The 144,179-nt window shown below is 39.6% G+C and overlaps 3 protein-coding genes across 8 annotated transcripts; 2 read left to right on the forward strand and 1 right to left on the reverse strand.

Moving 5' to 3' along the window:
* The first annotated feature begins 33,276 nt into the window (after window positions 1-33,276).
* znf462 (zinc finger protein 462) lies at window positions 33,277-94,945 on the forward strand. 5 transcript variants are annotated; one of them, XM_057818763.1, is made up of 14 exons: window positions 33,277-33,675; window positions 66,342-66,387; window positions 66,478-66,625; window positions 67,093-72,188; window positions 72,998-73,132; window positions 74,633-74,958; window positions 77,566-77,684; window positions 78,306-78,506; window positions 82,659-82,887; window positions 82,953-83,104; window positions 84,533-84,756; window positions 84,886-85,234; window positions 85,314-85,494; window positions 91,483-94,945. In XM_057818763.1, exons 2-14 carry the CDS (start codon window positions 66,382-66,384, stop codon window positions 91,685-91,687), a joined length of 7,371 nt encoding a protein of 2,456 aa, XP_057674746.1. In that variant the 5' UTR covers window positions 33,277-33,675; window positions 66,342-66,381; the 3' UTR covers window positions 91,688-94,945. The 5 variants fall into 5 exon arrangements, with proteins under 5 accessions (XP_057674746.1, XP_057674745.1, XP_057674742.1 ...); XM_057818762.1 differs by having other exon boundaries at window positions 66,342-66,625; window positions 74,636-74,958; XM_057818759.1 differs by having other exon boundaries at window positions 33,278-33,675; window positions 66,342-66,625.
* Window positions 94,946-98,496: 3,551 nt separating this feature from the next.
* On the forward strand, window positions 98,497-119,710 carry rad23b (RAD23 homolog B, nucleotide excision repair protein). Of its 2 annotated transcripts, none has more exons than XM_057819745.1 (10): window positions 98,497-98,711; window positions 99,308-99,389; window positions 101,141-101,220; window positions 101,356-101,549; window positions 101,624-101,673; window positions 104,092-104,219; window positions 109,445-109,565; window positions 109,642-109,769; window positions 109,888-110,064; window positions 119,223-119,710. In XM_057819745.1, the coding sequence occupies exons 1-10, from the start codon at window positions 98,646-98,648 to the stop codon at window positions 119,334-119,336; spliced, it is 1,140 nt and encodes a 379-aa protein (XP_057675728.1). In that variant the 5' UTR covers window positions 98,497-98,645; the 3' UTR covers window positions 119,337-119,710. The 2 variants fall into 2 exon arrangements, with proteins under 2 accessions (XP_057675728.1, XP_057675729.1); XM_057819746.1 differs by having other exon boundaries at window positions 109,445-109,559.
* Window positions 119,711-126,917: 7,207 nt separating this feature from the next.
* klf4 (Kruppel like factor 4) lies at window positions 126,918-139,263 on the reverse strand. Its single transcript, XM_057818066.1, has 4 exons — window positions 138,859-139,263; window positions 132,241-133,042; window positions 131,710-131,880; window positions 126,918-128,853 (listed from the first exon to the last, which is right to left on the reverse strand). The coding sequence occupies exons 1-4, from the start codon at window positions 138,943-138,945 to the stop codon at window positions 128,678-128,680; spliced, it is 1,236 nt and encodes a 411-aa protein (XP_057674049.1). The 5' UTR covers window positions 138,946-139,263; the 3' UTR covers window positions 126,918-128,677.
* Between the last annotated feature and the right edge of the window lie 4,916 nt (window positions 139,264-144,179).

The raw sequence follows: 144,179 nt of genomic DNA on the forward strand, positions 1-144,179 counted from the left end.
GAGCGAGATTGATGATGACAGAACGAGACAAGCAGGGGATGGCCAAGGCATCTACAAGTACATGCCTGGACCAAAAAATTCCACCATCAGCTCCTCTGGTAACCAACAATGGACAGTCCAAAGTTATGAAAGGACTTCCTCTCCTCCCACAAGGAACATCTGATAACGGAGGAACCGGCGACTGAGAAATTGACACTCAGCACTCACGTGGCGCTGAGGCTGGCAAAATCCTCAACTCTTGTTGCCCTGACAACAGTAACATACGAACTCTCCTGCCCAATCCACAACAGACAATAACCCTAAACAACGCCCAAACACACACACTTCTTCCGGACCACAGCCCGCCTCACCAGAGCCTTTAAAAGCCTGAATGTTTAACTAATCGGTGTCATTTTGCTCGGGAATCTTTTGTTGACCCTGGATCCAGCCTTCCTCTTTGTCTGGGTCTGTTTTCTGTTTTTGCCTTGCTGTCTGATTGCTGTCGACGTGAAATAAATTGACAACTTGTGTTTCGAAGCCTTCTTCCAGTTTATAATGGAGTCAGTACAAGGGGTTAAAACTAAGGTGAATGCGCAGACTTTGGCCTTTTGGCCTGGTTGTTGGATTTGCGCCGGACCCTGATCGTTGGAATTTCCCTAGAGCGGTTCCAGCGGTTTTGCTGGCTTGATTTCGGCAATCTGGCTGAAAGGTTCAAATTCCAACAGCTTTTTCTGCCTTGAATTAAATCCTGTTAATTTTGGGGCGTTTTCTTGTCACTTCCTTCTTAACTCATTGGCGAATGTTCATTTGCCCCTCCCAGTCGAAATGGATTGGACGTCTAGCGTTGTCAATGTGGCTGAAATATGAGCACTCACTGCCAGGCTTCCAAATGTAAATGTATTGGATAGCTATCCTTGTCAAAGGCAGGTTGATTTTGTGTGACATTTTTTTTTTGTTATTTTTAGGGTATTTACGGGCCAGACCTCTCCATTTGAGGGAATTCTGGAGTCACTCCCTATTTATTAGTCATTTTCTGTTGATTTTGGGTCACTTCCTGTTAGTTTCGTAGCACTTACGGGTCACTCTCTGATGACTATGGGCCATTCACTCCAGAAATTGCATTTTGTAACTGATAACAATGGAGTGCCAGGGTATGATTCTGGACTGACACAGTTTTGATTCATTTAGACAGATTTATTTCACAAAGTCTTCATTCAACCCCTGCTGGCATCATCACTGCCATGCTAGCGTGCATGTGTGCCCGCTGGGTCAGATAATAGAATGTGTGTGAATGAAATGAATGCAGGTTAAATCTGTCCGTCAATAAGCAGCTTGGGGAAGCACCACTACGGCCGCAGATGGAGCTTCTCGCACATGTTTTTGGGAAGGGGGATCAGCATACATCTGGATGCCAAGGAGGAAGCGTGTCAATGTGCGTGTGCGTGCCCCCCCACATGCAACTTGATGCTCCTTCCAACAGGGATTAAAGTCAGACATGGACTCATCTAATCACGGCTGGCCCAAATCTCATCACTCTCCCAACACATTTCACACACACACACACATGCATATTACACAAACACATGAAAATTGTCAGGAATCTGTAGATCACTGGTGTCCAAACTACAGTCTGTGGGCCAGTTGTGGCCTGCAGCCCAGTTTTTATTGGCTCGCAGCAAATTAAGAAAATATAATTGACTATGGCATGCACAAGCTTGAGTTCAGTCTACATTCGGTTGCACTTTTCAAATTTAACACTAGATGGAGATAGTTACGTAAATAGTTTTAATACAGTATATATAAAATTCAATGTGATGAACTGCGCTATCTTGGTGGGGATTTTTTTTTTGCTGCCATTTTTTAGCTGTTGCTGGACTTATTCTCTTCGTTCTGTTTCAGAAGTGTATACATGTCAGTGTTGTTTTTGTCACCAAATACAATAACGAAAATATTTCGTCAACGTAATTTTTTCATGAAAATGACAAGACGATAAAGAGCTAAAAACGCGTCTTGGGAGACTAAGACATAACGAGATGAATGCCAGTTTTCATCTTGCGAGCTGATAACGAGACAAAAATGTGCCATAGTTTCCGTCACATATTCACAATTTGCAACATTTTTATGTGTAGTTCGCCTGCATCGTAGCAGTGTCTGGTTGTGTCACTCATGTGACATTCTGCAACACCCGCCCCCAACTCACTAGTGTCCTTACTTTTTTTAAAACACGGTAAGGTTTGTATTGTTATGTTGGCAAGAGAAAATATGCAATGTTGCTTTAGCCTTTAAAGGTCTGTGCCGAGTGATCATCACACACTAAATGTAACTCGTAGTATTAGCATAGCATGCCTTGGAATTAGGTTAATGCTAACAGTGAGTTGTTTTTTTTTCATACAGTTCATGGCGTCCAGGTGGATATGATTAATTGAAAATTAAGTACTTTTTTCATGATTAATGTGTTTTTGACACCAAGTTGGCATTGTCCTTGTAGACAATATGTGCTTGTCTGTCAATGTTCATTCGAAATTGTTGGAAACCATTATTTATTTAATTACTCCTTACCTAATTACGTAGGCGAAGACAAAATGACTAAAATATGACTAAGACAAATAAGTATTATCGTCCAAAAGACTAAGACGAAAATTGAAAGGGCTGCCATAACAACACTGATATACAGACATGTGTAAAAATTAGGACCCCCCATTAAAGGGGGGCTGAAGAGCTTTTCGGATTTCGTTCTTGAGTGTTTTACTCGGTTGAATTGTATTAAATGCATCATTACGGCCATAGCAACACCTTAGCAACGAGGGCGTGCCGCCCTGCCGACCGCCACCTGATGATGTAGCTTCCAGGGAGCCTCGCCACCACTCTGAACACGAAAATATAGCACCACGCTATCCTCGCCATATATTGCAAACATTTTCTGGGTTTTACTCGCGAGATTCGTCATGCCATCACGATGTGTAGCGATGAATTGCTCACAGGAAGACTCGAGACTCTATGAGTGGTCCAAAAAAACTTCTCCTGCAAAGGTTTGGACCGTTTTTCTGAGCATGCATACAGGTCCCCAATCGGCTGATTGTTTTCATTTCAGCGACGACAGCTTTGAAAACCTACAACAATGCAACATTGGTTTTACAAGGACGTAAGTAGACCATTACTTGCTTTTCTGATTTTAAAATTTGATGTACTTCTGTTGATAAACGAGGGGAAATAAATCATACTGCCTGTTTGTTGAAGCGTGACATTTTTTCTTGTTGTTGTTGCTGTTGGCCTGTCATAAGTAGATAGGTTTGCTGACAGGTCGTCTACTCATGTGATTTTATTACTATATCAAAAGGTATTATGTAAATTAAAATGTCCCCAGCACCAAATAGATCCTTGGCTGGTTATTTTTTGGCCTGTCACAGGGTAAATATAAAGCCTAGATATAAAACAATCCACCTGCCAGGCTCTGATGTAACAAATATATCTCAATAAAACAATGACTATTATACTACAGCATCAGCATCAAGGTCTGCCTATTTGAAGAGGGAACAATGGCATCAAATAGATGCTGCTTTGACTGGGGCATTATTATTTGATCACCAAGAAATTATTTAAAATTATTAAATTAAAATTAGGATTCATACTGTATTTTCATGCTACTGTGATGTTTTTTCAGGATTCCAAACATAAAAAATAAAGCTGCAGAAACCCTCAACACGACGAATAAAGCGTTGCAAGTCAGCCGCCACCCAGTTTCCCGAAATCAAGAGAGTGGGTCGAGTCAGATGATGAAAAGTGACGCGGAGTCCAGCGATGACGACAGAAGGCCTCAGATGCTGAATTTCTTCTTTCTGCGACATCAGATGATGATGACTTAGAAGAAATAACTGTAGCAGATTTTGATGAAATGAAATTATAAACTAGTCATATATACAGTATACATTTTTAAAAGGAAAATCTAGTTACCTTCATATTTTAATAATTATAAGGATTTATCTTTGTTTTGAGAAGACACTTAATGCTACAGAAAAGAGTAAATACATTTTTCCCACTCTAAACTGCTTCTCAGTCTTCTGCCATTATCATTTTTCAATGTTACGTTAGTCCGTTGCTATCCTAACTTTGTGTTGCTTACTAAATTTATGTTCTTTGTTTACTTGGTATAACTTACGTTTCTATGTTGTGTCACAATCTGACAGTGAAAGCTGATGCTGATTCAACATAAATCTGGTATTGTTATTATTGTGACCTATTGAATATTGTTTCAGAATGTAATATAATTACAATATATACCAATAGAGTACATTAAACAGTCAACAAAATATGTCAATCTTGTTTACAATTTATAGTTTTATTGTTTTAATGTAATTCATGCCCCCGTCAGTGCTTCAGCCTCCTCAAGTTTGGCTCTCACGTCTGGGTTTCCCTGACGACACAGGTGTTCTCTTGCAAGGGTTATTACTTGAAGGTTTACAGCAACACCTGGAAAATAAAATTGTTTTGTCATTTATTTTGAAAAATCAATACCATAAATCATTTATTTAGCCACATTTGGGCTCGCTTTACCATATTTAGATGGGGAGGAGCTGTCCCATAACCTAATATCCAGTTTCAGCTATATGGAGAGCATGGAAAATGTATACAACCATGTAATCGCATTCTCTCAAATAGAAAAATCACGATGCTGGACATAGGTTTACCATTCTCCCGTTTGTGAAGTGTCGAGCTGTCAATTGGCGTAATGACGACGTCTGCTGTGTCAAGTAAATCGTCATCATCTGACGCCTCAGGTACAAACATGAAGGGATTAATTGTAGATCATCTTTTCTGGAAGCCTTTGCCCTCGATAGCATCACGAAACAGCGATCCTGAATAGTTACCTTTGGTGGAAATATCACTGACATCGTTGTTGCTGCTATGCTAGCTGTAGATAGTCTTGCGTCGGGGAATCTACGTCACACTTCCGGGTTTGCGAAGGGACATTAACGGAGTGCAAAAAAACTAAAAAAAACACAAATTATCCTTGCATTACGCGTTAATAACGACATGGTTGTTTTGACGAACTCGTCCAAAGATTAAATTAGTAAAATTACACCAAAATCCGAAAAGCTCTTCAGCTGCCCATTAAGTATTCAATTCTTTAATAAGAAATGTTCACATATCAATGTCTGATCTTGTTTTTCTTTATCTCCGGAAAAGAATGTGATTTAATTGCACGTAAACAACAAAAATTAACATTTTTTTTACTCATTAAACCAAATTTATCAACAAAAATGCATATTCTAACAGAGGAAAAAGTTATGACACCCTACCACCTAATAGCTAGTGTTACCCCCTTTTGGCTGAAGTAACTTCAGTGAGACGCTTTTTGTTGCCATCTACCAGTCTTTGATATCAGTCTGAAGAAAGTTTGCAGCTCTCCTCAACGCAGAATACTTTCAACAGTGACTGACTGTTGAAGTGAAAGAAAAAAACATGGTGATCAAACGAGCTCTCTGGGGCCTTCAGAAATAAGATTGTAGAAGCTTATTAGTCTGGTGGGGGATTTCAAAAGATCTCAAAAGAATATACAATCAGCCATTCCACTGACAGGAAAATAGTCTACAAGTGGAGGACATTCAAAACAACTGCCAACATGCCCAGGTCTGGCCATCCAAGCAAGTTCACCCCGAGAGCAGGACCGCAAGCTGCTAAAAGAAGTCTCCAAAAAGCCTAAAATGTCATCACGGGACATACAGCAGGCTCTTTCTCCTGTTGAAGTGAAAGTGCATGCCTTTACAATCAGAAAGAGACTACACAAATTTAATATTCATGGCAGGTGGGCAAGGAGGACACCTTTGCTCTCTTCTTGAATTGAATTATTTGGACACCAGAACAGAGGACATGTTTGGCAAAAACCCAATACAGCATTCCAGGAAAAGAACCTCATTTATTTATTTATTTTCACTTCAGGCATGACAAATCCAAACATACAGCATTTATATGTGTTAACAATTAATTCAACCCGAAAAGAAAAGGGCTGACGGGAGAAGCCGAAGCTTATTGAAACCCGTCCCCAGTATACCATATAGGACGCAGAAAATATCGAATATCAATATTTGACATTCAGATTTCGTAGTGATTACAAGTTGTTTTTTTTTTTTTCTAATAATAAAACCATCCCCTCTGATTGTTTATTTTGCCAATTGTCCATTGTCGATCGTGGCAATGTGCTCGTTATGATGATTAGATCAAGTAGATAAGTTCATAATTCAGTAATTAGTTTATTCCGTTGATTCGATCCAGAGGATAGGGGATGCGCCTGAGTTATCAGAGACAGATAACGGAGCTCAGGAAAATGCGTCCTTCGCCTTCGAGTGTCTGTGAGTGTGTCCCCAACTCAACTCATACCAACTGTGAAGCATGGAGGTGGAAGTGTCATGGTTTGGGGATGCTTTGCTCAAGCAGGACCTGGCCGGCTCACCATCATAGAATCCACCATTAATTCTATTGTATATTAGAGGGTGCTTGAGGAACGTGTGAAAAAAATAAAGCCAAAGCGTAACTGGACCCTGCAAAATGACAAAGACCCAAAACATACCAGTAAATCCACCAAGGACTGACTGAAAAGGAAGAAATGGAGAGTCCTGGAATGGCCGAGTCAAAGTCCAGATCATGATCCCATTGAGATGCTGTGGGGTGACTTGAAACGGGCTGTACATGCAAGAAACCCCGCAAACATCTCTCACAGCTGAAAGTATTCTGCTTTGAGGAGTGGGGCAAACTTTCTTCAGACTGATATCAAAGACTGGTAGATGGCAACAAAAAGCGTCTCACTGATAACTTCAGCCAAAGGGGGTAACACTAGCTAATAGGTTGTAGGGTGTCCTAACTTTTTCCTCAGTTAGAATATGCATTTTTGTTGATACTATATTTGGTTTAACAAGTAAAACAATGTTAATGTTTGTTGTTTACCCTCAATTAAATGACATTCTTTTCCAGAGATAAAGAAAAACAAGATCAGACATTGATATGTAAAAATACATAACCACAGAAATACACTTATTATATGGCCCCCAATAACACTCTGAAGTTTGTTTTAAATTTCATAGTACCGTACCCGAATATAAGCCGGTGTTTTTTGCATTGAAATAAGACTGAAAAATAAGGGGTCGTCTTATATTCGCAGTCTAGACCTTATACACATTCACGACGCTAGATGGCGCCAGATATCCTTGAAGCGATGTTCTGTCATGACAGATCTCAGCTACTCTCAAGTTTAACCAGTTTGCATTATTTTATTGCCATGTTTTTCCTTATTCAGATTTGTTTCAAGACTACAGTTACCGTTAGACTTCACTTTGATGGTTGATTCAGTTATTGCAATTTTGTTGTTTTATCACAATAAATTGGTTTATTTACATTTCAAAAACCAGAAGCCATTCATTTACAAATGTGATTGCACTTTAGTTTACTTATTTAAATGTTCAGATATTAAGATTTGAATGAGGCAAAATAACATGCTTTTTCTCTCAAATATATTGTTATAATCATTTGTTTCGGATGTACTGTAATTATTTTCTGTATAAAAATTAATTTGGTGTTCAAATAGTCTTATTTCAAACTTGAGTCTTGAAAAAGAGGGGGTCGTCTTATAGTCAGGGCCGTCTTATATTCGGGCCAATATGGTATATAATTCATCACCTGACATTGACAATGGTGTATGTCCAAAATATTTATACTTGGAGGAGTGGCTGTGAATGCTCATCTTTCAGTGATTAATGGCGGTAGACGTCCAATACCTTTTGACTAGGAGAGCCGAATGTATCATATTTCTGTCTCGTGAATTTTACTGTGAACGCGCTCATTTGCCCCTCTGACATCCAACGTCTTGCGTCGTCAATGGCGGCCAACGACTGAAATGAGTGCCCCATAAATTGGACTTTACAGTGCAGGTGTAGCTAATGAAATGTCCAGTGAGAAAAAATGTCCACCTGGGATGCCATCTGTGATATGCAAGTAAAGTAAAGGTATGATATTACATGCCCAAAAAATGTTGACGGTCCAATGCTTGTCATCCATCATTCATGGGGACAGCTCAGAGTATTGGAGGGAAATTAAGAAGAATAGAGCGAGTGGGGAGGCAGATGTGACTAGGCTTTGATTGAATTGCGCGCGTGCACATTTTATACACCTGGGTGCCCGTGTTCATCTCTATCCACATATTAGTCTCCCAATATAAACTAGGAGACGACCTGACAGGCCGTCTCCTGTGATGTTTTTGGTTGTTGTGGCTGTCGCCATGCTGCCTGCCCTTGAAAGTGAGCTCAGGAACAACGTGAGAGGGCGGTAGCTAGGTGTATGACTTCATTGCGCTGATGCAAAGGTCACTGCTAATTCTCGGCTGCTTTTAATCATTCCATTAATTAATCGCAGCCGGCCGCTGAGTTGTTTTTTGGAAGATGTACTACTTTAAATCAAATGAGCATAGCAGACATGGTGCCATGCAAAATAGAGTGCTGACATTCCTAAAGCAAATTACAAGGATTAGTATAAATGGCTATGAATCCAACTATGCAAGTCATGAAAATCATTTCTTAGAACTATGATAACGGAGAAAATAATGTTTAAACAGTAGCCATTGAGTGGCAAATGTGACGTTACTACCAAAGGCGATAGCTGTAATGCATGGTTTATCCTTCTGCGTCAGGCCGTAGGTGTAGACCCTACGCCGTCGATGAGCATGTGAAGCTTTGCGTAGAAGTGACGCATTGTGCTGTAATGTGTCACCCAGTCACTCGGGGGTATAACCTTTTCTTTGTGTGGTTTCGTGGTGCTTCACATAGAGACGCACTTTTGATGTTTTCGGATCTCAGCGGGCAGATTTGACGAATTCAACATTCAGTATAACAATAGCAAACACACAGCATGCCCGTTGATGACTTTCACGGAGACAAAGTTTCGTGTGGACCAATCAAAGTCCTTCCTGTTCACGTAGAAACGCATCAACACGACCAGTGTTGTTAATCTAGCTTTGAAAAAGTAATTCGTTACAGTTAGAAATTACTTCTCCCAAAACGTAATTGAGTTAGTAACTCAGTAAACTAATTGTAAGAGTAATTAGCAAAATAACGCGTTACTTTTCATGCTCTACACGTTCTTACATGTTACATTCTATAACATCTTTCACATAAACATTCTACGACATTTTTCACATCAAATAAGTTTATATGAACTGACTAAATTGAATTGATTTTTCATCCCCCCCCAAAAAACAGGTCATACTTTTTACATTTTTTTTTTTTAATTTCACCTATATAAGAGTGTAATGATACACAAATTTTAACTTAAAAATGCTTTGAGAAAAAAAGCCTTTTTGTTTTTCCTGTTGTACTGAACCTGCACTTGGGTGTATCATCACACCCGTAATATATATATAGATATATATTTTCCAATATACAAGTAAGGCTCTGAATATCCTGCCTTTGCTCTAGTTGTTATGATTAAAAAAAAAAAAAAATCACACAAGGTTCATGGATACGCCATTTAAGAAAGGTTGAGAGCAAGTGACTATATTCGGTAAATTATATTGTAGCATCTACTGTACAAGGACCACACCAACGTGGTGAATATAGTGCATACTCAACAGGAAAACAGTACATTATTTTTGTCAGGGAACGCGGGCAGGCAGGTTGTATGGACCCAAATGTAGGGAAACAAAAAATGCAGCGAGGCAGGTGGCAGTGAACTCAAAAAAACCTTTTAATGATAACTAACAAAATCATAAAGTACAAACAAAAGGGCTAGGGCTCAAAAGGCAATGTTCAAACAAAACTTACTTAAGCGAAGGGACGGGTACACGAGGACTTGGACGGGGCTTGACTTGAACGTTGATGTAGACACAGACACTGACATAGACAGGCTTTGACAATGACGCAACAAGGAGTGAAAAGAAAATGGGAGCTTATATACACACGCGTAGACAAGGGGTAACGAGACAACAAGGAACAGGTGGGCACAGGAGGATAGACTGGGAGAAGGCACATCAGGTGAAATCAATGGGCAATCACAGGGACAAGTCACACTAGGAGAAAACAAACACAAAACCTAACAGTACCCCCCCCTCAAGGGACGGATCCCAGACGTCCCCTAGAAAACACAAAGACCTAAACATTGCGGGCAGAAAGAGGGCCCGGAGGAGGGAGCAACGTCAGCCCATCAGAGTTAGTCAGGCGGGCGTCCAGGACGCCAGACATGGGCTGACCGCACGGGTCAATCTGGAGGGCGTCCAGGGCGCCACACGTTGGGCGACCGCACGGGTCGATCAGGCGGGCGTCCAAGACGAGGCAGTGCTCGGTCCTTCATGCCGCCAAGCCGTGGCAAGAAGCGGGGAGCAGCATCGTCGGGACGAGGGTCAGGAACTTCGGAGTCTGCTGGCGGGACAGCAGCGGTGTCGTCTGCTGGCGGGACAGCAGCGGTGTCGTCTGCTGGCGGGACAGCAGCGGGTTCGTCGTCGTCTGCTGGCGGGACAGCAGCGGGGACGCAGGAGTCTGCTGGTGGAACAGCAGCGGGGACGCAGGAGTCTGCTGGCGGAGCAGCAGCGGGGTCGCAGGAGTCTGCTGGCGGAACAGCAGCGGGGTCGCAGGAGTCTGCTGGCGGAAGAGCAGCGGGGTCGCAGGAGTCTGCTGGCGGAACAGCAGCGGGGTCGCAGGAGTCTGCTGGCGGAACAGCAGCGGGGTCGCAGGAGTCTGCTGGCGGAATAGCAGCGGGGTCGCAGGAGTCTGCTGGCGGAACAGCAGCGGGGTCGCAGGAGTCTGCTGGCGGAACAGCAGCGGGATCGCAGGAGTCTGCTGGCGGGACAGCAGCGGGGTCGCAGGAGTAAACAGGGGGAGTCGGCGCGGGCACTTGACTGCGGGGAGTCGGCGCGGGCACTTGACTGCGGGGAGCCGGCGCGGGAGGCACTTGACTGCGGGGAGCCGGCGCGGGAGGCACTTGACTGCGGGGAGCCGGCGCGGGAGGAACTTGACTGCGGGGAGCCGGCGCGGGAGGAACTTGACTGCGGGGAGCCTCGGGAAGCAGAGCCATCAAGACGTGCCCACGACGTCGGCGTGGACGAGATCGCCGAGGCTTTTGGACAGGGTTCATGGACAGACTGGGTGGTATGGAATGAGGGAGGCCTAAAAAAACCGAGAGGGTGAAGAAAAGGGCATGGAAAAAAAATCTGTGTCGGAGTCAGAATCAGAATAGAGGAGGTCATATAAATTGTGATCCTCCTCAAAGTCTGAAAAATCAGAATCCAAAAAAATGTGCTGTGGTCTGTGGGTGGGTTGAGGGTGTCGGCGCGCTGGCCGAAAATGAATCTTTCCCGCTGGGTCCAGGATTGGTTGCGTCATTCTGTCAGGGAACGCGGGCAGGCAGGTTGTATGGACCCAAATGCAGGGAAACAAAAAATGCAGCGAGGCAGGTGGCAGCGAACTCAAAAAAACCTTTTAATGATAACTAACAAAATCACAAAGTACAAACAAAAGGGCTAGGGCTCAAAAGGCAATGTTCAAACAAAACTTACTTAAGCGAAGGGACGGGTACACGAGGACTTGGACGGGGCTTGACTTGAACGTTGATGTAGACACGGACATTGACATAGACAGGCTTTGACAATGACGCAACAAGGAGTGAAAAGAAAATGGGAGCTTATATACACACGCGTAGACAAGGGGTAACGAGACAACAAGGAACAGGTGGGCACAGGAGGATAGACTGGGAGAAGGCACATCAGGTGAAATCAATGGGCAATCACAGGGACAAGTCACACTAGGAGAAGACAAACACAAAACCTAACAATTTTCAATTAATTGTACCCACCTGGACACCATGAACTGTATGCAAAAAAAGAGAGATTAAGATGACGCTCGCCACGCTAAATGCTAATGCTAACGGGAATGCGAATGCTATGGTAACACTCAGAGCCACCTAGCATCCCGTTTGCAATGGCGTCACCACCCATTTCCCTCCCCCTCCCTCCTGGTCTTCTACTTCCCAGGCAGCTGTGACAAAATTAGACAAAAAGTATTTCAACCAAATTGTAGTAACGCCGCTAACGCGCCCCTTCACATCCTCAGTAACGGTAACAGTGTTGCAAAGATGAGAAAAATAATTAATTAGATTACTCACTGCTGAAAAACAATACGCCGTAATACTTTAATGCCGTTATTGACAACACACGTGTAGTGGGGATTTTTTTAATGCAAACGTCAGGCTATGGTGTAGCATCCAAGCAGGGTACGCCGTCGATGGTGTAGCTGCGGCATCGCCCCGATGCAGAAGCATAACAGCCCTTTAACACTGCAAGTGGAGCACAGCTTCCCTTAAAATGTCCAAAAATAAGTGATCAAATGTATACTGTTGAGTGTACATGTCATTGACTAAATGTGCGCTACAATGCGCTCGACTTTTGTTCAGAATCGGCTTCTTATCACTGGTTACGATTCAGCTTACTTTTTGTTCACTCACACAGCTTCACAGTGCAGAATTCTCTGGGACTTCTAGTACACTATTCTGTAAAATTCTGTAACATGACTATTTGCCTTGGAATAGGCCGAATCGGCCTCTGCTGGGCATTCTAGCATTAAAAAGTGTGTAAGCTGTGCTTGTCCAGAATTGAGAATGCATTGTTCTTCTAGTGCAAAATGAGATGAGTCATTAGCCACAGGCTGGGTTTGTCCCACCCATCGGACGCTGTGCGTCTCTGGGGGTCTATGGACAGTGAGTGGGGCTCTGTTAGCCCAGTCACTCTGCTTCTTCAGCGAAATGAGCAAATCAGCTATCTGGTTAACATCCACAGAAGAATTTTTCAAGTTTCATTCCGTTCAAATGGCGAGTGAAAAATCGAGCTTCCATTTTAGGTTTTTTCTTTTTTCTTCTGGAGCTGCTTGTGTTTGGAGACTTGACTTTTGTCACTCTAGTTTCTTTCCCTACTGAGCTTGGGTGCCGCTAAGCCTCTTCACCGTCACAAAGCACTCACAGGCGGACACCCTTTGAGCTTCCCATCATTAAAAGATCAGCATCCGACACTGGTTAGCATATGAACGCTGATACACTCGAAACGGGTAAAAAGTAGGATGTTGATTCACCCCTTCCAGTTAAAATGGATTGTCCAATCTAACACCGTCAATAACAGCTAATGAGTGGGTCTAAATCCATGCATGAACGGGTTAAACGTCATTTACATTGCCTAAAAAGATGACTCAGGAACCCCTGAATTCCATTTATATTTAGTCTAGTTATTTTATGTAGTTATTTTAATTAGGGAAGAGTGTTAACTCCCCAAAAAACCCAAGTACAAATTGAATACTTTTTATCTCGACTTTGCCATATTCCACACGCGCGCACGGGCAAACACACACTGAGGCTGAGTGGGCAGAAAGTGCTGACGTGGGCAGTCGTCTCAGGAATTTCATGCCAACAGAGGGAATCTGCTGATGCCACGGAGAATTGTCTCGGCCACAAATCTGAACAAAGAAGTCACGTTACAACGGCCAACATTCACTTACACTGTGAAGTCGCTTTAATATCAGGTGACTATGTCAAAATATTTCATGTCGCCTGCACTAGATACGTGTGCGCGCTAGCATATGTATGACCTGACCACCATCTTGACCCTGAAACTGATTTTAAACCATCAGCGTCAAAGATTGCCAACACGATTTGTTGCTTTGTCTTGACCTGATTTCAGCATAACTTCCTGGTTTGACTTGTGGAGACTGGCCATGTAGCTAGTTAGCCACTAGCTTGCTAGGTAGGTATTGCGGAACTAATTCAGTCTTGTAAACTATCAGAAGCCAAAAGAAGAATCCTTCTGAAGGATGCTGCGTTCATGACAAGACAGGTCCTGATGGATACGTGAACAGGAAAAAAGAAATAATAAATCTGACCCCAGAGATGAAGCGAAGCTTGCTTTATATCTGGATAGACAAAGCGCTTTGTTTTTCTTTATTTTGTGAATGTGTCTTGCGTGCCTCTTGGCTGCCCCTACGTTCCACATTCCGAGATGGTCCTGACAGGCAAAAGGATGAAACCAAGCTTGCTGATGCAATACATTCCGTATGCAATCTGCAGGAGTAGCTTACGACTTGTGCTTTCTCGCATGGTGGGAGGCTGAAGGAGAAAAAAACGGAAAGCTCTTGATCACCTGCTTTGTCTGGAGTGAGTCACCTTGCAAATATATGAATAGCAAATGCAGCAGGAGTAATCTGACGCCCATTTGCATAGTGCTCTGCTTCACCGGTACGCATATATTTAACATCTCTTCTTTCTCATTCACATCCACCGCCTCCTGGCCAGCCTTCCCCATCCCGCTGTTGTCCTCAGACATCATGCTGTATTTCCCCCTTTGGCAGGATGCATGACAAGGAGAGGGAGGGTGAGAGCAGGTGGAAGGAAGAGCAAATGACAAATGTGTCTCAAATACAGAGCCAGTCCAGCAAGAAAAGCCACTCCTCCCAATCACCACCACCACATGCCCTTCCCCTTCGGCCTTTGCTCTTCTCTTCTCATCCTGTCAGACCACATTCTAATCGGGTGTAGCCACAAAGGTCTATTCAAGCAAACAACAGAGGGTGGGCGAATGTCTTACAATGTTCTTATCAAGTGGTACAGTTTAGAAAAACGAATGGATAGAACATACCATTTTTTTACACTGTCGCTGTGGCAGTCGGGCGTGCTGACTTCTGAGCAAATAGCGTAGTCTGGCTTCAACCACCAGTACGCTCTTTTTACTCATTGACTGCCATTGACAGCAATTAACATCCGATGCTTTTGAAGTGGCAGGGTTGGCAGCGAAGGAACTTTCGTCTCTCACACTTCGAAATGATTGGACTCATTTACATTCTCAGCAGAAGACTGCAAACAGCTACATGATTAGAAATTTTTCATCGTCAAAGGCAGTGAAAGAGTTTTTCATCATCATCGGTACGGTATACAAAAGAATACATATATATGGCGGAAAAGACTCAGGTGACTTGAATTTCCGCTCTGAGACCCCCAATTTGGCCAAATTTCAAAAGTGTCCGTTATGTACGAGTGATACGCCATTGGAAAGCTTAAAATCTCAATTTTCTTGGGGTAGATAAATTTTGAACAGGAGGGCATTTTTTAAAAAACAATGTGAAACCCTATCTGGAGGTGAGAGCACGCGAGAGGAGAGTCAAAGACTTTAACGAGATATTATCGCATACTTACCTTGTTTCGATTAAAAAACTCCATGTAGCATGAATCACTGAGTGTCAAGACACAGCTGTGAATGGTCAAAGCTGGATTTTTTTTTAGGATTTTATGGGTGAAACATGGTAATATAACAAGACTCGCGATGCAGAAATCGCAGACATCAAAGAGTGGTCGAGATTTTCTTTTTCATATATTTACCCTTATTTTATTTTATTTTTCTTTGTTTGGAGCGATTATTCATCATCTCAAATAACGGGGAAAATGTGACAGTAATAAAAAAACAAAAAAACAAAAAAACAATAAAGCGATAGTTATGATGTAGATATCCGTGACTTTTTTACAGACATCATTTTTTTCATTGTGGCGTAATTTGTTTAAACGTTTAAAATATGCGAGACAATACATTTTTAAAGTTTTTTTTTTTTCTTCTTTTAAACTAAATAAAGACATCAATTAATGATTCTAAGCTAAACATTTCGAATAATAAATAAACGTACTTACCTTCCTTTTATGGCTGGGTTGAAACAAAAGCAGTTGCGCGACGTCTGTAAACGGGGGTTTCCAGGGTAAAACGGACAAATTAAAAATAGTTCGGGGGCTCAATGCGCCATGATTCTGCTATGGCAGCATATAGACATATTGTTCTATCAAACACAACAGTTGTTTTGGCTTAAAACAGAGCAGTTTATTTTAAAGAGGGGTGCAAGAGCAGAAACTGCTTTTTCAGACTTGTCTGTTTTCTGCCATATACACCATATTCAAATTATTCTACCATGATTTTAACCTTTGAAAAAAAATCGACAAAAATCTATGGTAAAAGAACTATACTGTTTTTGCGTGTATTTTACAGTTTTCGTGTTTTTTAACAGAAAAATTATGTACTAGCAGTGTTGTTTTCGTCAAAGATGACTATAAGGAAAATATTTCCTCAACAAACATTTTTTTTCATTACAATAATGTGCTTGAAATGTGTTTTGGGAGACTAAAACATAACATAAGTCTAATGCCAGTTTTCGTCTGACGAGATGAAAACGAGACAAAAATGTGGTAGAATTTCCGTCACTTTTCCTGGTGTGTTTTCCACGTCTCTCTCCCCTAACACACCTGAATCAAATGATTATGTCATCAGCAACCTCTCCAGAAGCCTGATAATGATCCTGATTATTTTGATTCAGGAGTGTTGGAGGAGGGAGACATGGAAAACACGACAGGAAAAGTGGCACCGAGGTCCGGATTTAGTGAACCCTGCTGTACCCTTTAAAGGACTGTGCTGAGTGAACATCACACACCATATGTAACTCGTAGCGTTAGCATAGCATTCACATTAGGCTAATGCTAAAAGCGAGTAGCCTCTCAAACTCCCGGAAAACTATTTTTTTTACATACTTACACAGTTCGTGGCATGCAGGTGGATATACAGTAGTTAATTGAAAATAATGTACTGTCTTCCAGCTGAGTATGTTTTATGACCAAGTTGGTGTTTTCCTAGTAGACGCCACAGTATGTGCTCGTCTGTCAACAATCTATTGGAATAGTTGGACACATTTATTTATTTATTTTTGGAGTAAATTTTTAAAATTTAACAGAGGAAAACATTTTTAGTACCGTAAACGTCGACTAAAACTGGATGAAATTTGTCTTGTGTTTTGGTCAACAAAAACTAGACAGAGACAAACACATTTTGAGATGACCAAAAATGACTAAGACTAATCAGTATTATCGTCCAAAAGACTAAGAATAAGAAATTTAGAAAAGAAAGTTAAAGAAAATTAAAAGGGCTGACAAAGACAACTCTGTGTACAAGTATGGCAAAATTGAGCAGTTTTACTATTCTTTTTTTCCTCTTTTTTACCTGTTCAGCTGCTTAGACACGGAGAATAGGAATCTGTGTGTGCTTATATTATTTTAACAGCTTTAATGTATCACATCGGAGTTTGATATACTCCCATTGTGGTTGTTCATTATGTTTTACTTATTCGGAGGAAGCAGTGAACAGGAAAGGATTATGGGAGGACAGAAAGGAAGGGAGCAGACAGAAGAGGAGAGGAACAAACAATAACAAGAAGTACATTATTACACGCCTATGTATATATACTGATAGCACCATTATCATTTGTTAATTATTAAGGGCGTAACGGTACATGTTTTCGTATTGAACCGTTTCGGTACTTGGTGCTCGGTTCAGAACAGAGTCGTACCGAACGAGTTTCTGACGTAATGTAACCCTTATTTTTCGAGGCTGTGAGGCGATCGAGTTACAGTTTTTTTGTGTAGATTATATTTACTCCGTCTTCTCTACTATAATGAGGACCAACACGGTAGGACAGTAAGAAACGTCAATGGCGCGACATCGTGGCCGCCGCGAGAACGTAGTGAAACGCGGCCGTTAAAGTCAATCAGCCAATGCACACCAGTCGCAGTGCGGCCGCGTGTTAGATGCGTCCCAGAAGCCACTCAACGCGATGCACGCGAAAAGAACGGTAGAGTATATTATTTGACGCAAGACACGGCCCTCCTGCATCAATACTACTGGCTAGCAGATCGGGCAGACCGGAAGTCACTCCTGTAAAATTACGGTGGATCTTGTCAATTTTCAAACTAATATGCAATCGTAACCCACTTTTTGAGTCCATCAGATCTCGAGTGGTAGATCGGGGCACAGTTGACTTGTCTTTGTTAATTTACAGTTGTCTTCTCTGCTATAATAATAACCAACACGGCCCCGTGTTCAATACAAACCCCTCCTACCACAACAAAACAAGTAGGAACTAATATTCACATAGGAACTAAAGTTATACCACATAAAATATACAATAAAAATGAATACTACATCACATTTGTAAAATACAAACACATAATAAAATGGAGAATAGCCCATTTAAATAAAATAAATTGAAATGAGCTAAAACACCTGTAATTAAATAATAAGAATAACACACAGATCCTGCTTACACAATTAAATTTATTAATTTCTGTGTGGCGCTTTAACTTGAGAAAATCCACCAATAAAGCTTTTGAAAACCGTTCATAAGAAAAAAAAATCATTGAGGCATTTCATCTGTAAAATACATGTTAAAATCTTTGTCATGGGGATTGCTTTTCTCTTTAGCACAGGACTTCTTTTTTCCTCTTTCTTTCAGAAAGAAAGCTGACCAAAACGCGGGGTCTGAAAGGCAAATTGTTGTTGGATTATTATCTTTAAATACTCGCTACTTTTAGAATTCTAGCTTTGTATAGGCTACTGTTCCTATTGTTGAAAGCACAAAAGTGTGTAATAAACAACTAGCACATTTATATTTTATATTTTGTTTTCTTACTGTACCGAAAATGAACCGAACCGTGACCTGAAAACCGAGGTACGTACAAAACCGAGATTTTTGTGTACCGTTACACTCCTACTAATTATACTAACATGTGGACACCATGTGGGGGGCGGATAACCAGGGAGAAAGAGTAGGGAAGGTGAGTCAAAAGTAGATCTGATGAGGTGGGTCGGCGCATACACAATTCAGCAAAGCGAGGTGGGGAGCCCCGTTATTATGTAACTCACCTATAAGTGGGGATATGTTGACATCCTATTCTATGCTACCTGATCGCTAATCCTCTCACCGACAATCTCTCTACCAGAGTGTGTCAAATTGCACCCAGCCATGTGTGAACCCACATAGAGGTGTGATAGTCCTGCAGAAAAGTGGAAATGCTGCGCGGGGGCCACCTCAGTGCCCCTGCACCGCACCAGCCAATGGACCAATAACAAAACCATGCCCCCAAATCACACAAGTTGGTCACTTAGCCTTATTGTTTAATAGGAATTCTATGTGGACGTGACTTAAAACATCTTTTTTTCTAACTTTAAAATAGCAAAAACCCGATGGTTTAACTATGTCTCACGAGCCATATCTGGCTCTTTTGACGAGTGCGTCTGGCTCTCCGCCAACCCGTAACCTTAAATGTGGGACCGGCCGGCTCGCCCGACATGAATGAGCTGTTATCAGCTGATGGTGTATTGATCTTGGACACCTCAATTGTATGTCGCAATAATATGCTTCAATTTAGTGCCCATTGGTGGTTCTTTCGTCACAACGGGTTTTACACACACAGTGGTTAGCACGTTCCCCTCACAATTCTGGGCTCCGGCCTTCCTGTGTGGAGTTTGCATGTTCTCCCCGTGCCTGCATGGGTCTTCCCGTGATACTCCAGTTTCCCCCCACATCCCAAAAACATGCATGGTAGGCTGATCGAACACTCTAAATTGTCCCTAGGTATGATTGTGTGCGTGAATGGTTGTTCGTCTCCTTGTGCCCTGCGATTGGCTGAAAGCTGATTCAGGGTGTACCTCGCATACTGCCCATACTTAGGTGGGATTGGCTCCAGCGCCCCCGTGACCCTCGTGATGATAAGAGGCTCGGAAAATGAATTTCACACATGCATTATGGTACTGCATTACACCGGAACAAGGCATAAATGAGAAACTAATTTCCATTCAAAATTGTATTTTTTCACTGATTTACAAAATTCTATCCAAAATTCTTTGTTATTTTTATTTTCCCTGATTTCCTCAAATCTAAACGCAAAACCTCAATTTTAACTATTCAAAAACATAGGATGGATTGAAGATAATTTAAACATTGACTTTTTTAAAAATAATAAAGATATATTTATTATACATTAACAAAAAATAAGTACAATTGACTTACCTTATGCACAGTGAAATGGAATATATTTTAATGATATAGCAAACATTGACTTTTTTTTTTTTTAATTACAAGGAAATAAATCAATAACTTTACATAAATGAACAAAAACAAGTCCAAAGTGGACATTAACATGGATGATGTTCTGAACCTCCCAAATAAAATAAAATTTAATAAAATAAACTTCATCAACTCTGCATTGCCCCTTTAATTCAACATGCTTGTTTTTTCCCTTTATTTGTTGTTCCAAAAAAACATGTGCATTAGAACCAATCAGAGGTAACTATCCATGCTGATCACATTTCAGCCAATCGAATGGACAGCAGAGTCCAGTTTTTTTTTTTTTTTTACTGCCTGCCTGTGCAGTGCGACACGACTTTTCAGATACAAAGAGACGCTGGGAAGACTAAATAGATGTAGACTAAATAAATGAATATTGAATATTGGTGGAAACGGATTACGCTACACAAGCTCTTTATTAGGCTTGTTGTTAACACTTGTGTATGTAAATATGACATTAGTAGATTGTTCTTCCTGGAGATGCATGTGTGGCAGCAGTATTTTTAGACATGGGGTTTTGACAGTTGACGTCACATTTCGGGATCAAAGCACCATTCCTAGGGATGTCCCGATCCAGGTTTTTGCACTTCTGATCCGATACCGATACTGGCCGATACCGATACCGACCTTTCTGAGCATGTGTTAAAGTTTAAAGTTATTTAGCCTCCTTACTTAGTTGTCAGACTCATGTTGAAAAAGGTTTTAGTGCTCTTGATAACAACCAGCCAGCTGAATTAGGTGAGTTTGAATAACACACAACGGTTGGTAACAAGAAACTGACCTGTTTATTCAGTGACAAACACAAAACATTATAAATAACAAACAGAAATGTCATAGTCAGTCAGTAAAACGTGCAAATAATATTGTAAACTGTCTTAAAAAAGAAAAACACACCAATAACCTCAGTGGAAAATCCCACAAATCCCCCAATCTATTAGATGCTTTTAATGTTTCGTGCATTAGTTACAAAAATTGTATAAAAAGCCTCTCAGGTTTAAATAAACGACTATTTCAGTATCAAGTTTACATTTTAAAACAGTCAATAAAATACTCAAGTCCCCATTCTGTATCAGCAGCTTTAAACTACATTCAATTCATTTAATTTTGCGCATCAACTGTTAAACTTGTTAAAATTGCTCCCGTTATTCCATAATTTCCATAATTTCCCTTCTGTCTACTTTCGACATGTGAAAGTTTTAAAACTGTTTTGAAGATAGATTCAAGTCAAGATTTTGCCGATTTAGGAGTATTTTAGATAAAAAGTTAATTAGGTTCGCTTGGAAGGTTCACAACAGCCTATTAGGGAAGTCTTCTGCTTTAAAATGGCGGCTGTTTACTAACGCATCTGGTTTTCAATACTTCAATGTTGCTAACGCAGTCGAGTCTGTCGTGTAGCATCTTGTTCTATATACATATGATATCTATTATCTACAGTAAAACGATGTTGACGTAGTTTGTAGCGGCTATCAGCAGCAGTCAGGTATTCTTGTGTTTTTTATCCAGCGGCATGAGTTGAGCTAAAGCCGTGAGTTGAGCATTGGCATTACCCGGGTCTATGACAAGTTATGTTCACTTTCGGGAAGTAATGCGGTCAGTTTCTCATTGCGTCCCGCTTTACTTGACATATTTCAATAATCGGAATTTGGATGTCCGTGAATCGTTCTCGAATCTTCCACGGCCGAATTGCGTGTTGGATGGTGCGTCTTTACTCACGTGAGATAATGGCTCGTCATCCAGAATGAATTCTTCGGCAATGACTCCTGTTATTCCCTGGGCTTTGGGACTGTCGAGTGCCAGTTTGTCACGCATAGCAAAAGTTTCTGCCAGTGTTAGTTGCGTAGGACCTTTCTTTTTGTGTTTGGTTTTCTTAACATACTCCTCATATTGTTTGTCGTGGTATTTCGCTAAATGCTTGATTAGGTTGGTTGTATTAAAACTTATTACAGCTTTACCACTACGCTTGCCTTTATTGTGGCATATGTTGCTCCCTGCCTCTTCATCTTTGTTGTCCTTCAAGGTGAAATGATCCCACACAGCTGACATTTTTACCGATAAAATCTCTCGGTAAATTGGGAGACGGTAATGTAAATGTAGTGTGTTGAAGGTGTGCCATAAAATGCTGACCGGATTTTAGGAAAACCGAAGCAAAAACTGGAATGGATTCTGTAAACCGGTGCGCTGGAAAACCCGGACCGGATTTAAAACAAAAAAAAAAAACTGGATCGGAAGTCTGGATCGGAATTTTTCCTGTGTTCCGATCCGATACCAATGTGCATTTTTTTGCCCATATCGGCGTCCAATCCGATCCAAATATTGGATCGGGACATCTCTAACCATTCCACCCCATTCCGGCCCCGAATCTCTTACCCGAACGGCTTTCCGGACCGCTCTGGCCCACTTTCACCTCTACATACAATCCATACTGTATTCTTGAATTGTGTTAAGCTATTTTGAAATTGTGTGTGCAAGACTAATTCCCAGTAGATAGACGAGAGAAGAACAGTGTACCTGTGAACAACAGTGAAACGTGTGAAAAAGAGATGCTTTTGCTGTTGTTTTGACAGAGTCCACTGAGATAACCTGTCACATCCTGGCAGCGAGCCGCCATTATCTTTGCCTTGGGTCCGTGTGATGAATCTGCTCCGGTGCCACACTGAGGACCCTGGCTTTTCTTTAATGGGCCCTTTCAGCCGAGGCGGGCTCAGTGCAAACCTCTCGCATAGCTATTTGAAGAAGCGTCTGCTGTATGCGTCTCAAGGCTCTCTCTTCCTCCTTGCATCTTGCTATCTCTCTAGAAGATGGCCGTCCAAGGTTTTATCCATTTGTCAAAGGGCGGCAGGAAGAGTGGAGGCTGCAGTTTTTAATCCGGGGGATTGTCCACTGTTTGCTTGTTCTCAGCTTCTCACCTGGGGGATTTTTCAGTTCAGAAAGCAGATTTATTGTTGAAGATTGAAGGGGACAAAGATGAGGCACCTTAGACTGCAACCGCCTCATTGCCATAGCAACTGTCTTCACCCATTTGTTTATCACTAGTAGGCGTCCAATCTATTTGAAGTGGGAAGGTGGCAGCGAATGAACGTTTGTTCACTTCAAATGGATTGGACGTCTACTGCCGTCAATGTCGGCCAATGAGTTTAAAAAACATTTTTCCCCCCTAGGATGCTATTTGTGTCTCCAGTATAAATTAAGCTGCATTTTCTCTAAAGTTACAAATACTCATTCAATGTATTTTTTGTGTATTATCATTTGCCGTCTATTACAAATTGAATGGTACAGGCTCCTAAATTCAATTTTTAAATTGAATTTACTTGTGGTAAAAGGTTGCTATGGAGTTTTGCTATTTCCCCAGTGTGTTTCATTCAAATTCAGTCTATCAAATAACTAATATGAGGAGAAAAAAAAATCCAAAATAACTTGGTATGATTTTATTGTCCTGGATAACCTACCTTTAATTATGTGTAATTTTTTGGTTCAAATATATTATTAAATCTAAAAGATTTTTTTTTTCTTCATCCCTAGTGTAACTGTCCAATGTTAAGTTGTGTTCGTGTCTCTTTAAGGAAATTCTCCATTTATTAATGACATCATTCTTCTGCGATAACATCACACCAGTAGCGGGAAATTCGACTGTGGTAAGCAACTTTTCCCCCTTCTTTTAAAAATCAGATGTTGCAGTTATGTGAAGTACGTTTAGTGTGGTTGATCATAACGCGTCCACGCTGTTGAAGCTATATATAAAAGAAATTAATTGAATTGAAACATTTCAAAGGATTTATTTGTAAAATTGTAGATTTTTTTGAAGTACTAAAGTACTACCATGCGCTTTCTGCTTATTTTGTTTAGATGCATACAGACAGAAGATACTAAAGATGCCTTAAGAAAATACTTAAAAGAAGTAATATCAAATAAGGTTGGTTTAAATACGCTACGTGACTAATGTGGTCAACAGATTAACAATCTTCTTTAAAACTACCACAAGAAAACACCCTGCTTAAAAGTATGAGAGGGAAACACATGCAAAAAGCATTTTGACTCAATAAAAACACAAATAGTAATTACTCATCGCTGATTCACCTCACGAGATTATACAGCAATGACATCGGTATGTCATTCGGACTAGATAAGTGTGGGCGAATGGTATCCAGAAGAGGGAAAGTGATCTCAACTGAAGAGGCTGAACTACCTGAAGGCAACATAACAGATTTGCAGGACAGCAACAAATACCTGGGGATCCCACAGGTAAATGGGAACCATGAGGAAGCAACTAGGAGGTCTGCCACAACCGAATACTTTCAAAGGGTGAGGCAGGTCCTCAAGAGTCAGCTGAATGGCAAGAATAAGATTCAGTCCGTTAACAGCTATGCCCTACCAGTAATCAGATACCCTGCGGGCATCGTATCCTGGCCACTGGAAGAAATGCAGGCTACCGACATCAAGACAAGGAAGCTCCTTATAATGCACAGCGGGTTTCACCCTAAGTCCAGCATCATGAGGCTCTACACAAAGCGGAAAGAGGGAGGTCGGGGACGAGCGAGCGTCAGAGGCACTATCCAGGAGGAAACTACATCCTTCCAAGAGTACATCATGAAAATGGCCCCCAGTGATGAATGTCTCAGTCAACAGAAACCCAGTGAGGAGGAGGACCCTGAGGAGCTATCTTGGAAGGAAACACCACTGCATGGTATGTACCACCGACAAATTGAGGGGGTAGCTGACATGGGAAAAACATACCAGTGGCTGGAAAAGGCCGGACTGAAAGACAGCAGGGAGGCACTGATTATGGCAGCACAAGATCAGGCCCTAAACACAAGATCAATAGAGGCCAGGGTCTATCACACCAGACAGGACCCCAGGTGCAGGCTATGCAAAGATGCCCCTGAGACAGTCCAGCACATCATAGCAGGGTGTAAGATGCTGGCAGGCGAGGCATACATGGAATCAATTAACCAGGTAGCAGGCATAGTGTACAGGAACATCTGTGCCGAGTATGGACTGGAGACCCCAGAGTCAAGGTGGGCAACACGTCCAAAGATGGTTGAGAACAACCGAGCCAAGATCCTGTGTGAATTCCAGATCCAAACGGACAAACTGGTGATTTCCAACCAGCCTGATATAGTGGTGGTGGACAAACATCAGAAGACAGCAGTAGTGATAGATGTAGCAATCCCGAGCGATAGCAACATCAGGAAAAAAGAACACGAAAAGCTGGAGAAATATCAAGGGTTGAAGGAAGAGTTGGAGAAAATGTGGGGAGTGAAGGCAACAGTGGTGCCAGTAGTGATCGGGACACTAGGGGCAGTAACCCGCAAGCTGGGTGCATGGCTCCAACAGATACCAGGAACAACGTCCGACGTCTCCGTTCAGAAGACCGCAATCTGAGGGATAGCTACGATCCTGCGCTGAACCCTCAAGCTCCCAGGCCTCTGGTAGAGGACCCGAGCTTGAAAGGAGAGACCATACCGCCCGGGTGGGCGAGACGACGATTATATTATGCATACGTATATATATATATATATATATATATATATATATATATATATATATATATATATATATATATATATATATATATATATATATATATATATATATTGACCCCAATTTGGCCAAATTTCAAAATTGTCCGATATGTACGTGTGATAATATGCACGTGTGATACATCATTGGAAAGCCTAAAATCTTAATTTTCTGGGGGAAGAAAAATTTTGAACACGAGGGCATTTAAAAAAAAATAAATTAAACAGCAAAATCTTATCTGGAGGTGAGAGCACCCAAGAGCAGAATTACAGACGCGGTGACTTTAACGCGATATTATCATGTACTTATCTTGTTTCGATCCAAAAACCTCATGTCGCATGTATCACCGAGTGTCAAGACACAGCTGTGAATGGCCACAGCTGGATTTTTGGGGGATTTTATGAGTGAAACATGGTAATATAACAAGGGCCGCAATGCAGAAATCGCAGACATCAAGGAGTGGTCGAGATTTTCTTTTTCATATATTTACCCTTTTAAACTTTTTTTTTTTCTTTGTTTGGATCGATTATTTATCATCTAAAATATCGGAGAAAATGCGACAGTAAAAAAAAACATTAAGCGATAGTTATGAGGTAGATATCCCTGACTTTTTTACAGACGCAATTTTTTTCATTGTGACAAAATTTGTTTAAAAGTTTAAAATATGCGAGTGAATGATTTTTTAAAGTCTTTTTTTTTTTTTTAAATAAAATATCAGTTCAAAATATGATTCTAAGCTAAAAATTTTGAATAATAAATATAATTAATTACCTTTGTTTTATGGCTGGGTTGAAACAAAAGCGGTTGCGCAACGTCTGTAAACGGGGGTTTCCGGGGTAAAACGGACAAATTCAAAAATAGTTCGGGGCTTCATGCGCCATGAGTCTGCTATATCAGTATGGAGACATATTGTCCTATCAAACACAACAGTTTTTTTTACTTAAAATACAGCAGTTTATTTTAAAGAGGAGTGCAAGAGCAGAAACTGCTTTTTTTAGTCTTGTCTGTGTTTTCCACCATATATATTTATATGTATACCCTATTTTAAAAAATTGACACATTTAAGCCGCAAGTTTACATATTACATTCTTGTAAAAACTTTCTGTGGGTTTTGTTCCCCTTTAGTATCCCAGCTGGGATGTGGATGTCCATCCTTTTACAGATGTAACCAGTCACAACAATTTAATCAGGGAATCAAGATTCAAGAATAACTCAGGCTCAAATAAATGAAGCATGAAGGTGTGTTCAAATGGCTCAAGTTAGCTACATTGGCTTTAGTGTGTTCAGATCACTACACTGATGAATGTCTCCCTGGGGTGTCACTGGAACTGTACTTACTGGCCCATATTAAAGACTTTGTCAATTGCAGACAGACATGTGTCATTGGTAACATCATATAACAGGTTTGTAAAACACAGGGACACTATCTCTTTTTTTTTTTTTTTTTTTTTTTTTTAATTCTTTGTGTTTTCACATTATGGCCTTTCATTAGGTAAAGATCCATGGTTTATACTGAAATGGGAGCCTGAATGCATTATTTTGAGCAGGTGGAGTTATGATTTCATAAAGCCGATTAATAAAAAAAAAATTCCACTCAACTAGGTGAATTTATTTCAATTTATCATACATATGTCCAACATTAGAGATATTATATCGCGACTAGGGTCACACATGAGATGGTGCCTATCCCAGCTCACTTTGGGAGAGAACTGGTTTACATCCTTGACTGGTCACCACTTAATTTTAGGCTGAACACAAATTAAACAACACTAAATATTAAGGGTGTCAACAATAATCGATGCGGCGATGCATCCCGATGCGGGGCAGGGACGATTCGATTCGATGCGGGCAACACGCTGAATCGATTCAGCGCATTTTAAAATATATAAGTAAGTTAAAAAATCTTCCCTGCGCAATTCCGGTGATGCAATGGATTTGGTTTCCCCATTTGTATTGTTATTCTCATGTTTACCTGTAGAGAGAGCTACTTTACATTCAAAGCAAGCCGTAAAGGTTAGATCGGGCCTAAAAAATTCCAGCCCAACCCAACACGGTATTGGTATTGAAGCCCGACCGGCCAGATCAATTAACTATAAATTTTCATGCCCGAGCCGAGTGATGCGGAAAAAAAAAACACAGCAGCAGCAATTTATTTTCATTTCTTCAAGTTTTCTTACTGTTTAAATAGTCTACATATTTTTATAAGAGTTATAAAAGCATTTACACAACGAAATAACGCTGGGAAAGTTTAATATAAAAAAAAACACGGTTTTGCAGATACACAGAGGAGAAGATTCGAAAGGATCACATTTGCCTTTGTGTGCATAAATAAAAGTGTCTTTCGTAACGAATTCTCAGTTGGCAGAAAAAAAACGCAAGTTTACTCAATATTTAAATAGTCTACATATCTTTATGAGATTTATAAAAGCATTTACACAACAAAATAACGCTGGGAAAGTTTAATTAAAAAAACAAAAAACAAAAAACACGGTTTTACAGACACACAGAGGAGAAGATTCAAAAGGATCATATTTGCCTTTGTGTGCATAAATAAAAGTGTCTTTCGTAACGAATTCTCAGTTGGCAGGAAAAAAAACGCAAGTTTAATCAATATTTAAATAGTCTACATATTTTTATGAGAATTATAAAAGCATTCACACATCGAAATAACGGAGGAGATGAAGAAAAAGAGGGCTGTGCAACAGCCCTCTGCGCATTTTTTTTTTTTTTTTAAAATAATTTATTAGTCCGGCGCGGCGGCCCGACCCGACCCACCGAAACGTGAATGCTTAACATTTTGGGTCGGGTCGGGTTCGGGCACAAGATCTAACCTCTATGCAGGGGGGACGAGGAACCCGAATCCGCTTCCTCACCGGGAGTAACGTCACAGACAAGCGCAGTTGTAATCGAGAGAGCAAAGAGATAGGACATAACATAACAATGGCTGAAACGGAGAAAGAGGGAGCGAGAAATTTTATAGATATAAGATAGACTAGGCCTACATTTTACTTTTGTTCTACTTTGCAATTTAGTTGATGTTTTGTTTGCAACTGAACTGATCCCTGGATTGATATTGCGATAAAGATGCTGCTGCACTACAATATTTTCTTTGTCGTTTTCTTTAATATTTACTTGAATATTTTTATTGATGGGTCGTTGTGACTAAAATACAGTGACTGTTATTACTGATTTTGCACAGGAGATCAGATGTTGCACTGTGTGAAAGGCTGCTACTGTGTGTAAAAAAAAAAAAGACAAAGCCCTGGTCTCATTCAAAGCACTAATTAAATGCTGTGATTTTTTAAAAAATATATAAAAGTATACTATTTTCATTTGACTTCAACCAGGAGTGACACAAGAGCCAATAAAAAGTTGATTAATGTCTGTCCGCTTGTGTTGGCTCATGATTCACGAAAAATATGCTTTGCTTTAAAATTTTAATGCATCCCTGGCTTTAATGCATCGCAATGCATTGCCGAATCGAACCGAATCGAATCGTGACCCTCTGAATCGAATCAAATCGAATCGAATCGAATCGTGGCCCTCCGAATCGTAATCGAATCGAATCGTGAGGGCAGTGTCGATGCACACCTCTACTAAATATGTAATTAATGCATAATAGATTGTGTGACTGCTTGTTGATTGGTCTTTTTAACAATGTTTGGCAGTGCATGCAGGTTCTGGGTCACGTAGGGGGTGAAGATGTTAGAGGGGGCTGTAGCCCGGACGCTTTAGTACACTCTGGATGAGAGGCCATCCTATATTAATCAGATTTGCTGCAGCAGCCATATGTTCAAGCAGCGTGATAAACCCCCGGCCGTTACCTGGCACCTACAGGGCACTCTGTCAACAATAATGTGTGCTAGAATTGTGTCTGTGGGAAAAACATAGGGCTAAATGCGTCACCACAACAAAAGGTATTCCATCTGTTTTGTGTGTTTACTTGTCCTGTTTGCCTGCTTAGTCATTCAGAATAGTATACTGCATGTCTTTGTGTCATAAGACGAAGTAAAAATAAAGAAGACATACTTTTCATTACATGGTAGTTGCAAGAAAACCTAAAGGAATTATTTCCATGAAACTCCTGCAAGGAAGCGACTGTTGTCACATGGCTGGAAATGAAAAAAAAAAATCCTCTAAATCAACACAAAGGCAGATAAATGTCCAATCACGCAGGGTTCCCTCGGGGGCAGCACCCCTCCTTGCTGCCTCAAGTCCCCCCCGCCACCAGTCCCCATCGTTGCCCTGACATGCATGTGAACACCTTTTGTTTGCGGTAGTGAAAGCTGCCAGCCTGTAGCAGATGCAACGTCAACGTTTCTTCTGTGCTACTCACACTGCAACACTTTGTTTCTATCATCACTGGCCACATTATATATTTATAAAGCAGTGTAAATGATCAGCTGTGTTTAGGGCTAAATTTAAAATCAACAATATGAAGTACGTAGTAGTTGTAGTATTTTTCACCAAAAACACCTGTGAATTTAAACTACTTTTTCCACTAGTAGACCCAGAGGCGTAGCAAGGGTCCCCGTGGGCCCCAGGCAACAAGCAACATGGGGCCCTTCGAGCGTGTGCAAGTAAGGGGGACAGTTGGACTTGGACAATAGAAGAAAGAGTAGCAAAACAAAAATACCACCATCGGATGCGGACGTATATACCTTTGTGTGAAATCAGTAGTCAGATTGGCCCTACGACCCACCAAATTCAAATTATTCCATAAAAACCACTGATTGGTGGACTACCGACCGAAATGATTATTAAATTTGCTAATAAAATTGTTTAGGATTATTTTAGATGCATATATGTTATATTTTTCTTATAGAGTATTCGATGAGGAATACGATGGACCCATTAATAGACTTTTTTGGAAAAATCACCATTTGTTTAAGTAGTCACATGAATAATGAGGTGGCCTGTGAACATCAATGTTAAACAACTCAGCAAGGACTAACCAGAGAGTACATGGTGAGTCACTCCTTAATCAATCTTGTGGTATAAATTGCTGTTTGGACATTCTTAAACATGTATATTCTATGTGACATGGATAGAGTTAATTGAAAGTGTTAACAGAATCATCAGACAATCCGCCAAATGATTCTATGGTTATGAAATACTCCCTACGCTTGTCGCTGCGATAGGGCAGTAAAGCTACATGTGCTAAATCTGTTGGCCCTCTGGGGGCCCCTGCTGGCTGGGGGCCCTAAGCAATTGCCTGGTTTGCCTAATGGGATGCGACGCTACTGAGTAGACTAGTCCTAAGGAAGTGTATTGCTGCCACACCGAAAAAAAAAAAAGTATTACGTTAAAACCTGAAAATGATCGCATTTTTACTTAATTATCACATTTTTACAAGATAATTATCACATTTTAACATGATGGTTTTCACATTTTTCCATGATAATTATCACAATTTTTAAATGAGTTATCATATTTTTACATAAGTGTCATTTTTACATAATTATCACGCTTTTACATGAAAGTTGTCACATTTTATATGATCATTATCACGTTTTTATATGAAAATTATCACGTTTTTACATGCTAATTATCATATTTTTTAACATGCTAATTATCACATTTTTACATTATAGTTATCACTTTATTACGTGATAGTTTGCCTGTTTTTACAGAATAGTTATCAAGCCTCATGTAAAAATTTGATACGGGATTTTTTAAACAAAATTTTTATTAGCTGCAATACACCTTCATACAGTTCGTCCAATCAAAATGGATTAGATGTCTATCGACGTCAGGGCAGACAATGAGTTACATACTATGAAGTTAAAAAAAAGTGTCAGCCACTAAATGCAGAGTATTAACTTCACAAAGAAACATACCTTTCACATGATGATGAATACAACAAAAATGATATATTGAATAAATGGTTGTGAGATTTCCTTTTTTCGCAGAAAAACAACAACATAAAATAATAAACACATTTTTTTTGCCCAGGCATAATATGGAGAGAAAAAAACAATACTAGCAAAATTAACTTTCAATAGGATGGTTAATACATCAACGTATATGACAACCTCCATGCTGTATTCAAATTTGCCCCCTAGTGGCTGTAATCAGTTCTAGTGTGACATCACTGCTATTCGATTGGACACCCCGTGGCTTTCTGCCAATGCTTGACTCATGCATTATAGGACACTCATTGGCTGCCATTGACGGCGCTTGACGTCTTATACATTTTGACTGGGAGCGACAGGCAATGATTTAAAAACTAAAATACATAAATAGATAAATAATAATAGCATGTTATTATGGGTCATAACCAGATTGTATTTATGATTTTATACATTACATAATTTTATTGGCTTTATATATAGATAAAAAAAAAACAAAAAAAAAAACACAGAAATAATGTTTGTCTATGGTTTGTCTCCCAAACGTGGCTTACATGACCCAAAATGTGATGTCTCCATAAATTTGTTCAAATGACCAAAACAGTTCCTTGTCCAATAAAGGGTTCACCTTCTTTGAATTAGTACAATTTATTTAAAATTAATTTTTGTAATTTCATTTATAGCACCTGGAAGAACATTAATTTATATCGTACATACAACACGGATCTTGATTATTACGATTAATACATAATAGTACCTATTATCCTACAGTCATCCATTTTGACTGGGAGAGGTAATGGGTCAAATGCTGTAAAAAAAAAAAAAAAAAAAAAAAAAAAAAAATATATATATATATATATATATATATATATGTAATCATTTGAAAAAACATGTTATTATGGGCCATAACCAGATTGTATTTCTGCTTTTATTCATTTTAGTTTTATTGACTTTTTTAACGTTATATTATTTATTTATTTATTTTATGGCTTACATGACCAAAAATGTGATGTCTTCATAAGTGTATTTAAATGACCAAAAACAGTCACTTGTCCTATAAAGGGTTAACCTTGTTTGAATAAGTACAATTGTTTTTTAAATATTTTTTTTTGTCATTTCATTTATAGCACCTGAAAGAAGATTAATTTTTATCGTACATACAACACGGATCTTGATTATTACTATTAATACATAATAGTAATTATTATCCTACAGTTATCCATTTTGACTGGGAACTATATTATTATTATTATTTTTTAAATAGCATGTTATTATGGGCCATAACCAGATTGTATTTTTCCTTTTATTCATTTAATTTTATTATTATTTTGAATTTATTATTTAATTTTTTGGGCTGTATTAACATTATATACATATAAGTATGTATGTATGTATGTATGTATGTATGTATGTATGTATGTATGTAAGTATAAATAAATAAATAAATAAAAAACGATCATTTTTGTCTCCCAAACGTCAATGTTGTGGCTCACATGACCTAAAATGTGAGTCTACATAAGTTTATTTAAATGACCAAAAACAGTCTCTTGTCCTATAAATAGTTAACCTAATTTGGATAGGTATAATTTATTTACAATTTATTTTTGTAATTTCATTCAAATTATATACTGTATATTATAGCACTTGGAATAAGATAATAATAATGATTAACGCACTGGCTGCCATTGACGGCCCAAGAAGTCCAATCCATTTTGACTGAAGAAAACGGATTGGACGTCTAACGCCTTCATTGGCACTGAAAGATGAGCATTCCCAGCCAATCCTCCTAGTTTAAATGAATTAGACGTCTGTCGTTGTCAGGGGCAGGAAAGGTGCATCTCCATCATCAACCATCAACGTGAACTGAACATAACCCCGTGACGTGGCGTGCCCACGCACACGTATAGAAAACCCTGAGAAAACCCTGCCTGCTACGTGCGCGCGCGCGCACGCACGCAGTCAGGCAGGCAGGGGGCTCCGAGGTCAGCGATGAAGGATGATCTTCTCGGGCGTCCATCCCGCCGATGTTCTCTCGTCTCGTGGCCAACTCTCGCGCACCCTCTGGTGCTCGCTCGCCGCCTGCCGAACTTCTTCTCCTTCTTCTCGTCCTTTGTGTGGCCCGCTCGTCACATTATCTTTGTTGTTGTGGCGGAGTCGGTGGTGCTCGTCTTCCTGCTCTTCCTCCTCCCCGCGTGTGATTGCGAGCCGCTCGGCGGAGGAGCTCAGGTCATCTGCAGCTGCGGCGGCGAAGAAGAAGAAGAAGAAGGAGGAGGAGAAGAAGAAGAAGAAGAAGGAGAAGCAGGAGGAAAGATGGCGATCAGCCACTAGCCAGAGCGGGCGCACGCATGAGACCGACAACTTTGGAGGAGAAGGAGAAGATTGTAGCGGTGAGTTCGAGCGTTTATTCGCCGTGTTTTGTCACGCTTAGACGACGGCGACGCGATTCCACTTTTGTGGAGCGGGCGCTTTCGTTGGGGCTTTCAAGGTCTTGCGAGAACGTCGCCATTGGTGGATCATGGGATAGCTTTTCGCTTCACGCGTGACCTGGAAACAGCTTGACCCCCTTCCATTTCCCTCCTCTCCGTCCTCCTCCACGCGGAGGCTTCTTTTCTTCTTTATTTTAATGGCCACCATGTAAGCCCAAAGTCAAGTGGCTTCTTCTCGCTTCCCGGTTCGGTCGCACGCGTGTCCGTCACTTCATACAAGGAAATGGACGTGGTCGCTAAGATTTCAGGCTTATTTTATGAACCTCTTCCAAATCAAAAACGGTGGGTGTGGGTGGGGGGTGGGGGGGATTAGTGAGTTAGTCGGGATGAAAAGCCATAGCACGGATGGTTGTCCTCTCCTGTGTCCTCCATTAGAAGCTGCCATTGCAAGTGTCCAGAATGAGCAGGATATGTACTCCCTCCCTTCCCTAAATCTGGTGCCCATTTTTTTTCAACCCCCCCACCCCTCACCACCAACACTTGTCTTCACTGGAAGATGGTGATGCAAATGTGCTGTTGCAGCTCCTGACTGCCTGTCACTGGTCATGGGTCAGGTGCTTCCATTCACCCCCCCCCCCCCTTTATTTTTTACAGTGGAGCTCAAAGCATAAAATGGAGGCTGGCAGATGAGTCTTCCAAGGGAATGGAAGAGGGGGGTGGAGAACAAAGGTAGTGTTTGACATGGAGCTGCAGGGCCAGACAGATGGACAAGGAAGTGGTAGAAGCAGCACAATAAGCCAGCCTATTTTCAGTTGCGAACTTTTAGCATTCATTTAATGTTGACCAAACAATCAAAAAGTAATTTTTGACAAATCATATCTAGGCATGTGCCGGTATGAGATTCTGACAGTATGATAACTTTAAGCAAAAATATCACGGTTTTGCAATTACTGCTCTTAAATGTGTTACTTTGAGATATCTGGGCTTTAAAAAAAAATCCATTGAACAGGAAAAAAAAAACATATTAGCAAATTGGAACATAAGTATGTTAAGTTAAAATATATATGGCGGAAAACACTCAGGTGAATTGAAGTTCCGCTCTGAGACCCCCAATTTGGCAAAATTTCAAAATTGTCCTATATGCACGTGTGATACATCATTGGAAAGCTTAAAATCTCAATTTTCAGGGGGAACAAAAAATTTTAATAGGAGGGCATTTAAAAAAAAAATTCAACAGCAAAACCCTAACTAGAGGTGAGAGCACCCGAGAGTATAATTTAAGACACCATGATTTTAACGAGATATTATCGCGTACCTCTTTTCTCTGGATCTCTTTTCGATCCAAAAACTCCATGTAGCATGTATCACCGAGTGTCAAGACACAGCTGTAAATGGCCACAGCCGGATTTTGCGGGGATTTTATGGGTGAAACATGGTAATATAACAAGGGTCGCGATGCAGAAATCGCAGACACCAAGGAGTAGTCAAGATTTACATTTTCATATATTTACCCTTTCAAAGTTTATTTATTTATTTTTTCTTTGTTTGGATCGATTATTTATCATCTAAAATATTGGGGAAAATGCGACAGTAACGAAAAAAAATACAATTAAGCTATAGTTATGAGGTAGATATCTGTGGCTTTTTTACAGACGCTAATTTTTTTTATTGTCACATAATTTGTTAAAAAGTTTAAAATATGCGAGTGAATAATTTTTTAAGTTCTTTTAAACGAAATATTAGACATCAATTAATGATTCTAAGCTAAAAATGACAGACATTTCGAATAATAAATATGATTACTTACCTTCTTTTTATGGCTTGGTTGAAAAAAAAGCGGTTGCGCGATGTCTAAACGGGGTTTTCCACTTTTCAGGGTAAAACGGACAAATTAAAAATAGTTTGAGGACTTAATGTGCCATGAATCTGCTATGGCAGCATATAGACATATTGTTCTCTCAAACACAGCAGTTTTTTTGCCTTAAAATACCAGCAGTTTATTTTAAAGAGGGTTGCAAGAGCAGAAACAGCTTTTTCAGCCTTGTCTGTGTTTTCCACCATATATATATATATATATTTTTAAATAACAAAAAAAACCTGAAATATTCTAAATAAAATAAAAATAAATGCAGTCCTTTAGGTGAGCCTAAAGTAGCCACAGCTCAACATTATTACCATCAGAACATAAATAATTATTTTCCATAAAAACCACGTGTATATGACTCGTATCATGTTTACATTATACACACTCTCTCTTTCTCAACACAGATAATTGCCAGAGAAAAAAAACAAACACTTTTTACACACTAAACACGCTGGGGTTAACTCTCGTAGCTGGTGGGTAACGTTCATGACAGTGTTTGCTAGCCTTTAATTATGTATAAATGCGAAATCATATTGGAGGTATTGCCTCCTCGGCAGCCACCCTCCGCAAACATGTTGTACATGTGGGTTGGCCCTCCTCCTCTAAGATGCGGCGGTCTGTAACTTTGCTGTAGCCGAAGTATTCCCATGCCAGTGATTTCTTTTTCTTCGATGGGGGGAAATTGTTCATGAGTTTCACCTCCTCCAGCCATTGTGTGGCGCAGCTGAAACACTGACACTGAACAACAACCAGTAGGGGAGGGTTGAGCCTTGCAGCTGCAAGCGAGGGATTTCTCCATGCATTTTTGAGACATAAAAAGTAGCTAATACCTACGGATGGTATGACACAACATTTTTATGGTATTGAAACTGTGACATTTTCATACCACGGTATACCTTGAAACCGGTAATCGGCACATGTCTAATCATAACTCGAATCCGAACGTTGTGCACTATTTAGCTGTTTCCAGCAGAGGTGATGTTGTTGTCATTCTGTCTCACATGTTGTACTTTGTGGCTGTTTGCAGACTCTTTGCTCTCCTAGTGCAACGATTAATCATTTCACTTTCAAATATTTTGATCGTCGATTAATTGTTTTGAAGCAGATAACTTGAAACGTTGTTTAAATCCTCGAAGTACTTTTCTTATTTCTCTTGTTCCCAAGGAAAGCAAAACACATTTTTCAGTTTTAAGTGTATGACTATATTCTGACGTGTTATGCTGAAGCAGTATAAAAGATCAATTTATGTTTGAAAATTTTGTACAGTCCTGTTTTTGATTGAGATGGCAATTCAATATCTGATTAATAAATGATATAAGTTATCAATAGTTTGGCCGTACTATGTACAGTATGTATTCTTAAATTTAAAAATATGCATTTGTCGCTACCGCATTCAAATAGATAGGACGGGTAGTCCCATCAATGGCAGCCTGTGAGTTAAAAAGGAAAATTAAAAAAAATATCCTTCATTTCTCTAAAGTAGAGGTGGGAATCTTGGGGCAGCTAACGATTCGATTGCGATTGAGAGGCTACGATTCAATTATAAATCGATAATTGATGCACAACTCCCCCCAGTTATTAGCTGCTTTTAATGGTTCGAACATTTGTTAAAAAATAGTACAAAAATCCTCTCAGGCTTAAATAAACTACTACCGTATTGGCCCGAATACAAGACGGTGTTTTTTGCATTAAAATAAGATTGAAAAAGAGGGGGTCGTCTTATATAGACATTATACCCATTCACGACGCTAGATGATGCCAGATATCATTGAAGCGATGTTCTGTTATGACAGATCTCAGCTACTCTCCCCATTAACGGCGCTAGATGGCGCCAGATATCATTGAAGCGATGTTCTTGCATGACAAATCTCAGCTACTAGTTTAACCAGTTTGCATTATTTTATTGCAATGTTTTTCCTTATTCAAATTTGTTTTAAGACTACAGTTACAGTTAGACTTCACTTTGATAGCTAATGCAGTTATTGCAATTTTGATGATTTATCACAATAGATTGGTTAATTTACATTTCAAAAACCAGAAGCCATTCATTTACGAATGTGATCGCACTTTAGTTTACATATTTAAATGTTCAGTTATTAAGATTTGAATGAGGCAAAATAACATGCTTTTTCACTCAAATATATTGTTATAATTATTTGTTTCAGATGTACTGTAATTATTTTCTGTATAAAAATTATTTTGGTGTTCAAAAAGTCTTTTTTCAAACTTGAGTCTTGAAAAAGAGGGGGTCGTCTTATAATCAGGGCCGTCTTATATTCGGGCCAATACGGTATTTCAATATCAAGTTAACAGTTCAAAACATTAAAATACTCAAGTCCCCATTCTGTATCGGCAGCTTTAAACTACATTCAATTAATTTAATGTTGTGAATCAACCGTTAAAATTGCTCCCGTCATTCCATAATTTCCCTTCTGTCTACTTTAAACATGTGAAAGTTTTAAAACAGTTTCATCACTTAGATTCGAATCAAGATATTGCCGATTTAAGGATATTTGAGATAAAAAGTTAATAAGGTTCGCTCGGAAGGTTCGCTACAACAGCCTTCCAGAGAAGTCTGCTGCTTTAAGATGGAGGCTGTTTACTAACGCCAGCGAGTCTGTCATTTCGCATCTAGTTTTCTATACATGTGCTGCTAACGCCGCCGAGTCTGTCATTTCACATCTAGTTCTATATACATGTGATATCTATCGTAGCGTTATATGGGCGTAGTTTGTAGCGGCTGTTAGGTATTATTGTTTTTTTTTATCTAGCGGCATGAGTTAAGCATGATTTTTAGTCTCGGTCCATTCCTCATTGTGTCCCGAAGACCGCGCTGACTGTGTTTTAGTTAAGCTTTACTTGGCATATTTCAATAATCGGAATTTGGATGTCTGTGAATCGTTCTCGAATCTTCCACGGCCGAATCGTGAAGAATCTAAGAATCGGAATTTCGCACACCTCTGATATACAGTATGTGTTTTTTAATTTAGAAATATGCATTTGTCACTGCCGCATTTGTTCATTCGCTGGTCTCCCTTCTAGTTCAAATCGACAGGACGGGTAGTGCCATCAATGGCAGGCAATGATTTAAAAAGGAAAATTAAAAAAAATATCCTTCATTACACTAAAGGGTCGTGAAAAACCAAATTCACACCATGACAACAATTTTTTAGTTACCTGTGGTAGTGCAAAAATTAATAACAGAGCATCAGTACTTATGTCATCAAATATAGTATCCGGATACCACATTTCATGATCGATACGTCATTACTTTTCTATACCTTTGACAACCCTAGTTTCTCCACAGTTGATGTCCATGTCGTTACCTGAATAAGGACTGATTTTAAACAAATTTATCAATAAACTTTCGCAGGCATAGAAGACACACATGTGAGGATTTTGGCAAATATTCACTAGTAGATGAATTGGCTCTTAAAAACCAAAGCTATTTAAATGAGTTTATCACTAATAGACATCTATTGCCGTCACTGGGAGCCAATGAGTTTAAAAATAAAATTTGTTCACATCATGTGATGTTTTTGGCAAAACATTACCAGTAGATGATTTGGCTCTTAAAACTAAAACTATTTCAAGGAGTTCATCACTCATAGACATCTATTGCCATCAAAGAGAGCCAATGAGTTAAAAATAAAATTTCTTCTTCCTCTGGCCATGTTGGACCCTCCCAACAATTAGTTTATCACTAGTAGATGCCCAATCCATTTGAAGTGGGAGGGCAAGCAGCGAACCTCTCACTTCAAATTGTTTGGATGTCTAGCACTGTCAATGGCAGCCAATGAGTTAATGTCTGCATCAGGAAAACAAAAGTTTATATATTATTTTCATTTATTTATTTTCCAGCCTGTCTTGTTCAGCTGCTTAGACACGAAGAATGGTAATCTGACCATCTTTCAGGCTGAAGAGTTTTAATGTGCCACATTGGAGTTTGGTGTACTAAAGCAGTGATCCCCAACCGCTGGGCCGGGTCCTTGGCGCATTTGCTACCGGGCTGCAGAGAAATAATTAATTTTTGGCCAGTAGTTGGCCACCATTACTGGGGTGTTTGCACACCTATAGCATCCCAGCGTCATTCAGTCAATATAAACGGTAATGTTAGCTGCTGTGTGCTGCAGGCAGCGATGTCTTTCGAAAGTTTTTACCGGGAAAAGGCCACCTGCTGAGCCAAAAGAGGAGCCTATAACCAAGTCCATTCTGCATAGAATGTAGCTAAAAGCTAGAAAACAAAGCAACAAAAGCGAATGCATCGAGTGCATCATACCGTATTGCTATAGCCAAGAAACCATTGGTCTGTGGTGCAAAAAAGGTTTGGGACCACTAGGGTTGGGCATTGTTTGAAATTGAACGATTCCGCTTCCGATTACGATTCCACGTTTCGATTCCGGTTCTGAACGATTCTTGATTCCGATTCTTTTAAGAGGCAGGATAAGAAAAAAAGGCAGGGTAAAAAAAATTGCATGGTTTTCTTTAAAGTCTTCTCGATGATTTTTTAAAAATTATATGGACTTCTCACAGGGCTAATTTTAACTAACAGTCTTTGAACTTGAGCAATTTTTTTCTCGCTCGGCGGTCAGGGCATCGAAAAATGGAATCGAAATTTAAAAATTCGAACGATTCCGGGAGCATCGGAGTGATAGAACTGGTTCCCATCGATGTTCGATGCCCAACCAAGGGACCACTGTACTAAAGAGATATTTTTGTCGCTTAAATGGTGGTGTCAAGACGCTCACAATGAATCATGGTTTTGTCTAAAGTTGTTTCTTCCTGTTCAGACATTGTTTACCACAATACGAGGAACTTTTTGGTTCTTTTGATGGAATCTTTGCTAGTTATTTAGAAAGAGGGGGAAAAAGTGAGCACAGTACTTGAATATGTCTATCTTGGCTGTTCACTATTAAGGACAATACACGCTCTGTATCACAGTCCTCAATTTTGAATTTGTTTGATCTGCTGGCAGTACTGTTTGGAGACTTTTGCAGCAGTGTTTGATTGTGAGAGTAATGACTGATTGACATGTGAAAACCGGTGATTACTATGCTGTCTGTTGCAGTGTTTTGACCGCGTCCGTGTTGATCATTGCTCTGCTCAGTGTGAAGTAATGACGCGCAGTCCCTGTAAGGAAGTTCTCAAGATGTGCCTCATGTTGTAGCCGCTTCAACTTAAATTACTTTCCACGGAAAAATACCCTGAAGGTGTTCAGCCTATCAGGAGGTGTGTGCGTTAGAGTTCTGCAGAGGTGGCTGTTGTGTGCAATGTTGCTGACGAGCAGGGTGTGTTTGTGTGTGTGTGAGAGCTTGACACTCGGTGTGCTGCGACAGCGCCCAGGCAGAAGAGAGCCATCCAAATCAAAATGGTGGCGACGCTCCTTCTCTCCCCCTGGTGTGGCAGGTTCCTCGAGGAGGAGCCCGTGAGGAATCTGCTGTGCTCAACACTTTGTCTGGCAGGACGCTGCAGTGTTGGTGGATGAGCCTTGTGCTTTCCTAACTCTAGGGTGGTGTGATTGCTCCACTCGGAGATGCTTTTGTTTATTTGCAGACTGTCTAAAGATTGGGATAATTTCACACCTAGAAAAGAAGCTAAAAGTGCAATGCAGATAGTTTACTGCAGACCCAAGTGGAAAAACTTAATACCTGCAACTCGAAATGTAATGTAAAATTAATTTTTGTGGATTATAAATTTGTTATATAATTTATATACTATGCTAGCAGTATGGCCCAGCGTTGCTCGGGTTTGTGTAACATGAACGCAATACAACCGAATGGCAGATAAAAAATACTTTGCTTAGAGATGCAACTCTAATGTTGTAATAGTAAAAGGACACCATCAAGGGGTTAATGCGCAATCACCTTTCCATCACTGTGTACAGTATTGTGGGGAGCAACATAGCGAAAAATGAGACAGTTCTTATGTTTCACACTTGCTCCTCTTGTGCCCCATACACTGATGAACAATGAACAATGAAGAAAAAATACCAGAACATAACAAAGGCAACCACCACTCTGTCATAGTTTCCACAACTACCCATGAACCATTGCAGGGTAACACAGAATAAATCAGTCGCTAACGGTATGAATATCCAGCCGAAATGTATCCCTTTATAATATTCCGGAGAATTATTATTATTATTTTTTTAATCCATCGTCTTGTTGTGGAGCACTCAAAGTCACAACGCACTATCACAGCAAATTTTGATTTGTACATGAGTCTAATGTTTGAAAGCCAGTTTATATAACTTTATATATGAGTATAGATACAGATTATATAGCTGAAGCCATTTAAGTTGGGGTGCCACAATCAATCAACTAATTGACAATTAAGCGATCAGATTTAGTTAAAATAGTTTTTCGTGATCAATTAATGTTGTAGAGAAATGTTTTACCTAAAATTGTCCAAATCCTAATAGTAAATATTATCTAATTGTCTTTGTGAATAATCAATATTTGTAAATGTCAGTGTTTGCTTTGGAAAACAATGATAGTTACCAAGTCCAGCATTGCTCTGAACAAATTTTTCTAAAAGTCCTAGGGAATATACTAGTAAATAAAATGGTTTATAATATGAGATGGTTAGACAACTAATTGCAAAATTAACGATGATTAGTAAAATAAACGTTTGTGGAAGCCCTGCCTATCAGTCAGAATTGTACTTGTAAGTGTGAAGAAGAGCTAAAGCAGAAGCTCAAGATTTAGTTCTTCATCCAAATGAGTTTATCACTAGTAAATGTCCAATCCATTCGAAGTGGGAGGGTTGGCGGCGAACGAACGTTCATTTGCCGCCAACCCTCCCACTTTGAATGGAATGGATTGGACGTCTATTGCTGTCAATGGCAGCCAGTGTGTTAACATCTGCTGAGTTAAAGTATTCTATGTCTGCAAAAGGTTTACGTGTTGTTTTGCAGATCACAAATGCCGATAGGTTTTGCGATTTCACACTTTTTTGTTTGCTACGTTAATTGTCAAAACACTGACTGAGCACAAATGGACTAGCATGAAGCTCATCATTACCGTTACCATTTGATTTAATGGAATATATTGACCACGATTCGTCCTGCTGCAAAAAATGTTCATGTTGGTACAAGTGAAATTAGAAGTGTTTACTCTGTGCTTTTGCCTCAGTGAACTTAAATCAATCATATTGGAGGAGCTTTTTTCTATGCTATCTTGTTTAATGACTTCAGCCTTCTTGTTGTTGGGATCGTTACGGTGGCGCAATATCACAATGAAACCGATGATTTATATATATTTTTTTCACACAATGACAGCTCTGCACCTAAAATGGGATTTCATGGTCTGAATGTAAGTGAAATTGTCTTTTAGGGTAGACATGATTTGATGAATGCTATAAACTCCTGAAACCAGACCATTATGTGCTTCTTTTTGTTATCTTTTAATTACAGCATAAAAGAGCCATACACGCACAAATCTTTTCATCAATAGTACTGATTTCAATATCATTGACATTTTGACGTTCGCCCTACTCTCACAATGTATATTGCACGGTAATCAGTCTGTGCCCAGCCATAGCAATGGACGCACCAACGGCGCTGGATCTTATGTTTTTGCCTTGACGGGAAAACCACAAAAAAGAAATGAAAGTGGGGCAAAAGTTTCAAAAGTTGGTCATACCACATTATTAGGAGATTTGCTAAATACTGAGTCGAATGACTATAAAATCTTTCCATGAATGGAGATTCATTTGATCAACTTTGGAGCTGGTTACACCATTTATAAGCAAATGAGATACAGTTACGTGTACTGGAAGGGAACATTCATTTGCTGCCACTCTCCTAGTTTAAATGGGTTGGAAGTCTACTAGGCATTAACTCATTTAAAGAATTTTGAGTAAATTTTTAAGAACCACATGAATGCATGTCTGTCATTGCTCTGAAAGAGTTAAAAGGCTATTGCTGTTTTGGATTAGCCAAGCTCATTCATAAAACTATGCCTACATATTCTTTGATAATTTCTTTATATCCTATGTGAAAGATTAGGCATGTCCCGATCACACATTTTTGTACTAAAGTTTGAGCCCCTGTAACCTGATTTTGATGATCTGCGATACTGAGTACCGATCTGATTCCTCAGCAATGTATTAGGGAGGAAAAAAATTACATCCAACTGTAAAACATTTCCATATTGTAGACATTATCACTCTCGCATGATACCATTTTACCGATAGCTTCCCACACCAGATAACATATCGTTCTTGTACTGCGGTTTCTGGCTGTCTTAATGTTGCGTAGTGGAAAACATACATTAATTTGGTTTGTTGCTTTGTTGCTCTGTAGCCCTTAAAAATAAACATTAATAAATCTTTAAAAACCCAATCATTTTCACCTGATTCTGAACCTCTGAAAATGAGGCGATCAAGTGGCGACATCCGTATGAAAGATGTTCAATTGGAACCGATGTTGGTGTTTCTATTTCAGTATTAGTAGAAAGAAGTAATAGTTTGGAAGCTGCAAGGACACGCCTGTATGTGTTCATGTGAGAAGCCCATCTCTCTCTTTTTACTGGTCGCTTTCATTGCACTCGTGCATTCTTCTCCACCTGGGGCAGCGAAGGGAGGCTCGGACAAAAGCAAATTGAAATGCTCCAGTGAGTGCTTTCTTGACTTGATGCACAGCCTGTGAGTCGCAGGCCAGCACTTCTGCTGCTGCCACAACTGCTCTCGTTACACCACTCGCTTCCTTCTTCTTGTGTTTGCTCAAGAAAACCCAATGGCCATATAGCAAAATGTCACTAAACAAAAGTAGCTTCTAGCGCTACAGGTCCCCAGAGTCTTCTGGGTTCTTCGTAATTAGTTTACGGACAGCGTGTCAATGTTATGGCAATATGTGAAGTATTTTAGTATGCTCGGGTTCAAATTTCAGTCCTTGGTTGAACCTAAAGGGCTGCAGCTTCATGTCAGGGTTAAACTTCAACAAGGAAATGGTGTGTGTGTGTGTGTGTGTGTGTGTGTGTTTGCACTTCTGTGTGTTAAATAGAGAGAGGTGTCTTTCCAGTTTCTGTTGTCAGTTGCCACGTTACACCACTGTCAAACTGGTTCCTCTTCTCTGCTTTCCATCAGAACATCAACAGTCCTAACGTTGCCTTCTCTCTTGTAGGAACAAAAACAGCTTAGTGTCTTTATCAGTTGGCTTATTAACAGAATTTGAGCAGAGTGAGATTTTGATGGAGAAAAAATGTTATCTCTGAGAAATGAAGCCCACTGACATGCTCAGGTTTCTTGCCCTAATTTCAAGATTTATGGTCCTTCTAGTGAGACACAGTGAACTCAAGCTCTCTGAATCCAAAGCTGCCTGTGGTGGGGAGGGAAAGAAAAAAAAGCCCAGAATTCTTTGGAGACGCCCGTTCCTTGGGCAGTGTGGTGCCACGAGACAAGGCCTTCATTGAGCTGGAACAGGAGCGGTCTTGTAGAAAAGATCCACTGGCTGGAAGCAACGAAGCTGTCCAAGGACGATTAAATATTTAAGAGTTTGGAAAGGAGGTCTCGGTGGTAAGTTAATATTGATGGCTCTCTCATCTTTCCTGCCCCCATCGCTTAACTTGTTGAGTTACCTCAGAGATCCCAACCTGGGGAGGAACCTCTCCTAAACTTAGCCCTGGTTCTTTTAAAAAAAAAAGCTTTCCCACCACCCTCACAAGCATTCCTGCAGCAAACCGCTTGGATTTTTAAACTCCTAATTGCACCCCGCGTTGTTCTTAACTCTCTTCTGTGGTTCTGTCCGGAATACTGCATCCAGACTGGCTGCCCAGTCTCTCCCAGTGCCTCTGAGTGGGAGGGTTTGAAGCGCAGACATCCTTGTATTACTGACGGTGGTTTCTGGCACTTAATAGAAACTCCTTTTGAGTGTCTTTCCAGCTTTTGTTCAATACTTTTATGAAGAATTGGAAACAGGAGAGGCCACTGTGCCTATTGGGTGAACAGGAAAAAGCAATATAATGTTGGATCACTAAGTGGGTCTAAATTGCCCCTATGTTTTGAAGAAATAGCTGACAATGTTGGATTGATTTATGTCAGGAAATAGTTTCCTAGGGGAGATGGCTATGTGGAATGCAAGGTTTCCTGGCGTGATTGTCCTTGTGGAAAAACACTTCCTGGTTTTTCTCCACGACGCGTCCTTGGACATTCTATATGAGTGAGACTCAAGTGGTGTGTTGTGCGGTTGGCTGTGTGTCTGTTCCTGAAGAACAGGGTGAATCACATTTCCAGTATCTGGTTTGATTATTCTTGATTAAGAATTCACAAGAATTATTTGTTTTGTTCAATCCCAAACTAATGCTGGCGTCTACATCAGCAGAAACGTGATTTTTTTTTTTTTTTTTTTTTGTATTTCGTTTTTACAGGTGCTGGTAAAACACAGAATGTGGAATATTATTGGATGGGGCTGAAGGAGAAATCAAATCAAAAAATGAGTGTATTTGTCCTTTTGTTCATTAGCAAACTGTAATCTGACTTTTTTTTCTCTGGTAGTAATGGCTTCTTCCTGGCAGGATGGCCTTTCAGCCCATTTCTGTACAGTACTCATTTCACTGTGGATAATGACATACTCTCACCAGCTCGGTATCTTCACAAGATCTTTTTGTTTTTGTTTTTAAGTTTGTGTGCATATAGGACCAATGTATGTTCATCTTAGGGGCACATAACCATCTTCCTTCCTAAACAGTATTTCTAGACATGTACATATGCTCAACATTAACTTGTTGTGTAGGATTATTTGAATGGACGGCATCGGCACCTTCAGGCATCTGGAATTTTGAAACTAAAGATGAACCAGATTCGTGCTAGTGCACAGTTCTCTTCCTGATATATTGTCTGAAATCTTTTGACTTTCCTTTGATGTTCAACAAACAAGCTGTGTTCAAGTATGCCTTGAAATACATCCACAGTTCTGTGTGTATTCAACTCAATCGCAGCCAGTGAGATGAACGAGTGAACACAAATGTCACAAACATACAAACAAAACATGTATAAGCTAGGGCTGTCAAAAGATTAAAATTTTTAATCGAGTTCATTACAGCTTAAAAATTAATTAAACGTAATTAATCGTATATAAAATATGCCATATTTTTCTGTAAATTATTGTTGGAATGGAAAGATAAGACAAGATGGATGTATACATTCAACATACGGTACATAAGTACTGTATTAGTTCATTATAACAATAAATCAACAAGATGGCATTAACATTATGAACATTCTGTTAAAGCGATCCATGGATAGAAAGACTTGTAGTTCTTAAAAATAAATGTTAGTACAAGTTATAGAAATTTTGTATCAAAACCCCTCTTAATGTTTTGGCTTTATTAAAATTTGTAAACATTTTCAATCAAAAAAATAAACTAATAGCTCGCCATTGTTGATGTCAATAATTACACCATGCTCACTCATGGTGCTGAAAGCTATAAAATCAGTTGGACCCAAGCACCAGCAGAGGGCGCCAAACACCGAAAAAACAAGTAACAAGCGGACATTACACTCTGCTGTCATTTTAATCTGTTTGAGCGGGGCATGTGCGTTAATTGCGTCAAATATTTTAACGTGATTAATTTAAAAAATTAATTACCGCCCGTTAACGCGATCATTTTGACAGCCCTAGTATAAACGTGTGGTTTCAACTGTCTCACACATGTAAGTGCCCATAAATAGAAATAGAAATAGTATAAAACTTTGATGTTAGCGAAGTTGTCCTAACAATGCAGTCTACATCTTTTCCTCTCCATTTTTCATGTAAAACCCATCAAAGCAGGACTTTACCGAATGCGTGTGTGCTTTCACATGGTGACACTAGGGGAGGGAACCTCTTTGTACTTCACGATACGATACGATTTGATACAAAGCTCACAATAACGATGATCTCATGATATGGCAATAGAACGGTTATCGATACATTGGTCAGAAAATCATTGTAGGATATTCGACAAAACAACTAATAAACAAAAAACAAGCTATCTTCATCCTTCTGAGGTAAGTTTATCTATAGTGGACGTCCAATCCATTTGAACTGGCAGGGTGGCAGCAAATGAACACCTCCCACTTCAAACGGGCGCCTCCCACCTCTATGGCCGTCAGTGGCAGCCAGTGTCAGGCAATGAGGTAATTTCCTGTTGATTTTGGGGCATTATATGGGTCACTACCCGGGAATGAATAGGCAGTGACTCAAACTCAACAGGAAGTGACCTGTAAATGCCCTAAAATGAACAGAAAGTCACCTGGAAATACACCGAAAATTGGAAAGAGTGACTGAATGCTCTGGTTTCGAATGAACGAATGTTCTTTTGAAAATTGAAACCCTTTTAAAATGATTTCTTGATTCTTGGCATGAGCGTATCGATAACCTTTTAGGATGCAAAGTATCACGGTATTGCACAATTTCAATATTTTGTCACATACATTCCTAAGTGACACAGTTTCAACAGATGAATCAATGTGCGTATTGGTTAGGTGTTAAAAATCAGACTCTTATTCTTATACTAGTACTGCAACCAAATTCACAGGTTTATTAAGACATCAAATTTTTTTAATGGTGCGTTTGTAACAGAACAGTAATATGGGGAACAGCCGATTCAGGGCAGCATTGAAGAAGGACGGAAAGACTTAAAATTGTCCATGTCCAGTTGTTGGATATGTGACAAAATATAATGTTTAAATGTGACTAGGGTTTGTCAAAAGAATTGATGCTGAAATGTTGTATCCCAATATGTTATTTTATTATAAAAGTATTAATACTCAGTTGATTTGTTGTCATGGGTTGAATTTGATTTTTTTCACTTCTCTTGATACAAATGGAAGATATAATTACATTTTTCTTGTCAACTCTTTGGCTGCCATTGACGGCGCCAGACGTCCAATCCATTTGAACTGGGAGGGTTGGCAGCTCCGTTTATTCGCTACAACCCTCCCAGTTCAAATGGATTGGACGTCTAATAGTGATAAAACTCACTTAAAGAGTTAGTTCTTAAGAACCACATGATTGGACGTCCGTCATCGTCAATGGCAGTGAAAGAGTTAATTAAGACCTACCGAAAGAATCATGTTGCGCCGATATTCTAAATGTGAGTGCACCCGTATTTGATGTCCCCAGGAACTTGGACATGTGTCTCGCGGGCTTGTGTGACAGGGTGATTCAAATCTCCAAATTTAGAGCCGCTAGTTTCCAGTGTTGTCTCGGCAGCCATCTTCTTCTGCCTCTGCTGACCGCCAGCGATGACGGTCTGCAAAGGAACCGGCAGGAGAGTTAAAATGTTTCCATCTGTGTAACAAGATAGCAAGCAGAGGCAGCAGTTCTTCTCTCTCTGCTTTCAAAGGGCCAGCCAAAGACCTCTAGAAGCACAAAATGGTGGACGGTTGTGTCAGATACTCTAGCACGATTGGTTGTGTGTCTTTGGCCGCTGTGAAATAGAGCCCTCGGTCTGCGGCGTTGGCCGGGGCATCGGCTGTGATGTACAAGATAATTCTGATTGCCTCTAGAGAGAAAGAGAGACGAGGCAGCAGCCAAGTGAAGTGAACGTACACCAAAGAAAGACTGAGCAGAGACTTCCAGGCGACTCCAGCCATGAATGTCTGCTTCCTCTTATCTCCTAGTTAAAATCATTGGACATCCTCGATTTACATTGTATTTGTGCATTGGCTTTAAAGCCTTGCAACACTCCAAAAAAATCCCATTCCACCCAAAATCAGCTATTCACTAACACAGTTTAAAAGGAGTCTTTGACACGGTTTAAAGTTTGAAATATACCGTATGCAATTCTCCAGTTGAATATAATAGCCAATGAAATAGAAAAAGAGCTGAACAGAAACGCTGCATTGTGCTTCTTGCCTAATGACAATAAATGAATTCTGATATCTAAAATCGCTCTAAAAAATTTTCCAACTGTGATTGCCCAGGCGTTCCCTGTATTTTTTTGTGTGTTTGTTTTGTTTTTATTGCAGATTCCTTAAAGCAGATGTGCCCAAAGTCAGGCCCGGGGCCCAAATGCGGCCCGTGGTCAAATTTCATCCGGCCCCCAGCCTCTGTCATAAAATCAATAACGTCTGGCCCACACACAGACTTAACAAATTGGTCAGCAGCACTGCTACCAGCATATGAAGTAGCTTACACACTAAATGCTGCTCCTCATTTACCCAATAAAAGGCAGCAGCATTCTAAGCAACATTACCCCGCGTTACCCTTTATTCCCCATTTTTAAAATGGCGACAATCAACAAAAAAAAGAAAGTTGACTGTGACGGCCGACGCTTCAAGGATAGGTGAAAATTGGACTACTGTGTTTCTTCTCTAAAATATGCAACAACTGTGTCTGTGTCATTTGCAAAGAGAGAGCCGTTGTTTTTAAAGAGTTCAATGTGAGGCGATATTAACAAATAAGACACGCTGACATGTACGACAAGATTACAGGGAAGATATGTAGCGAGAAATCGAAGCAACTTGAAGCTAGTTTAATTTTAAAGCAGCAGTATTTTGCAAGAGCCCGAGAGTCGAAAGAGAACGCCACAAAGGCTAGTTGCGAGATTGTTGAAATAATTAATTTAGGGCTGTCAAATGATTAAAATTTTTTATCGAGTTAATCACATCTTAAAAATTAATTAATCGTAATTAGTCAATTCAAACCATCCATAAAATATGCCATATTTTTCTGTAAATTATTGTTGGAATGGAAAGATAAGACAAGACGGATATATACATTCAACAGACTGTACATAAGTACTGTATTTGTTTATTATAACAATAAATCAACAAGATGGCATTAACATTCTGTTAAAGTGATCCATGGATAGAAAGACTTGTATTTCTTAAAAGATAAATGTTAGTACAAGTTATAGAAATTTTATATTAAAACCCCTCTTAATGTTTTCGTTTTAATAAAATTTGTAAAAATTTCAATCAAAAAATAAACTAGTAGCTCGCCATTGTTGATGTCAATAATTACACAATGCTCATGGTGCTGAAACCCATAAAATTAGTCGCACCCAAGCGCCAGCAGAGGGCGACAAAACACCAAAAAACACAAGTAACAAGTGGACATGACACTGTGCTTTGAGCGGGGCATGTGTGTTAATTGCGTCAAATATTTTAACATGATTAATTTAAAAAATTAATTACCGCCCGTTAACGCGATAATTTTGACAGCCCTAAATTAATAAAAAATAAATAAATAAAGCAAATGTGACACACAGAATGGCTTGCTAAAATTTGCTTAAATATATTGTTCTATGTAAAGGCCATGGTCGGCCCTCCATACTTTTACCACACCAAATCTGGCCCCCTTTGCAAAACGTTTGGACACCCCTGCCTTAAAGCAATACTTGGTAACTTTTCAACCTTTGTAAAATATTTTCATAACATTTGTGATAATATGTCAGCTGACAACTAGTTGAATGACACCTCTTTTATATCTCGAGGGGATCTGTATCGCTTTCACCAGCACTAATTAATTTGGAGGAGAGTGGCAAGAACCCTGCCCCACAAAAAAAATACAAATGTGCTGACTGCTTTACGGCAGTGGTCTCCAAACTATTCCACATAGGGCCGCAGTGGGTGCAGGATTTCATTCCAACAAAACAAGACAACACCTATGGACAAATCTGGTGTCTTACAAGTGTAATCAGTTGATTGAAGTCAGGTGCTGCTTGTTTTAGCAGAAACTTCATGGGTTAAACTGTCGGTACTCGATCGGTTAGAACAAAAACCAGGACCCACATCAGCCCTTGAGGACTGGTTTGGAGTTGACTGCTTTGCGGCATATGTCACTTTACCCTTTCCCCATTCATTATAAAGACGGAAATTCTGTCGCGCAAATTCTGCAAAGATGGCAGAGCAACAAAAGAGACAAAAGTTTTGTTTGAGGAGGAAAAAGGAGAGGGTACCAGGATATACAGAATAAACATTGTCCCAGCTATCACTCGCTGGCGTGAGCCCCCCCCAACCCCCCCCCCCCCCTCCCATATCCCAACACACACTCTAAGCCACACGGTCGCTAACCGTCATTGTTTAGCCACAACTGGATTTATTACTTTATTACTAGTCATCATTCAAACAGCTGCTGGAAATGTTGTTTAATCCATCTGCAGGCAACCAGCAGATTGATTTTTGGTTGATTCCTCATGGGAAACGCAGCGCTGGTCCTCATGGGAAACGCAGTCCTCCTTAAGGCAAAACACTACCGCGTTTGTCCACCGGCGTCGCTAAAATTGACCAAAATTAAGTGTTGCTGTAAAACTAAAACTTGAATAGAAAAAGTTGGATATTGAGACAAATCTAGATCAGGTTGTATGAAAAACTAAACATTTTAATCGTGTGAGAACCAAGTAGAATAAGTGGTACACATAATGGATGGATATAATAACCCCATCATTTAATGTATTTAGGCCAAGCCACTCATTGTGGAGCAGTACACTCATTGTGGAGCAGTACATTCTATGACTTCAGTGTGTAGGTTCAAATCGCACTCAGTTTACTGTGTAAAACACAATATAGGACATCAAAGATTATGAAGAAAAAGCATCATGGGACTGTTAAATGATCAAAGAAGAAACTGGTCTTTTATCTACAAGGACTGAAGGATGATGTCGTAAAGGCATAATTATGAGTACTTTTTGCTTGTTTGGGCCAAATTGTTTGGTGTTACGGATGGGCAAATTAATAGATGATTAGTATTTTGTCACTTCTGAAGAACTGATGGATTATTATCATGGAGTAAAGTAAATGGCTACCTAGTCCACTGGCTAAAGTATATTCCAGAAGAAGACTCTTACCATAATAGATAAAGGTAATCAAATGTCTCATCTTCTTCCCATAATGGATCAAGGTAATCAAATGTCTCATCCTTAGTTGATGGGTTTCATCATGTGGACCAAAAACGTTGTCATGTGGTCATTAACCTAATGTTGGATAACTCTCCAATATGATTCATCTGTTTTTCTATCACTAATCTGCAATTTTACCATCAAAGCTGATTGGTTAATTCATTTGACCTCGACTGAGTACTTGATGATGTATGTGATGGCTCACACATAGTGGGGGCCCGCTTGTTTTCTTATTCATGAACTGTGTCTTAATGATGTAACACTAAATCATAATAAAAGAGGCTATCCTAACTAATTAACAGTGATCTCCAACAATCCTTAAAAATGTATCATCGAAAGTGCTTAATGTACAAATCTTGCAGATCTTTGATGTATTTGTAATCACATAATACCTTTTAAACATTTCAGCGATATTGAGTGGAGACAGAAAAATCATAGGAGTAGGTATTTTGGGGGGCAACTGTTGGCCTCTCTTAAAGGTCATTGTGAAGTAGAGATCTTAAATCAAAGTAACTTGGTTTCCTCAAGGCTACATTTACAATATATAAGACCAGCATGGGGAAGCCCTTACCACGGAAGCAACAAAACACTTGAGAACATTTTAGGCTTGAAAGCGGGCTCATGGTTGAAATCCAGTAGATGTCAGGAAGTGGCTGCCTTAAAGTCATGCGAGGAGATGGTCATTAATGCTCCTCCTAATCTGCTTGGTCGTTATCTTGTGCAAAATAGGCCAAATGTTGCTACTTAATGCTCTGTGTAATGCACCCCACCCCCTCCCGTCCCTGCTTTTTTCAGCAGGCTGAGCACTTGGCAAAACAGACGGCTACCCTTGGAGCAAGGTTACGACAACGGCCGGTTCTCCACCGATTTTTCACGCGGCTTTGGAGAGCAAATGTGGCCTCATCAAGTCGTTAATTGATAGGATTTGCGAATGACGTTAAAAAAGGGGAGTTTTTCAAGGCTGTCCGGATGGATGGGTGGTTGATGTCAGGTAGCCATTTGTCACGGATGCAGTGTGGAGGACCCTGACGTAAAATATGGGATTAAAATTTTGCGGCTTGTGGTGTTCCTTCCTTATGCTAACTCTTTTTGGAAAAATCCTCTTGATCATACATGCTATAGTATTACCTTTGTTGCAAGCTTGCTTGAATTCAAGATGCTAAAGTCTTTAGTTCTTGTCCTCTGATGCTCAAAGCAGTTGATAGAATAGAATGGCGGTGGTCGTAAACAAAGCTCTTCAAGAGGATGGTCTTTGAGGCCTACTGCGGAGCGCTGCAATGCTACTTTTTTATGTCCTGTGAATGTGACACTAGTGAAGGTCAGACTGCAGACAGATCAGCAAAGCTCACAAAGCTCTTTGGAGTGCAGCGCCCTAGCAGATATGCGCCTCCATTTTCTACCCTCTTGAGACATGTATTTTGCTTGCTTGTCCTCACAAAAACCTGACCCTCCCAGAACCTGAACACAAAAGACAACCTTTGGTGTTTTTGCCGAGTAATAATTGACCCACTTGCATAAGTACTTGTCTCATTTAGGTGAGATTTTTGGATTTGCAAAGTTAAATTCACTAAGACAGGCATTTTCATCATGTCCACAATTTTCCAGTGGCCAGTCACAAACAGTTGCTAAACCCCACACACTGCATGAGTTAGTCTAGTTTGACAGCATTGCGCGGTGTGCAGCAGGCCTTATACAAGTAAGTAGAAATAAAGCATAACAATCAGTGAACTGTGATGACTGATAGACGGGGAAGCAGTGAGTGCAGCTGACGTGGGTTTACCAACTGAACTTTTAAATTTTGTTAGCATTTTTTTGATTGATCAAACCAAAAAGCTTTGTTTTTACTCTTTAGTTTAATGACAAGTGATGGATGTGATGACATAAATTTAGACAGAGACTGCAGTAAGGGCTGTTCCCTGTTCTCTGGTAGCCAAATTGACTGAGGGCCCATTGGACATCCATCACCGTCAATGGCAGCCAATAAGTTAGTATATTAATTAATTGCTGACTTATTTTTTCCTATATGTTCTGAGTTAGCCAGTAGTGGGCATGTGTGTTTATCATGTGTCTGGGCTGATTAGACGTCCAGGGAGCGAGCCAGGCGGTCGTACTTTATTTGGGCTCAAAGAAACCACAGTGAATTTATGATGTCTTGCAACATCATTTGAAGTCTGTTTTGAACTCGCTGCATGTTTGTTTATGTAATTTTTGGTTGGTAAACAGTGTTAAAATATAAATATTTTAGTGGGTTAAATGGATATTCATACATAACATTACATTGCATTGCCCACTACCATGGTACCTCTACTTATGAACGCCTCTACATACAGAATTTTCAGGTTAGGACACGGCTCAACAGGAAAATATTGCCTCTTGTTACGAAAGAAATTTCAGGATAAGAAAAGAAAGGCAAAAATACTGTATGGTTGGTACTCGCAGCTCCCAGAGTTTACTGAACGTAACATACTGCTCTGGCGTTGGCTATTGCCTAGCATTGCTGGCCTCCAATTAGCTAAGCGATATTACAAATAGGGGTGTGCCATCTTAGGCACCCCACGATTCGATTCGATTATGATTCAGGGTGCTACGATTCGATTATTGAACGATGATCACGGTATTGACGTTGATTACAGTTATCACGATTATCGATGCATCGTACATTACTAATTAATAAAGTAGCCAAACAAATTTATGTCCATTATTTATTTAGAATATAATGATTCAACAGGAACGATGGAAACCCAACAACAAAAAGCTGCCTTTAAGCTGCTTTTTTATTTTATTTTATTTTTTTACAAGAAAGTGCAAAAACATTAACCATTTTGAAGGCAGTACATATTTCTCTCAACAATACAATAAAATTTACACTGGTGGAATGAATTCCACATTTTCTTGAAACAAAGTGTCTTTAGAAATAAGACTTCTTTTAACCAATATACTTTTTAAAAATCTGATTTTTGTACTATTTCGCATTTTACCACTGTACTTCATCATGGTTTTACAAAATTTACACGTTCTGCATATTGTAGCGTCACCGGCACGGTTATTTATACACCAACGCTGGGCTCTCATTGGTGTACTGGTGCGCCAGCGCGACGTTCCGATTGGTGGACTATATAGCCGTCAGTGTATATAGTTGTTGTTTTTGCATTGGTGTGCTGGCGGGAAGAGAAATAAAAAGGGGTGCAAAGCGTTAAGGTGCCTGTTATTTTCGCTGCCAAGCTTTCACTTAGCAAGCATTACAATATGAAATACACGTTAGCGAATTAGCTAATTAGCTTAGCGCTCGGCGCGAACTTTTAACATCTCAAAAACAACAACAATAAAGGCTAAACAGTACAAGTGGGTTCGTGTACTCACCTCTTATAGACACACACGGGTCTTAGCAACACACTCAGGACATTTTTCAATTGACATGACTTGAAACTACTGCTGGACATCTGAAAGACAAGGAGCAACGAACTATCTCCCCTCTCGCTCTAAAAAATAACTCGCGCACAGAAGCACAACCGCCGGGTCCCTGCCTGTCTCATACACAAATTTATTTTCCAGTCTTTTGAAAAGGAGTAAATCTCTCTCTTAGTAACCAGCGGCATCCATCATAACGTTGTGTGTGCGTCCGTTAAAGGTGTCCGGGCGGCATACGTGTCTGGAATTTCGTTCCGCTACGAGTCGCTGTCAAGTTATGAGGGAAAATAGTCATTTTTGAACCTTTATGAATCGTGATCAAATAATCACGTGTCAAATCGCGATTCATCTAATAATCGATTTGTTGGAACTCCCTTACTTATGAATAATACATATATTAGGCCTGCACAATATATCGTTTGAACATCGCCACTGCAATGTGTGCATGCGCAATAGTCCCATCAACCATTGTTTTTTTTGTTTGTTTTTGTTTTGTTTTGCCTCATAAAAGCAGCGAGCTTCTTTGCTTTTACACGGAACAAATCTTGGTGCGCCGAGTTGTTGTCTTCACTTTCTGCATAGTCGAGGCCTTTTTCGATCTGGCCTTTAAAGGCGGTGACGTTGAGGGTGCGACGCGCCCTAGTCAGACCCTTGGCCATGCTGGTCACGTCGTACGTTATATTGGGGAGATCACCCTTGGACCGCTCCCAGCTGGGTCGTTTGGTGGTAATTCTGGCGTCCACTTAAGATGGCTGCAGATCCAAAGGAAACACAATGGTGGTTTGACCGGATCTGTCTGCAGGATATTCATGAGAAGTTTACACGGTGCATCGCGCTCATTGAACAACATTGACGTTTTTTGCTTTTTGGGCACTGGATATGCAGTTCTGCCGGTTGGATTTGGGAGAGATTGGCCGGAAATTCTCTCAAGCATCGTGTGCTTCATTTTGTGCCGTAAAATGTTCTGTGGAGTTTGCGGGCGAGCTGCTTTTATTGTTTTTTTTTATGCTATGCTTTTACATGTTGTGCGATGCTTTTACATGGCCTCCTGGGTCTCTTTTGAATACAGCAATCTTCATCATTCACAGATGAACCCCCTTAGCCTGGATTAAACTGTATCATATGAATACAATTAGAGCTGAAACGAGTACTCGAGCAACTCGAGTAACTCGAGTTTAAAAACTGATCCGAGTAATTTTATTCACCTCGAGTAATCGTTTATTTTGACAGCTCTAAGCATCACGTTTTGCTCGGACCACTTTTAATGCGGGACAACGCGCTGTCACGTGCGGAGAGGAAGAAGGGGGAAAAAAAAAAACTTAATGCAGCCGACAGCCGCCACAAACGACGCCGACGTTGCTAAATACTAGCCCGCACGATGCTACGTTGGTACAGGTAGCGTCTCATGCGTCTCATAGAGATCACATGTATGTTGAACTAGATGCTAAATGACAGACTCGGCCGCGTCTGGGCAGCTTTAGTGAACAGCCGCCATCTTAAAGCAGTACAGCGCTAAGCGCTAATAAAGAGCGCTAAGCGCTAATAAATAAGATTAACGTTACCGTTCTGAAGTAACGTTAGCCCTGCGGAGGGCTAGGTTTCTATTAATTATGACCACTGTCGATGCTTGGCTAACGTGTCTTACATACAGGCTTTAACATAACATAGCATTGTGGAGTGATGAGGGTGTAAAAAAAAAACTTAATCATGCTAACTATCAATTTTAGCTCAGTAGTCATTGCTGGATAAAACACCAAGTAGCACTGGTGCTAATGTGCTCCAATACAGCCTGTATCACACATTTATTTTGAACACTGCAAAAACTCAAAATCCTATCAGGACTTGCAGTTTAGACTAACTTAAAACTTAACTAGAACTTAAAAATGGCTTGACACAAAGAGAAATTCAATTGAAAGACGTGGGAAAAATTCCAAACTTTTAAGTGATGTGTGTTATCAAGCATAACGGCATTTTTAGGTAAGATATATATAATTTTTTTTGTAATAAGATCTAAAGTTTTTTGAGTGAAAGCAGTGAATTAGTCTTTTTTTTTTTCTTTTCTTTTTTTTTAGTTCTAGTTCCATCTGAGATGCAATTGTTGGCTGTTTTCAACAATATACATCGAAAATAAAGACATTGATTGACTGAAAATGGTTCAAAATTAGATGAAATGTCTTGTTTTCTCATGTATATTTATAATTGCTCTTCACCTAAAAATATATTTGTTTTATCCGATTACTCGATTAATCGATAGAATTTTCAGTCGATTACTCGATTACTAAAATATTCGATAGCTGCAGCCCTAAATACAATGTAGTCATGGTGACCCAACTAAATGGAGCTATTCAAGTCATCCGGTGAAAATTCCTGTAATTTTAATATCGCAATATGTATCGCAATATATCGTGCACCTCCAAAAAGTTGAAGTATCATTTTTTTCCCAATATCGTTCAGCCCTAATATGTATAATATGCATATATATATAATACTGTACTTGTATGCGTGTATCCCAGCATCATCTTCATTCACCCCTAGTGTTCCGACAACTTTACACGAGTGTATTTTATTTCTTACTCTATTCTTGTTTTTTTACATAATGCACAACTCTTGATTTTATTTATTGTGCAATAATATAATTGTAACATGATGCATTTTATGGGTTATAAAAGATTTTCGTCAGAATTTTAGGGCTTTTGGAATGGACCAGGGCATTTCCTTGTTAAGTGTTTCTCTCCTTTCAGAATTTTCAGGTTACAAAAAAGTTACTTCCACAGCCAATTAATTTCCTAAGTAGAGGTACCACTGTATTTGCAAGATCTAAAAATGTGTCAGATTCCTTTTTACAACTCTCTTCAGACAACAACACTCGTGTTTGCGTCATTAGCGCCTTTCACACTGCAAGAATAGAACCGCGAAAATGTCGTGTTTCCACAATAAATGAACTGGGTTGCTCCAAGAACGCTTACAGGTCTCGGTCTCTGGCTGGCTCTTTTGTAGGAGATTCGGGAGTTCATAGGAACCATACGACGGGATTGATATAGCCGACAACAGAAACCGCAGCACCTGGTGCACGCAACATCAACAAAATAGAAAAAAATCACACTGTGGCTTTTCTATTCTCAATTTTCTTGCATTCGTGTATACCTAAATAATACGTCACTGTCGCGTCGGGGGGAAAAAATAAACGTCAATTACTTAAGAGGAAGTCCACACCACACTGCCCCCTCTTGTTTTTGTGTGGCCTGTTAAGCGAAAACCACCGTCTTTTCTGTGAACTATTTAGATCTTGTAACTAGAACTAAGTTCTTGTAACTGATCAGTGTGCTAGGGGCTAATGTCATATAGGAATATCAAGTTCCTCTTCTGGTACAAGCCACTGAAACTAACAGATGCCAGCAACTAAACCATATATATATTTTTTTTGTTCTTGTTTTTTGAACTCAACATTAAGGGTAGAAAAACGTATTTTTTTATTTGGCTTGCATAGATGCTAAAACATTGTAAGTAGACATCTGGTCATCAGCTGGTTGGTCTCACTTAAAAAAGCATTTTTAGTGTGGACACATGAGGTTTCTGGTTAAGTGAAGTTTAAAATTCTCCTAGTGATTAGTAAAGTACTGCTGGCCCAATGTCTCGCTGTCCCACATTCTTTTGATTGCATTCTAGAGGATGACTATTTATGACTCTTTGTTATGAGAAAACATTCATTGCTGAACATGATGGACTGGTCCCATTTTTTTATTTGAGGAGGCACAGGAGTAGATCGATCGGCCGGTGGAAATCGATGTCTCATCTCAAGTGTATTCAGACTTCCTCAAAGGAGTTAGCGGCATGTGATCGGATCATTTGAGGAACCTGTGTTCTCTGCTCAGACGGAGAAGACAGTGAGCTAGCTCACTGATTTGTCTTATCACAAGTGCTGAAATGCGACTGATTAAAAGTGATAGGCTCATCAAGACGAGAGTAACCACATGCTTTTTGTCAGATTTCAGCTCGGTGTCATTTTGAGATTGATTCTACACACGTAAGGTAGTCATTTACACAATACATTGAGTTGTCCTTGAAATTAAATTGAGCATTACCACTTTTTTAAAAACTGTATAAAGCAACTCTCAATACCCTTCATCCTTATGTCAACCAGTCCCTGTTCCATGAAGTTGTTTTTTTTTATGTCAACATGGGCTAAGAGGGCCTTGAGAAAGAAAACCCATCACCTGAGTTCACAGTTCTTATTTTTAACATATTTGTACGAATTAAACTTTCATTGCATCAGATCAGCAAATTGGTCAGGTTTGACACTAGTTGGCCAAAAGTAACATAAAGACTGGATTTAAAACGTATATACAACCTTACTTAAATGCCGGGTTCTAGTAATGTAAAAAAAACGGACTAATAAATTATTTAAAAACTTTGTCTACCATTGTGACTTAAATCTCTACAACCCAATTGACTTAGGTTTTATGGAAATGGATTGGACGTCAATGGCAGCCAATGAGTTAAAAATATGTTCTTCCTCTAGCCAACATGCCATCAATTAGTTTATCACTAGTTGGTTTGAAGGGTGTCATCCTCACACTTCAAAAGATTGGACGTTGAGTGCTGTCAATAGCAGCTAATGAGTTAACAAGGAAACAGCAAAAATATACTCTATTATTAAGAGTTGTGCAAAATATCATTTTCACCCCAAGACAACAAATTTCAATCAGTACTTTGCAATCAAATATTGCATCCGGATACATTACCATATAGGTAGTTTATGATACTTTTGACAACTCTAGGCAGGGCGCATAGTTAATAAACCCTAGAAATATTGGGATTAAAAAGTAAATGTAAACTGAGGGTCTCGCATAAACATGTAAGCCTTACCACTAAAATCGTGGTACCGCCACAATAGGGAATTGGAGGGTTTGTGATATTTTACCAGTACCTTTTTTTCACCCAAGTCAGAGTCACCTGATTTTGAGAGTCTGCCGATATGGAGTCCAAATCCGATACAGGACAAAAAGTGTTGTTCAAAAAAAAAAAAAATTGCGTGAGTCCACTCAAATCCGCTCATGCTGCTGAGAATAGTCGCTCACTTACACACAGTTGCCACAGCACACTACCGTTTGTGTTGAACAAGCTAAACGATGATTGACGCATTCGGCGCCTTTGAAGGTGGCACTCCCAACGCCTGTCAATTTTTATTAACTTTAACAAGCAAACTCAAGTGCACAGCTGACCAAGAAAAGCAGCAGGAGTGGAGTGAGAGGCTGTAGAGCATGAAGCAGAAAAACCTAAATAGTTCTTTTAATTAAAAACCCGATCCTTCTCACCTGATTCCGATCCTCTAAAAAATGGCACAATCGGCCCGGTTTCCGATCACATCATCAGATCGGGACATTCCTAGTGTTAAATGTTAATCGCACCTGGGGGAAAAAAAGCAGCAAACAGTCAAGACATTAGTTGGAAAGCACAAGGACACACAAGACTTGTGCTAGTTGCATGTCAGGAAGTATGCTGTGTTTGAGTCAGCTGGGAAATAAAAAAAGTCCAATCTCCAAACCAAATTCTTAAGGCAGCCATGTTATTTTCTTCCGGTGAATATATATAGGTAATAGTAAATAAGAAATAAAGAACAGCCTGTATGTACACACTGTATGGTCAAAATGTCGGATTCAGTCGGATTGCCTTTGGTCTAAAATGATTACAGGTGTTAAAACATCTGCGTCCAAACCATTGTCCCGTTAAGTCCTGAGCATGTGTTGTGCACTTCCACATGTTCTGTGGGCAGCTCTTCGGGGGCCTTTGAAATCACTGTCTGAGCAGTAGCCATCTTGAGCTTGCATGGTCCGTCTTACTCCTGGTAGTGATGTAATGTTCCCTGATGTTCATGACATCCCTCTCGCCTGAGCTCGCTTCGGGAAAAAAAGGACTAGTGATTCCTTTGTATGATGTCACAAAGTGTTATTATAACCTTTGCAATTTTGTTGTTGTATGAATTAGCACTGTTTTTAGCTTTGTTCTTTTGTCAGACTTCACGTCGTGTTGAACAATCTCCTTAATTGTTTTTTTTTTCTTGGTGTATTAGTAGATTGGGAATAACCAACCACATCTTGATGTGTTGTTCACGATAAAGGCAAGAAATTTACCATTACATTGTGGCATTTACATGAGACCTTTAGTGGTGTAATTGCATTACTGTATGATTTTATCCTTTTGTTATCCTTCTTGAAACTGACTTTCTGTTTAGAATCGATGGACATTTTGTCTTTTGAAAACTGATTAATTGCCATAGGAATTATGCAAGCACACTTATTTTGACGCAGAATCAGATGTTCCAGCTTAGTCTATTATCAGGATTTTACTAATTTCACAGTAGCTGAGTAATGGTAACTAAACACTTTATACACATGTGGGTACAACACAAATCCACACGCTAGATGGAACTTCAAAGTCCACAAAGTGCAAGGTCCAAAACGGAAAACATGATAACTGCAAGGACCATGACATAAACATCCTATTTGCTTACAAATCCACATTGGTTCAGAAACATTTAGTTGGTGTGGAGTAGGTTACTTACTATCAAATCGATGAACTAACACAAGTAAAAGTAATGTTCTATTAAAAGATGTTTTTCCTTCTTCACGACTGGATATAGTAGCAATAGCCAACAGTTGGGGACGAAACCTCAGTGCTTTTAATCAGCTTAATGCTGGCTTACTCAAAGGCCCTCTTTCAGGCGATGCAGCTGCAGCGTGGAGGGTGTGACTACTGGCAGAGCTCGCCGATGCAGCGAGACCGGTTGGTGATTAACAAATGTCAGTAGACTTTGGAATCTGGGTAGCCAAGTCTGATGCCTTTGTCCTGTGTTGCTCTCCACCAAGCGGTCTTCCAGGTCGCTCCTTCATGCTCCCTGCTCCTCCCACCCTTTTTCTTCAGTCCTATCCCCCTTCTGCCCCTTCCCTTGCTCTCCTGAGGGCCTGCAGGGCTCCCAGATAAAGAAGTTCAAACATGCCTTGCATTTTTAGACCCCCTTGTGGAATGTCTTTGGCGACTTCCACAAAATGAGTGGAAGCAGTAGAGGCTGCACTTCTCTTTTTCCACAAAAGGTTCCTGCCACTCTACACAAAGCACAAACCCTGGTATTTCTCAGAATATCTCCTGATGCGACAGATAATGTCCTGAGAAATGAGAGGAGGAGTCAGGTTGGTGAGAGTGTGAGATGCTTTCTGCTGAGCTTGTTTTGTACATCTGGCAGATAGATTTCTGTCAGCACTTCCTCCGTGACAGGCTGCATAGCTTTTTTTTTCTCTCTCGTTGAGAAAGAGGATCGGGTCCACGGGTCCATGTTGTGCTGCTGCATGAACACCTAAGCGCACGTAGTCAGCTCTTAAAATGGCTGCCCTTGAAGCTCAGCTCAGAGGAGGATCTTAGCAGCTCAGTCACCGCCTGTCAGAGTCACAACTGACTAGATGAAAGCTGATGTACTATCGCTGCCATTAACTTGTTTTGGCACTCCTGGCAGATGGTGTTGTATTTTTCCCTCTGTATACCATGTCAAGAAAACTGGCATTTGAAGGCCACTTGGTGGAAAACAATGTTGAAATGCCAAGAGAGCAGGGAGCGGCTGTAACATGACTCCATAACAATGGATCCCCTGCTTGCTCCTGGGACATTGTGACTCACATGGAGCTTTTCCCTCCATGTGAAAAGCTGGGTGGATTCTGCCATAGTCTCAGGATTTCTTACCTCTCTAGAATACAGGTTAGCGGGCTGACAGCTTTAGACAGACATCTAAAGTTTATCACTAAATCGGCTGATTAACACCTAAAAAATATAGAATTAAGGGACATCTGTCCAAACATGACATAGAAAACCTATCCATGCATTCATTTTTAGTAGATTGACTTATTAGAAAGGTGAATGTAGGTCTCAACAAATTATCAGTCAGGAAGATGCAGCTAATCCAGAATATTGCTGCCAGAGTCCTAGCAAATACAAGGAAACTGGACCATATTACACCGGTCATGAGATTGTTAGACTGGTTTCCTGTGAGTCAAAGGGTTGACTTTTAAAATGTTACTGCTGGTCTACAAAACCCTTAATGGCATTGGACATCTAGACCCCTTATGTCATCTGCAACCGGTTTGCTGTGTTTTCCAAGAACCAAACAGGGTGAGGCTGCGTTCAGTTGTTATGCTCCTCACCTCTGGGGGAAAAAAAACAGTACCTGAAGATCCAATGTGCGCTCAGTTCTTTAAATCAGGGTTTAAAACTACAGCGTATTCATAACGGCCCATTTTCTTCAAATACCCAATTGTGTGAGTTTTACTTTTTATCCATTGCTTTGTTTTCATTTGAGTTGTTTTTGTTTTTAACGGTCTTACTGATTTATTGTAATTTTTAGGTATGATTTTCTTTGTATTATATCTTGCAGATTTTCATGTGATGTAAAGTATGGTACTTTGAATTACCTTGTATAGAATTGTGCTACACAAGTATGCCTTGCCTTGTCGTCACGATACAAACATTTTCAACTTGATATCAATACTCAAGAAAATACCATTTTGGAAACATTAACTTAATACTATAAATACATTAAAATAATTTACAGTGCTGCTCAAAAGTTTGTGAACCCCCTCAACATTTTGGAATTTTCTATTATTTCAACCTGATTTCCTAATCAATCAATTCAGTAGTTTTTTTTTGTTTTTTTAACAGTTGTGTTGTCGAGACTAAATTAAAAAGAGTTTTCATCAACTGATGTAGGTGCAAAATTGAACTGTTTGGTCACAACTAAAACCGCCATGTCTGGCGAAAAGTCAACACTGCATACCACCAAAAGAACCTTCTCCCAACAGTGAAGCATGGAGGTGGGAATGTCAAGATCTGGGCTTGCTTTTCATCCTCAGGACCTGGACAACTCCACATAGTCCAGGGAATCATGAATTCTGAGGAATATTGTCAAATCCTAGAACATAACCTGACGCCATCTGTTTTGAAGTTAAAGCTTGGCAGAAGGTGGATCATGCAACATGATAATGATCCAAAGCATTCCAGCAATACAACCAAGGAATGGCTGAAAAAGAAGAAGATTCGTGTTCTGGACTGGCCCAGTCAAAGTTCTGACCTAAATCCCATTGAAATGCTGTGGCGGGACCTGAAGCGAGCAGTTCATGCCAGACGCCCATCAAACCTCTCTCAACTGACTGCGTTCTGCAAGGAAGAATGGGCAAAAATCCCCCAAAGTAGATGTGAGAGGCTGATTAGTCACTACAGAAACCGTTTGGTTGAGGTAATCTCTGCAAAAGGAGGCGCAATATCCTATTAACTGAAGGGGTTCACATACTTTTGCACACATGATATCTGAGTTTTTCTTAAATCAACCACTTTTGTTAAATAAAGAATGACAATATAACTATTTCTTTTGTTTCAGTCCATTATTTGGAATGTCAGTATTGTGGATTTGGGTATAACTTAACATTTAATAAGGTTATTTTAGTTTTTTTTACAAAAAATCTGACCATCGCTGTGGGGTTCACAAACTTTCGAGCAGCACTGTATGTAGTATTACATGTAAACTTTTTCAATGTTTCTCCATTTGTGGTCATTATGAAATATGTAAAACAGTCAGACGTGTGGCATTTTATGCATGAATATTTTGTAATAATTTCCATCATAAACTTTGAATATTACTGAGATCTTAAGCGACAAACTGTAGTTGTAAAATGCAGAGAGACTACAGTAATGTTCCACACTACAGACACGGCTGAAAGACATTAAAAAGGTCTTCATCTCTCAGTCTTACTTGAGCACACAGTTGAAACAACTGGATAGAATATTCTGCTCTAAATACTGTTGTATGGAGCTGTTGTCCAGCTGTTGCTTATCCCAAGGTAATAAAAATGGGATAAATCAAGCCATAATCCCTCTTCGGTCCCTCCATTGTTCCTGGAATGATCCGGCGCTCAAAAATGGGACCCTTGTTCTACTATTGCAACGGACATCACAAGAGTGATTTGGACATTAGTAGTTTTGCAAATTGAATCCAGAGCTCCTCAACTATCTGTTGCTGGCCAGTGGTTGTCCAGCCATAGCTTATTTTAATACTTATTGAGGTGTGTTGGACAGTGTCTCTCTATTGAGAAACTAAGCTATGTCATATAGAGTATATATCAATTTTGCTGTGTTGGTCATTATCGTTGGTGAAACGTTAATTTTTTAATAATAAAGAACAAAACCAAATCCGACTTTTCTATATTCAACATTTTTTAAACATGGAACTTGAGCAGTAATGCCTTTTGCAAAATTAAAGTTGGTTCTTTATAATGTTTTGTTTATATCTCTGACATACAACTACTGCATTATTCTACTTAATATAAAACTTCAATGGAAACGGGAAATCAGAAGGATTGGACGTTTTCCCATCAATTGCACTGAAAGATGAGCGTTATATGAAAGGGAGTTTTGATTCTTTGTTCTCAACAGCAATAGGTTACATTGCGTTTTGTTCTGAATACCACTGAATACTTTGTCTGTCTCTCCAGGTTTCCCTGATTTTCCAGGGAGTGCTCCCCCCCTTTAGTAATGGAGGTACTGCAATGCGACGGTTGTGACTTCCGTGCAGACTCGTACGACGACTTGAAGAGCCACATTCAGGAAGTGCACACTGTCTTCCTGCAGCCTGCTGACGCAGACGAGTCAGACTCTCTGAGAGAGGAGCAGGAGGAGGAAGAAGACGAAGAAGACAAGCAGGCGGAGGATGAAGCAGGAGTGCAGGAAACCGGGAACAAGGATGACAAGAATTACACACCACCTAAAGCTGGAATGAGTAAGCCACCCACATCACTTAAAAAATTTACACTTCGTTTAACCAGCGTTAGGACACACAGTTCTGCATAAATGGATCATGTCTTTTAATGGAGGGGCATGAATATTGATTTACTCGGTGGTGAAAGATAGCTGTTGAATGTGAATTGTAGGTTAAATAACTTTATCGAGAAATTTGGCCAACAATACTATCATGAATTAAAATGAGTTATTGCCCCTATATATTTTTCACTAGTCAATTCACGTAGAATTTACACACACAAGCACACAGGTGTAAAACGCAAATACTAATTATTTAATGTTCCTGGAACTGCCATCACCTGTACTCGTTTCACATGCAAAAACTCCAGAGACATATCGGTGTTATCTATGGTTAACTTAAAAACAGTAATTTATTTACTTAGTAAATGGTAAAATCAAACCTCATATCTCTTTCTCTCATAAGTCTAACACACTTCTTTTTTACAGGTCCCGACTCTGCCGACAGCTCCAGCAAGACATCGCCGAAGCAAATTGGTGAAACCCATTTGCTGTTCTACCAGTGCAAGTTCTGCGTCCGTTACTTCAGATCCAAGTCGTTCTTGAGGAATCACACCAAGAAGGTGCACAATGTTGTCGAGGAGGACGTGGTCGCACAGATATCCTCGCAGACAGACAATTCCAATTCCAAAATGTATTCCTGCCAGTATTGCACATACAAGTCTCCGCGCAAAGCAAGGATGATGAAACACCATGTTACGTATCATAGCAAAGCCCCTGCTGGCTCAGCTGCTGCACCAGAGACTGCAGAACTAGATGAAGAGTCGGGGGCATCCAGCGACCTTTCGAGTGGGACGTTTGCCTGTGAATGGTGTGATTATCAGACTGACCTGAAGGCCAGCTGGACCAACCATATAGTAAAGGAACATGATGACAAGGTCAAAATAGTGTCCAGTGTTCCTGAGCCAGAAGGAGACATCTGTGCAGCAACCTCACTTAAACCAGATTCTCCCTCCCAAAGTCCTACGAGATCAAACACAGCATTGTCTGAAGGACATGAGGATCCAATGACGGAAATGCTTGAAAACACATCAGCACAGACTCCTGCGGTCACACCTGCTAGTGCAGGATGCTCAGTTTCACCCAGGAGGCCAAACAGTGGAAGTGAGATAGACGCCAGCGTACAAAATGAAGAGGATTCAAGAAGCAGCTTAGAAGGTGATGATGAAGAGCTTGGTGATATAGATGATCCTAGCTACACTGGAACGCTTTCAGCAGATGCGAAACAGCTTTTAACAGACGAGGACAATAAGCTGCTGGAGACCAAAGGAATTCCGTTCAGGAAATACCAGAACCGTTTCCAATGTCCCTTTTGCTCCTTCCTTACCATGCACAGACGGAGCATCTCACGCCACATTGAAAACATTCACCTCTCTGGTAAAACCACAGTGTATAAATGTGATGAATGCCCGTTTATTTGCACCAGCCCTCTTAAATTAGGCACACACAAACAGAGTCACTGTAACTCTGATGTGGAGACCATGGACCTGACGAGCGACAGCCCCGAACCTCACAATGATGGTACTGCAGAGCCCGTCAATGGGGCAAATGTAAGTATGTCCAAGATGAATGGAAAAAAGTCAATCAGCGTCTTAAATGACCAGCAGAACCCACACCGCTGCACACTCTGCAACTACTCCACAACGACTTTAAAGGGACTGAGGGTTCATCAGCAGCACAAGCATTCCTACTGTGATGACATGGATCCCACCGTCTCAGAAAGTCAGCTGGCCGACCAGCTGGACACGGACTTGGCGGCCTCGCCAACATGTCTACAAAAAACCCAAACTTCTATTTTAGGGCTTGCAACCAAAAAACCTTTGGTTGGTGGTAAACGAGCAAGAAAGTCCATCAATGACCTACCTTTGGATTTGTCTTCAGTCAAAAAGAGAACAAGAATTGATGAAATCGCGAGCAATCTTCAAAGCAAAATCAGCCAAAGTCAACAGGACGTGGTCATAAATCTGGATGAAATGGATGACGAGGACATGGGCGACCATCACAGCAATGAAGGAAGTAACCATGATGGCAAGAATGCCATCTTTGCATACAACATACTGCAGCCACACACAAGGGATTCATCTCACAAAGGAGGCAGGATTGGAAAAAGAAAAAGCCACCCTAAATCAAACACCAGGAGTCTACCGCTGTCCCAGACTCTTTCAGATGATAGTGAAATCATTTCAGGTGATATGATTGATGGCCGAGACGCTCCCCAAGATAACAGTGACTATTCCGTAGATCCTGGAATGGCGCGTTTTTACTGTAAACACTGTGATTACCACAACAAATCTGCTCGTAGTGTCAGTACTCATTATCAGAGGATGCACCCTTACATCAAATTCAGCTTTAAGTACATCCTGGACCCAGAGGACCAGAGCGCTGTCTTCCGCTGCTTGGAGTGCTACATTGAGTACACAAACTACAATGACCTACACCAACACTACATGGATCACCATCCAGAAGCCAGCAACGTGCTCAACTTTAACCAGCCCAATTTAGTGTACATGTGTCGCTTCTGTTCATACACAAGCCCCAATGTGCGAAGCCTAATGCCCCACTACCAGCGAATGCATCCCACTGTGAAGATCAACAATGCCATGATCTTCTCCAGCTACGTTGTTGAGCAGTCGCATAAGTCTGGTGAGTCACAAACTCTAAGGGAGATATTAAACTCTGGCCCAAAAATATTTAACTCAGCTACGTCCACTCCAAAGTCCTCTTCGAGCCCACTGCTTAAAGCAGTGCCCAAGACTCCTGAATCAGGTGTGGAGGTGGATCCCCTCAAGGATGCAATGGCCGGCAGTGTTGTTGTCTACGATTGTGACATGTGTTCCTTTTCCAGCCCCAACATGCACTCTGTTTTGGTCCATTATCAAAAGAAACACCCCGAACAAAAGGCATCTTACTTCCGCATACAGAAATCTATGAAAGTTGTTTCGGTGGATCAACCTGTTGCTAATGCCTCGTTTAATTTGAACATGTCAAGTACCCCAAAAAAATCAAGCGCGGCACTTTATGGATTAGATGAGGATATGTTCTACTGCAAACACTGTGTATATAGCAACAAATCTGTTGTGGGCGTGTTGGTGCATTATCAAAAGAGACATCCAGAAGTAAAAGTGACAGCCAAATATATAAAACATGGAGCCCCCACTCCGGGTTTGTTGAAACTAATTGATGAATTACAAATAGCAGCGCCCAAGCAGTTTATGACGCAGTTTGCAAACAATGGTCACGATGGTTCCAGCAACTCAAGTCCTAAACCTGGAAGTGGAGATAAATGTGAGGATGAACTGTTCTTCTGTCAACACTGCGATTACGGCAACCGGACAGTTAAAGGGGTGCTGATTCATTATCAGAAGAAACACAAGGAAACTAAAGCAAATGCTGACCTTGTGCGACGTCACACGGCTGTTGTCCGCAGTCAGCGTGAGCGCGCGCAGTCTAGCAGCGTTCCTTCCGCCACCATTCCGGCTCCTCCCGACCCCGAAAACACTGCACCGCTACGTTCCCTGAAGTGCAGACACTGTCCCTACACATCCCCTTATGTGTACGCCCTCAAGAAGCATCTCAAAAAGGATCACCCAACGTCTAAGGCCACAACCTTGACCATTTTACACTGGGCTTACCAAGATGGCATTCTTGAGGCAGGCTATCACTGTGAATGGTGCATTTACTCCCACTCTGAACCCCAAGGCCTGCTTCTTCATTACCAAAGACGCCACCCGGAGCATAATGTAGACTACGCCTACATGGCCAGCAAGCTCTGGGCCGGACCAGAGACCACTCCACAAGGGGGTAACCTTGAAACAAAACATTACAAATGTAAGGACTGTGCCTTTGAGGCTTGCACAATATATGACATAACTAGCCACTATCAGGCAGTGCACCCCTGGGCGATCCAAGAGGACGAATCTGTTATTTTGGATATCATTAAAGGAAACACTTCAGCTGATAAGACCCCAAAAGAAAACACATCTTTCAAAAGCCAGTCCGTTGAGGATGATGGCGCTCTGTACATTGTCACCCCACCTCGAGAGAGCAACCCCAATCCCACTCACCCACGTCTCTCCATTTCCAATAATCCCTATCAGTGCACAGTGTGTCTGTCCGAGTACAACAGCCTCCATGGCCTCCTGACACACTATGGCAAAAAGCACCCCGGTATGAAAGTCAAAGCTGCAGATTTCGCACAGGAGGCAGACATCAATCCGAGCTCTGTGTATAAATGTCGCCACTGCCCCTACGTGAACTCCCGCATCCACGGCGTCCTCACCCACTACCAGAAAAGACACCCCTTAGTGAAAGTCACGGCAGAGGATTTTGCTAATGACATAGAGCAAATCTCAGACACAAATGAAGCAGAAGACAAGAACAAGACTCAAAGGCAGGGCTATGGCGCGTACAGGTGTAAAATGTGCTCGTATACACACGGCACACTGGAAAAACTCAAAATTCACTATGAGAAATACCACAATCAGTCTGTGACAGAGATTTTCACACCCGGGTTGACAAATTTCTCAGTCAGCCAAGACACAGAACCGGTAGCGGAATGTAGTGCTGGTCATACTTCAAGCGCAGGGAAAATTCAGGAGGTCAATGATGTGGACTTCACCCTGTCTCACGCATCCATCAATAAGCCAGAGAAGCATGCCGTGTTCAAGTGTCAGCTCTGCAAATACTTCTGCTCCACCCGGAAAGGCATCGCTCGCCACTACCGCATCAAGCACAACAATGTGCGTGCTCAGCCGGAGGGTAAAAACAACGTCTTCAAATGTGCGCTGTGTTCGTACACCAATCCCATTCGCAAGGGCCTGGCAGCACACTACCAGAAGCGCCACGATATCGATGCTTACTATACCCACTGCCTGGCTGCTTCCAAGACTATGACTGAGAAGCCAAACAAAGTAATATTAACACCATCCTCCGAGCAGGAGAATTCAGAAATGAGCGAAGAAGTGCGCTTGGCCGTAGAGAGGAGAAAGTGTTCTCTTTGTCCCTTCCAGGCCTTTAGCAGAAAGAGCATTGTGTCGCACTATATCAAACGCCATCCGGGTGTCTTCCCCAAGAAGCAGCATGCTAGCAAGCTCAGTCGCTACTTTACTGTCATTTATGCCAAAGAACCTGAGAAAACGGATGATAGTGAAGGTGAAAACAAGGAAGCGTTGGACGACGCCCCGGATCCAGAGCAAGATGGGGACTGCCTGCCCTTTAAGTGTCTCAAATGTTTCCGGTTGTCCTTCAGCAACGGCCTGCTGCTATCTATGCACTACAATGACTACCACAGGACAGACTTCAAAAGAGACTTTGCCGTGTCGCCGGACCCCGTGGATGATGACGACGCGTCAGAGTCATTCCAGTGTTCCCATTGCGAGCTGAAGTTTCTGTCTCTACCCGATCTTGCCTCGCATCTGCTCAACCACAACGAAGAGTTTCAGAAGAGGGCCACTCGGCATGAGAGGAGACGACAGCTTCTCAACAAACAGAAATCAGCAGATGTACCCGAGAGCAAGTCTGAAAAGGTGAGAAAGGATGAGTTGGGAAAGGAAAGATTATTATACAGAATACTGTTAAGTCATGTATTATATCGTAAAAGCCTTTCCATGTGGCTTGGTGTTATAACTATTTTACAAGGTGTGTGCATCTGGTTAGCCTGCTAGCACCACAATTGCTAAATTTCCCTGCCATAAGATTTTGTCACTTTTCCTGGTAAAAGTTGTCTGAATTGAACAAGTCCTCCATTGAATACAATCCGAATAGTTACTGTTCAATTTCTCTGAAATGTTTTGAAACGGGACACTTTTGGGAATCCCCAAAACTACAACAATCACTTGACATTTACATGCTAGCTAAACTTTCCCTTCAGGATTGCACTTGGAAACTGATGTTTATTTTGGTGGTCATTTCCGTGCATCTCAATTACTATCTTTTGGTATTGCCATTAAATGGATTCAGTTTCTTTCTACGCGTGTTCTACCCATTTTTTAAACATATTAAAAATCTGTTATAATTAGAAGTGCTAGTCTATCAAGCATACTGCTAGTCACGTTGCCAAATTCCATACACAAAGTCTGAAAATCTGAAATGTCTTTGATGAGTCAATTAATTTGCTCCATTATTATAAGTGGGGGTGTAGCATATTATATGATCCATAAATGAGTTCATATGAATTAGAGTACCATTTTCCTCAATTTATGCATATTTGATATGTCATTAATGCCATCATAGAGTAACATGTACAGTGTATGTGCTTATTTTAAAAAGGAACTGACATTCTGACTTGTTTGAAAAGTTAAACCTGTTCTTTTTATTTTTTTTTTGCTATTGACAGGAAAGCTGTGCAAACAAAGCTCCTATAGGCTTCAGGTGTAACTTCTGTGTGGAGGTGCATACAACCATCCGAGCTATATGCAATCACCTGAGGAAGCATGTCCAATATGGAGAGGTCAAAGAGGGACATGTCAAGGTAAATTGAGATTTCATTTACGTAATTATGACTAATGTTGGTCACAAAGTCCACCCAAACTGTCGCATGGTGGTAGGCTTATTGTTAGCATAGTTAGTAACTAAATTGTGGTTGCTAGCTCTTTCTATTGTTGTGAAATACTTCTGTGAGACACGTTGTACTGTACAAGCACACAAGCAACTGTTTCTGAATTTGTTCCCGGCATGATGATTTACAACAGTAAATATCGAACAACTTTGGCATTTTCTGAGCAGATCCGGGAGGAAAAATCCCTCTAGACACAAGACATCAGTGGATAATTGTTCAGGATAATCTTTCAAATTCATCTAGGGAGCAAGCTGTGCTGCCTTTAATTGGAAAGGTGGATAAATTAGTGAATTCATTTAACGTATATACTGCAACCTACCCCAGTCAGGATGAGGCAAAATGTCAGGACCAGTAAATCTGTTGCATTATCTTGGCGCTCAATTTTAAGCATTCATAGTCAGTCCTTGGATGTCTATCGTCATAAATCGCATTGTATCGCGAAGTACCCAAAGGTTCCCAACCCTACTTTTTGATATTTTTCTTTCTATATCCTTTCCTTGATTTGATGCAACATTTTCAAGTGTAGACATGTCCTCTGAATTCACCGCCACAGTGCACTTCACGCATCTCTTGACGCGTTCATCTTGTTGCTACTTCATTCGGTTTCCCTTGCGACTGAGGACATCTCCAAGCTTTCCCTTGAGACAGCATTGGAGGAGGAACAGAGAGAGCATGAGCTATTATTTTGAGCACGGGCTGGTATCCGCTGCATTATTTGTAATCTGTGGAGACTGTGAATGAGCCTGAGGGTGCAACGTCTTAACCAAATGCAGAACATCAATGTACTTAATAGTCAAATCAACAAAAAACACCATAGCTAGACTTGTTAATACTTTTATTTTTTTTCAGAACTTCTCATCCACCTCAGGTGATTTTTTTTACGGATGCTATTGCCAGGTTAAGCGTGGAGACGCCACATCTTATTTTATGGCTGCACGAAGTGTAGGGTCAGGGCTCTCCACAAGCATGAGTGAGCCTCCTTGAGGCTGTGAAAGAAGTCACTATGATTGTCTGTCGACTTGGGACGGCAGCAGAGGATGAGAGATTGAAATGGATGGAAAAGCATGCGGTCTTGTTAAAAGGGTTGAAGTAGAATGTATTCAGATGGAGTAGCCACTAGCGGTGGGAACCTCTGGGTACCAGCCGTTACCATACAATTTGCCATACAAGACTAACGATTATGGCTCACAATATGGCGATATAACAATTGTCGATACATGGGTCAAGAAGTCTATCTCCGATATTTGTAGGATACAACAAGCTATTTCTGAGAGGGAAAATAAACAATACTTATTTTTTTCTGCCATTGATAATGATAATCCAATTCAAAACAAATTGGTCTAGTGCCCTCAGTGGCGGCCAATAAATCAAAGTAGACACAAAAAATTAAAATGAGATGATTGTATTTTTCAGCAGGAAGTCAGCGAGGTGGCCCTCACCATGCCATCGGAGAGACTCGTTAATGGTGGTGCAGTGGAGGATGAAGCCGGAAACGAACGACCCGAAGACGCCACAAAGGGTGTCGCTACACCGGAGTCTGATGCTGTTGAGGGGAAGTCTTCAGCACTCAAGCAACGGCTAGCGACGGGGGGCCACCCGTGTGCGCAGTGCGATCGGGTCTTCATGTCCATGCAGGGTCTCCGCTCCCACGAGAGGAGCCACTCCGCCATGGCCATGATCATCAGAGAGGACAAGTATAGCTGCCACTACTGCCAGTTTGTCTCACCCTTCAGACACAAGTGAGTGAGAGCAGCATGTGTAAAGAAAAATTATCAAATTCCTAAAATACTTAAGATGGAAAGAATGTAATTCCATTTTAGCGTGAACATGAATTAACTGAACTAAAGTATTTATTTATATTGTTACAACTCATAGGCTTCAATTGACTGTGACAGACATGCAATCCTTTTGAAGTGGGAGGGTTGGCAGTAAATGAATGAATGGATGATGCCATATTGGACATCTACGAGTGACAAACCCATTAAAATTTCAGCTAGCAGAAAGACAAAAGTACCACACTATTGGAAGTCTATCATCGTCTATGGCACTGACTTAAATTAAACGTGAATCCAGTTTTGAATTAAATATTTGGACTAATTTTCCTTCAACTAAGCATCAATTTTAGTCGTTTTAATGGTTTACATTTTCAAAAATACATATTGTGCATTTTATTTTTATTTAATCATTTTTTGGCATTTCTATAGAATAATACACTTCCACTTGGCATATAACTTGATTTCAAATCATTTCATTCTTACAATAAAAGGTTTATTTTAATTTCAAGGGCCTTCACATTAATAGCTGGGTGCAAAATGAAACTTAAAAAGTAGTGTGACGTTCAGAGCTTGTTGAAGCCCATATCTGTTTTTGCAAGGATGTTGCATACATAAATACTTTCTGGTGGAGTTTATTATTTATTTTGAAAACACAAATATGCTACATTAAGATCAGAACACAAAGTCAAGATGTCTTAGAGAAAAAAAATAATATTGTGTGTGACTCGCATGAGCTTGGAGGACTGCATCCATACGTCTTGACAATGACTCAAATAGCTTCTTGATAAAGTCATTCGGAATAGCAAAGAAAGCAGTCTTGCAGGAGTTCATCAATATTCTTTGGTTTCATCTTCAAAACCTCCATCTTACCCCAAACATGCTCAATAATGTTCATGTCTGTTGACTGGGTTGGCCAGTCCTCGAGCACCTTAGCCTTCTTGAATCTTCGCCTTCAGGAACTTTGATGGTTAGACTGCAGTATGAGAGGGAGCACCATCCTTCTGAAGAATTTGCCCTGAATGTAATGGGCAGCAAGAATTTCTTGATACTTCAGGTTGTTGATGTTGCTGCCCACTCTGCAGATCTCTAAACCCAACTATGATTTTTTCCTCCACCAAACTTGACTGTTTATTGGGTGAATCTTTGATTCATACAGGTTCCAACAGGTATTCTGCAGTATTTACAGTGGTTGAGATGCAGTTCAATAGATGATTCATTACAAAAAAAAAAAAAAAATCAACTTTCTGCCACTTTTCGACTGTCCATCGTTTCAGCAAGCTGTGGGCCTTGGCAAAGGTTGGGTGTCTAAAAGATCTGCAGAGTGGGCGGCAACATCAACAGCCTGAAGTATTAAGAAATTCTTGCTAATACATTCCAAACCACAAGAGAGGGCAAATTCATCAGCAGGATGGTGCTCCCTGTCATATTTCAGCTTCTACATCAAATTTCCTAAAGGTGAAGAAGGTTAAGGTCCTCCAGGATTGGCCAGCCCAGAACATTATTGAGCATGTCTGGAGTAAGATGAAGGAGGTTTTGAAGATGAAACCAAAGAATCTTGATGAACTCAGAGTCCTGCAAGACTGCTTTCTTTGCCATTCCAAACGACTTCATCAAGAAGTTATTTGAGTCATTGTCAAGATGCATGGATGCAGTCCCCCAAGCTCTTGGGACTCGCACACGATGATAATTTTTTTCCCCCAAGACACCTTGACTTTGTTCGGATCTTATGGTAGCATATTTGTGTTTTCAAAATAAAGTACGATTTCTACCAAAAGTTATTTTTGTATGCAACAAGACTTTTGTCCTTGCAAAAAGAGATGTTATGGGCTTTACCAAGCAATGAACATCACACTGCTTTTTGATTGTTTTGATTGTTTTTGCACCCGGTTAATATTGCAAAGGCCTTTGACATTAATATGAACCTTTTATTGTAAGAATGAAATAATTAGAAATAAAGTTATATGCCATTTTAAGTCACTATGTTCTTATGGGACAAGACTTTGGTCAGGGACTGTATAAAATTGAAACTACTAGGTTGTGACATTCACCATTATCACAATCCCTAGGTACTTCTATACAAAAGATTGCTTGTTCCTACATATTTTTTAAACTCCTTTATAAATGTTTTACAGGCTTATTTAGAAGAAAGTCAACTGAGGAGTGAGGATGTTTACTTCATTCTCCACTCCTTCCCAAAAAAAACCAAAAAACAAACTTTTGAATGTTCAAGTTGCTTGGGGACGGACGCAATTTGTTTGTTCCATCAGACACAGAGCGAGCAGGACTGAGAATCAGGTGTAATCCCTCCCCTGTATACTGTGCGCCCTGACCTAGAAACAGACAGCACTCCCATGCTACCTCGACAGGCTGGCATTCAAAACGCAGCCAGCTTCCCAACAGGCGCCCCCACCAGGGGATTGTGGGTAGATGAGTCCCCCTTTCCTCCTCCACCCCAACTCCCTGATCTGTCCTCACCAGAAAATTCACTTCAAAAACATAGCAGTGTTTGATTCCTGTGCTTTGTTCCATTCCACATTTTCATGTCTTGTTTCTTTGTTCTTTTATCAACAGTCTGGACAGACACATGCAGTCTCACCACGGACACCACAAACCCTTCAAGTGCAAACTCTGCCCCTTTAAGTCCGCCTACGTGAGCCGCTTGAAGAGCCACCTCCACAAGGCACACACTGGTAAATACATGCATTCACACATAGGGATTGGAAATCAGGCCTGATTACGTTTCCAGAGGATTGTAATCTGGTGGAAAAGAACGGGTTTTTAAAATTTATAACTCATTGACTGCCACTGATAGACGTCCAATCCATTTGGTCTGGGAGGGCAGGTACCCTTGTCAAATTGGATTGGAAGTCTATCACTGTCAATGGCAGTGAAACATGATCATCACAACTGAACAACACAACACATAACTGAACCAAATTTTTCAGAACAAAGTCAAGAAAATCACAACCAGAATAGCATAATTTATCACACTGGATTATTTTTTTCTATGGTAAATGGTGTTATACTTGTATAGCGCTTTTCCACCTTTTAATGTAAAACATAATACTGAAATTTTACGCAGCTTCCAACTTTGATTAGAACTGGTCAGTTTTTGACCTCTGAGCTTATGTGACCTTCTAGTGTTAAAACTGAGACGTGCAACAAAATGTAGGCTGAAATTAAAGATTGTTGTGCTGGCCATATTCGATAACATTTTCGTAATTTGCTGCAGGCCAATAAAAACTGGACAGCGGTCTGAAGTTTGAACACCCTTGCTGTTTATTGTAATATTTGTCTTTGTCACCCAACAGGTGAGCAGCACACATATAAGTGCTTGTCCTGCCCTTTCTCCTCCATGACCATCAGCCAGTTAAAAGAGCATTCTTTGCAAGACCACGGCGAAGCCCTCACCCTTCCCAAACTGCGGGCTGCCACGCAGGCTGCACACAACGCTCTTAGGACCCCTACCCGATCGACCACCAATGCAGAGAACAGCCCCTTGACTCCAGAGGGTATGTGTTTTTTAGAGGCGATAATTATCGGTCCGATAATAGGAATTATGACGTCATCCCAGTAAATTTGATAACATATATTATCGGGCCTATTAATAATATTTTTGGCATGGTGTCGGTGGATTGGGATGTGTGCGTTTATTTCCACTCCTGTTTTGCCAGTATGCAAAGTTTTGTTACTGTTCTAGAGGCTGTATTTTTCCTTCACTGAGTTATAAACCTTAGAATGGCAATTAGCAAATGTTTGCATTTTACAGTGTTATTTTTACAAGTTCTTGAGAGGCCTTGTGGTTATTGATAGGCTTGCTGTCCTATAATTGCCAGGTTAAGAAAGTTGTTTCATGGACCAAGACAAAACTGTTGCACCAAATGTTTTATCTGCGAACAAAGCACAACACCTGTTGGGTTTATGTTTGTTTTAGATCAGTGCTCATTGTTTAGGGAAAGACATAGGCAATGATATTGACTGATTGATTGGAATTGACTCAAATTATATTTATTTGAAATAATTAATATAGGCACTTTATTTTAAGTCAAAACTGTTCTTGTCTTTGTTTTGTTCGTTATAATAATGTTCATGTCATCATGAAAATTAGGGTTAGGTCAAAGGCAAATCTATGCTGAATCCACCACTAGTATTTTTGACCTACAGGTGTTCAAAAACTCAGGTGAATATACATTGAAAAATTATATATATACAGTACTGTGCAAAAGTTATAGGCAGGACACCTGCCTAAAACTTTTGCACAGTACTGTATATTTTAATTATATTATGTATATACAGGATATACTGTATGTATATATTTTCCCCAAGTGGAAGCTTCCATGATCCTAATAAATTTAATAATTAAAAAAATATATATACAGTACTGTGCAAAAGTTTTAGGCAGGTGTCCTGCCTAAAACTTTTGCACAGTACTGTATATTATCGGTTATCGTTTCGGTATCGGCCTTGAGGAGCAGGAAGTTCTCGGTATCGGTTTCAAAAAATGGATATCGCGCACCCCTAGTCCTATTGTGATACCTGAATCAAGGGTTTGGCATTAAGAGTTCACACTCGATTGCACAAATTCTGGGTGATCGGTCAACCGTTGTGAATAGGGGTGTGACAGTATATCCAAAATATGATACATCGCGATACTTTGTAGTCCAAAAGGTTATCGATATGCCCCCACAAAGAATTGATGTGTTTTAAAAAGATGTCATTGTTTACATAAATAAATAGATAAAGGAACCAATATGTTACAACCAAAATGTACAGGTCACTTTCTATTCATTTTAATGCATTTACAAGTTCCTGTTGATTTTGAGTCATGTCCTATTCATTTGGGAACATTCTCGAGTAACTTCCTCTTCAGTAACCCAAAATCAACAGGAAATGTCCTGTAAATGCCCGAAAATCAACAGTAAGTGGCCTGTCAATGCTTCAAAAGCATAGGCGGCGTTTCACTTTTATGGCGGGGGGGCAAAACATCTTGATGACCCCAAAACGCAGTGTCTGCAATAAAATTAACGTACACGGTGTTTCATGGTCCACATCTTCAATCCTTGGTTCTTGCTCAGTAGTTGTCACTTTTGAAAGCTTAGGTTTGAAAAAATTACATATATCCATATTGCGTCTTCTGTTCTCAGGTGATTTTGGCTAAGCAAAGCAAATGACCGTCTAAGCCTAAGGTGCTCGTCACATGATCTGATCGAAAAATAATTTTGAACCATTATAAATTATTGCCCCCCCCTACCCCCCAATTGGTCTGCGAAAAGGAAGTGGCTGAAAATCAACTGAAAATGACATGAAATGGCCAAATTGAACTCCTCACCTGGCATTGGCTGCCACTGACGGCCATAGACGTCCAATCCACTTGAAATGGGAGGAATGGCAGTTCATTCGCTGCCATCGCTCCCACATCAAACAGATTGGACGACTACTAGTGATAAACTCATTCCTATTAACAACAGAAGTATGAAAAGACCTTTGTTTTTTTGTTTACTAGTTCTATCGCAGATAATAATTTCCTGACCCATGTATTGCCATATTGTGAGATTATCATTTCATGAGTTACCCAGAGGTTCCCACCGCTAATTATTAAAAATGACAACATTAGAAAACAATATTAAATAATGTTACTTCATCTCCATAAACAGAATTAGATTCAAATTTTAATTTCCTCCCTCTCGTATGCAAAACCAAGCATGCATTGTGAGTGAAAGCTGAATGGCAATATAGTTTTCTGGCATGTACCTGCAAACTCCTGAGTGCTGAATGGTGCATTTTTCAGGTGGATAGATATTCTATTAGTGTCACGGTGGTTTATTTATTGATGTGTCTGAGCCACAAAGTAGGGCGAGAAGATGAGCTCGCTCACTCACATTAGCTCTCTTAAAAGAAGGAATGAAGAACGTGCACGTTTTCTGTGCCGCTGCCACACTGCGATCGATTCATCACCCAAGTGGGATGTATGAATGTGATTGATATAGTAAATGAGTATCAGGAGGGAACACTTGATGTGGATTACGGGTTGATCATTTTCCACAGTATTCCATAGCATACTGATTTCAGCTTGGAGTCACTGTTAATAATACGAGAAAAGGCACGAATTGTCGTTAATGTGTCATATCCAATATACTGGTGCCAAATAGAAAAAAAATATTTCAACTAATGGTTGGAGAAACAAGTTGCAATGTTAGGTGATTATAGATCAGGTTTTTTTTTTTTTTTTTTAAATGCGGATTAAAAAGTATATACATAAAAAGGGAAGAGTAGAAAAAATATAGCTATTATTTATTTACAGTAAGTATAAAATTAGATAACTGTATTAAATATCTTTATTCTTCAAAGACATTTTTCCTGTAAATTTAGATATTTCTGTGGCATAATTAAATATTATACAACGGCAAGTTTGAATATTATCATTACTTGATCCTTTTAATATCATTACTTGATTCTTTTAATATCGAACTACTGTAAATTTCGGTCTGTAAACCGCTACTTTTCCCCCTCATTTTAAATCCTGCGGTTTATAATCCAGTGCGGCTTATTATTTTATTTATTTGGGTTAATAGTTAACACTTTATTTGACAGCAGCGTAATAAGACTATCATCATAAGACTATCCTAATTATGAAATGACTCAGTCACGGGCATTAATGAATGCTTATGACAGATGTCATTAAGTGTCATCATGCAAATTTTTTCTCCATGTATGTCCAGCTCGGGTCATTTACATCCATTCAAAAGTGAGATTATATATATGTATGTATATATATATATTTAAACTAAATGACGTCTGTCATAAGCATTCAGTAATGCTCGTGACGGTGTTATGTCATAATTATGACGGTCTTATGACACCGCTGTCAAATTAAGTGTTACCGGTTAATATCTTTTGGTGTAAATATCCCATAATACAGTGAGGACAGCTGCAGGTTATAGTGAGGCTTATCTGTGAACAAATGCCATTTTTTTGTCAAATTTGATGTGTGGCGGCTTATAGTCAGGTGCACCTTATGGTATATGGATACTCTTTATTATTTACTCAGTATTTTAATGTTTGAAGCTTTTATTTGGGGCTTTAAACAAATTTGATTACCGGTACTTGAAATTATTCCTTGTAATTAACAATTGGGCTGCAGCTATTTAAGTAATCGATTAAACTGTTCATTAGTTAGTTCAAATAATCGACTTTTCTGATTACAAACTTTTAATGCGTTGCAAAATAAATTTTAGGAGATGTAAAACGAAGGAAACTAGTGTTTATGCTTGTATTTATTTTGGCTTGCTAAGATTACACTTTCAAAAGGGCATTAAATGAGAATACAAAATAAGATTCCTGACTGTTTCTTCAAACTATGCAGGATTGCACTTTCACTTCACAAGAGCAATAAATGCATTTAAAACGAAATTGAAATAACTGAGCTTAGCCTCAAACGATATTAAAAAAATAAATAAATAAATAAAAAGGATCTAAGGACAGCAAAAGAACTGGCTAACTTGCATAGCAAAAGTCTGCTAGCTTAAATGCTATAAAATGCTAACTTTTTTTTTTTTTTTTAAACAAAGCTCTTAACAAATTGCTCAAGTACATAAAATAACATAAATAAATATTTGTATTGCAAAACGTCTTTATAAAACTTAATGTTTATCGATACTTTTCAGAGACTTCATATTGGGAACCGGCGGACGTCCAAGAGCAGCTCAGCCATTACCAGATTGCCTCTCGAACTCACACGTCTCCCAGCGACCATCGGCCCGACAGCATCCTCACCTGCGAGTTCTGCGAGTTCAGCTCTGGCTACATGCAGAGCCTGCGGCGACACTACCGAGACCGCCACGGTGGCAAGAAGCTCTTTAAATGCAAAGACTGCCCCTTCTTCACTTGCTACAAGTGAGACACCACAGTGCTGAATAATTGAAGTCTGAAATGATGTTAACAACTGGTAATGATCTTAGGAATACTTTCACCTTGCACGTGGAGGCAGGCCACAGCAACAACAACAACAACAACGTGCAGGAGGATGTCCAGAAAGACCTCCGCTGCCCTCTCTGTCTTTATCACACCAAATACAAAAGCAGCATGATCGACCACATTGTCCTGCACAGAGGTACTCAATCGTCATTTAAAGGAATTGTTCAAATTTAGAGGGACAGACAACACCTTTATAATACAATGCCCAAACTCTACCGATACGTTTTTTTCTTTTTTGTTAAATATCATTATCAATCAATATCATTTTTTCGTTTTGTACTATAGTATCACATATGCACTTAAATGTAAAATAATTCTTGTCATGGCTTGGTCAGACACTGCTTAACAACCTGTGTGCCTACCTGGTATGGGTGACAATAAATGAATAAACTCCTCTAAAACCTGAATTAAAATTAATTAAAAGTGTATCATAGGCCAAAATGTTTTTTTTTTTTTAAATGTTGTTCAGTTTGGTATCAAGCCTGATGTGCATATTAAGTCCACAGTCAGTGCCATAATGCCACATTAGTACATTAGCTTAGCTCCTCATGCACTAATCACTTATGCTTGTGGAGACAACTATGACTTTTTAACCGATATTCCGATATTGTCCAACTCCATAAATCCGATACTAATATCAAACCGATATCGATATACAGTATGCAGTTGTGGACTTAACATATTATGGCCAATTGTATTGTGATGCCCCACTGGATGCTTTAATAATGATATATAACAACTTCAAGTTTTTTCCAAATAAAATAAACATTCTGTGAAAAATAAGAGAACAACTTCAACTGAAGAATGGAAAAAGTGCCTATATTGCACCACTATTGTTGAAATCACTTTAACAAACCCCAAGCATCTTTGTTTTGGAGACATCTAATGGTCATTAAGCATAATTGCTGTGCTAAGCTGGGACCAGCCCTTGTACAAGGGCAGAAGGCTTTAACATTCACTTTGAAGGCAAAATGCATATTGGCCCAAAACCGATCATGATAAACCGATGTCTGTATTATCCGATATCATGTTATCCGGCAATACTATCGCCTACCCGTTAATATCTGACAACTATATAATACTAGTATTGGTGCAACACTAGTATCATGTTTAATATATTGAAATAACTGAATTCCAATCCATTTCTGATGCTTGATAGTTGAGGAAAACATCAATGAAAGCCAATTTCCAGGAATTAGCTGCCCGTCATTCACACGAATATTTATACTTGGTGTTGTCTGTCCCGTTGTCATGTAAACCTAAAAGTTTCTCAGTAATTGGTTATTAAATCATTTGCTATTGACAGCGATAGATGTCCAATTTATTTAAAGGTTATCAGTAAATGAACATTGGCTACCAGACCTCCCAGTTTAAATGGATTGTACTCAGCTTGTGACAAACTCATTTAAATTCACAGTCGAAGGATAAAAAGAGCCACATGACTGGACTGAAAGAGTTAATATCAATCTCATCCAGTGACACTAATGTGAACAAGCATTAAATATGGACGTCTTTAGATTTGACTGTTGTGCCTAATGATACGTCCTATTGTTTAATCCACCAGAGGAGCGCGTAGGTCCAATGGAAGTGAATCGCTCCAAGCTATCGCGTCACCTCCAAGGCATGGTGTTCCGCTGCCACAAGTGCACGTTCACATGCTCCAGCGACCACGCCCTGCAGATGCACCTGCACAAGCACGCCGAGCTCAAGCCTTACCGCTGCCAGCTTTGCTACTACGACAGCCGCCGCCGCAGCCAGCTGCAGGAGCACCTTCGCGTCGAGCACAAAGTCAGAACCAACAGAATCTGTGCCTTCGTGTTTTGCATTTTTTTGCAATTGCAACACAACTTTTTATTAGTATTTCTTTTTAATTTGGTGGAATTTGAGACTTCAAGCAGACATTGTGTTTGAAATTAGGTCATCCGGAACTTCGAACTGATGGGCCGCGTCAACTTAGACCAGCTGGAGATGATGGACGAGCAGGAAAACAGCAGCGAGGAAGAGGAGGAGGAGCTGCACAAGCAGCAGCCGCAGCTGGTGCAAGGGGAGGGACAAGAGGAGGAGCAGGGCAACACCATGGAGCTGTCAGTAGACAAACATGAGGCTGCTGCTGCAACGGAGGAGGATGAAGTCATGGAGATGACAGAGAGCCCGAAAGAGGAAGAGGGAGGCGTAGAGGATGACGAGCGGGAGGGCACCATCAAAGAGGAAGAGGAGGAAGATGATGAATTCAAAGACGCTGCAGAAGAAAGGCCTGTACTACAAGGTTTGCTCTCAAAGCATATTCCACAATGAATCTAAAGCATTATATCAGTACTTTACTGAGGTGTCGACTTGTTTCCCAGAAGTCCTTGCTTCCCCAACGAGGAGCAGCAGCAGCAGCAGCAGCAGCAGTAGTAGCAGTAGTAGTAGTGGCAGTAGTAGCAGCAGCAGCAGCGGCGGAGAGAAGCGTCTTCCCTGCGAATTCTGTGGACGCTGCTTCACTAACAATCTAGAGTGGGAGCGCCATGTCCTTCGCCATGGAATGTATGTATTTGTATTACATCATTTTCTTATAGTAGTTGTTTTTAACGTATATTGCCATTGTCTCACCCATGGTTCATATAGTAAATGTAATGCCAATTTGTAGTTGTGTAAAATTAAAAAAATCTGGTGCTATACACTCACCGGCCACTTTATTAGGTGCACCTGTCCAACTGCTCGTTAACACTTAATTTCTAATCAGCCAATCACATGGCGGCAACTCAGTGCATTTAAGCATGTAGACATGGTTTAAGACAATCTCTTCAAACCGAGCATCAGTATGAAGAAGAAAGGTGATTTGAGTGACTTTGAACGTGGCATGGTTGTTGGTGCCAGAAGGGCTAGTCTGAGTATTTCAGAAACTGCTGATCTACTGGGATTTTCACGCATAACCATCTCTAGGGTTTACAGAGAATGGTCCGAAAAAGAAAAAATATCCAGTGAGCGGCAGTTCTGTGGGTGGAAATGCCTTGTTGATGCCAGAGGTCAGAGGAGAATGGCCAGACTGGTTCGAGCTGATAGAAAGGCAACAGTGGCTCAAATAACCACCCGTTGCAACCAAGGTAGGCAGAAGAGCATCTCTGAACGCACAGTACGTCGAACTTTGAGGCAGATGGGCTACAGCACTAGAAGACCACGCCGGGTGCCACTCCTTTCAGCTAAGAACAGGAAACTGAGGCTACAATTTGCACGAGCTCATCGAAATTGGACAATAGAAGATTGGACAAACGTTGCCTGGTCTGACGAGTCTCGATTTCTGCTGTGACATTCGGATGGTAGGGTCAGAATTTGGCGTCAACAACATGAAACCATGGATCCATCTTGCCTTGTATCAACGGTTCAGGCTGGTGGTGGTGGTGGTGTAATGGTGTGGGGAATATTTTCTTTGCACTCTTTGGGCCTCTTGATACCAATTGAGCATCATTGGAATGCCACAGCCTACCTGAGTATTGTTGCTGACCATGTCCATCCCTTTATGACCACACCACAATGTACCCAACTTCTGATGGCTACTTTCAGCAGGATAACGCGCCATGTCATAAAGCTGGAATGTTTGTGCACTCTATAGGGCAGCTTTGATTTTCATAACACTTTGTGTAATGACAATAAAGGCATTCTATTCTATTCTATTCTACTCTATCTCAGACTGGTTTCTTGAACATGACAATGAGTTCACTGTACTCAAATGGCCTCCACAGTCACCAGATCTCAATCCAATAGAGCATCTTTGGGATGTGGTGGAACAGGAGATTCGCATCATGGATGTGCAGCCGACAAATCTGCACCAACTGTGTGATGCCATCATGTCAATATGGACCAAACTCTCTGAGGAATGCTTCCAGCAATCTATGCCACAAACAATTGAGGCAGTTTTGAAGGCAAAAGGGGTGCAACCCGTTACTTGCATGGTGTACCTAATAAAGTGGCCGGTGAGTGTATATTTATCAGGCATGAAAATCTCTCACCTTTCGTCGAAATTCGCCGTTTTGAAGTACAAAACGTGAATTGTGTAGATCCGAGGAGAAATTTTTGAAGGGGGGGGGGGGTTGTTCGGGAGATTTTTTTTAATGTCGGACGCTTTGTATGCAAGCAGGAAAAGCGGCACAAAGCCAAAAAAGCGCACCATAGTGACCAAAACATTGACGTATTTCAACGAAACAAAGGAAGGTACACTGTTGTGTCCTGTCTCTTCAATGCCAAGCTTGGCTGCATGTCGGCCGTTAATGAACACCTAAAGCGCCAACTAACTAACTAACTAACTAACTAACTAACTAACTAACTAACTAACTAACTAACTAACTAACTAACGACATGTTTTAGTGAAGTTGCTAAGCCTGTCGCGATATGCAATGAGTCCATTTATCGCACAGTAAATAAAAATGAGGGCGGTAATTTTACGGCTGCGTTTTATCGCTACGTGCGTGCGTACGTGCATACATTTCTGCGTGCGTGTTGATGGCATATGAGACTCCAGTTCACAGTTTCGCAGATGTTTATTGGTCATCAACACACGTAGAATTAAAGTTAATACATATAAAATAAGGACGCATATCTAAATTAAATACTGTAAATGTTAGCATTGCTACATTAAGGCTAATGGGGAAAAGGCAACCTTCTTTAGCCTGCTATAAAACATTGGCAGTCTTCAAAACGCAAGCTTGCGGTTAAAAGGTGACACTTCAAACATGAAAAATCGCTGGTTAACAGCATTTGCAAACGAAAAATGAAAAAAATTGATTACTGACACCACATGCAATGACAAAAAGAGCTTTTTTTTTATTGCGGCCTGTAAAGCTTACTGTTCGCGGTTTAGCGAACGTACTTCCGGTGAAAATTTCAAAATAAAAGCATGTCATGTTCATCATATAAATAACGATTTCTGGAGATAATCCTACATACTTCAGAATTTACACTAAGAATAGTTTTAAAATGACACCCTTTATGAAAAATCTGATTGGCAATGATTATAATACCAGTATTATATATAGCAGTATATTGTATTATTAATGCTATAAGAATTGTTTTGAATCATGTTGGAAAGGCGAAGTGAGTGTTCTGAATCTGTTTACATTCCATTCTTTTGCTTTAGTTAATGCTATCAGTATATGACCTCATTGATTATTTGTGATTTATTGTATGTACGTTAATAAAGAATTTAAGTGTTCCAAAATGTTTTTGTGAATTAAGAAGCATCGTCAAAAATTTCATTGCTAAATTTAAAAAAAAAAAAAAAAAAAAAAGGGAAAAAATTAGTTTAGTCGACAAATCGTAAAAATAGTCTGCTGACTAATCGGGAGAAAGTTAGTCGTTTGGGACAATGTACCGGAACATATTTCCTCCACACCCTTCTCACCTTTTTAACCCCTGTCCCAATTTCATGCCTGATTTATAAATATCTTGTATTTTTTCCTTATTACTTAACCCTGGTATGTATTATGTATGTATATTAATCAGGGGAGAAAGTGGCTAGAATTTCTTGCCGGAACTCCCCGACGTGAAGGTCGCCGCGGAGTCAGAAATTGTATCCATTTATTTATTTTATTTTACTTTTTCTTTCATTTTTTGGGGGGGGGGGTCCAAACCTCTTAAACTACTGAAATGCAAAGAAAACTGTTTTAGCACAGTTATTTCTATAACACATACAAAAACTGATTTTAATTCAAAATTGTAGTTTTTCAATGATTTGCAAAACAAAAGTTAACAAAAACAGCAATAACCCAAACCTTCATCTCCTAATTTTTATTTTCCCTCATTTCCTCACATACTAAATGCCAAATCTTAATTTTAACTACTTAAGAACATAGGATGTATATTAAAATTAATGTAAACATTTTTTATTTTTTTTAATAATAAAGATAATATAAGTAACATACATTCAGAAAAAGAAGTACAAATGACTTATATTATGCAGTGAAATGGAATATATTTTGAAGATCGCGCAAACATTGACTTTTTTTTTTTTTTTTTTTTAAATCATAAGGAAATGAATAAGTATCCTAACATAAATGAACAAATATAAGTCCAAAGTGCACATTGACAGCTAAGATGTTCTGAACCTCCCCATCAGAGCAAATAAAAATAAATATATGAAAAAATAAGCCTCCTCAACTCTTTCGTTGCTCTTAAAGATTTGATCCATATATGTTGCATTGCCCTTTTTTTGTTGCATTAATTCAACTTTTTTTTTTTTTTTTTTTTTTTTTTTTTTTGCTGTTCCAAAAAACATGCACATTTGAACCAGTCAGAGCTAACTATCTCTGCTGATCACGTCACGCTACACAAGCACTTTATTATGCTTGTTGTTAACACTTTTGTATGTAAATCTGATGTTGGTAGATTGTTTTCTTCTTGGAGATGAAATTCATGTGTGGCAGCTTAGCATTTTGGCATTTTTTTATTATTTTTTTTACATAGGGTCTTGACAGTTGCCGTCATATTTTCAGAATCAAAGCACCGTGTACCGGAACAGCATTCCAGCTCTGAATCTTATACCGGAACTGCGTTCTGGTCCTGAATCTTATACAGGAACTGTGTTCCTGACCGTTCTGGCCCACTTTCACCCCTGATATTAATACAAATCTTGATTTTTTTTGGTCACATTGTTGAATTTGTTTTTCCTGTATTTAACATTTAGTCTTATAAAATAATGGCAATCGTGGGTCTTATTTGTTGTCATCATTATAATATCTCAACTACAGTTGTCTGATCACATATTGCTGCGCCAGAGTTTGAGTCCGAGTCACCTGATTTTGAGGGTCTGTCGATACAGAGTACCGATCAGATACCTCAGTAAAGTATCAGAACCGTGTGCAGTACGGATCCGCCAATCTCCGTGTTGACTGCGTTCTCCGCAGTACGTCAAAAATAGGACAAAACATTACGGCTCTGTCTAATTGTGAGTGCTCGCGTGATGGTGTGGCATTAAAAACAACAACAAACACATTGGAGTCTGTACTCAGCAGAGAGAGAGGTGAACTGGATTTGACTGAACATTTTTTCCCCAATTTTTTTTAATGCTTTTACCATGGGTTTGTGACACCCCAACCACGTCAACAACCCGTTCTGTAATATTTAACTACTGTTTTAAATTACATAACTTGCCTCATAGCTCCTTCGATGGCATTCCATACAGCTTCCTTTTTAAAGTTGTCCTTATAAAAAGGATCTGCTGGATCATAAATCACTTTGTGACTTTCCACCTCCATAATGAAGCGTTCATCGTCAATGTTCCCTGTGAATTAGCACCTGGCCTGTTGACTGCAGGCTCCGCCCATTTTGACAGATGTGTCTCCGGCAAAAATATAGAATAGTCCAAACCATCCGGCGGGCTCCAGCACGTCGGAGATGGTCTCCAATCAATCCGTAGCACGTATGTAGCCGGTATAATTTGAACATTATGATATATGCCATATCTTACCGGATCTGTACCGCACACGCGTCCGTTATAATTTTACCTTACGTGACACAAAAAAACCATCCAAATGTCAAATGTTTTCCACCTCCGTAAAGTTGGCCTCACTTCAGACGCAAATTTATGTAAAAATTTTTATTTTTTGTGCTACGTTTGTGCTGTAAAAAGTTTTACCTTTGCGGTTCCATTCCACTGTAGATCGGGGGGCTGTGTAATGTCATCACTGCAAATTAAAAGTACGATATCTACAAACCAGTTGCAGCCCAACCAAAAATGATCATAACACAAACGATTGACACCACTTTTAGCCAGTTTAGATCAAAATGGGGGCTGTGACCTTTAAAAGAAAAAAAGAAACCTTTTTACAGCACAAATCGGCACAAATGTAGCACAAACGATTGAAATAATTTTTATATAAATTTGCGTTTGATGAGGGGCCAACTTTACAGAAGCAATATTTCCATATTAAAGACATCACTCCTACATGATGCTATCTTACCGTTAGCTTCCCACAACAGCTGGCATCAACATTCTCACCTACTAGCAGTGTTTACTTCCGTTTCCGACTGTGTTTCGATGTTGCGTAGTACAAAATTTTTTAAAAATTTGGTTTGTTTTGACACTTTTGCTTCTTTATCTTGATTATTTAGTTGCCTCCTAGCACTTAAAATGAAAAAATAATTTGTAAAATATGTTTTCACCAGATTCCAATACTCTAAAAATAAAGGGACCAAGGCCGATTTGTATCCCATGGTCAGATGGGGAAATCCCTAATTTCAATTTTATCCATGAAAAGTTATATGTTTTAAAATGAATACGAAGCTATAGTCTGAGAAATTCTGATTTTTTTAACTCAAATGGCTGCCATTGGGGGCCATAAACGTCTAATCCATTTGAGCTGGGGGGATGGCAGCGATTCGTTCATTCGCTGCTAGCCCTTCTAGTTCAAATGGATTGGATGTCACCAAGTGACAAATACATTTAGATTCACATCAGATCACATTTTTACTCTTTGATTTTTATCAAATGTAGCATATAAGATCCCTGGTGTGATTCATTGATCTTATTTGATCTCTTAGGATGGTGAACAAAAGCCAAATGGATTCCAGCGCAAATTCCAACACGGACGCCTCCGCCCCATCCTCCCTCTCTTCCACTTCCATCGACACCGGACTGGAACTTTTAACCAACCAGGACGAGGACCATAACCCTTCGGCCATTTCACCGAGTAAGCCCATGGACGCAGAGTCGGTCGACGCAAAAAAGGATCAACAGTCTGATTGACTCAATTAAGACTTTTGAAGGTTAGGTTCAAATAAGATGTTAAAGGAAAAAAAACACAATATACAATTGAAAATGTTTTATGAGTTGGCACGTCATTAGATTGTGTGTTATATATATATGTGTATATATATATATGTATATATATTTATATATGTGTATATATATGTATATGTATATAATTTTAGGTTGTTCTGCTTGAAAAAAAATAAAAAGCTGGCAGTCCCCTAGGACAGATTTTAATATATTGGTAACCAATAGTGAACTTTATTGCTGACATTCTGGTCAAAAAGTACAGTGAAATATGCCACCTATCTATATCAAAAGTATTTATATCATGACAATGTTGCCCCAAAATGATATTCCAAATTGAGCTCATTTGAAGCACCTTTGACACTTACATGAAAAAAATAACAACTGAAATGTAGAGAGGATACTTTTACCTTAAATTCTTCCTATTCCAAGCCTTGTTGAAACATGTAGTTAGGCTCGCACCTTATCTATTTTATTACTAATCCTTGTTGGTAGAAACAATTGACCTCCCCTCGCGTTTTGTAGCAAATTGCTATCTTTAGATCCTTTATGATATAATCATTATACTACGTATAAGCCTTCAGCTCTTAAGTGTTTGGACTGTACTGTTTATGAGGATTGTTCAGTAATATCACAAATTTCGTTCCACTATGTGCTCGATGGATATACACAATGACGACATATTGATGTCTGATCCACGCAGCTACATAATTAAAATTTTGGAGAATAGTAGGCTTTTTGGCTGGACTGCAGGTTAGCGTGCTACATGAGGTGCTAAAGGTTGCACTTGTCTTTTTGGCAAAGATTTGATCCATTCCTTGAAGCATTTTAGGATGAAATGAGCACACTACTTGGCTGTAATCAGTCGACTTGTTGTTGATTTAGTCATCTAAATCCATGGCAAGTATTATTAAAACATTCAACAATTTATATTTTGATAGTTCACATTCCGTACAGAAAGTAGTGTTGCGCTGATACCATTATTGGTACTGATACGGCAATAAAATTGAGTCATCGGTATCTGGGAGTACCAAGAAATAATGTGCCGATGTAAATGTACTTTTCGATAGTTTTCAACCACTGGTCGCCTCACTCAAGATGGCCGCCAGCTACGCATGCCAACGGGAATAAAAGGGGCGCTTGTCGCCTTTCCTAGGATGATGATAGACATCCAATTGTGTGGCGACCAGTCATCTTTCTGCTGTGAATTTCAAAGGGTTTATTACTAGTAGCTGTCCAATTCATTTGAACTAGGAGGGGTCTGCCAACCCTCCCACTTCAAACGACCAAGCCGTGATAGTAATTATTTTACATTCAAGTGACTTTCCAGTAATTTCGTTTTTAAAAAAGGTATATATTTACAGTATCGAAATCAGCCAATACCACAGAAATCAGAATTTGTATCTGGAACCCAAAAAATGTTATTGGTGCAACACCACAAGACAGTTGATTTTTAAACAAGCTTGTGAACAGAAAAGTTTAAATTGTGTTGTTTTGACAGTTAGCCTCCATTTTGAAACCCGGCCCAAAAGGCTTGTTCTTTTCATTACTAAAGACGTGAAGGGAAACTATGTTACGAAGTTTACTGCACAGATACTATATATTTTTTTTAATTTATTTTGATGCACACACCACATATGCAGACCAAGCTACATATTCATTAGCTTCACCATGGCTACTGGAAGTTAGCGCTCTGAAAATGAAGTTAATTCTATAATAAAGTATTCCTACGAAACTTAATACTAAAATATAAATACATTTGACTGCCGGTCATGTTTTAGGAACTCTAAATTTTCCGTTTCTAGCTAGTGGTCCTCTGTTTACCATGCGGTAAAGTACAACGCTGTAGTTTTTCACCAAGCTAACCTCTTTTTTAGCCTATTAGTTGCTAGAAGCCCCCCCACCCCCCACCTTTGAACTCCTGTGTTAGCGTTAAATAACATAGAAAGGCAAGTACAACCTTGATGAAAAACCTCATTTATTTTACTGGGATATAATTCAAACAAGCGTCACCTCTCCCTCCTATGTCAACTTATTATCTGTATTTGTGTGCTTCTTTTAGTAACAGTTAATGAAGAAAACAAAACAAAAAAAAAAGCATAGATTGTATTTGTGTTGAAAGTTGCTGCTCGAATGCCCTGAAGCCTTATTAAGAGGAAATGAAACGGAGCAATCAGACCTTCATCAAAACCCCAAATAAGTGACGTTTATTGTAAAAAAATGTTTGATGTTTAACTACGTTTCAGCCGACTAGTTCTCAAACCTGCTGTGTTGCACTGCTGTTTGTGTCTTTCCGTTAATTGGGAGGATATACGCTTACATTGTCCCAAATTGAGTTAGTATCCGTGTCCAGAAAACAAAAGCTACTTTAAGGAAAGCTATGCTAATGTCTGTTCCGCCCCATTCAGCTTTGAAAAATTTTCATTTTTTTGCTACGATAGTGAAATCATCCCAGACTGTTACACAAACCCCGTTAACAAAAGGTTGCATAAGAAGCTTGATGTCGTGCCCCCATTCAGTGTTATGCCGTACATACAGAACAGTAGAAAAATTAACAATATACAGTCCGTATAAAGTGGGCTTTACATTGATAGAACATTCATGAGTCAACTCATCAATCAGTAGAAATCTGGGTCCAGGTAATCCTGAACATTTGTATCCTTCATCATGTGTCCGTATTTGGCGCAAGGTGGGAATGTGTCGGCCCTTATGTGCTCGTCTTTTTCCTGACTTTAGCGTAGCTTCATAGCGGTCCGTTCGGTGCGGAGTTCTCGTTGCCCAGTTAGACCTTTTCCTAATGTAAGAAACCAGATGTCCAGACAATCTGGGAATTTGAGGCCCTTGAACCTATATATTTTTTTGTGAATTTGTGATCATTTTAAATAGTTTGTGACTAAGAATCTCCCTCACTGTGTGATCACAGTACAGTGCTGACTGTAAAAAGAGAAAAAAAATCCTGCTTGACCCAAAGTTTTGAGTCCCTACTGACAAAACACTGGATATATACTTTGTACATACATTTTTTTCTTTGATTCATAGGTTGACACTAGAATCTGTCCTTCTATGCCTTTTTCTTCCTGTTTCAATCTAAATCCCAGGATTTGGTGGGTTGTGATCGTTGCCTAGGATGATTGTTTACAATTTGTCCATGTTATCTCTGGATATTCTGTACATATTGTAATTCATTGTCTTTTTTTAACTTGATAATAAAGTTATCAGATAACTCATTTTTTGGTCTCCACGTATTCAATGTAATATTAAGATGTCAGCTGTTTTTTGGGGGGATTGCTGAGACACGCTCCCACATGTCCGATGGCAAGTCTTGGCACTATTTCCAGATAGTAGAGGATCAGATGATTAATCTCCCTCTTTACTGCTTCAGACGAGGGCTAAAGGAGGACACGACATGAGGATATGCAGACAAGAGCGAAGAAAGTCGGACCGGACAAAAACGGCCAGATGGATTGAGGCTGATATAAAGATTTGTATATTATTGCATTTTGACTATCAACAATGCCCTCTCTTTACAGCTAAAATAGGCCAATCAATCATTCTGCATGGATAGTAATAAATGGATAAATCTGATTCTAAGAAAAAGGCTGTGAAAAAGGCTACTTGAAGTAGGTTAACAGAAAATCTAGGAAAGACAAGTTTTTAAATTTGTATTTAATTTGACGTCTTGGTTCCAAGCAGATGAAGATAAAATGCGATACTCAAATACATGATACCATGAGAAATTGTCAACACATTTGTGATGCAGTGTTTACAGTAGATAACCATAGGCGGAGTTTGACTTTTAGGGCAGGGGGGCACAACGTGTTGATGACCCTGAAACGCAGTGTCAGCAATAAAATTGACTTACAAGAATATCTAAAATAAGTTGAAAATGAGCGATTTTTGTTTCCCATCATTTTTTAGGGGAATTCTAAATTAGGCTGCTTAGGACAGCTATAGTTTTCGCCAAGATTGTCATCCATTGAATATGGTACGTCCGCCGGTGTTCTGTCAAACTTTGCACACCGTCAGAACATGCAACTTTGTGTTAAAAATGGCAGCGAATGCAGCAGTTAGAAAGTAAACACTACAGACTTTCTGTAAATAAAGGAAAATTTACTTATGTTTGCTCACAGATGGACATGTAGAAAAGTTCTCAGACACATCCTGCCATGTTAGCTGCACACAACAACTGCAAGCCACTCTCGCTGTTTACGTCTTCGCCGTGTCGTTAAGCATTAATTTACGCCATATTCGTGATTAACACGAATGTTTACGATGTTACTTGTTTATTTAGAACCCGTGGATAACATTGAGAGTCCAACTGAATGTAAAAGAGTGTTTATTCACCGCCACAACAGCTTTGGGAGCAAAATATTGTAATGGTGTACAATTTGGCAGAACACCAGTGGTGGCTCTGTTGTACAATTAGCATCTTAAGTGGGGCAAATTGAAACTCCGGACACAATTTTGGCGGTGCTCTCTCGCGTTTCATTGTCCACATTTTCAATCCTTGGTTCTTTTTCAGTTGTCACTTTTGGAAGCTTAAGTGTGAAAAAATTACGTATATCCATCTTGCCTCTTCGGTCCTCAGGTGGTTTTGGCTAAGCAAAGCAAATGACCATGTAAGGTGCTGGTCACATTGTCCGAAAAATAATTTTGACCCATTATAAAAAAATGTTTTTTCTTAATTTAATTTTTTTAAATTTTATTTTATTTTTTTGATGCTTTACGACTTACAACGTTACAACAATATTTTACCAGATAACTCTTAATTTTTTATCCCACCAAATATTGTGTTCTATGCTTATACAGTTTATACACTGAATCTACTATATGAAAGAATGGTCTTCATTTATCAATACAAGAATCGGTAGTAGAACATGAGTTGGTTTAATCAAAAGGCAGGCATTTCTCCCAACAAACATTACATTTTGACAGTGATAGACGTCCAATCCATTTTAATCTGCTCGAATGCAGCACCCCATCATATAAGAGTGGGGTGTGCGTTGCTGTCAAGTTGTATGGTTTCGGCGTAATTTGTACAAGTGAGCACTGATTTTTAAATGTGCATCCCATACGTTCAAAATCTGTACGTTTTTCGTGCATTAGTTTTTTTTTTTCTCCGTTCGGATTTGTCACCGTTTCGGCAACGAAACGATGCGTTACTATGCGTTACTACGTTGGTTGAATGACGCTAAAAAAGTCAAGACACACGGAGAGAGGGAAGAGTGTTGTGACGCTGTTGCAAACACGATGCTACGCTAGGTGGCTCCAATATTTCCTGACTGTAGCCAACAGCCTACAATCTACGCCCACTTGATGCTACACTAGATATGACATGCGTATAGAACTACATGTGAAATGACAGACTCGTCTGCGTTAGTAAACAGCCGCCATTTTAAAGCAGTAGACTTCTCAGAAAGGCTCTGTTGTAGTGAACCTTCCTAGCGAGCCTAAGTACTTTGTATCTAAAATACTTCTACATCGGCAAAATCTTGACTTAAATCTATCTTTAAATGATGAATTAATTTAAAAACTTTGACATGTCGAAAGTAGACTAATGCAAAAACGGGAGCAATTTTAACTTTAACAGTTGATTTACAACATTATCTGACTTCCAAACATAGCAAAGGTTACTATGTTTTTTTTTTTTTTTTTTTTTTTTTTTTTTTTTTTTAAATGGGAAAAAACAAAAACAAAAAAAAACATGAAAGGTAACACCAGTTACTTTGCCAGGTAACATATTACTCTTACATTCAGGTAACTGAGTTACGAACTCAATTATTTTGGAGGAAGTACATTGCAACTGTATTTTTTTTAAAGTAAGATTAACAACACTGGTTATAAAGATGAAGTCTGCAGAATGAAAAGTGACGAAAGCGGAGATTTTATTCTGCCAATTTGTTGCCAAACACAATTTGCCCGCAACTATTGCTGATCACTACTCAGAATTGGCAAAAGAAATGTTCCCTGACTCAAAGATTGCATCGGTAATTTAATTTTATCAATTGACCTTTTCAATTTATAATTGGACACACTAATGAACTAACTTCAAGTCAAACTGAATTGTAAGCTGAAGTGCCATGAGGTGCAGCCATCAAAAGACATGATAGAAATTGCCAAAAGTGTTACATACAATTATAACAGAAGTCACTGTTAAACTGTAGTGATCATTCATGATGTAGCTGAAGATATTGATTGTTCTTTGATTGCACCAGGTTATATGTGACAATATTACCAATAAATTCATATTATTTTAAAAATTGAGTTTTATTCTTGTTTCATATTACACGCTATATAAATTGTTAGTCACCAATTTGTAAGGGCATAGGTCATTATTTGTAAGATTGCCAACAGCCTCGGGTTGACAGGTGTGGGTGTGTCCTCTACACTTAGAAATGCCTACAACTCCCGTGTATTGACAAGCTCCAGAATACCTCAAAATCGGAAATAACGCACCACGTAAATAGCGTCACACTCGAAGGACCTTTACAAAAAAGAGCAAACGCACAGCTGACGTCATAATAATGTATAAAGACGCACATCATGTTTGTACTCTTACCTAAGCGGAAAAAGTCCAGCACACAGCACAAGTTGTAGACATCCAGCGCAACATTATATTCGAAAAAAATAAGAAGTAAAATAAAACCCAAAATATTTTAACACACTTTATTAAAAATGTTTTTCTTCCGACAAACTTTTTTGTTTAATTAGATTTTTTTTCAAAATTAAAAAAAAAAAACGTACGTTTTCACTTCGCGTTTGATATCGAAAACCAGAGAAGAAGAGTACGGTAAGAGCGTAGAAGAAGAGTGGGGTTGAAGCAGCATGGCGGCTGACAGTTTGTAATGAGCCAACGAAAGCGCCAGAGTCCCGCAAGTTTAATATATCGCCTTTGTACGCTGTCTGTGGATATAAGCACACCGCCGAAATGCAGATCACATTGAAAACCTTGCAACAGCAGACGTTCAAAATCGATATCGACGAGGACGAGACGGTAAGAGCGTATAAATGCATGAGATCTTGCGAAGAGGAGGGGGCGGGATTGGAGTTGGATATGTGCTCAAAGCGACACTTATTTTTGTGACCATTTCATTTAAACAGCCTATTTTGACGAATTTATTCGACATAAACGAATAGTGCCAGGACTACCACTATTTGTATATTTTATATTTAATCTGAATTGGAAATCACGATGTGACTCGACTGAAATGTCATATCAGTGTTGAGTCATAGTCATAACCCGCTGTTTATTTACAATGTGATATAAAACCTGTTTCACCAAAGTGAAGTCATTACGATCCAAACGGCAATCGTATGTTAATCTGCCCTTGTAATATTCTAAACATTTTACTATAAAGAGGTTATCTAACAAAACCCTTTCTAATATCTAGAATGACTTAAGTCCTACTTTTATATTGAGCGACTCCATCTTTAAAATGCCTGGTGAGCTTAAGTTTCTGGTTACAAAGCACACTTTGATCTTGAAATTGATGCCTTTAAATGGGTGTAACTCTACCGAATGTTATAGCTTTACAACATAAAAGTAAAAGGAGTAAACAGATGATTTCATATGTCATGTTTCGCTCACAGGTGACAAGATTAAAAGAGAGAATTGAACAAGAGAAGGGCAAAGATCATTTTCCTGTTGCCGGACAGAAACTCATCTATGCTGGTACTCCATTTTTAGATATATTTTGTTATTCCTCAGTTCTCAATGGTGTCATAAGAATGTAATATGTGGTTCTGCAGTGAATTTAAATGAACTTGTCACTAGGAGACATCCAATGGACGCCTATCACCCTCAGTGGCAGCTAATGATTTGATTAGTAACTATATGCCAAATTGCTTCTTGTTGTCAATTGAGTTGAGCCACTGCCATCATAAAGCAAAAAATTATCAGAAAATGGCTCCTATATTGCAAAAGTCATAAGTTAGGTCATTGGTATTTCAAAGCAAAACAGTACAGTAATGCTGCCTTCATATGGTCTTGTAAATATGGTAAATACCACTTGTTGGGTGGAAAATTTCATGTGAAGGCCCCCTTGAGTCGTATTTTCTACTGGAGAACTGGGATTTCATCCCCAAGTTTCCCAGGTGGGTGGACCTTTTACTTCTCAAAATGGTGGTGTGCGAACAAGAAGTTGTGAATGGTAAGAAACTAGAAGTTTTTAAAGATTTTAGGGCTGCAGGTATCGAATATTTTAGTAATCGAGTATTCGACTGAAAATTCTATCGATTAATCGAGTATTTGGATAAAAAATTTAAAAAAAAAATAAATATACATGAGAAAACAAGACATTTCATCTAATATTGAACCATTTTCAGTCAGTCTTCATTTTCGGTGTAAATTGTTGAAACTAGGGCTGCAGCTATCGATTATTTTAGTTGTCGATTAATTGATTAACTAATTAGTTCGAATAATCGAGTAATCGGACAAGGAACATGAAAAATTGAAATACCTGAGCTGAGCCTTAAACGGTATAAAAATTCAATAAATAAGGATCTATGTACAACAAAAGAACAATGGCTAACTTACATAGCAAAAGTCCCCTAGCTTAAATGCTATATAATGCTAACGCTTTTTATTTTTTTTATTTTTACAATGCTCTAAACAAATGGTTCAGACACATATTCCCACAAAAAACAGCTAAATATACCAATAATCTAAATTAGGAATGCATTAGAAAAAACATTAGCTCAAACAAAAAATTGGCTTATGTTGGTCTTAACATAGAGCAGCTGGATTCCGCCATGTGAAATAAGGCAGTATATCCACCCAAATCAATAAAACTAAATGCACACACTTTCAAAATCAACCATTGCAACGCCACTTTAATTAAACGAATACTCGAAGCAGCAAAATTTAATTTGAATCTTTTTTTTCTAATCAAATACTCGAGTTAATCGATTAGTCGTTGCAGAACTAAAAGATTTATCATCAATTTGCATTTCTTTTTTGATGCCAGCATAATAATTTAGTGTACACTTTTATAAAACAGATTTTTTTACCCAAGTGTTCGCAAATATTTTTAGTATTACATTGCAAAAGAGACACAGGATAGTATTAAGTTGGCAGTCTCAGTAGAACACTCACAAATATATGCCAATGATAGCATGGTGACGCACAACAAACCGAAATGAAGTCCGTATTTGCCATGTTTTGTATTATTTTTTTATTTTGTTTTTTTTTTGCTGCGACAACAAAAGCACATGAAAAATACACATTCTTAATTGCCAACTAGCAAGTGGTAAAGATCATCTTTCCCTGGGCAAGGTGAAAACAGCATAAAAATGGCATTTAAAGAGAACATTACAGTGGTTTATTCCATTACCATGCGTACATCTGCAATGAACTCCATTGATGATTTTTTTTTTCACGAGGTGTTGAATGATAGCTATGTCTCTTGACCTTTTTCCCTCCAGGTAAAATCCTCAGTGATGAATCCGTCCTTAAAGAATACAAAATTGATGAGAAGAACTTTGTTGTTGTCATGGTGACAAAGGTACATCAAATCTTTTTTTTTTGTTTGTTTAACCAATAGACGTTGAAGCCATTTGAAGTGGGAGGGTTGGCAGCGAATGTTTTAAACTAGTTGAAATTTACAAAAAGACTGTCCTTTTTTTGTGTCCAAATAAAGCCGAAAAAGGCCCCCGCTCCATCTCAGTCATCACCGACCGCATCGACAGCCAGCACGGCGCCTCCTTCAACGCCGTCGTCTGTTTCGCAAGTTCCAGCACAGCGACTTCCAGCGGACGGCCAAGCGGAAGCGAGGCAACCTGCTGCTGCCGCAGCCGCACCCGTCGCTTCTGAACCCAATCCTCCATCTATAGGGTGACTGTTTAAAAATGGTGGTTACGTGTTGCGTATAGAGGCGTTTGTGACTCATGCTAGTCGTTCTTTCGCAGAAATTGGGGGACTTCCAACAGCTTGATGGACGAGGCGGGTTCAAATGTCGGTAAGGTCGCATTTTCATGTTAAAAGTTGAATACATGGACCTAGCTTATATAGCTTTTTATAGCTTCATTTGGTTGTCTATGCTGTGAAACTGCACCATCAGAAGGACTGAAGTGATAGAAGCACCACATCAAAGTCATTTGTATGCGAAAAGCTGGTCAATACCTGATTCAGGCAATTTTATCTGCTGTAGAGGTTTGACACTATATCGAAATGGTGATATCTATCGCAATACTTTGTATCCCAAAAGGTTACACCATGTAGCACACATTTTGTTCACAGGTTCTAAGTGATGTTTCCTAGTTTGTTTCGGCTCAATGACATATAAAAACACTTCAGTTTCTCCAAAATTTGGGCTTGTGGTCACGACTTTACTGTTGTACTTTCTAATGCTTTTCCTCCTTATTTTATAGACTAAGCTTGACCTGAAACCAAGAGCGTAGGTTTGGTCTCAATATTGGAAGGGACGATGTAACGGCCTAACCTGAATGTACACTTTTTGCTGGGGACGGGACATTGATAAGACCAAACAGATTGTGTGAACGGCGTTCAGGGCTACATTTCTCACCAATAAGAACCTAATTAATTGATAGGCTAAATGATTAATGCAAAATAAATCTGTATTGACTATACCAACTTTCACATCGCAGATTTATTACGTCAATCTGATATTTTTTCTTTAATTGAATATTTCTCTCATTTTCTCAGATTCTTCCACTTTCAGTAAATGTTACCATTTGTCCTTATCAAGCCCATACATCTAAAGTCAGTCATTTTTCAATGTTTTGAACAATATCTATTCTTGTATTAAGAACATTTCTGACAAGTGTTTTTAAGATTAGATATACAATTTAAATTTAAATAAACTTATTTCAAGAAATCGGAGTATAATGTACTTGAAGCACATGGCACATAATTTTACAGTGGGGCAAATAAGTATCTAGTCAACCACCAATTGTGCGTTCTCCTACTTGAAAAGATTAGTGGCCTGTAATTGTCAACATGGGTAAACCTCAACCATGAGAGACAGAATGTGGAAACAAAAACACAGAACATCACATTGTTTGCTTTTTAAAGAATTTATTTGCAAATCATGGTGGAAAATAAGTATTTGGTCATTACCAAAAGTTCATCTCAATACTCAATACTTACAGTATGTACCCTTTATTGGCAATAAAGGGGGCCAAACGTTTTCTGTAATTCTTCACTCTTCGTTTGGTGTAAAGAACTCAACTGTGGGAGCAATTATTAGAAAATAGACGACATACAAGACCACTGATAATCTCCCCTCGATCTGGGGCTCCATGCAACATCTCACCCCGTGGCGTCAAAATGATAACAAGAACGGTGAGCAAAAATCCCAGAACCACATGGCTAATGGCACTAAACCTAAAGCCTTCACAGCCAGTCTTTGCAGATTTGGGGTTCTTTACAGCTCACTTGCTGTTGAATTCCGGGCATTTACAGGTCATTTCCTGTTGAGTCTTTTCCTATTCATTTGGGGACATTCTTGGGTCAAAATCAAATTGTATTTGTATAGCCCTTTACAAAAACCTGAGAGATCCTTACAGTTCTTTGCAACAAAAAATATATAGTACATGATAAATAAAAGGCAGGAAAGTGCAATAAAATTGAGAAGGAAAAGCAATGAGTTGCATTGCAGCAAATAAAACAAAACATAAATCTGAACACATTAAAACTAAAAACCAGGCTACCCCAGTCAGGACAAAAGCAGCCTTTTTTAAATTGCGGAAGTGTTTTAAGCTAGTCAAATTTAGAATTTTAGATATTCTGCCATTGCCCGTGACGTCAGAAAACCCCAAAATTTTCTTGGCAATTATGATGGCAATGCTTACATATGAGTCGTCACTTCTATACATACACCCTGATTTTGCAATATTTTGTTTTATTCACATTGCTGTTAGTTATTCTAGCTTCCCATTCTTTGATTTAGTTTGGCTATAATACTATAACATTCATACACTGTTTTACCCGGAAAAATGACAAAAAAAAAGGAAGAAACTATCAGTATGCCACAGTGTGCAGCTTGTGGCTGTACAAAGAGGAAAAATTTAGGAGCAAAGAAGAGCAACCATCTTTCACATGGTCATTTATGCTAAAATATTAGTAGTCCTTTAAAAATCATTAGCTAGCTAGTTTGCTTCTGCCAAACACATCGTTGACAGGGGCTTGCTTGAGGTTAGGGTTACAAATGGGGGACCACATGCCAGTGATGCCCCCTCCTCACAGGCTGAAGACAGACCCCTCTCAGTCTCAATTCAGGTACATGTCCTGTTAACTCACTGCCCTTGATATGGCAGTGGTCATTCACAGCCACGTCTCGTAATCCGTGCAACATTTACAAAATATTTGAGCTGAAAAGTTGGACAACCTCTGGTGTGATTTGTTGACCTTGCAGTGACGGGGGCATCGTACGACGCTATGGTGACGGAGATTATGCTGATGGGCTACGAGAGGGAGCAGGTGGTGGAGGCACTGAGGGCCAGCTTTAACAACCCGGACCGAGCTGTGGAGTACCTGCTCTCGGTAAGAACGAGCAGTCCTTCAAAACAGACGTTTTCCAGCATTGTAGTCCGTATCAGGGAATTTAAATGAGCTCATCACTAGTAGATTTCCAATCCATTTAATATGGGAGGTGCCATCCTTCAAATGGTTTGGATGTATATCGCTATCGTTGGGACCCAATCAGTTAAGAATGTATGGTTTTCCATTCTGTTGTGTCGTCAGTCAATACCGTATTTGTCAGACAATAAGATGCTACTTTCTTCTCTCCGTTTGTACCCTGTGGGTTTGTAGCAACTGTAGCCTGTTCAAATTCAAAGATGGTCATCAGAGGGGAAAGCATGGGGTGCTTGGGCTTTGTTTGCATTTAAAAAGGACAATAAAGCTGCAATATAAAAGCAATTGATAGCTCTTGGCCCTGGGCCTGAGTGTATCAGATTCAGATCCTATAGCAGGGATTTTTAAGAGTACTTTGTCCAAGCATAGAAGGCAAGGTAATGTGGATTTTATTTCTTATTTGTATGTAAATGTAGTGCCTTCTTTGTTAACGTTAGAGATTTTTCTTTAAAGAACAAATGTGAAGTAATTTCATAACATGCCAAATAGGGTCACAATTAAAGTAATTAAACATTGTCCAACAAATAAAGCATGAACAAATAATTTATATGTTGTATATTTGACAAAATAATCGCGTTTCCGTAGTTCGAGCCTGAAAGGGGACGAACTCGGAAGTGATACGTCACACCGAGAACAGCGATGGCAGCGCTCCATACGGCCGCCATACAAAGCCCTTCAAACAATGATTCAAACAGCGATATAAGCGATAGATCGAGCGCAAGGGAGGAGATCCAAGTTTTTGAAGAGTTGGAGGAAGAAGAGGAGGTTGGAATTTTACGTTGGATCTAACTTGTATTAGCCAGACGCTAATCAGGATGCAAACAATGTGCCTGGACGACCTGACATGGAATGGAGACAAGACCCATCGAGATTACAAGATTGGTAAGATATAGGCTGTTATTATTTTCATGATTTGAAGATGCATGCATTTGCACATAATTTTATGTTTTTGTCTATCTGATGACATTGTTTAAAAAAAATAATAATCAGACTTCGTGTTCATTTTGGCAGATCCAGCAGCTCTCGTGCGTATAAAATAATAATATAAAAACGTTGGGGGGAAAGAAGGAGATGAGTCGTTGATGGCGTTCTCCCCTTTATTGTGGCAACAATAAGAAAACAAAATAATAGCGGACTGCCGCCACATTCGACCGCAAAGTTTTGCTTCTCGCTCATCTCCCCCTCGCCTCCTACTAACAGCTCTCCAGTCCCAGCGTCTCTTAAACGGATCGTTCATAGTGTCTTGTTATGAGCTTTTTGTTGACAAAGGTATCGAACACACGACGTGCTGACAACTTTATTTCTTTATTAACACATGGAGCTAACAGTAATGTTACAGATGGAGAGTAATTTATCTTTTTGTTCAGGTATGTATGTTTTCCCTTTCACTTTATACTGGGTTATGTTGGTTTTCACCTGTATTTTTTTTGCAGTAGTTTCCACCTGTGTGATCACAGAAGGCCTCCACAGCTGGAACCACCTCCTCATTAGTTATTCATCCAATCATCTGTTCCTCCTGCCACTATACAAGTTGAATTGTTTGCTTGGTTCAGGACAGGCGGTGGCAGCTCTCAATTTGGTTGTGTTGTTTTGTTGAAGCCTGCTATGTTTTGACTTTGATTCTGTTTGTGAAGTTTGCTTTCTGCCACTTGTTTATTAATGATCTCTTTTGTCTTTTTCTTTAGGTTGGCAAAGAGGTAGGGACTTTAGCTATACACCTGCAGGTATATGTACATCATGTCTCCCACCTCATGTAGGTAACCCTCTGTATTTGTCCATTAGATAGAGCAGCAACACCACCAATTTATTTTGGGGCACAATAGGTGCCTGCCATGGTAGTGATTTAGTTTGGGGGTTGTTTTGGGTTTTAGGTTTAGTTGGGGTTTTTGGAACTGTTTATTTGGTGTTTGCTGCATAGTGCAGGGGGTTGGGTAAATGTTTGTGTGCTCTGTGTCCATTGTTTCTTTTCTGTTAAATAAACTCTTTTAATTTGCAATTCTGATTTGTCACTGCCTCCTCATTGCACACCTGCCGTCTTATGTTACGCTCGCGGCCCCTGACCACCAGGGGTACTCGTAACAGTAGGAACACAGCTGTGGGCTCTCGGCAGGCTGTGCGGAGCGATGGATAGAGCCTGTGCCTCTCTATCACACTCCCGCGTTACGTGAGCAAAACAAGAGTAACGTTGCGTGCACTTCAGGGTACCTCGAAAAACATCGAAATATTACACGCAGTTAAGACATTACAGTATAAAATAATGGTGCACCCAGAAGCTGGACCAAAAAATCACACTCCTGACATTAAAAAAAAAAAAAACAACTTTGCGGCATCTTGGGTGCAAGCAGCCAGGATCAAACGGTAGTTCAACATGCCAAAAAGACTGTTGCATTTACTGTCTTTTTCAAAAAGAAGATGGTTCAAAACGAGTCAGAAAAGCACATAGAAAAGAAAAAAGGAACTTCCCATAGCACGGCAAGTGGGCATTTGCGTTTTCTTTTCAGCACCATTTTCTGCATAATGTAATGTCCGTAACTGGGTACGGGCCCGTGAAGGAGCCATCGGACAGCAGAGTGGTGACGTAGCGAGGAGAAGAATGCGGCGTGAGAGCGAAGTTGGCGGTCGCATGTTGCAGCAGTGCGCTGTTATTTTTATTTGTTATTTAACTGTTGCCACAATAAAGTGGAGGAAGCTATCATTCACTCTCCTATTTCCCTATTCGGGCTATTACAGTATGTTCTGGGACCTGTCCACATGCCGTCATCCCTGCGCTGTCATATGTACTTTGCGTTCCAGCACCTTATGATTTACAAATTAAGCATTGTTCCACAACAGTTGGCAGCTCTGCTTTGACAAAGTCATCAGTCATCTATCCAAAAATCACACTTTTTTGCAAATCCTTGATCATAAGCAGACCGCTTGAGGAAGCAGGCATCTTCGAAGTCCTTGTAGCAGAGAACACGACTCGATGATTGCGTGAAATTCATTTTCTTAGTGCGAACAAAAGATGTCCATTTACGTGCCCTGCTATCCTTCAGCCACTCTCGCCACACACCGCCGTGGCATCTTACCGAGAAGCAATGCAACAATGCTGTGTGTGTATAGCGGACTTCCCTCGCAGTTCTCGGTGTGACGTCAATTCCGAAGATTTCCGAAGATTGTCGAAGAAAAGCATTTTCGTTGTCAAGGGATTTGCTATGGGTTAAACAAAGAATCTGGAAGGGTTGCGTTAAAAAAAATAACGAAAATATGCTTATAATTGTGTAACCATTGATGTTATTCAAAAACATGGTTGGCCACCTTATTTCACATTGGCCTTTAATGTTTCAGAGTACACGAGTGGGACTTGAGAATACAACTTGGTGTGTTTGCATGTCAATTTGATTTAGATATTTTCGATTTTGTGTAACCCCTCTATGTAAATATCTCATCAACACCTGTGGCGTGTGTGGATTTTTTTCTGTTTGCTTTTTAGTTGGGAAATTACAGTATCATAGATCATAGACTTCACTATCAGTTGACGGTACACGGGGCTCGGGACAGATCCGTAGGGGGTCTATTTTCAAAAACTTAAAATTCAAATATTTTCACAACCAAAGCCACTAGTGACCTAAAACCAAAACAGGCACCTCTCTTAGGCATATATGAGTCTCCATTAGCAGCGACATCAAAAAATTAAATCCTGATTATTTTTTATACAAGTATAATAAAATTTAAAATGGCAATAAAATTCTCAAATTATACGGTAGATGCACAAAAATAAGATAAATAAGATAATTGCATATGTTCTCATGATCAATAGCAATATTTAACATGTATGAGTTTTTGCCCAAAATAGCAATGTATTTTTTAAATTTAAAGTTTTCAAAACCTAATAAATCACTCAATTTTCATATCAGAAACTTAATACTTTAGGAAAGCATGCAGAATCATCTTAATTTTACTCAACAAAAGCAAAATTTGCATTTTTCTATGTACAATCACAACTCATTTAGGTTGAATTCCGATGTTACTATTGCCTCAGCACGTCTTGCCAGTATTCTGTCAAATTTTGCACCCTTATAATATTTTGCTCCCAAAGCTTTTGTGCCGGTGAATAAGCCTTGTTTTACTCTTAGTTGGTTGGACTCTGTTATCCAAAGGTGCGCAATACTAAACGACTTACATCGTAAACATACATCTGCAACACGAAAATGGCGTAAATTAATGCTGAACGACACGGCGAAGATATTAACACTGAGAGAGCTGCGTGCAGTTGTTGTGTGCAGCTAACGTGACGGAATGTGTCTGAGGAGAACTTTTCTACATGTCCTTCCATGATCAAGCGTAAATTATAATTCTTTAACGAAAGTTTGTAGTGTTTACTTTGGAACCGGTGCATTTGCGTCCATTTGTTGCAATTTTTGATGGGGTGCAAAATTTGACAGGATGCCGGCTATCTGGCCCTTGTCGTTTTTACATTAAAAAAACACGCAAAAGGCCATTTTTTTTTGTATGGATGCACAAATGTCTACATTAATACTTTTTTGCCAAAAAACACATTTGGCTGAAAATTACCTGATTTGAATGTAAAGTTACGCTACGAAGTATGGCTACAACATAGTGGCCATCACCAAAGAAAGTTTTTTAAGTTGAAAATGCATGTAAATAAATGCTTACATCCCAGAATGTAGATAGATATGAACATAGAAGTCTAGACTCTTGGTTAAAAGCAAAAAAAACTGTTATCATTGATTTCTTTTTAAATATTTCAAGCTAAAATTACGCTATTGTGTAATCCAACGTGGTGGCCGTCACAAAACAAAGAGCTTTTTAAGTTGAAAGTGCATGCATGGTGCTATTTAATATAATTACCTTGAATCCTCGACCGAATCACACTTGAGATACTACTGCATGCTTCTATGCAGTAAAACCTTTGTCCTGTTTCCACCTAAATCCGGCGTTAGAACGCAGTGTGTGTTTGAGCTTATCACAGTGAAAGGCAACTCAACGTTCTGCCTGGGTCTGCCTCCTACGGTAAGGCGTGGCGCAATGTCTGTAGGAGCTGTCTTGTCAACTGATGGTGAAGTCTATGCTTAGATATATCTACACCTTGTGCTGCTTAGAGTTCAAACTTGTCATGACTCATTCCCCAGGGTATGCCAGGCAGGAACCAAGTCCAGGCTAGAGGGTCGGACATAGCGTTGAGCGGAGTTCCTGCCGGTCCCACGGGGGACATTAACAACCCAGACAACATAGGCGCCTCACAGGGTACAGGTAGAACAAAGAGCAGCACCATTGACTCGATGTTCTACCATAACTTAACGGCTCGACGTAATGGTGGTTCTGCCAGATAATCCGCTGAGTTTCTTAAGGAATCAGCCTCAGTTTCACATGATGCGCCACCTGATTCAGCAGAATGCGTCGCTGCTTCCCGCACTGCTGCAAGAAATAGGAAGGGAGAACCCAGAGTTGCTGCAAGTAAGCATAGACCTTCACAGATAAACCTCCTTTTCCATTAAAAAGTCTTATGCGTTGTAGATCATTTCTCGTACCACTGACTGTCTTAATGGCTAACGTTGGATTTCCCACGTTGCAGGAGATAAGCACCCACCAGGAGCACTTCATTCAGATGCTGAACGAGCCTCTCCCTGAATCCCCCGTGCCTATGGAGGAAGACTCCGGGGGTTCCGGAGGGGCGCCGGCCAACTCGCAGAGTGGCAGCAACATGAGCTACATCCAGGTCACCCCGCAGGAGAAGGAAGCCATCGAGAGGGTGAGCACATTTTTCCCATCTAGCACATGCTTTTATTGGTTTCAGAGTCCTCGAGAAAGAATTCACTGTTCAGATGTTTGATTGTTGATGTGTCACAAAAGCAGACATTGAAGTCAAGTCCCTAGGGATGTCCCGATCGCATATTTTTTCGCCCGGGTCACCTGATTTTGAGAATCTGCCGATACGGAGTCCTGATCGGATACCAAAATTAGGTCTTTTTTTTTTTTTAACAACATTTCCAAACATGTTACTGTACTGTTTACAGTACTTCCTCTTCCGCGTTTTTTTGCGCCATATGAAACGTACAGTCATGTGAAAAAATCAGGACACCCCATTAAATATTCAGTTCTTTATTAGAAATGTTCACATATCAATGTCTGATCTTGTTTATCTTTGGAAAAGAAAGGGATTTAATTCCAGGTAAACAACAAAAATGAACATTGTTTTACTCATTAAACCAAATATATCAACAAAAATGTATATTCTAACTGAGGAAAAAGTTAGGACAGCCTACCACCTAATAGCAAGTGTTACCCCCTTTATGAGTCTTTGACATCGGTCTGAAGAAAGTTTGCACCACTCTTCAAAGCAGAATACTTTCAGCTGTGAGATGTTTGAGGGGTTTCCTGCATGTACAGCCGCTTTCGAGTCAACCCACAGCATCTCAATGGGATTAAGATCTGGGCTTCCACTCGGCCATTCCAGGACTCTCCATTTCTTCCTTTTCAGCCAGTCCTTGGTGGATTTACTGGTGTGTTTTGGATCATTGTCATGTTGCAGTTTTGCTTCAATTTTATTTTTTTCACAGATCTCACATGTTCCTCAAGAACCCTTTGATTCACGATAGAATTCATGGTGGATTCTGTTCTATGATGGTGAGCTGGCCAGGTCCTGCTGAAGCAAACCATCCACCCAGCCAAGACACTTCCACCTCCATGCTTCAGTTTGTATGAGGTTCTTTTCCCGGAATGCTGTATTGGGTTCACGCCAAACATGTCCTCTGTTCTGGTGTCCAAATAATTTAATTTTAGATATATCTGTCCAAAGAACATTATTCCAGAAGTCCTGGTGTTTTCCTCCATTAACTCTGGCAAACTTCAGTCAGGCCTTAATGTTATTCTTGGAGAGCAAAGGTTTCCTCCTTGTGAAGTCTCTTTCTGATTGTAGAGGCATACAGTTTCACATCAGCAGTAGCAAGAGCCTGCTGTCGGTCCTGTGATGACATTTTAGGGTTTCTTTTACCATCTTGCGGTCTGCTGTTGGGGTGAAATTGCTTGGACGGCCAGACTTGGGCATGTTGGCAGTTGTTTTGAATGTCTTCGACTTGTGGACTATTTTCAGGAGAGTGGAGTGGCTGATTTTATATTCTTTTGAGATCTTTTGAAATCCCGTACCAGACTCAAAAGCGTCTAAAATCTTCTTTCTGCAGGCCTCAGACAGTTCCTTTGATGTCACCATTTCCCTCACTTAAACTGTCAGGGGCACACCAAACTAAATGTGAGGTTTAAATAAGGCAAGCCTCCTTCAAAACACTGGGTAATGATGTTCTAATCATATGCACCTGATGTGATACCCCTGTGTGTGACTTTAGTCATTTCAACCGGGATTGAATGTGGGGGTGTCCTTATTTATTCCTCAACAGAAATTTCATTTACTTAAAATTACATTTTACAGAAAGTTATACAAAAAATGTTTTAATTATTTAGTTCTTTTATTCAAATTGTTAAAATGGATATTAAATAGCCATATGACCAAATATGTTAGAACAGGGGTTTTCAACCCAGTCCTCAAGGCACACTGTGGGTCCTGGTTTTTGTTCCAGCCGATCCAGCAGAGACAGTTGAACCAATGAGGCTTCTGCTAAAACAAGCCACACCTGACTGCAATCAACTGATTGCACTTGTAAAACACCAGATTGGGGAAAAAGTGTTGTCATCTTGTTTGGTAAGAATGAAATCCTGCACCCACAGTGTGCCTTAGTGGAATAGGTTGGGGACCCCTGTGTTAGAAAACACAACAATAGGGTGTCCTATTTTTTTCACTTGAGTGCATATATTTGATATTTGGGGCAATGCCATTGTAATTCTGGATTATTTTATTGCTTTTTCGCCCCTAATTTTTTTTTTCCGTTGTCATCGTTTTCACCTGATTCCGATCCTCTGAAAAGTATGGCCCAATTTTCGATCACGTGATTGGATTGGGGACACATCTAATACATATAATATGTATCTTAAAAAACAAAAACAAAAATACTCTGTTCTAGTGCTTATTACTAACAAAAATGAGTGTTGGGACGCAATTTTAAAAAAATTATTAAAGACGTTATGATTAATTAATATTGATTAATCGCATAGCAATATTTTGCTAAAAAGTTTATTTTTTTTAAGGATTTTAGTATGCAATTACTAATACTAATTTCAATATAAATTAGTCAAGTCGGGCAAAAAAAAAAAAAACAACTGAAATTATTGGGGCATTTTAAGACCTTTTAATTTTGCAAAAAATAGCAAGGTGCACATCTCCCATAATGGTCATTTCAGAGGCCTAAGACTCCAAGTCACCTTTCACAAAAATTATTTCGTACTTTCGGTTCGGGGTGTGACAAAATATCAAAATGTTGATTTATCGTGATACTTTGTATCCCAAAAGATTATCGGTATGCTTCTGCCAAAACTCAATTATACAGTGGGGCAAATAAGTATTTAGTCAACCACTAATTGTGCAAGTTCTCCCTCTTGAAAATATTAGAGAGGCCTGTAATTGTCAACATGGGTAAACCTCAACCATGAGAGGCAGAATGTGGAGAAAAAAAAACAAAAAAAAACTGACATCGTTTGATTTTTAAGGTTTTTTTTTTTTTTTTTTTTTTTTTTTTTTTTTTTTTTTTTTTTTTTTTGCAAATCTTGGTGGAAAATAGGTATTTGGTCAATAACAGAAGTTCATCTCAATACTTTGTTATGCCCCATTTGTTGGCAATAACGGAGGCCAAACGTTTTCTGTAACTCTTCACAAGGTTTTCACTCACTGTTGCTGGTATTTTGGCCCATTCCTCCATGCAGATCTCCTCTAGATCAGTGAGGTTTTGGGGCTGTCATTGGGCAACACAAACTTTCAACTCCCTCCACAGATTTTCTATGGGGTTGAGATCTGGAGACTGGCTAGGCCACTCCAGGACCTGGAAATGCTTCTTACAAAGCCACTCCTTTCTTGCCCTGGCTGTGTGTTTGGGATCAGTGTAATGATGAAAGACCCAGCCACGTCTCATCTTCTATGCCCTTGCTGATGGAAGGAGATTTTCACTCAAAATCTCTTGATAAATGGCCCTATTCATTCTTTCCTTTACACAGATCAGTCGTCCTGGTCCCTTTGCAGAAAAATAGCCCCAAAGCATGATGTTTCCACCCCCATTCTTCACAGTGGGTATGGTGTTCTTCGGATGCAATTCCGTATTCTTTCTCCTCCAAACACGAGAACCTGTGTTTCTACCAAAAAGTCCTATTTTGGTTTCATCTGACCATAACACATTCTCCCAGTCCTCTTCTGGATCATCCAAATGCTCTCTAGCGAACCGCAGACGGGCCTGGACGTGTACTTTTTTCAGCAGGGGGACACGTCTGGCAGTGCAGGATTTGAGTCCCTGGCGGCGCATTGTTTTACTCATAGTAGCCTTTGTTACCGTGGTCCCAGCTCTCTGTAGGTCATTCACTAGGTCCCCCCGTGTAGTTTTGGGATTTTTGCTCACCGTTCTTGTTATCGTTTTGACGCCACGGGGTGAGATCTTGCATGGAGCCCCAGATCGAGGGAGATTATCAGTGGTCTTGCATGTCTTCCATTTTCTAATAATTGCTCCCACAGTTGATTTCTTTACACCAAGCTTTTTACCTATTGCAGATTCAGTCTTCCCAGCCTGGTGCAGGTCTACATTTTTGTCTCTGGTGTCCTTCGACAGCTCTTTGGTCTTGGCCATAGTTGAGTTTGGAGTGTGACTGACTGAGATTGTGGACAGGTGTCTTTTATACCGATAATGAGTTAAAGCAGGTGCCATTTAAACAGGTAACGAGTGGAGCCTCGTTCGACCTCGTTAGAAGACGTTAGACCTCTTTGACAGCCAGAAATCTTGCTTGTTTGTAGGTGACCAAATACTTATTTTCCACTCTAATTTGGAAATAAATTGTTTAAAAATCAAACAATGTGATTTTATTTTATTTTATTTATTTATTTTTTTATCCCACACCCATGTTGACAATTACAGGCCTCTCTAATCTTTTCAAGTAGAACTTGGTGGTTGACTAAATACTTATTTGCCCCACTGTATCATTTTAAAAAGGTGTCACTGTTTTTTTTTTTTTTTTTTTTTTTTTTTTTCCCCATATATAAAAGAAGCCATCAAGTTGCTACCAAAATCTTTTACAAGTAGTGTCTGTTAACTCAACGCCCACTACATTTAGACAGCAAGGGGTGAATGAATGTTCGTTCATTCGAAGACTGAGCATTCGCAACCAGTCATTCCGATTTTCGGTGCTTTTACTGGTCACTTGCTGTTCATTTTAAGGAATTTTCAGGCCACTTCCTGTTAGGGATGCAACGATACAGTTAAGTCCCGGTTCTGTATGATTTTCGATACGAGGGACTTGATTTTCGATTCGATTCAATACATTTAATGCTCTGAAACAAAAGTACAAGTGTTATTTTTTTCCGATGTTTTTTTTATTTTGCTAACAAGCAAAAAAAAACATTGCCATCACACAAACATGCATTTTAGTCCATAATATTTATGTGCTTACTTATTGATCTGAAGAAATTTTGTATAAAAGTGCTGAGAACAGTCTTTACTGTTTGTAAAGTGAGGTGGGGCACACTGTTGTTTGCTACAGCTCTCTTAACAGCTAGGTTTACCACATGAGCAAAACATCCTATTTGTGGTCCGAGTCCGTCTGTTTCACGTACTGAATTAGCAATATTTTCAGCATTATCTATTAGAGGTGTGCAAAATTTCCGATTCTTAGATTATTCGCGATTCGGCCGTGGAAGGTTCGAGAACGATTCACAAACATTCAAATTCCGATTATTGAAATATGCCAAGTAAAGCGGAAGTACAACACACTCAGCGCGCCGCGCGGTCTACGGGACAATGAGGAACGGAGCGAGAGTAGCTAAACATCATGCTTCTCATTACCCGGCCCCTCAGGTAATGCCAATGCTCAACTCACTGCTCTAGCTCAACTCATGCCACGAGATAAAAAAACACAACAACATACCTGACTGCTGCCGAAAAGCTGCTACAAAGTACATCCACATAATGTTACAGCAGATATCATTTATATAGGACTAGATGCAATATAGATTCGGTAGTGGTAGCTGCACATCTACAAAAAGCTAGATGCGGGCGTAGTAAACGGCCGCCATCTTAAAGCAGTACACTTCCCTGCAAGGCTGTTGTAGCGAACCTTCCAAGCAAACCTAATTAACCCTTGAGAGTCGAAGGACGCGCCGGCGCGTCCTCAGCGCACGTCGTCTTTGAAGCGCCCTCACGTTTTAATTACGTCACCCACATGCCGTTGGTTGTTCTCGTTTTAAAGTGCGGAAGTTGCGGTTTACTCTCGTTATTATTTGAAGTCAATCGACCAACTAGAACGTGAGATATTGTCATTTAAGTTTTATAGTTTTATTGTCCTCTCAAAAAAACATTAAAACGCTGCATGGATCATTTGTTTATGTCTATATTTCCATCATTTCTAGTCCTTTTTCAAAACGGAAGCTCCATGAAAAAAACACAAATCAAACGAACCCTTTCGAAGTCACAGTGGAAGCACAAAATGCGTTTTTTTTTTTTTTTTTTTTTTTGTATAAATATAACTGCGGTGCGAGGTTCAACCGAACGAGAGGGAGGAGGAGTGTTCTGAAGCAGCGAGGTGGCGAGCGACGGCCAGTTGGATACTGCTGGATCGAGCAGCGACTTTGTGTGACTTTGACAATGAACGGAAAACTAAATTTAGAATTGTGCTTCTGATCAACTTGAGGAAGAGGATGGTCCAAATTCGTCATCATCGTCTTCTTCGGAAGAGTCCTCGAGTGAAGATAGTGACGGATTTGAACACGTGGGTGACGCCATCGACGAGCAGAGGTAAACCAACTCACTCTTTTTTTTCATGCTGAAAACGTTTCTTTTGAAAGTTTCTTTTGATATTGCAAGACAAAGTTAATTTTGATGCAATATAAGTGTGTGTTTGTGTATATAATAATAAAATGTGCATATCAGATCAAAGTCGTACGTGCACTGTGGGTATCCCAGGCAGGAATTTATCATTTGTGGTGTTCTTCTTTCTATATGAAAATTAGGGATGTAGCACATATTCAGCTATGGTATTCTTTCTATTGTCATACATATAGATTTCCATTATTATTTATTGCTGTATATATTTTTATTTTATACTTTATTATTTTCATAAATACTGACTTATTTTCATGTACATTTATAGTGACAATGAAAGCAAAGTGAAATGAAAATGGAAGGGTGGAAAGAGGACCGACACCCCATGGAAGTGTGAGCTGTGTGATGTAGCCGTGTCTAATTCCAGGACGAAACTGCTTTTCGGAGTGGCATGACTGAAAAAAATTTAACTTGTTTATTGTAAATATTTTTGAAAATGCTTTTTTCCCCCCCAATGTTATATATATATTTTTTTTTCCCACATCAATCTTCTCAATTTGTGTATATAAATGTGTGTTCAAGAAGCTTGATTGTGTGTACATAGTTTTCATCAGGCGATTGGCCGCAATACCTAAACTCATAAAGAGATGGCCTCTAAACACTTTTTGTGTTAGATGGTATATATTTTTTCACTGTTCTTCACTGTTAGGTCTGCTGTATATAACCTGTTTTGACTGGAGCATGTATAAAGGCAAAAAACGCCTATGGCTATACGTGTTGTTTATGTTGAATTGTCAAATATAAGACTATTTATTCTAAATTTTTTTGGTTGAATGTTCATCCTAATATGTTGAATAAATATTACAAAGTTTCAAAACGGTTCGTTACGCATGTTTGGTTGTCAATTGGACATCAATATTAAAAATTTTGACAAAACGATTTTGGAATTTTTGGTCTTTTTGGGCCCAAAATGATGATTTATAATTGATCAGTGAAGGAAACAACAATTTGGACATGAAGTTCAAGGTGTCACAAAAAAAGGGACCAAACCAGGCCATCGTAAACAATTCTTTCTTTGAAATATAAAGGCAACTTCAAAGGCATGCAAAATCAGACAAAATAGGCCCAGACCTTAAAGGGTTAACTTTTTATCTAAAATACTCCTAAATCGGTAAAATATTGACTTGAATCTATCTTTAAAATAGTTTTAAAACTTTCACATGTCGAAAGTAGACAAAAGGGAAATTATGGAATAACGGGAGCAATTTTAACAACTTTAACGGTTGATTCACAACATTAAATTAATTGAATGTAGTCTAAAGCTGCTGATATAGAATGGGGACTGGAGTTTTTTATTTACTGTTATTTTTTGTATATTTTTTTACTGCTATATGTTAACTTGATACTGAAATAGTAGTTTGGTTTAGCCTGAGAGTATTTTTGAACAATTTTGGAACTAATGTACAAAACATTAAAAAAAAAAAAAAAGGGAGGGGAGGGGGGGGTCCATCAATAATCGTTTTATAATCGAATCGGAGCCTCTGAATCATAATCGTAATCGAATCGTTAGGTGCCCAAAGATTCCCAGCTCTATTATCTATAGTCACTGGTGTGGATTGATTTGGCCTGCTTAACTTCGGTTCATCCATGGCGGTTTTTAATTCATCGATGTAGTATATGGACTACGTGTCCCATGATCACTCTGGGCTTACGCAGCCAATGGCATGGGACTTTGGGGGGATCTAACGTAGCACGTCTAGTTTGCTATTTGATGATATCTAGTGTGTGTGCGTGAGTGTTGTCGGGGCATTAAAAAAGTTAGCAAACGTCACAGAAGTCACGTCTGCTCATTACCTCACAAAACCAGCATTTGACAAATGACTTTCATAAACAGGATGAGTTTGATGTACAGTGCTCTGAATTTGCCACTCATTCTTAATCATGCAGCCGTGAGATAGCTCTCAGTGTCGTCCCGGGGTGTCCAGTTGTCTATTGTCAAAGCGAGGTTGTTCGAAGCAGCCAAATCGGTAACAACGTTTTGGTGGACTTGTAAATATCCGGGAAGACAGTCTTTGTGAAATATGTACGAGAGGGGATAGCATATCAGCAGACCCAAAATGCTGCCACACAGCGGATCTGTACGACGCTGAAGCTGCCTCCTCAAATTTCTGTCTTTTCTCGCCAGCCATGATTGTCGTGTCTGTTACCTCTGCCACAAACAAATGCAGCGTGCTTCACTCTGCCCTCCATGCAGTTTGGGGGAGGAGGTGAAGAGGACTGCTCGCGGGGATGAGCTTTCTCAAAGCTTTCCAAGGCACAGCCCTCAGTTTTCGATGCACTCCGGACATATTAGTGAGCGCACGCAAGAAAAAATTCGGAAATTACATTTTGGGAGCTTTTTATTTGCATCGAATATTTTTGCGTACTGAATCGAAGAGGGCGTATCGAACGGTTATATATAAAACAGAGTATTGTTGCATCCTTACTTCCTTTTGAGTTTGCGTCACTGCCTATTCATTCGGAGAGATTACCGGTTTACAGTTATTTCCTGTTGATTTTTGGGTATTTATGCGTCACTTCTTGTTTGTAACCCAAAATCAACGGGGAGTGACCCATGAATGCCCCAAAATCAATAGGAAGTAACTGAAACAGCAAATGATCTGAAAGGCCCCAAAATTAAACTAATGGGTCGCCATTGACTGCTCTAGACATCCAATCTGTTTGATATGGGAGGGATGGCAGCGAATGTACAAATTAGTTCAAACGGATTGCACGTCTAATAGAATTCAAATCCACAGCAGAAGGAGCTTTTTTTCCTGTTTATTACTTGTATCGATAATTATTATATCACCATAATGTGAGGTAATTAATATCATGAGCCTTGTATCGCGAATCGCATTGTAGGTTGTCTCCGATCTTTATTCATTTCTGTTCAGTTTGATCGAACGCATTTTTCAACTTTGGAAGTGTTGGCATCTAATTTGTGTTTATCACGTGTGTGTTGCAGTTAAAAGCGTTAGGATTCCCTGAGGGACTGGTCATACAAGCTTACTTCGCATGTGAGAAGAACGAGAACTTGGCCGCCAACTTCCTTTTACAGCAGAATTTTGATGACGACTGAGAGATGATGTGACTTTTTTTTTTTTGGTTGATTTTCCTTAATTCTAATTGCCGCTATTGAAAATAGACATTTACACCTGCTCCAAAAGAACCATTTTCACCACATGGCTCATTGTTTTGCTTTTTTCTCCCCAATAATGACACAACTTTTTTTTTTTCTGTAAAAGAAAATCCTTCTGGTTTGAAATGGCCGTATGATGTAGACATTTCGCTTCTCCTATTTTTTTCAAATTTTGAAGTTTTGTTGTGTTACTCCAAACAAGCACACATTCGTTAGCATGTCAACCAGTCGGAGTTATGAGTTTTACACTTATATTGATAGACTTGTCATTTAATCTGAAAATAAATGCCACATGTTCAACACTGTATGCACAATTTAACCTTTTTCCAAATGATTTCAAATTGTCTCTATGAATTACTTGTATGAGGCAACATTCTGAATATGTGTCAAATGCACAAGTACAGTATTGTGATTATTCCCTTGGGGTCCTGCGTTTTTACAAGAGAACCGACAGAGGGCGACAACAAACAACGACACTGATCTTCAGGCTGCAGGTGAGTCACCCTCACGTGTCAATTTTGTTTAGTTAGCGTTACCTCATTCACTGCCATTGACAGCGATAGACGTCAAATCCATTTGGACTGGGAGAGGCTAGATTGGAAGTCTATCCTCGTCAAAGGCAGCGGTGGAAAGTAATTATTTTTTGCTGTTAATAATGTAGTTTTTTGTGTAACTTGTAATTATTTGAGAAATTGTAAAAACAATTTTAAGTAAATAGTGTCGGAATTTGCTTAATGACATTGTAAAGTGTAGTAAATAAGAGAAATGAAAGTCGCCAAAGAGAATTAAATACAGAACGTTCCTAATTAACATACCTGACATAATTAATGTTTTGCAATGCAGTGCTGTTACGAGTACGTTTTTTTTCCATCCCCAATTTATGCAGCTGATCCAAAAAAATTTACCAAAAATTTTTTGCACACATATGTGCTCAAAAAGTAACTTGCGTGAATTTTAAATGCAATTTTTACTTTGAAAGGATTTTTACACCTACCAATGAGTGTAAGGGTTAAAAATAGAGCATAATTTGTGCATGAAATGTTTAAAAACAGTAATCAGAGGTCTTTGTGGTAGGAATAGACCGGGCCGATATTTGGAAATTTGACATATATCTGTATCAGCCCTCTTTTTTTTTTATTTATTTTTTTTTTTATCTGACCTATTGATATTAAAAAGTCCATTTCAAACTAGGGATAGGGACTAGGGATTGCACCATTTTTCAGAGGATCGGAATCTGTTGAAAAGGATTGGGTTTTTAATTTTAAGAAAAATATATTTCTGCTCCATGCTCATACAGTCACCTGCTGATTTTCGTGGTCAGCAGTGCCATGCAAGTATTGCTTGTCAAAGTTAACAATGATTGACAGGTGTTGAAGCTTTGATCTTGCCAGAGAAGCTTGGTAGCGCTGCCTTCAAAGACACCGAATGTGTCAATCATCATTTTGCTTGTTAAACACTGGTGTGTTGTGGCAACTCATTGTGTGTGTTTGTGCGGATGTTCTCAGCAGGGAGCGGATTTGAGTGCACTCCAGGGTACCCGCAGGTTATTAAAAGTATTTTAAAAAGCATTGAATTTAGTTTTCCATTATTAGAGGTATTAAAAGTATTAGCTGTTGTTAGTCGAAATTTTTTCACTGTGGTCTTAATTTTCAAGAACATCTCAGTGCAACCCAAATTATATCCGTGACGTTTTTTTTTTTTTTTTTTTAATCCATAACGAAGATGACGCATAGAATTTTTACGATGCACTGCACTACAAATCGAAATGCAACTCGTGCATGCCAAACCACCACAACCGGCAAAACTGAGAATCCATCCACCTCTGCATCGGGAATGCGTCCGTTTGTCGGTGGAACGAAAACCCTGCAGGCAGAAGTATTGTGGATTCTGAACACCAAAACAAACCACAATTTATATACTTCAAATGAGTCCATTGGTGATCTGTTTCGGATATTACGTCATTTTTGGTCGGCATCGGCTGTCACAATGTTGGTCATATTGCGTTTTGTTCCAGATGGAGCGTTCCCGATGTCTTAACTGTCTTTTGTAACGAATTTTCAGTTGGCAGAAAAAAACCACACATTTTGTTAATGTTTAAATAGTCTACATATTTTTATGACCATTATAAATGCATTTACAAACTGAAATAACGCTGGAAATGTTTGTTAAACATAATGTGTTTTTTTCCGGAGGGAGCATTCCCGACTTCGTAACTGCAGCCATTTAAGCTCATCAAGACTTTTAGAGGTAATATCGGGCCTAAAAAAATCCAGCCCGACCCGAACTGGTCCGCGGGTATTAAAGCCCGACCCGCGTTTTGTGTGATAACATTTGTGACGATGTCTGCATAAAAGCCTGTCTTTTGTAATGAATTCTCAGTTGGCAGAAAAAAAACACACATTTTCTTAATGTTTAAATAGACTACATATTTTTATGACCATTATAAATTTATTTACACAACGAAATAACGCTGGAAAAGTTTGTTTATAAACAGATGCGGTTTTACTGACTCGCAGAGGGGAAGATTAAAAATGGCGTATAGGCACGCTCTGGCTCAGCAATGACCATACAGCGCCTTCTTTTTTTATCCGAATTATTTATTTTATAACAAGTATTCCTTAGTTTATCATTCATACATCGTTAATATATGGTTATTTAAAAAAATTGGCGAGAAAGAACCCTGGCCCGGCCCGACGTAATAATTGACATTTTAATTTTGGTCATGTTTTCAGTTTAATGTAGCAGTTTCCAGCTTGCTATATGTTTATAATTGCGATGTTTGTTTACTGCTTTTCCTCTTACTGCGAAGAGGGAGGAAGTTACATCGGCCGCCGCTATGATATTTAAGTCATCAGCCATCTGCTGTGACCCGGGAATTTAACGCCTGCTTTCACGCACGCTGCTTCCCATGTCAGTCGACACGGGAAATAGTTTTCACACACAACTGCTGCACGGTGAAGTCCTGTGATATTCCCGTTTTGGAGTATGTGATAGGGGCTCAAGTTACATCCTGATACTTGGTCATGGAGGGCAGTGGACCTGCTTAAATATTTCGGTTTGCCTTTCGAATGAATGTGAATTTCGCCGTTTTAACTCAAAGAGTTAGCCATGTTCACTGGGGTCTTGGCAGGTGCACTAGCGGCTAGCCTGTTACAGAAGATGGCTGCTCTGAGTCCTGTCCTCGTCCTCTTTTTGTCCATAATTATTGTGTGCGTGTGTTTTTAAAAACATTCTGACAGACTTTATAATGTTACTTTAAATGTGTTTTAATTGTATATATGTGCATTCTTTTGTCAAACACACTTAGTAATTGAGGTTAAATTTGATGTTCAGTGCTTTATTTAATATGATTCAATACGATCTAAATAATGGGTGCGAGAAAAGTATTAATTTTCAGTTGAAATGGCATTTAAAAAAAAGGTCCTAAGAGTCTTGAATTTAGATTTATCAATCCTAGGGGGACCCTGGCACTCGCGCAATGAAACATTTAATAAAGACAAGCATTCGACTACGTTATTCTTTTTAAAAAATAAGTCCTTATGAAGGAGGCACGGTGGGACAGTAAAATAAGTAAGTGACCCATCACATTTAATATTTTGTGGAGCACTCTTTGGCAGCAATAACTTAAATCAGACGCTTTCTGTAGCTACAGATCAGTCTGACACATCGATCAGGACTAATCTTGGCCCATTCTTCACTACAAAACTGCTGTAGTTCAGTCAGATTCCTGGGATGTCTGGCATGAATCACTGTCTTTAGGACATGCCAGAGCATCTAAATGGGGTTTCAAGTCTGGACTTTGACTTGGCCACTCCAGAACGTGTATTTTGTTCTTCTGAAACCATTCGGAAGTTGATTTACTTCTGTGTTTTGATCATTGTCTTGTTGCAGCATCCTCTTTTTAGCTTCAACTGTCTGACAGACGGCCTCAGGTTTTCCTGCAAAGCATCCTGATAAACTTTTGAATTCATTATTCCATGAATAATTGCAAATTGTCCAGTGCCTGAAGAAGCAAAACAGTCCCAAATCATGATGCTCCCTCCACCACGCTTCACATCGGGGATGAGGTGTTAATATTGGTGAGTATTCCATTTTCCTCCACACATGACGTGTGTTACTCCCAAACAATTCAACTTTGATTTCATCAATCCACAAAATATTTAGCCAAAACTTCTGTGAAGTGTCCTAGTGCGTTTTTGCGAACATTAAAAGAGCAATAGTTTTGTAGACCGCAACGTCCTCAAATTAACACAATTCTTGGCCATAATTGTACATATAGTTAATTTATGCTAGTGATTTCTGTAAGTCTTAGGCAGACACTCTAGGGTTCTTTTTTACCTCTCTGAGTATTCTGCACTGAACTATTGGCGTCATCTTTGGTGGACGGCCACTCCTTGGGAGAGAAGCAACAGTGCCAAACTTTGTAGATTTGTAGACAACTTCTCTGGCTGTCGATTGATGAACATCCAGAGATGGTTTTGTATCCTTTCCCAGCTTTATACAAATCAACAATCCTTGATCGGAGGTCTTCAGACAGCTCTTTTGACAGAGCCACGATGCACATAAGAAAATGCTTCTCATCAAGACATTTCTTACCAGGTGTGTGTTTTATAGTGGGCAGGGCAGCTTTAAACCACTCATCAGTGATTGGGCACACAACTGACTTAAAATTTTGGTAAAAATTGGTTTAAAATGCTCTTTGTCTCCTTAGGCAGAGGATTCACTTATTTCCCCCCCTTCTGTCATTGTTGCATGCCATCCTCATTAAAATATGACAACTGTTACGCCCCCGGTCTAGGGGTTTCAGGACGCAACATGGGGTGTGCTCCTCCCGTCAACCCTCACCCAGAAGGCCAGTGGAAACAGAAGATCACTCAAGAGCAGTTTCTTTATTTGGCTCAGAGGGAGACAATCGCCAAAATAACAAACAAAACAATCAATGAAAACCCTGTCTTACCTAACAAAAAGGAAAAAAGTCCAATCAAAGACATCTCCTTTACCTAACTCCTAGCAACAAAACAGGAGAAAACTGTAAAACAAAAAGGCATCTCCCTCCTACAATACTGCTCAATTATTTACACTATACTGTATACAATTTTTACATGAAATAGGAATCGAAGCAGAAAACCAAACACACAACTGACGTTTCTGGATGCTGGTCTGGCTGGCGAGGAGGACGAGTGCTGGTGGCAAGCTTCTTAAATAGGCCAGGGAGTCCAAACCCTGGCCAATCAGGGGGGACCCAATCAGGAGTGGCTGAATCACCAACACCGGCACCTAATTCACCAATCAGCCACCCAACTCACGCGCACACACACACACACACACACACACAGTGGAAAAAGCAGTAAAAAAAGAACCACTGACCCACAGGGTCATAACACCCCACCACCTAAAAATCAAGACATTTACTCCCCAGTGTAAATGTGCGATTCAGGTCTTTCGGGACAAGTATGACAGGACTGACAAAATTTTACAACATCAGACTTTAGTCCTGGCCAGAAACAAAAACGGAGGATGCAACTATATGTATTATTAACTCCTAGATGGCCAGGATCATGGGCCAAAGTCAGAACTTGGGAACGAAAAGGTTTGGGGACCACAACTTGGCACACAGAGTCGTGCATGGAACCAGAACTAGGTGTCCATGGGCGCATCAGGACCCCTTTTTCAAGGTGGTAAGAAACAGACTTTTGGAGTTTCGGATTTTTGACCAAGGGAAAACAGACAAATTATGGTCAGCGTTTTGGGCTGCGATTAGCTGATCTTTGTCAACTGACAGGGTCAGACTGTCATTATCAGGCTGGGACTTAACAAGAACTATTTTTTCACGGTTTACTTCAGCACACGGATTTTTAATAACCTCAGGAGAAGGGAAAACTTTCCAACCGGCCAAATCATTCCCGAGTATCAAATCAACTCTATTAGCTGTGGTCTAACGGCAATTTTTACTTTGCCCGTCACAAACAATCCATTTGAAGTGGGAGGGATGGCAGCGAATGATTCGCTGCCATCCCGCCCACTTCAAATGGATCGGATGTCTACTAATGACCATCTTATTGAAATTCACAGTAGAATCATCAACGGCACTGAAAGAGTTCCATTTAACACCATTTTTCCTGAATATTACCATCACTGCTAAATTCTATATTCACAAAAACAGAAATCCTCTTTTGAAATACATTTTATTATACAGTAATGTAAAATACAAAACATTTGGTAATAACAAAAGTATTTTTTTTTTTATCTACAAATGTACAAAGATCAAGATTATATTACATTTTATTTTGGATATACATGTAAAAACACAATAACCCTTTTTTTTTTTTTTGTTCCGTGTCATTCATTCTCTTATTTAAAAAGGGGGAAAAAAGGATAAAATGAAGGTTTTCATATAAATTATTGCACAATGCGACTTGCAGTGCATTCTCAGATTGCCTTCACCGCTCCAAAACCTGATTTTTTTTTTTTTTTTTTTTTTTTTGAGTGTGGAAGAGAGGACAACCACAAGATAAATGGCACTTTGTCACCGCTTCTTTGGTACCTTTGTTTTTTTAAAGTCACTGAGAACCGGTCGGTATAAATTACTTAACATTTGTACCTGAAGTGACAGGTGTAATGTGATTATTTATTTATAAAGCTATGCATTATTAATACAATGTTGCTGGTGATTTAACCCCTTGATGCCTGAATTTATATTTAACAAATATGCAAAAAGCATTGGAGGAATACTTAAAGAAAAAAAATAGCTAAATGTTTTGAAATCCTAAAATAAGATTTTAAAAAAAGAATACGTTGAAAATTTCAGATACAATAAATTTGACAAAAGGTAATTTAATAATGATTTTGGAAAAATAATTGTGATTTTCTGTATTTTCCTCTCGTTGGTTTTCCTTTTTTTTTTATTTTTTATTATTTTTAATTTAATTTTCTATTTATTTTTCATTCATCTTCTAAATCGCCTATACTCACGAGGGTGGTGGGGGTGCTAAAGCCTATCCTGGTTAACTGACAGGAGGCAGGGTACGCCCTGAACTGGTTGCTAGCCAGTCACAGGGCACATTGGCTGCGCACAGACTTATCTGTTTCCAATCTGATTCCGCCTCAAATCTGATTTTTAGGACTGACTGTTCACACTATTTTTTAGCAAGTGTCCAAATCAGATCCTGACCTGTTCACGCTGGGCCTCATTATTGACACACTTAAAAGGCTGCTGTGGCAACGAAGGCTTCATCCAGCATAGTGACATCGCGAACAGTCAAATCCCTTTTGAGCTGTTCAGACAGAAGCATCTTATCCAAATATGATATGAAACTACCTCCTGTATGTGGTTTCAATCCGCGAAAATCAGATTTCTGTGCTTTGTGACTGTTCAGACTACAAAAGAGCCATCTAGTTTCAATCTAGATGGGCTAAAAATCAGATATGACTGCCATTCTGAACAAGGCCAAAGAGAGAAAAACGACCATTCTCGCACAATTTGGAGTGTTTAATCAGCCACCCATGCAGGGGGTGCTTGGGATTTTAAAAAAAAAGTGTTTTGGTAGATGGATCTATATGTTGAAAAAGTTGTTGTTAATAACACCACTTGACACCTTGCTTGCTACCAGGTCAATCAGGTTGAATAAGGCGCTATTTGAATGGAAAAGTAAATTCGACAGAGCAGGCGTTAACATGGCACAAAAACAAATAAGCGATTTTTTTCTTCACAAAAACAGCGAAATTTTCGGAAATTTAATTTGAGGTCGAACATGAAGATGATAGTCCTTTGGTGTCTTCAAATAGGTAAGACATGCTTGCTTTGCAGCCATTTTATTGTTTGTTGTTGCTGTTGAGCTGCCGTCGTGCAGAGCGCTGTTGGATATTTATGTGCAATTTATGTTAGGGTTGTGAAACGGGTGTGTTAAACTGATACTTATTGGCCATTTTAGTCTTCAAATGAGTTTGTGTGTCATTGCGCTGTCCAGCTGCAGGGATTTGCTTTATAATACACGAGCGGTTTCATTTCCAATACAAAAACTCCACGCTGTCTTTGTAGTAGCCGAGTAGTAGGAGTTAAACTATTCAGCATGCGTGAGTACTGTTCACGCCTTATATGGAGGAAATACGCGAGCATGACAAATTTGGACAGAAACGGCTGTTTTTGTCACATTCAGCTGTTGGTCATTGTTCTCATTACAGATTGTGGGCGGTGTTCCCTGGATGCAGAATCATCCAATTCTCATTAACGGCGTATTTAAACGCAGGCAAACCACGCGAGATACTGCCTTGCTGGTCGCTATCAGATGTTTGGTACTCTCAAGCTTGTTATTCGCATTTGGCTAGTTTTGCCCCTGCCTTGGTTTGTTTGTCTGCTGCCCTTGTTTGGAATCTTCTACCTTGTGCAGGTATTTGTGTTACTTTTGTCAACTTGGTTTACCCTCAGGTTAGTTCTAGTGATCTCCGTAGACCAGTTGTCACAACTCTTTTTTTTGTTATCTCTTTTCGCCAATCGCGTGTTTTGCCTGTGTACAATAAACCTATTGAACTCCTCTCTTGTATGTTTTGGGGTCCAACCTTGTTTTCCGCATTCACGGACAGTAAGTTTTTGGATGGGAAACACACAAAAAAAAAAAAAAACACTCCCTTGGCACCCCCTAATGTGAGTGACTTCCAGCGCCCAAGCTACCATGCATGATTTTGGGATGTGGGAGGTACCAGAGAAAACCCACAAAGGCATGGGGAGCACATGCAAACACAGGGAGGCTGGAGCTGGGATTGAACCAACAATCAGAACTTTTAAGTGCTAACCACCCTCCCACTTTCCATTTTCACATGTATTCCCCAAATGCTTTTTGATTTATATTTGTTAGCTCATTCACTGCTATCCTAGGGAAATATATAGTGTGTGTATATATATATATATATATATATATATATATATATATATATATATATATATATATATACATATGAAATAAGTGTTGTGGTAGGGAAAAGAAGCATACATGTAACGAATTTTCATTCGCCCCTCCCATTCAAAATGGATCGGAAGTCAATGGCAGCCAATTAATTTAATATGAATTCAAGCATCAATGAGTTAATAAAGGCTTCTGGAGAGTTTCCACTTAAGATTCCAGTTGCTGGTCCTCTTTGAGTTTGGTCACATAAATAAAGACGATTTCCAGTTTTTTTGGTCCTGTTCCGACCCACGTTGGCAGGTCTCGTCTCGATTGTCTTTAGCCATGAAAGCCACAGCATGTCATTTGACAGTTTTTTCCTTTGTGTCTACAGTTTGCTCCTTACAAGTGTCTCTTCATGTGGAGCGCCAGGTGGTCTGACCTGGAAAAGGCCCGGTCACACTTTTGACACTGGAACGGCCGGTGTCCCGTGTGCTTCCTGTAGTGGCGCGTCAGCTCGTCTGAGCGTGCGAATTTCCAGCCGCAGCCCTCCCAGTCACAGTGGTAAGGCTTCTCTCCTGAGGGGGCAAGGCAAAGTTCGTGGTTATAAGCTGTAGGTTTTATGGCATTTGTGTCCAACTATGTCCACTATGAAAGGTTTATGACGCACTGTATTCCATTAACAGCGATAGGCGTCCAATCCATTTAAACCGGGAGGTTCGCTCTATTGCTGTCAACCCTCCCAAGTTCAAATGGACTGGAAGTCTATTTTTGAAAAACTTGCTTTAAATTCACAGATTAAAACATGATTAGACATCTATCATCATCAGCGGTGTGAATAAGTTAAACCCCCGATGCCTCATATATCAAATGTAGGAGTATGACAAAATATCGAAATGGTGACATATCGTGATACTTTGGATCTCAAAAGGTTATCGATATGCTCCTGCCAAGAATCGAGATATCATTTAAAAAAGGTGTCAATGTCTAAAAAAATGAAATAAAAACGAACCAACAAGTTGCTACCAAAATCTTCCACCATAATAGTGTCTCAGTTAACTCTTAAGGCTGCATTGACGGTGCTCAACGCCCAATCCATTTAGACTGGGAAAGTTCGTTCATTCGAAACCAGAGCATTCCCAGTGATTCTGTCCGATTTTCAGGGCATTTACGTGTCCTTGCTCTTCATTTTAGGGCATTTACAGGTCATTTCCTGTTGAGTTTAAGTCACTGCCGATTCATTTGGGTGATTCCCAAGTCATTTCCTGTTCTGTAACTCAAACAGGAAGAGACCCCTAAAATACCCCAAAATCAACAGGAAACAACTGAAAATCAACAGGTAGGCTAAATGGCCCAAAATTACCTCATTGCCTGGCATTGGCTGCCACCGACCGCCATAGACGTTCAATCCGTTTAAAGTGGGAGGGATGGCAGCGAATGATGGCAGCGAATCAACGAATGTTCATTAGCTGCCACCCTCCGACTTCAAATGGATTGGACGTCTACTAATGATAAGCTCATTCCAATTCACAGCAGAAGCTTGTTTTTCTGTTTATTAGTTGTTTGTAGAATATCCTAGAACGATTTCCTGACAAATGTATCGATAATCGTTGTATCGCCATATTGTCAGATCATCGTTATCGTGAGCTTTGTATCGCAAATCGTATCAGATCGTGAGGTAAGAGGTTCACACTCCTAATCAAATGTGAGAAACACATAGCATTATAAAAAATACTAAATATAAAAAATTAAATTGGAACAGAGCTAAAAATTGGGAAATCCTAAAATATAACTCATGAAGATAAAGAATAATATAGAATGGTTATGTTTTTTTTTTTTTTTTTTAATCAATAACAATTACCCAAAATACTAAAGTGCACTTCAACAACTGTAGAACTGTAGTAATAGCAATAAATTGTCACTGGGTGGCAGTATCGTCCTGCATAAATGAGTTCCATCACTACTCAGGTGTTTTCCAAGAGTTGCACGTCGTTTTACCTTGGTTATGAAGTAATTTTGTTGTTGTTTGTCATTCAATTTAAAAATAATAATCTTTGTTAGTTGTTCATAGGTTACGATGCTAGGAAAACATGAAAAAGTAAACATTTTTATTTTTTTTTATTTTATTTTACTAAAGGCTCGAAGTGTTTCAGTTTTGGATCAAACAGTTTTAACTATTGCTATAGTTAACTCATTGGCTGCCAGCCCAGAGTCAAATTGGATTGGACGTATGTCGCCGTCAATGGCAGAGAAACATGATCACTCAAAACTGCCATCCCAGTTGCATGTTAATGGTGGTGAATAAGTAACTATTGGACTGACACAGTATATGGTACACTGTCACTGTGCAATGAAAAGCATGGACCTTATAAACAACATAATAATGGTTTATAGAAGATTTTGATCAAGATTAAAAAAAAAAAAAAAAAAGGTCTTCCTATCATTTTTGAAAGCATCAGTGGTACCTCTACTTACAACATTAATTGGTTCTGGAAGTAGTTTCATAAATTGAAAATCCCATAAGTACAGACGCGATTTTCCATGTACCGTATTTTTCTGACTATACATTTTTTTCAGAGGCAGAGGGTGCGTCTTATACTCTGGAGCAACTTATGTGTGAAATTATTAACACATTATTATATCTTTGTTGCTTGTTAGCATGTTCTGCATGCTATAGTTAGCTCTTTAACTCTGTTACATTAACATACCAGGCAGGTTCTCAGTTCGTTGTTTATGCATCATATAATGTTAGCATACCGTAAACTTATTCAGCCTGTTGTTTTCTATTGTATTTTTATTTTAAATTACCTTTCAAGATGACATATCTGTTCTTGGTGCAGGATTCTATCAAATACATTTCACCCAAAAAATGCGACCTATACTCCGGTGTGACTTATTTTTTCCCCTTTTTATTGCACATTTTTTGGCTGGTGTGACTTATAGTCCAAAAATACGGTAGGTGCCCCCAAAATTCAGACATAAATCTTTCATAAAGCATCAAAACATGTAACAACTACATGTTACAATTAGATTATTGCGCAATAACAATAAAATGAGTTGCGCATAGTGTGAAAAACAAAAAAATATGCTATCGGAACATGAGGGGCTAATAAAAAGGATGCTGGGACACACACATACTGTAGAGGTCCCTCTTAGCCAATTGGATGCTAGGAAGGCTATGCTAGGCAATAGCCAATGTCAGAGCAGCTATAAGTATGTTAAGTTTAGTAAACTCTAAAAGCTGCGAGTAGCAGCCCATACTGTATTTTTGCCTCTCGTATCCTGAAATTTCTTTCGTAACAAGAGGCAATATTTTCCCATTGAGGCGTGTAAATTCCTTATGTAGAGACGTTTGTAAGTAGAGGTACCACTGTATATGTAGGTATACTATAATATAGAAGTACTAAACAAGAGCTCCGTGTTGGACTGTTTACCTGTGTGTGTGCGGTGATGCGCTTTGAGATGCGAGCTCTTGGTGTACGTCTTCCCGCAGCCGACATAGTCGCACGTGTGCGTGGCGACGCGCTTCCGGGGCCACGAGCGCCGCCCGCGCTTTGGCTTGGGTTCCTCTGGCAAACAGTCCCCGCCGGAAACCATGTGAGGGTCTGCGTAAAAAGAGGGGAAGGTCAAGCCGTTGGGCTTTTTTGACGCAATGTGGTGTGAGAGCTACAGAGCCGTCCGGTGGAAAACGAGTCATAGCCATACAAGAAAAACAATGTTACATTTGCTTCACATCTGGTCTGGTTTCTTCAAGTCTACGATTAAAAGACGGTTTTGTGTCCAAGGACGTGGGATGTCGGTTTTAATCCCTTTCAAGCGCTTGTCTTAGGCTGTAATTACAACCCACCATGTTGTATAGGCTCTATTTAAAAAAGGATTTCTTTGACAATCTGGTCTTTGTTAGTGTCTGCGTGTCTTTTCATCCGACGAATACAACAACGCTGGACATGGCGTGAGGCGCTTACCTTGGTACTGCTGCATGGCGGTGGCCTGAGGGTAGGCGGTGTATCCTTGCGGCGAGCCGTGATGGTAACCGTGGGGATGGAGAGGAATTTGGGCGTGAGGGTGGCCCAACACCTGGTGCTCGCGGCTCAGGGGGTGATCTGGAGAGAGCGACGAGGATGAGGACAGACGTCCTCGTCCATTTCCGGGGAACCCGTGCAATTCCAGGTGACCGGGCCGCTGCCGGTGCAGGTCCATGGGCTGCGAGATTGTACAGTTACTGGGGGCCTCCTGCTTTATCCGGTGGCACGTAAATGGTGGCGAGGCCCGTGAAGCGGGGCGGTCTGAAGTAGCGTTAACGCAAGCCTTTGGGTTGTACTCCCCCAGGTCTACTGTGGTCTTCACCACAAATTTGCCATGCAGGCTGGTCGGGTGGAGGTACGCCGGGTCAAGTTCGGGTCTCATGAGTTCTGCCACGAAGCCACCAGAGGGTGAAACGTCACTGATGTCCGGGATGGTGTAGAGCAAGTCGGCCGAGCCCTGAGGGGAAGGCAGCAGGGGGTAGGAAGAGGAGAAAGAATTGGGCGAGCCGGGCGGCAGGGCTTGGACGGAACCGCACGCCATGACGTCGTCGTCTTGTTGCTGCTGTTGTTGCTGTTGCTGGAGCATGGAGTTGGACAGAATGAAGTCATAGTCCAAGTCGAGGTCTGGTTCCACGTCTTTCTTGGACATGCTTGGAATTGTGGTAGCAGTGGGATGGTCTGGGTCCGCGCTTCCACTTGGCACACCGAGTTTCTTAAGATGGGACAGCTCGTCCTTCCATCTCTAGGAGAAAGTTACAGATGTATCAATGACCGAATAGTACGCCAATGGTATCAAACTGGTGTTTTGGACCAGATTCTGAAATACGGTATTGGCTGCCATTCGATAGACGTCCAATCCATTTGAACTGGAAGGGATGGCAGCGAATGGTTAACACCAAAAAATATTAACCAGGAACACCTCCCAGTTCTAATGGATTGGACGTCTACTCGTGATAAACTCTTTACAGCAATAGGTGGAAGACAACAAAAAGTACAATAATATACATTTTAGTGGAAGTATTGCATTAGAAATGTATTCGACTGAGTTGGAACTCTTTCTTCAAGACTTGGTTTTGAGTCCACTATTCTCTTTAAAGTCGAATGTATTACGCCATAGTGCTTAACACATAAATCTGTTGTATTGCCTACTTTACTACTACCTGGTTTGGTCTATTCCAGGGGTGTCAAGCACCACGCCAGACGTGGGATTTGTCTACCTAACAGGCACGTAGCAGCCCATTCATACTGTTCGATCCAGAATCATGCTTTTATTTTGACACCAGTGCATAAAACCAGAGATTTGTGTGATCATGTGCACGCGCTAATGCACTTGGCTTTATTCAGTCAGAATGGGTTGGATATCTAACACCGCCAAAGGCAGCCAATTATAATTTTTGGACTATAAAGCGCACCTGACTATAAGCCGCCACCCACAAATTTGACACAAAAAGGGCATTTGTTCATAGATAAGCCGCACTGGACTATAAGCCGCACCTGTCCTCACTGTATTATGGAATGTTTACACCAAAAAATATTAACCAGGAACACTTTATTTGACGGCGGCATCATACGACTGTCATGAGATCAAATGAACCACTATGAAGCTTTGAACCAATTGGCTTCAAGAGGCTTCATTTGGCCATCACTGCTTCCTCTGAGGAGACCGTCAACCTCTGCTGCCACCTGCTGTAAAAACTGTTGTTGTCCAACATGCCTCTTAGCATGCATTGCAGCGCTTCAGATGTAAATTACAATCAAAATTCATGTTCTGTTCGGTTTCTTCAGTTACTGTTCCAGTTGTTTCATTAATTGCAAGTTATGGTATTTGGTAACACTTTATTTGACAGTGGTGCACGGAACTGTCATGAGCGTTAATGAATACTTAGAACAAAATGTCATTTAGTGTTATCCGGCAAATTATTTACCTTTTGAATGGATGTAAAAGATCCAAGCTGGACATAAATGGAGTTAGTGACATAATTTGCTGGATGACATTTAATGACATCTGTCATAAGCATTCAGTAATGCCCATCATAATGTGATGTCATAATTATGACGGTCAAATAAAGTGTTACCTATTAACCCAACTAAATCAACAAATAAGCCGCACTGGACTATAAGCCGCAGATTCAAAATGAAGGAAACAAGTAGCGGCTTATAGTCCGAAAATTATGGTAGTTGACAAGGAAGAGACCCATAAATGCCCCAAAACCAACAGGAAGTGACATGAAATCAACAACAAAAAAATACCTGGAAATGCCCCAAATTGAAAGGAAGTAATCAGGAAATGGTCCAAAATGTACAGGAAGTACTCCCAAATGTGTAGGAAGTGACCCTAAATTAACTCTTTGGCTGCTATTGACAACAATGGACATTCAATTCAATTTAACTAGGGCAACTGACTGTGAATGCTCATCTTTCAGTGCCATTGACAGCGAATGATTATACATTAATGACATTGTTTGCCTATAACGTTGTTATTCGAACAACAGACATCCTTTGTAGTGAATAGTTGGCTGATTTATGCAGCCCATGAAAGTCACCATTTCAATAATTATACTTAATAAATGTCAGATCAGGAAAATGACTTTGATCATTGATGAATGTTTTTCTCTTTGCCTTCAAAAAGTCTCGCCTGTTATTTACGTTTAGGGTCAAAATTACCATAAACAGCATTTATAGATATGTGCACCTCACAATTCGGCATGCTACATGATGTGGTATGCTTTGAATCCTTATTTTTCTGTTTTAAAACTTTGTCTAAAAAAAAAAAAAAGATTCCAGAACATGGGAGAGTTTGTTTTTCTTTCAAATATTTTTCCCCAGAGTTATCATTTTAAATTGATGGATGCTACTCTTGTGCAGATAAAGCGTAGTAATCCCTAAAATAAATTTTGCAGCAAATATGCGTTCGTTCCATTTTGAAAAAGTCTTTAACTCATCGGCTGCCATTGACGGCGATGGCGGCTACTAGTGTAAAATTAATTTAAATTCACAACATAATGATAAATAGACATTTATCATCATCAATAGGCACTGCGAGCGTTCATGAGACATGTTGTTTTCTGTTCGTTTGAGTCGTTTGATGTATGTTATTAGTTAAGGTAGTTGTTCATATACATTGCTGAGCTCTAGAATAATAATAAAAATTAAAAAAAAAGATTGGCATCATGAAATGTTTTCATGTGTCGTCTCGATATATGAACCACTAAAATTATATTCTTTCTGTAACTAAAATCACGATGAACTGAATGTGCTTTGTATGTGTTTTTTTTATAAGACACAATATTGTGTAATAAGATTTATAAATGCATTATTTTTTACAGAAATATATCAAAGATTATGATTATGACTGTTTGTTTAACAAAATGATTGAAAATGATCTAAAATAGTTGCGCTATTATTGATGCTAGCTAAACTTATAATTTTTGTTAGAAAATCACTGTTTCACAGGCATATAAATACGAATGTGACAGTTTGAGTTTGTGTGATGGGAAATCAAATGACGACAGTTGCCTTAACCCTTCAAAATGACTGAAAATCTAAACAGTTATTTATATTTTTGAGTGTTTACTCATTTACTGTATTTACTTTGAAAAAAAAAAAAAAAAAAAACTAAGTATGATTTTTTTAAATAAAAAAGTTCTTAAATAGAAAACAGTAAATATTCTGTGATTTATATATTTTTAATGTTTGTTTAAAAAAAAAATAAAAACAACAACAAGGAAGTTATCTTTTTTATTTTAGAAAAAAATATATGTTTACATTTTTTTTAAATTTAATCAAATGAAGCATGAGTGCTCACAGTCAATCCTCCCAGTTTAAATGAATTGGACATCTATCGTTGTCAATGAGTTGAATACCAAGTTTAAAAAAAAAAATAAAAATAAAAAACTTCCGTGTGTTACTCGAAGCCATCACCGGCGTTTATTTCTGTCTGTAATCATTTTACTTTAAAATTATTTTACTTTAATCAAAGTACTTTTTTTTTTTAAATCAAGATTTTATTACTTATTATTGTATTTTATTTGTTAAAAATACAAACAAAAATGCAGTCATTATTAATAAGAATTAAAAAATATATATATAATTATAACAATTTGTGTCAAGTAGCCCACAATGCCTTAATGTCTACAACCTCATTGGCTGCCCCTGACGGCGATAGACGTCCAATACATTTTGACTGGGAGGGTTAGCAGCAATCATTACATTCGTAGTAACTCAGCTCAGCTCTAGTTAACTCATTGGCTGCCATTGACAGCTTTAAACGTCCAATCTAATTTGTCTGGAAGGCCTGGCAGTGATTGTTCAATGGATAATAACGCATAAAACAAGGGTCACCAACTCGGGTCCTGAGGGGCACCTATCCAGTCTGTTTTCAATGTCTCCCTCTTCTAACACACTTTAAATGATCAACACATCAGCAAGCTCTCTAGAAGCCTGTTGATTAACATTGACGGCGATAGACGTCCAATCCATTTTGGAGTTGGTGGCTGGCACAGATTAGAAGGTTGACGCCAACACTCCTAGTCAGATTAAATCGGACCAAGGGCGTAGTTTTGCATAGGGACAGTAGAGACGTAACACTACTAACTTTTCAGGATGCTCAAATTGCATTATATAATGAGTTCAGTTATACATATAAGTAATTTAGATTGTCTTCCCATATGTTGTTAGGACGGAATTGACCCTACCATTATTAAGTGAATTATTTACATTATGTTCAGACTTATTCATTCAGCAATTCACTTGCTGAATGTGCCGGTCCATTTTGCCCTCTCAAACATATGTTTGATTGGCTGATGACTTGCATCCATTGAAAATGTGTTTATTTATTTTCAAGGTTAATGACTGTAATTTTCGCACTACAAGGCGCACCTGTCTATAAGCCGCCACCCACCAAATTTGACACGAAAACAGCACCTTTTTTTCATAGATAAGCCGCACTGGACTATAAGCCGCAGCTTTCCTCAGTCTTATGGGATATTTACACCAAAATATATTAGCGTTAACCCTTTAACTGACAGCAGCATTATACGACTGTCATGAGACCAAATGAACCACCATGAAGCTTTGAACCAATTGGCTGCAAAGCTTCATTGCTTCAAGAAGCTTCATTTGGCCATCACTGCTCCCTTGGGGGAGACTGTCAACCTCTGCTGCCACCTGATGTCAACAATGTTGTTGTCCAAAATGCCTCCTAGCATGCTTTGCAGCGCTACAGATGTAAATAACAATCAAAATTCATGTTTTGTGCTAATTATTTCTTCAGTTACTGTTACAGTTGTTTTATTAATTGCTAGTTATAGTAATTGCTAACACTTTTATTTATAGTGGTGCCATAAGAGTGTCATTAGATAATCAAAATTGTGACATGACGCTGCCATGAGCATTAATGAATGCTTATAACAGACGCCATTTAGTGTTATCCGGCAAATTATCTCACTTTTAAGTGGTTGTTAAAGATCCAAGCTGTACAAACCTCGAGTTAGTGACATCCGGATGACACTTAATAATATCTGTCATAAGCATCCAGTAATGCCAATGACTGTGTCATGTCATGACAGTCTTATCACAGTCTTATGATGTTGCTGTTAAATAAAGTGTTATCTATTAACCCAAATAAATCAACAAATAAGCCTCACTGGACTATAAAACGCAGGATTCAAAATGAAGGAAAAAATTAGCGGCTTATAGTCCGAAAATTACGGTATTTAAAAATATTTGTATTTGCAGCCTATGCACACAATTTTTCAGATAATCGTATTAATAATAGTCTGTGTAAAAAAATGTCTTTTTTTGTTGTTGTTAAGTTTAGCTGTGCTTGTGGACAAACGCAGTAGTGTTTTACCTGAAGGAAGGTTCCATTTTTATTTATTTTTATTATACCCTAAGAAATTTTTTCAGTTATATTTATTTAGACAATGTTGAATGATCTTAAGAAAAATGTTTATTTTTTGCATTCCTAGATAGTTAAGAGGTTGTTAACAAGTCGGTATTTATTGTGTATGTTAATTTATGTTCGTATATTGCAATTTCAAGTTGCTAATAAAATCCAGACATTTATTTTGGAAGTTTTCAAAATGTTTCTTAAGTTTATTTTGAAAACAAAGGTTTGAATCTAACGGCGTATCACCTGAACCAACACACATGAAAGTTAGTATAAGTCAATACAGATTTATTTTGCAATGATCTTTTAGCCAATTAATTAAGTTAATATTCATGAAAGGCCTGACCCCCGTTCACCCAATCTGTTTGGTCTTCATTAATGTCCCGTCCCCAAGCACCAATGTTGAGACCAAACGTACGCCCTTGAATTGGACGTCTATTGCCGTCAATGACAGTGGGAGTTAAATTTGATATGCAAGTGTGAACGCCAGGTCAATATGTGGTCGATAGGTTTTTGTTATTGTTTTAATCACCCAAATAGTTACTTGTCTTTATAGGTTTTTGTTATTGTTTTAATCACCCAAATAGTTACTTGTCCTTAAGGGTTAAAGACACTAGAGAAGTGCAACACCTGTATAATATAGCAGTGAGACTCTTGTTTGTACTCACTAGGTTGGCACTTGAGATGGCTTTGGTCTTGACAGCGGGGCTGGTAAAGGTGGAAATGGACGGCAGCAGGGTCCCTCCTAAAGCCATCTCCGCGTCATTTGGAAGCTGCCTAAAGTTTAAAAAGTAAAAAGAAAAATAAGATGTTGGTCCTCAACTTGTAAGTCCTTGGTGGTGGTCCAAAAAGCACCTCATTCACGAAAAGTTCAATTCAAACTTGGGTTTAAAAAAAAAAAAAAAAAAAAGTAGCCGTTCCGAGTTGTGTCAAGACATGCTGCGGAAGAAGAAGCCCCCCACGCGTGGGTTAGTTGGTTGTTATTTATGTTGTGGTAAGACACGAAGGCGCCGGCTGTGTTTGTGGGGGCTGGGGGTCGGGGGGGATTCCCTTGCTGGCCACGCGCGAAAGGAGCGCTGGCAGCCCGTCTGGGTGCGTGTGAAGTGGGAGCTGCGCGCCGAGAAGTGCCTCTTAAAGGAGAGGAGTGGCTTAAAGCGCCGGCTGAGGCTCCACGGCAACGGGGAGCAAAACACGAGCACCGCGAGGCGTTGTTTGTGTTAGCAACAGTTACCCATGCGCACTCTGGTTCTGCATGCGAAAAGTGCCTGACTGAAGACCTGTAAAAATAAAAAAGTTACTCGCCGGAAGAGTACTTCATAGTCCTATCCGATGCCTTGTTCAGACGTATATACATAAACGCAGGATTAAAATATAGTCCCATAAAGTGGCTTTTTTTCGGAAGGGGACATTTAAATGGGACATTCATTGGTTGTCATTGACGGCAAAAGATGTCCAATATATTTTGACTGGGGGATTTGCTGCCATCGCTCCCAGTCAAAATGGATTGGACGTCTACTTGTGAAAAACTCGTTTAAATTCACAGCAGTTAAAAGCCCATCCAGTTACAATGGACTTGATTGCCGTCAATAATACAGAAAAAACATCATTCACTGGCAGCCCTTCCAATTCAAGTGAATTGGACGTTTATCGCTATCAATGGCAGTTATTGATACCATAACCACGATCATACGCGGAGTTTAAGGGGGGCCAAGGGGGCATGACGAAAAATGTCATTGGATGCAATTGACTTTCCTATATATGCTTTTAAAATTAAGACTTTACGGGTAAAATGTTGTCTATGAAATTTTTCAAAGCAATAAAACAACAAAAATATTTTTATCATGGGTCAAAATTATTTTTCAAACAGATCATGTGACTAGCCCCTTAGACGGTCATTTGCTATGCTTAGCCAAAACCACACACACAAAAGATGGGTACACGTAATTTTTCAAACCTAAGCTTTCAAAAGCGACAACAACTACTGAGCAAGAACCAAAGATTGAAAATGTGGACCATGAAACGCCAGAGAGCACCGCCAAAATGATGAGCGGAGTTTCAATTTGCTCCACTAAAGACACTAATTGTACAACAAAGCCACTACCAGTGGGCATACCATATTCAATGGATGACGATCATAGCGAAAATGATAGCTGTCCTAAGCAGACTGATTTAAAATTCCCGTCAGAAATGATGTGGAACAAAAAACCGATCACTTTCAACTTATTATTATGAAATATTCTTGTAAATTTTATTACTGACACTGCGTCTTAGGGTCATCAATATGTTGTGCCCCATCAGCCCCAAAAGTCAAACTCCACCTATGACCATGATCCAAAACAAAGTGTAACTGCTTTTTAATGAATATCTGTTCAGAAACAATGGTCCTCAGTACTTTGATTTAAAAAAGAAAGAAAAAAAACTTTATAAGTGAAATACATTAAACATGCGAGCTCTTAATCATGAATAGGTTGAGGATTTATTTTGCATATCACTACTAGGCATGTGCCGGTATGAGATTCTGACAGTATGATAACCTTACGCAAAAATATCAAGGTTTCAAGGTATTGCAATTAAAGCTCTAAAATGTTAGAGATATCTGGGGTAAAAAATACAACTTTTTTTCCATTGAACAGGATTTTTATTTTTCAAAGCATATTAGCAAATTGGAACATAAGTATAATGCTGAGTTGAAATTTAAGAAATATGTATATAATTAAATAACTGAAATATTCTAAATAAAATTGAAATAAATCCAGTCCTTTACGTAAGCGTAAACCCACAGCCCAACATTATTACCATCAGAACAAAAATAATTGAATTATTTTCCATAAAAAGCACGCGCATGACTTGTATCATGTTTACATTATACACAACACTCTCTTTCTCAACACTGACAGTTGCCAGAGAGAAAAAAAAAAAACACATGTTTTACCACCGCTAGACACACAAAACAAACTGGAGATAACTCATAGCTGGTGGGAAATGTTCATGACAGTGTTTACTAATGTTGCACCGATACCAGTATCGGCGTTGGGGCCGATACAGCACTAAAATGGTGCGATCGGTATCGGCGAGTACCGACAAATAGGGCGCCGATAACATTTACTGGTATCACTTGAACGCAGCCTTCTTTCTCCTGACACTCACAACACTCTGTGTTGTGTGGTGACACATGATCAATTTGCATGTCAAGCAGCTATCTCTATTGGCCTGCTCCAGACCAACGAGAGCAGGCCAATGGCTGCTCTTAACCAATGCTGGGGCAGCTTTTTCAAATGGAAAAACGAACCAGGAAAATAAAATGTCAGCGGTCTGGGAATATTTTAGCATAGACACTCAGTCGAGAACAATGGCTGCATTAAAGATTTGCGGCCTGAAAGTTTCGAGAGGTGGAATTAAATCGGCCAGTTTCAATACCTCGAACCTGATAAAACATTTGAAGACGAAACGTGAACGAACACAGAGTTTGAGGTTACAACAGCAGTAACTGCTATGAAGTTAAGGGGGCTGGACTGGTGCAACAAACCGTGGTCAGTTCACTTCGTCTACTTTTATTGTCTTTTACTGAAAGAAATGCTGCAGTAATTTGAGACCTGTTTCAAAACAAGTTCTGTAGAAGTAAGCAAAGTAAGCTAAGCTAATTGGCTAAGTTATGTTTCAGAGAGAGGGACCCGTGCGCTGCTTGCATTTGTGTGTTGCTATAAAGATGGAGTTGTTATGCTGCTGCACAGAGAGGGAGGCTGATAGAGGGACGGGATGCTGTGATCAATTATTATTCAATTTTTATTTGTCACCATTAGTCTTTTTCCTGTTTCAGAGCTAACCAGCAGCCTGATAAAGCCATGATAGCAATGATTTCACATCCAAGTATGTAGCTCTTCATATAAGCAGTGTATATGGTGGAAAACACAGACAAGACTGAAAAAGCAGTTTCAGCTCTTGCACCCCTCTTTAAAATAAACTGCTGTATTTTAATCCAAAATAACTGTTGTGTTTGATACAACAATACTGTATGTCTATGTGCTGCCATAGTAGATTCATGACGCATTAAGCCCCCGAACTATTTATAATTTGTCCATCTTACTCTGGAAACCCCCGTTTACAGACCCAGCCATAAAAAGAAGGGAAATAATTATATTTATTATTCAAAATGTCTGTCATTTTTAGCTTAGAATCATTTGTTGATGGCTAATATTTCGTTAAAAAAAAAAAAAAAAACTTTAAAAAATTATTCACTTGCATATTTTAAACTTTTAAACGAATCACGTCACAATGAAAAAAAATGGTCTCTGTAAATAAGTCACAATATCTACCTCATTACTATAACTTAATTCTATTTTTTTTTTGTTACTGTCGCTTTCTCCCCTTTATTTGAGATAAATAATCGATCCAAACAAAGAAAAATTGAAAAAAAAAGATTAAAAGGATAAATATATGAAAAAGAAAATCTCGACCACTCCTTGATGTCTGCGATTTCTGCATCGCGACCCTTGTTATATTACCATGTTTCACCCTTAAAGTTCCCCAAAAATCCGGCCGTGGCCATTCACAGCTGTGTCTTGAACCTTGATGATACATGCTACATGGAGTTTTTGGATCGAAAAGAGGTAAGTACGCGATAATATCTCGTTAAAATCGTGGCGTCTTTAATTCTGCTCTCTCATGCTCTCACCTCCAGCTAGGGTTTTGCTGTTTAAATTTTTTTTTTTTTTTCTAAAATGCCCTCCTGTTCAAAAATTTTTTCCCCCAGAAAATTGAGATTTTAAGCTTTCCAGTGATGTATCACAAATGCACACAGAACATTTTTGAAATTTGGCCAAATTGGGGGTCTCAGAGCTGAACTTCAAGTCACCTGAGTGTTTTCCGCCATATAAATTTCATACGGAGTGGTATCGGAATGGTATCGGTATCGGCTGATAATGCACAGCCAGGTATCGGTATCGGGGCCAAAAAATGGTATCAGTGCAACACTAGTGTTTACTAATCTTTAGTTTTGTAAAAATGCGAAATCATATTGGAGGTATTGCCTCCTTGGCAGCCACCCTCCGCAAACATATTTTACATGTCGGTTGGCCCTCCTCTTCTAAGCTGCCGCCGTCTGTAACTTTTCTCTAGCCGAAGTATTCCCATACCAGCAATTTGGTTTTCTTCGATGGGGGAAAATGTTCAGGAGTTTCACCTCCTCCAGCCATCGTTTAGCAAAGCTGTCTCACTGACACTGAACTACAACCGGTGGGGGAGGGTTGAGCCTTGCAGCTGCAAGCGAGGGATTTTTCTATGCATTTTTGGGACATAAAAAATAGCTAATACCTTAGGGATGGTATGACGGAATTTTTTTGCGGTCTTGAAACTGTGACGTTTTTATACCACGGTATAGCTTGAAACCGGTAATCGGCACTTGTCTAATCACTAGTAGTTCTTGTACTACACTCCACGAACTACTATGTTGAAGAAATAGTCCCTTATGCTAATAAAAACGTCCTACTTAAATGCTTACTTTGATGTTTGCTATCACCTAAAAAATTGCTTACACCTAATATATGCTAATAACTCTTTCATAGCCATTGACGGTGATAGATGTCTAATCATGTGGCTCATTTCATCCTTCTGCTGTAAATTCAATGAGTTTATCACTTGTAGACGTCCAATCCATTTGAAAATCTAGAAGTTTTTTCGCTGCAAACCCTTAATTTCAAATAGATTGGACGTCTATCGCCATCAATGGCAGCCAATGAGAAATTATATTTTAACACCTCCGTATAGAGCGAGACTTTTGCTAGCTAAACATTGTTACTAGTATCTTGAATATTTATATATTTCAAAATGTTTATAACATCAATATTAAACACGTGCATCAAAACTGAATCACCCAAAAAACGATTTGTTATTTTCTGTAATCTTCATTTCACGTTATGCACCGCAGTTATGGTATCGCTAAAGTACTGTAAGGGGCAAATCGTAGTTCCCATCACCTGAAAAACACGAGACT

This window comes from Corythoichthys intestinalis, chromosome 17, assembly GCF_030265065.1.
Source record: "Corythoichthys intestinalis isolate RoL2023-P3 chromosome 17, ASM3026506v1, whole genome shotgun sequence".
Lineage (NCBI taxonomy): Eukaryota > Metazoa > Chordata > Actinopteri > Syngnathiformes > Syngnathidae > Corythoichthys > Corythoichthys intestinalis.

Excerpts from the sequence above, each read along its gene's own strand:
- znf462 (XM_057818759.1), top strand. The coding sequence starts at position 66,382 with ATGGAGGTACTGCAATGCGACGGTTGTGACTTCCGTGCAGACTCGTAC. Across the intron at positions 74,959-77,565 it reads GTCTCACCCTTCAGACACAA|TCTGGACAGACACATGCAGT; the intron begins GTGAGTGAGAGC and ends TTTTATCAACAG. Across the intron at positions 85,235-85,313 it reads AGAAAGGCCTGTACTACAAG|AAGTCCTTGCTTCCCCAACG; the intron begins GTTTGCTCTCAA and ends CTTGTTTCCCAG.
- rad23b (XM_057819745.1), top strand. The coding sequence starts at position 98,646 with ATGCAGATCACATTGAAAACCTTGCAACAGCAGACGTTCAAAATCGAT. Across the intron at positions 101,221-101,355 it reads TTGTTGTCATGGTGACAAAG|CCGAAAAAGGCCCCCGCTCC; the intron begins GTACATCAAATC and ends GTCCAAATAAAG. Across the intron at positions 101,550-101,623 it reads CCCAATCCTCCATCTATAGG|AAATTGGGGGACTTCCAACA; the intron begins GTGACTGTTTAA and ends GTTCTTTCGCAG.
- klf4 (XM_057818066.1), bottom strand. The coding sequence starts at position 138,945 with ATGGCTTTAGGAGGGACCCTGCTGCCGTCCATTTCCACCTTTACCAGC. Across the intron at positions 133,043-138,858 it reads CCATCTCAAGTGCCAACCTA|AGATGGAAGGACGAGCTGTC; the intron begins GTGAGTACAAAC and ends ACTTTCTCCTAG. Across the intron at positions 128,854-131,709 it reads GCATCACCGCACACACACAG|GAGAGAAGCCTTACCACTGT; the intron begins GTAAACAGTCCA and ends TTGCCCCCTCAG.